We start from the raw sequence: 144,179 nt of genomic DNA on the forward strand, positions 1-144,179 counted from the left end.
ATTCAGTGGATTTTGGTGAAAGAAAGATGATGATAGCCTTTTGTCGAAATCATTTTTTTATATTAAAAAAAGGGATCGACTTCGAAAATGAAAATAGGAGTCGCCACCGATCTTTTATGGTGGTGTGATCGGATCACCTTGAAAATAATTTTAGGTCTGCAAATTTTGAGAAAATAGGTTCGGGAGTCAGTTACGCACGAGGAAGGGTTAGCACCCTCGTAACGCCCAAAATTGGTACCGAATCGATTGTTTAATGTCTTAATATCGAAATTTTGAAAAGATTTTAAAATACGATCCTTTGAAATGAAAATTTGAGTGAAATGAATTGAACGATGAGGCTCACTTATTTCAAAGAAATAAATTGTCACACTCAGTAAGTTAGAGTGCGGCATTTTAAATCCTCAAAATTAAGTTTATCTCTTGACTCTTAAAACTTATGCATTTTGAGAAGGATATTTGATTATTTGGGTCAAATGAGAAAATCAAAACCCAATAAGTTAGGGCTCGATTTCACAAAACTCCTAAATATCAAATATTGCCTTTATTTTCATTTATTAGAAAAATCTTCGTCTCAAGAAAACAATACGACATATCCAATACGTTAGGACACAACGCGTCAAATTCCCGAGAATGAAATTTTTTATTTATGTCCTCATTAAAAGGGGTATTCTCGATTATTTAGATTCAACGAGGAGAATTGAAACCCAATACGTTAGGGCTCCATTCTTTCGAAGATTCCAAATACCGAACATTTGCTTTATCTTGAAAACTTTTGAATGAAATAATTTTGATATTTAAATGATATGAAACATAACATTTTAAGTGAATAAAGCGCGATGGAATAACAATGCACGACGCGAGGTGATAATTCATAAACCACAATATAAATTAATAAACACTAATAATAAATGAATACCAATAAACAAATACCACACGCATAAATACAATAATTTCACATCACATGTAAATATCAACATTAACATTCAAGAATTATTAATCTAAAAGGAAATAAAATGTATTCACAAAATAAAAATGAATTCAGGATTCAAAGAATATATATATAAACAAAATTTTAAAAATAATTAATATAAAAATTTCAAACAATTTAATAGTGGAGCTAAGAATAAAATGTTTAAGTAAATTCTAAAGAAAAAATTTGTAAGAAAATAAAGGTGAATAAATTTTAAAATTGATATATGTTTTGATTTATAAGTAAAAATCTTAATGTAAATAATAATATATATAGTCATAATATATATAAGTTAAAATAAGTAAGATAGAATAGCAAATTTAAAAGGAATAAAATATTTGTGCATAAAATTTATGATTTGAAATTAATAACATTATATTATATACATATGTACAATAAAATAATTTTAATATAAATTATATATATACATATATGAAAGGATCATGAAATGCTATTGTGTGATTTTTTTAAATTCAAATGAATATATATATGTATATATATATATATATATATATATATATATATATATATATATATATATATATATAAATGTCCAAAATAAAATATTTGTAGAAGTTAAATAATAATATACAAAAACTTAAGATAATAACATATAATAAAATAATAAAAATCATAACAAAATTAGGGTTATTATAAGAAAACTAAAGATAATAACAATTGATAATAAACTAGTTTATTTAATAATAAAAAGACAAAACAATGGACAAATTTTGAATTAAAACAAAAATCTTAAGGTAAATTTGAAAATAATGCGCAAATGACCAAAATGAGAGCCAATTAATATCAAAAGGACCAATACAACAATTTAACCAACAAATCTTCTTTGGCATATGGAGTAGAATCTTCAAAATGGTGCCGTTTCCACACAGACTAAATTGAAACCGAAATCAAATATAGCGTATAAATCAAAATAATAATAAAAGTTAAATTAAAACAAATCAAAATACAAAAGGATCTATGGTGCAAATAAACCATTGAAATAAAATGCGCGGATCCTCCCATCGGGTCGGGTCACCGCGCGGGTCTAGCCTCCAAACGACACCGTTTTGAAACCATTAAATCGGTACCAAACGGTGACGTTTATTGTTCTGTTTATAGGCTAAGAGTAATCCCTAAACAGTAACAATTTTATTCTAGAAACCCTAGCTAAAAAATACTCTCAACGTCGCTCTGCACTACGGTCGATTTTCAGCCTTGAAATCCCTTGCCAAACTCCGATCGCAGCGAGGTAGACAAGGATTTCGCGGCAGTTCTAGTCAGGTAACTTGCTCCTTTGCTTAATCGTTTCTTTATGTCTAATAAGGAGCAACAGAAAGATTCAAGAACAGGAAAAAAGAAAATAACGATAGAAAAAGAAAAAATCACCAATATAAACTCAAATCACCTTTAAAAGAGAAAACTTTCTTTTTTCTTTTTTTGTATTGATCGTGAGTGTGCGTAACCTTACAAGAATGAATCAATCGGCCTTTTATATTGCCGAATATTACAAAAATGGTGTTTTCCTTTTTTTTCTATTATTTCTTCCGTTTTTTATATCTGCTGGCCTATTGTTGTCGTTGTTTTGCTGTGTTGTTTTCGTCTTCTTTGCTGGTACGGAGGCCAACTGGTGTACGAAGCTGTACAGTGACGTGGCGCGGAGCCTCGATGCGTGCTGAAGGCAGGAGCGGCGACTGAGGCGTGTGAAGGCATCGTGCGTGTGCGAAGGAGAGCAGAGAGGCGCTACTACTGCGGCGCTGGGAGCCATGCTGCTAGGGTTTCTGATTCATTTTTGTGTTGGGCTTGTAACACGATTGGGCTAGGGATTGTATTTGGGTTTAGGCTGATGGGTTAATTAGGCTTAGGTTAGGTTTGGGCCACTGTAATATGGACTATTTTTTGATTGTTATTTTATTTGGTTTATTTTACGGGCCCGGGCAAAAATGGGCTATTACACCTTTTTCTTCTGTTTTTATTATCATTTTAACATTTAATATTATATTTAGTTAAAATTTCAACAAGTAAATCACCCAAATTTAAGCACCAACTGTCCACTATTAGTAAAAACGACCTCATTGCCACTTTTACCCTTATTATAATTCTATTTAGCTCTTTTATCAATTAAAAAATTGTAACAATTAATTTTTACAATTTTACGATTTAGTCCTTGTACCACAAGTAGTCATTAATTCGACAAAATTACCTATCTAGAATTCAATTCACCTATATAACAATTCTGTAAACATTTAATAAAAATATTTATGGACTCAGTACAGAAACGAGGTCCCGATACCTCACTTTTCGACACCACTGACTTTAGGGTCTTTACATTTGTACCTTAATTAACTATCAAATTAACAAAATTAAAGGACCACACTCTAATTAAACTTCATACTAACCTTATAAATATTAAATAAAAATATTTACAGAGTCGATTATAAAAAAAATAAGGTTTCAAAACCACCATTTTCGACACCACTGAAAAATAAACTATTATAGTCATGACGCCGAAGCTTGAGTGTCAGGAAACCGAAGCCTGAAGTCTAATGGGTGAAAAACTAGAAGGGCAATTTTGTGTCCAAAAAAGCTTAAGTCACTTTTCATTTAAAGGACATAATTGTCAATGTTAGGTTAAATGTTAGTAGACTATAAATACTACTTTATAAGCTTTTGAGAGTAAATATTTGTGGCTAAACATTTTTCTTTACTTTCCATATTTTTAGATTAGGTTTATTTTCTTCTTATTTTTAGGTTAGGTTTTCCCTTTCTTTTTAGAATAATTTTTTTTGTTGTTTTATTTCTTCTTTATTGTTAAAGACTTTTGTAAATGGAGATGGATCAAACTTTTGGATGTTATTGATTCTACATCTAAATGAGCAATTCTTACCCTTACCTTTAAATTTTGCATATAAATTATTTGATGAAATGTCTATTTGGGTTTTAAGTTTTCTTATGTGTTGATTGTAACAGCCCAATTTTCAGTGGTGTCAGAAACAGTGGTTCGAAACCACTAAATCCGATGAGTGAGTTCGTAAATTTTATTATTTAGTATTTACGAGTCAAATGTTATTTTAAATTTTTTTTTGAATTAGTCATTTGTGTTTTAAAAGGATTTATTAGGTTAATTGGTTTTGAAAATGAGGTATCGAGACCTCGATTCTATAAATCGAGCTGTAAATATTTTTATAAATATTTACAGAGTTTCATTAAGTTAGTATTAAAGTTTCGTTAGAAAATTTTAACGTTTTAATAGTTAATTAATTAAAAAGGACTAAATTGAAAAATGTGCAAAACTTGCTAATTAAAGAAATAGTGATTAAATAGCTTAAGTGGTAAATAAGGGAGGACCAAAAAGGCAATTAGACACTCATTAGAAGGCTAAGGCAGCATAAGCAGAGAAAAATCTTGAAATTAGGTGATTTAGGGGTAAAATGGTCATTTGGGAAATTAAATTAAAAATAAAACAATTGACTAAATTGAATTGTAGACATTTCTTCATCAGTCATAAGCCAAAAACAACCATAAGAGAGCTCCTAAAGCTGGTTTTTCATATTTTTACATCATGTGAGTTCAATTCTTGCTCTTTTCTTGAAATTTTTGTATTTTTAAGACTTTTACAATTAGATTCAACTATCTATTTTATTAGTTTTTATTTTATGGGTAATTTTGAAAGTTACCATTGATGAGTGTTGGATGTTTGTGATGAATTAACATGGATTTAGAGCTTTAATTTTCTTATATGATGATTTTATCAAGTGATTTTGATAGATATTGATTTTAGGACCAAATTGTGAAAAAGATCAAATATTAGGGTTTGGTATTAAATTCTATTTATCAAAGGCTGTATGATAGCCTAGAATATTTAGATAAATTGTTAATTGAGGAAAATTAGCTCATTTGATGGACTAATTGGGGAAGGATTAAATTGCATAAACTATAAAAGTTGGGGTAATTGTGTAATTTTAAAATTGAGGAGTATTAATTGTGAGAAATGAAACTGAAATATATGCTAATTAATGAATAATTTTATATTTTAGATCAAGAGCACAGAGACAAATGTGAAAAGAGAAAATAGCATAAAATTATTGTTAATTTGGTTAAAATTTAACCCAGGTAAGTTTGTATGGTTAAAATTTAATGTTTATTTATTAACTTGATTAATGTTATTATGTATTTATTCATATTTATTGTTGAAAATAAAATTATTGTTAAATTATGAAATTGAACTAAATGTTCAAAACGAGTGGAACGCTGGATTGAGTACAATCGTTCTGTGGCAAAGGATCAATTGAAGGTAAATACAAAGGATGAATTAACGGTTAATTGCCCAAGTAAACCGAGGTTCAGCATTTGTTACGAAATTTCATGTTTTCTTTTCGTTTAGCTCTCACGAGTTTCTGTTAACTCATATGAGTTTCTATTTAACCCTTCTGGGTTTCTGTTTAGCACTTATGTGCTTCTGTGCAGCCTTCGAGCTTCTGAATACGATGTACTCATATCCATAAGTCATTTTCCAATTCGATAAGATTTGGTAAAAGACTTATGTGAATGAAATTGAAAGTTTTATTGATTATTATTGATATTGAATTGAAGGAAGTGGGTTCATCGATTTATGTTGTGTTTGATAGGGAGATTGAATAATTAGTTTACTATTTAAATTATTATAATAAGTTCGGTAAGATCTATGTTTAACCTATTGGACTTACTAAGCTTCATTAAGCTTACTTGTGTTGTTTAATGTTCTTGTAGATTAACGTGAGGTCGGGAGATCGGATCAACATATCAAGCCACACAATCCAACTCACTCTGGTAGCTTTTGCAACATGTACTTAGGTTTATATTGCATGTATAGGGCTATAATGGTTTAAGTAAAATTGGTTTGTGTAAATATTAAGAGTTATACTTTGATTATATTTCTAATCAACTTATATGAGTATGGATTGATCATGCATGAGGTATGTTTGGATTGGTTAGATGATGGTTACCTAATAGGCATATTGAAGCATGATTTGAACTATTAAATAAGTAAAATATGCTTGTAGATGTATGTGGTTAATTTGGTAAGTTAGGATATTTGAGTATATGTGATGATATAATAGGTATAAAAACTTGATTTTGGTTTGAATAGAAGGTTTTGTTGTGGTTGTGAATGTGCATATGGTTGTGTCTAGGTTGATACCAAGGTTGGGTGGGAAAAGTGGCCATAAAATGGCTTATTTTCGTCCACACGGGCAGAGATACGGGTGTGTGTCTCAATCGTATGTGACACAGAGCCTGACACATGGGTGTGTGGTCTGTCTGTGTATCCCCTGCGTCTTAAAAATTTGAAACAGAATGCCCAGGTTTTTGTATACGGCTTAGCACATTGGCGTGTGGCTTGGCCGTGTGACCCCTGCACCCTGCACACGGCCTAGCACACGAGCATGTGGTTAGCTGTGTGACCCAAGTCAGAGAGTTACACGGGTATGGACACGGGCTGGGACACGGCCGTGTACCTCACATCAAATGCCCACACAGCATACGACACGGACGTGTCTCCTGGCCGTGTGAGCCACACGACTGACCACACAGGCGTGTGTCCCCTTACTCTTAAGATTTTTTTTTAAATTTGGAAAAAAAGTTTCTGATTTTTCGGTTAAGTCTCGATTTATTTCAAATGCATATTTTGGGCCTTGAAGGCTCATAAAAGGGACAATATGAGTAATTTATGATTGGTTTCGAATATGTTTATTAAATGTTGTGAAATGTTCATATTTAATTCGTTAAGTTCGGTAATGCTCTGTAACCCTATTTTGACGACGGATAAGGGTTAGGAGTGTTACATTGATATTGCTTGTTGGTTAATTGATGAATTGATTGCTTGGTTGTTCTTTTATATCGAAATACTTCTTAAGCTAGGATTGACGCTTCTAGTGGAAAATCTAGATAAACGAGACCGAAAAAAGAGTTTATCATTAGATAGTTCGATATAATTGTGCCAAATAATGAGACAAAGAGGATATCTATATGCCTAGGTAAGACCGAAATGAGAGCTTAAATAGTATCTTTTTGTCTAGGATGAGACTGAGAGGAGATTCCTAGCTAAGAATGGCAAACAATATAATCGATATAAGTTTATTATCTTAGTTAGTGATTAACAAATCAATCTACCATCGTTTTAATAATTTATATTGTCTAAAATAATAGGAAATAAGTTTAGCTTAGTTTGTTTAATTGATAATTTAAATTTAGTTTATAAACAATTTATATTTGGATTTGCATTAATAATTTTTGACTCGATAGATTAATAATTGCTTAACTTGTATTAACTTGATAAACACATTTACCAATTTGACAATCCCTTGGGTTCTATCATTGGAATACTCAGAGTGTTCCATTGTAACATTTATAAACATTACAAGTAACCTATTACACTTGCAGTAAAAGCCGCTTTTAATGCCTTATATTTTGTGCTAATTCTCTGCTTGGCATTCGTACGCTGTGGTGCAGTCAAGTTGTTAGAGTTCTTATGTGAATTCAGGTACTAGCTTAATTCATGTACTAGCTTATTGAAGATGTATAATGCAACTAACACAATTCTTGAAAATTTAAAAAGACAAACTCTTAACTATTTTTAATGAGGTGATGCTTATAATACATATAATAGATTGAGATTTTTTTGAGTTTGTTTTTATTTTGCATATGATGAAAGAAGCTATGGGGATTATTGATAATATTTTTCAAGCTTTACAATGCCATTCTAAAGATATATTAAATATCATAAGTCTAGTCTCGACAACAAAAGATTTAGCTCAAAAGTTGAGAGACAATGGATGGAATGAATTGTTGAACAATGTAAGTTTCATCTATATATTTTTATTTGTCGGCTAAACTTTATGCTTTATTTTTGTTGATTAAATTAGAATGAGAATGACAAAATACTTGTGTTTAATGTGTCTAACTTAAGTGTGATTCAGATTATGTAAATAAATATATGAATATCTTATTAATATACGTAATGAAATTCAAAGGACTTATATTAAGGTCGTGCCATATTAATTTATTCTTTTAGGATATCTTGCTTCTAATTTAAAAAAAAAAATCTCATTATTTTCAACCATCACAGTTTGAACAATTTTCTTGGTTAGAATATTCGCCTTTTAAAGATGCAATATTTTCTTCCCTAGATTAACCTGGGTTCAAACCACAGTTATACAAAAAAAGATGCAATATTTTGTTTGCCATGTTTTCTTTTATAATAGCAATCCAAAGAGCCATTTCGGATTAATTATATTTACTTATAATGGCTTTAGTAATTGAAAAAGAAAAGGTATATAAAGGGGAGGAAATTGTGTTTCTTTGACACATATGGGTAAAGATCTGAATTTACCACATAACAATGCACAAAGAGCTTATGTTGATTTAATGAATCAAATCTAGAATATTGAGGCATCATGTCATAAGCAAACAGCACAACAAATTGTAACCAATCATTTACGTCTTAAAGCTAGTATTGACATTGTTCATTGGTTGATATTTCAAAGTTGTGCTTTTAGAGATTATGATGAAGTGTAGGATAAACTAATTGTGGAAACTTTCTTGAATTGTTAACCTTATTTGCATCTTTTGATAAAAAAAAGTTAAAGATGTTTTGAAAAGTTCTCCATTAAATGCTATTTATATTTCTTCAACAACACAAAAAGAGATATTGCAAATATATGCTAATAGAGTTTGTAATGCAATTTGTGAAGAAATTGATGATTTTTTTTTTGTATTATCGTGGATGAAGCAAAAGATGAGCCAAGAAAAGAGAAAATATCAATTTTTTTAAGATTTGTCAATAAGGAAAATTGGTAAACGAAATATTTTTATATAGTCCATGTTAAAGATACTGCAATATTGATTTTGAAGAATGAGATTTTTAATGTTCTCTTGCAACATAGTTTTGACATACAAACTCTTTGAGGTGAAGATTATGATGGAGAAAGTAATATGTGTGGGGAATTCAATGGTTTGCAAGCTTTAATTTTGAATGAGTGTAAATATGTTTCTCATGTTTATTGTTATTCTCATTATCTTCGGTTAGTATTGGTTGCAGTAGATAGAGAAGTATTTGAAGTGAATCAAAATTTCAAGGACTTGTATGATATTAATCATATGGCTTCTTCTTCTTCCAAACGTAATGATGAACTACAAAAAGCTCAAGCATATTCCATAAATTGTTAAGTTTCCATCAATGAGTTAGAAACTGCAACATGTATAAATCAAATTGGCATTTTACAACATCTTAGGGAGACTCGATAGAGTTCTTATTTGAATTCAATAATAGCTTATTGAAGATATATAATACAACTAACACAATTCTTGAAAATATAAAAATACAACTCCTAAATATTCTAAGCTAGGAGATGCTCATAATATGTATAATACTATCTATGGTGACTATTGATAATCTTTTTCAAGCTTTACGTCATTCTAAAGATATATCATAAGTCTAGTCTCAACAACAAAAGATTTAATTCAAAAGTTGAGAGACAATGAATGGGATGAATTGCTGAACAATGTGATATCTTTCTGTAACACTTGGGAGTTGGATGTTCTAGAAATGAATGCTCGATACATCGTAGGTTGAGGGCATAAAAAGAAAGAAGATGTTACAATAGAGAATCATTATCGAGTGGATATAGATTTTGCTACAATAGATAATCAATTGCAAGAATTGAACCATAGATTTACCGAACATATTGTTGAGCACCTCACTCTTACTATATCTGTAGATCCCAAAGAGTTCTTCAAGTTATTTGATATTGATAAAATAAACTGTACTCTTATAAACAAGTTCTATCTAGAAGAATTTTCTTAACAAGAGAAAGAATGACTTCCATATGAGTTGAGACATCATGAGCTTGATGTGTCTCACCATCCTCAATTAAGAAAAATATCAACACTTTTTGACTTTGTAGACACTTAGTTGAGAGTGGAGAGTTGTGTAGCATCTCGTTGATAGATTGACCTATCTTGTATTGACTCTTTTAGTTTCAATTGCATCTACATAACATGTTTTTTTTGTTATGAAGATTATGAAGACTTGACTTTGTAGAAAAGATGGAAGATGACTTTTTGAGAAATTCTTTAGTTGTTTATGTTGAAAAAGAAATTGTAAAAAAAAAAATTAATGTAAATGAAATAATTGATGAGTTTAATGTGAGGAAAGAACAAAGAGTACAATTCAAATAATTTATTTTAATTTAATAATATATTTCATTTAATTATTTTACTTAATTTTTTATTTCTAAAAAAATTACTATTTTTTAATATCTTAGCTCCTTTAATCAATTGTTAGGCTTTTCCTATACTAACAAATCTCACTGCCATAATTGTTTTTAATATCATCGTTCATCTAAATGCACATTTAATCTCACCACCTATTCACATATGTGTTTGGATTCAATCACAATTGTAATGGTGAGGTGCGATTAAAAATGACAATTAAGGATATTAAATTAAATTATATATGTAAAATAAATAATTGTAATTCATAATAAATAATATTAAATTTATTAAATTTATATTTATGTTAACTAATAATTTTATTAATAAATAGTTTAATTTATTAATTACATTTGTATTTTTTATTATGCATATATCTGCTTATTTATTATTAATCCGTATAATTTTATAATAATAAAATTTATATATATACTAAATTATTATAAAACTCAAAACTATATATTTTACATAATAAAAATATTGAATTATTATATAACTTTTGTTTATATATTTATTTTAAAATGTAATTTATATTAAATGATAATTAAAAATATATTTATTAGATCATTATATAAAATCATTAAATTATTATATAATAAAATATATAATATATTTAATTTTTAAATTTATTTTATCATATAATATAGGTTATTTTATTTTATTTTTAAATTAATACTTTATTATTAGAACAAGAAAAAACATAACAATCAAAAGTAGAGCTCCACCCACTATTAAGTTGAAAAAACCACCCAACAAAAATAAAATAACATTATTCTCCAAACCCTCATTTAAAAATCAAATCAAATCATATCATATCATACCAAATTATACCCGAGGCCGAGATAGCAAATTCCCCCAAAATGTCTTGAAACAGTCATCATCTCCTTTTGTGGATGGTGGCCGTGCGTTTTCTTCATAAACAGAGTTGTGCTTCGACTCGTATCTCTCCCCATCTCCCCACAATGCATATGCTTCCTCTCCATGGATTGCATCATCCCCAGTTTGCAACTCCTCCTCACTCAACCTCAGTGGAACCACCAAGCTTATCACCAAGCATATTATGCTCGTCATGGTTGCATGCACGAACACCACAAACAAGATCCCTACCAATTGAACACCCAATTGCCTGAACCCTGCTGTTGTACGACCGTCATGGAATCCGTAGAAAAGACCGATGTAGTGCTGCCAATCGGTCACCATGTAGAAAAGCCGGTTGAACTTAGGCACCGCAAACACGCCGGTCAGAATCCCTCCTAAGCTGCCTGCCACCGCGTGCGTGTGGAACACAGCCATCGTGTCATCCACTTGCTTCAGAAACCATACCTTCTTGTGTAGGACCATCATTGTGTACCATGGGATGCTACCAGACATCATTCCCATCAATATTGCTGCCCATCCTTGCACCACTCCTAAATTATAGAAATTGCACTTTGTTCAGTAGGCAAAAACAGATGTGACATATTATTGCTACTATATTTAATGGTTCATGGTTTTTATGTACCTGCTGCTGGGGTGATGCAAACTAGACCAGTGATCATGCCTTGAGTGGCTCCAACCACGGAGGATTTTCCAAAGAAAATATAGTCAAGTATGAGCCATGTCAATAAGCTTGTGGCAGTGCAAACGTGGGTGTTAAGGACGGCCAACGAAGCGTCCGTACTGACAGTATACGGATCGCCGCCATTGAAACCGGTCCATCCCATCCAAAGCAGTCCAGCCCCTGCAAGCATCAGCAGGATGTTGTTTGGTGGGAACCTCTCCCTGTCCCTTGTAGTCCTTGGTCCAACCTTCACCATTATTTACAACAGTCGAATCAAATCAACTTCAGCCCAATAGTAATCACTGAGTAATGTATTATAAAAACTTACCCAGTAAGCTGCAGTGAAACCAGCTACACCAGACGATAAATGAATAACATATCCTCCAGAATAATCAATAAGGCCACGCTTAGCCAGCCACCCTCCAGGGCACCAAATACTGTAGGCAGTGATTGTGTAGGAAAACGTCACCCAGAGTGGCACAAACAACATCCATGCAAGGAAATTCATCCTTCCAAGCAATGCCCCGGCTATGAGAATCAAAGTGATAGCTGCAAACACGAACTGGAAATATATCATGGTTGCATTTGGCAAATAGCCAAGAAAGGCCCTGTCAATGAGATACTGAGAGTCCAAGGACACGTTAGGCATCCCTAGGAAGGGAATGAACTTGTCCCCGAAAGACATACGGTACCCCCACCCGACCCAGCAAATAAGGACAGCAGCAAAGGCGTAAAGGGCCATGAAAGCCGAGTTGACAGCCCATTTCTTCTTCACAATGCTCCCGTATAGGATCACGAGTCCCGGAACACTTTGGAGCCCCACCAGGGTGGCTGCGGTGAGCTGCCAAGAATTGTCTCCTTTGTTCAACCAAGGTGGGCTAGCCTCATCGGGATGCAAGTTCGAGGGTAGAGACATCTGGTTCTGGTCGGAGTCCGGTAATATTTAGATGAACACAATCAGGATTGAAGGGAAGAGGAGCGTGGAGAGAGTGCTTATATAACCAAGTTTGGATGGATAAAATGTCTTTTTCGTTGTAAATTTCTTGTCTAAGCTGTTGGCAGTGGCACGGTAGCAAAAATACATTTGTGACCTTGGTTTATTGATGTGTTTGGGTAAGTGGACGGAGAATCCAACAGCAGCCAAGTGTGAACAATGGAATCTCCGACAAAATATTAGTCGGACCTTATTTGGGGTTTATATGATACTTCCTAAGGACAAATAATTCATTTGGCACTTGGCATTTTTATGTGTTTAAAATACTCTATTGGTTCGCAAACCTAAAATGTACGAAGTGTTGAAATATTGAAATGTTTGAAGAGATGAATGTCGTTCAACTGAATTTTAATATAAATTCATCAACGGGTTTAACCAAATATGTTATTCTGTTGCCTAATTTAAAAGTGAAAAAGATATATAATGGAAAGGAAATCTTATGTATTTTAGTAGATTTAAGGTATATTATTGTGTCGCTTAAATTTAAGATTTGCTTCTTTATTGCAATTTAAAATATTTGGTATTATATTATTACTAAATTAAAATTAACTTTTGGACTAACTAGTTGTTCTGAAAATTTAGTTAGCGACCTTTTAGATGGGCATTGCGTCCCAATGTAGTGCATTTAGCTCTTTTTTTTGTCTTACGTTATAGTATTTAATTTACTATTTTTACACTAACCGTAAGTAAGTACACCGTCCATTCAAAGAAGCCCTTAATCAATTGATTTTTTAAGTTCTCACTATTAGGGTTTTTTTTAATGAAGGAATTCATAATTTAATTGAATGGTAATAAAGAATAAAGGATTAGAAGCGATCCTTATGACAACTATAAAAATGAATTTACGAGAAATTAACGAAAATTTTAATGTCTATATTAATATTATTTTCTTTAAGATTTTATTTGCCCCCACCTATATTTTAGTGTGCAAAAGAGTTACTGGTAAATGAACCTCAAGGATCTAATGAAGCCCAATGGTTGTCTATGTTTTGCACTGACGGAAACAAACGAAGCATAGCAAGAATACCAATTCTATAAAGAACTTCTACGATAATTTTTTATAGAACAATCTAGGAATATTAGAAGATGGAGGAGAATAAAATGAAACTTGTATTTTTGTGTATCATACAAATGAAATTCTACTCCTATTTATAGGAGTTCTTATATCTCTTCATAGAAACACAATTATCCAAATGGATAGTCACATCTTTTAGCAATAAATATAATTATTCAATGTCGCCTATTTGAAAATTCACGACTCTTTGTTAATAATCACTACAAATAGTGATAACTCTTGGTTAATAACCGGTTACTTAACACTTTCCATTTGCAACTATTAAAATATTATATATATATTTTAAAAATTCTAAATCTCTCCCAATTTTCAAAATATTTTAGATTTTGATAATTTTAGAAAGCAATTACATAAATGAAGGTCTCTTATGATTGAACTTCCACTTAGTGAAAACATGTTAAAGTTAATTGAAATTGCATGGTAAATTAAGCTTTGAACCAACTATTCCATTTGATTAATCGAACATATCTCGCACAATGATTTCAACACCAGTCAATGCACAATATCCAAAGACACTATTATGATCATATGTCTATAACCTCTTTTCATAAGTGCTGTTAGAGCCAAACCATTGAGCTCTTAGAAACGACCACACTTCCACTCATATAGGTAGATCCTATCGAGAGTGTTCTCGTAATTATAACACTCTAACAAATTTATGTTATGGGTCTCTTAAGAGTATACACTAATCATTCCCTTTATCATTATGGGTACCTAGCACTTTTTATTCTAGGATGATATATTATATATTATTTTACCTTAAGGGTGTAAAAAGTTATCAAACTTAAAAAAAAAGCAATTAAGCCCCTACTTTTTTTACACTCAATTAAGTACTTGAACTTTCAAAATGCATAAAAAGGCCCTCGAACTTTTTCAAATAAAAGCAACTAAGCCCCTTTTTTTTAAAACTCAATTGGGTACTTGAACTTTCAAAATGCATCAAAAAGGCTCTCAAACTTTTCCAAAAAAAAAAATTAAGCCCCTGCTTTTTTTTTTTACATCCAATTAGGTACTTGAACTGCCAAAATGTATCAAAAAGGTCCTTTGACCATTAACTTTAACAGTCAACTGTTAAAGTTAATTGCCCTAATTTTTTTCAGTTAAAGCCACCACGTGTCAAAACTACAGACATTTGACAAAAAAATGATAAAAAATAAAAATCAATAAAAGTTATAAAAATTATTAATTTTTAATAAAAAATTTAAATTTTATTAAAAATTAGAAAAAAATTAAAAAATTGTAAAATTTTATAAATATCGTAAAAAATTATAAAATGCATAAAAAATCCCTTTAACCATTAACTTTAACCGTTGACCATTAAATTTAATGACCCCCAATTTTTTTCAATTAAAGTCATTACATGGCGCAACACAACGTGGCATGAGGCGAAAAATGATAAAAAATAAAAATCAATAAAAACTATAGAAAAATTATAAAATGCTTCTATTGATACGATAATTTTTATAATTTTTTACTTAATTTTATATTTCTTTACATTTTTATAATTTTCTTACGACTTTATAAAATTTTATAATTTTTTTCAATATTTCTATATATTTTATAATTTTTTTACGATTTTTATAAAATTTTACAATTTTTTTATGATTTCTATAATTTTTCTATTTTAATATTTTTTTCTATTTTTATCAAAATTTAATAATTTTTATAACTTCTATTGATTTTTATTTTTTATCATTTTTCCCACATGTTACATCGTGGTTGTGGAATGTGGTTCTTTAATTGAAAAAATCAGGGCCAATTAACTTTAACAGTCAATTGTTAAATTTAACGGTCAAAGGGCCGTTTTGATGCATTTTGGCAGTTCAAGTACCCAATTGGGTGCAAAAAAAAAGGTGCTTAATTGCTTTTTTTTTTTTAAATTTTGAGGGCCTTTTTGATGCATTTTGAAAGTTTAAGTACCTAATTGAGTGCAAAAAAAGCAGGGGGCTTAGTTGTTTTTCTTGAAAAAGTTTGAGGGCCTTTTTGATGCATTTTGAAAGTTCAAGTACCCAATTGAGTGCAAAAAAAGGGGCCTAATTGCATTTTTTGAAAAATTTTGAGGGCTTTTTACACCATTAATCCTATTACTTTATAGTGCTAGCAGTCACATGTCGATGATGTACTTTGTTTCATTGAACTCAAGACTTGATGTTATACCAAGCATTGGGTCGAGTTTCCATCATGGGTGACTCCAATATTATGGGATTGTACCTCATCCCAAAATTTTCAACACAGTTATGTTAATTTTCTATACCATATGGTGAAACTTTATTTTTATTTGTATTGACCAACATCCTCAAATGTTTTTTAAACCGGACCGATGGTCAAACCGATTAGGTCACCAATTTTTCAATTCAACCAATTTGATTAAAAATAATTAAAAATTTAAAAATCTCGGTTCAACAGATTTTTAATTGGTTCAATTGCCAATTCAATTGATTTTTAGCCAATTCAATCAGTTCGTCTAGTTCTCGATCTAATCGACTCAAAAGCACATTTTGGATTGGTATCCCAATCAGTTCTTGATCCAATCGGTCCTACTGGTCGGTCCGATTCAAATAACATTGACATCCTCACCATGTTCAATTTTTCATTCTTTCACAAAAGAATGCTATCAAGAAAATTCTTTGTATGATTATCAATTAACAATGATCACTTTATTGTTATTATCATGTCTTTTTCACCAAGTGAGATGTTGTAAAGAGGCTTTAAATCCCATGATGAAACATGAATACATGTTTACTATTTTTATAGCTTCTTATCATAGTCAGTATAACATGACTTTAAAAAAAAACATATACATATAAGGGTGTTTCATATATTTTTAGAGCAAAATCATATTAGAGGACCACCAATTGTCCAATCTTTTGACTATAACTTCACGTTTATACACCCTTTATCATGAACTTTATCAGGCATTTTTTGACTATGATCAAAATCATATCCGTCACTTAAATGGGTCAAATAACATTCAGATTGTTATTTTCATACTCATGAGATCTTTTTATTCATGACTTCCAAAGTAAATTTCAAAATTTACTACATCTCAAAATTTTATAGAACCATGAGATTATAGATCATATCTAAGCTATATATAAAAATCATGTGCACCATCATAAATATACACAAGATGATCTAAATTTAAAATATACGACTATCACATTCATATTTTCACTAGAAGATTTCATATCGAATAGTGATCTTATTATATAAGTCAATGCTCTCTATTATTAGATTTTGACAAGAAAAATTAATTATGCAAATTGCATATGACTTATTTCATTTCTTGTCAAAACCACTTCTACTCCAAACTTTATAACATAGACTAAAAAATGTGTGATCATATATAAAACCATTTAGGTTATGGTTATTTTAAATCAACCAAGATAATTCACATTATATAATTATCTATATGACAAACTTTGATTCAATGTATCATTTATCGATTAATATACTTAAATAATGTCTCGTAAATAATATCCAAATCCTAGTTACTAATATCATGATTTAAATAAAATTAATTAAATATCTCAAGTTCATGAGAAATAAAGAAAACTTTTGTAGTGGAAAATTTTCACTCACAATTTGGATGAAATGAATTAATTATTTTAAATTCAACCATCTACATATAATGTACCAATAACTATATAAGTTCCTTTTTGAAAAGTCATAACTTTCCATATTTGAAAGTTTACCAAATAAACATGACTATTCGGATTTGAAAGCATCGGACAAGCATATGTTTTCGGCTTAATGCACTAACCGAAACATCATTTCCTTGCATTGCTTAAAAATTTCATTAACTTCCTTTATTTCTCCTTTCATGATTGTAAAAATATATGAATATCATATATATTATATAATTATGTATCAATCATAACTATGCATTTAAAATATCATGTATATAATAAACTAGTAGTTGGCGTTATAAAAATTAATCCACGATACACTTATACTTTTGTATAATATAATTAATCTCAATAAAAAATAACCATGAAATTCTATTCATGCAACAATAGTAAACCAAAATTTGACACACCTCTTATTATTATAAAGATTTCTTCTAAATTAATAATTAGATCACTACCTCAATGTTGTTGCATTACTGATAGCTATTATTGTAGTACCATGATTGTAATGACATGTGAATGCATAGTTAATAGACACACCTTCTTTAATTTATCATAAATTACGAAAATAGAACTTTCGAATTGTTGGTGTGTAGGGAAAAAAAGAACCTTTGAGAAATTAACCAATGCTTCAAAGTGTGTATCAATGTCACTTTTTGTAAGGTTCTATTTGCCCCCGCCTATGTTTTGGAGTGCAAAAGAGTTACTAGCAAACAAACCTCGAAAGTACAATAAAGCCCAATGTTTGTCTATGTTTTGCTCTGACAGAAATAGTTAACGGAGCATAGCAAGAATATCAATTTCTATAAAGAACTTTCGCAATAATTCTTTATTGAACAATCTAGGGATATTAGAAGATGGAGAAAAATAGAATGAAAACGTGTTTTTTGGGTGTACCATATAAATGAAATTCTACTCCTATTTATAGGAGTTATTATGTCTCTTCATAGATTCACAATTATCCAAATGAATAGTCACATATTTGAACAAATAAAGTGATATAGCTCTTGAATTTAAGAGACATAATTCATCACTATGAATAGTGATAACTCTTGGTTAATAACCAAGTGACATCCTATGAAACTATGATGCCTCAAGTTTATTCATGTTATTTACATGTATTTTTCTAGTATATATAAAATATAAAAAGGCAAAAACACCTTTAAAATAATATTTGTTACTTTTTAAAATTAAGAGATTTTTTATAATTTCACAACCGAGTTCCTCAAAAAATCCGATTCGTGTGGATTCTTCCCCCAACTAATGAAGAGATCTTGGCAGAATTGCTACATATGAAATTGAGCACAATTTTGCAAAGAAATAGCTCACTTGCCTCTCGAGAAGAGATGGAAAGCATGCTCAATATCATTTGATTGAGTAGTTGACCTAGCTCCTTCTTATTTGAAGAAACCCTCCACTTCAATTGGTATTTTTTCACAAAAAGCAAACATGAGATAACAAATCCAGTCTTTTACTAAGATTCTGAATAGCTGTCCCGAGTTCAAGTTGATTATGTTTCACCTCTTACTCGAAGAAAGACAATCAAACAATTCCCAATCATGGTCCTTGCGGATCGAATCATCCATATAATATGCAAAAAGAAACTCCATATATTTGATATCTTTCTCTTTGAATGAGATCTCAATTCCAGCGACGGTTTCGTTAGATTCAGGCATGATACACTTTTTAGTTATTGGGAATGTGACACTACGCAGACAAACACTTAATATTAGTATCTTTAATTTTTTTAGAATGTGTCTTAGAAATCTGTACTTACTTATATTTAAGCCCTTGATTGAGTTGGCGTCACGAGTCAATCGAACATTAATTCAGTTGAGAAATTAGTAAAATATCAAACTATATGCAAAATAAGTTATATTATTATGATGATATTCTTGTCTTTTTATATTTCTGTATAAAATCAATAAAAACTAAATGATGATGAAATTTAAATTTGTAACACAATAAATTTTAAATATTTAACTTTATCATTTCAACTAAAGTCTCATTTTAACACTAGATGCATAACTTGTAAAAGATATATACTAACAATATGAAAAGGAAACCAATTGTATTTTAGTAGATTTAAGGTATATTGATAGTGCAGATATTTAACATTAGGTTAAAATATGCCATCAATTTTGTATTCTTCTTAAACATGAAATTTAATATTTCTATTTTTATATTTTAAAATTTAAGTTTATTTGTTAACACTGTTAAATTTTTCTTTATATTTCTTGGTGTGACATTTTAAAATAAAAAACCCACTTAGTAGTTATGTAACTAAATATTAACAATTAGACTTGAATTTCGAATCTAAAAACAGAGGATTGTATTCCTATAAATAAAAGTATAGGAACTAAATTCAAATTTTGACATTATTTTGGTAATTAGCCTTAATATGTCATTTGGTACCGAGTTTGACACATTTTTCTAATGTGGTACCTGTATTATTTTTAGTTCAATATGGTACCTGATTTAACAAAAGTTATATATTTTGGTACCCAAAGGTGATGATGTTAACTTTTAGCGTTTAATTCAGGTTTTAGGATCAATTTGATGGAAGTTATTTGTTAATTTTATTACATTTGAAATTTTTTGATTATTTTGTTAATAGAAAAAATTATTATTAATTGTGAATTTGTTTAATTTTGTTCTTAATTTTTCAAATACAATCGATGGATGTGATTTAATTTGGGTTTTAGGGTTGATTTGATTAAACTTAATTGCTAATTTTATTAGCTAATTATGAATTTTAATCAAATCACTTTAAAAACTGAATTAAGCATTAAAAAGTTAACAATGTTACTTTCAATCAACAAAATGTATATCTTTTATCAAATACAAGTACTACATTGGACCAAAAATAACACAAATATCACATTAAAAATAGTATCAAACTCAAATATCAAATTATGCATTAAATCTATTGGTAATTAATTCTAATAGTTTTTGGGTAGATTTCATCTATGTTTAACATCTGCAAATTATGTCGAAGGTATTAGAATACAAGCTAAATTTGTGAAATTTGCATGGAAGAATTCTATTTGACGTGGAGTGCAAGTGATTGGTACAATTAAAAATAAATGGGCATAAAATGAAAGAAATAAATTAAGGATAATTATTCAAGATATTGGTGGTTGAATTTTTACTCTATAAGTGTAGTTGAGATTTTATCGCATGTCCTATTTATTTATTTTAATTTTTAAATATAATTTTAGAACACATGGCAAAGTCCCAACCTTACTTATGAAGTTAAAAGTTTCACCTACTATGTAAATTTTAGAGTTAATTTATACTAAGAGTTTTCGTTTTAAGGCTTTATCATCATCATGATTATTAGGTTATTTAGTTAATTTAGGATAAATGTTATTTTTTATTTTATTTTTAAGATTTTCATTTATGTTATTTATTTTATTTATATTATCTCTATAAAGTATCGATTAGAATACAATTCTTTCTCTATGATGGGTGTCAAATCCACCAAATTTTTTTTACGCCTAAACAGTAAATAAATAGCAGTATAAGGAGTAGGGTTGATCCCATAGAGAGTAAGATATCTAAAATTGATGTTTCGATTTAATTAGGTTGTGCGTTTAGACAGTTGTCGTGCCCATAACGTGTAATGGTCTATACAAAAATAAAAAGGGATTTAAATCTAATAAAAGTAAAAATAATAAAAGTAATTGAAATCGAAATAACAATGAAAATAGGCAGAAACAAAATTAAATTAAATAAATTGATATGACGAAATTTCAGCTTCAGGCTTGATTTTGTTCTGGTTTCGAACCAATCCTTGATAAAAAATATTCTCCTTCATTTGATAAGTTAGTTATAGTGATCGAAGATGCCTTAGACTGCTAACCCTTTCATGTGTAGATTAATTGCAGGAATGCCCAACAATTAACCCTTACCGAATGAACAACCGCGAAACATGCGTTAACCATTTAGCTTTTCGGTAGCCTTGTGAACTAGAAGGCCCCAAATTGAACCAAAGGCCTCAACCGCATGGGTCGTTTAGATCCAATTGCTTTCCCTTGATAGATCCAACTAACTATTTAATTGGATACACCAATGTGTTCTTCAATAGACCGAATATGACAAATGATCGATTTGGTACTTTCAACTATACGCCTATCAACACCGAATCAACGAGCTCTTTTTGACTTAGTGTCAATACAATTTTGTGAGACGACGATGTCTATCTCCTAAACTGAAGAAACAACAAATACCAAAATAAAAATTTTTAAGTACATGTTAGGATCTCACACATCTCTACCAAATTGTTTCTTATTAGCTACTAATGAAAATAAGCCTATTTAATGAAGATTTTAACAAAGTTTAATTAAAAATAAATAAAATAAAATTGAAAGAAAAATGTGCAATATTTCGCTGGCCAAAGACAAACAAAAATAAAAAAAATTGGAATTGAAATTCAATTCAAAGTACATGAGTTATCTAAAAATGAAATAAAACATAAAATATTAGAAATTAAAAAATATTATTCTAAAGATAAAATACTAAAAAATTAAAATATCATCCTAATAAAAATTAAAACAACAACCAAAACACACTTTCAACTTCGACTAGCAAACTTATCACCTTTAGAATGTTGATTATGATTAAAACACATGAAGATCATCAAACAAAGGAGGACTACCAAACAACATTTCATAGGGTGTTTTATTGTGAAGAAGGGGTGAATGAGTTCGATTAATGAGATGAAAAGCATGATAGAGTTTGTTGGTCAAAGTTTGTTCAATAAATCCTTGTTTTCATGAGATATTTTAGTTGTTTAAGTTTATTTGGTTGTTAGTAGTGGCTCATTTATTTTCTATTTTTTAGTTGCTATGTGAGGATATATAATAGTCCAGCATTTTCAGTTTTACTCAATGCAGAAAATCATTCTCCTCCATTTCTTTTGTTCTTTAATTATTCTTCCTTGTTCTTAACATTTGGTATCAAAGCCATTAAAGAGTTTAGAAACTCCAGTATTCTTAAACTATGAAAATAGAGGGATCATTTGTGCAACCAACAATTTGGAAGTTTGATAGGCATTATGATCATTGGGCGATTCTTATGGAGGATTTTTTACGTTCCAAGAAGTATTAGGGATTGGTGGAGAATGGCATTCCTGTTATAGCGGAAGATGCAACTAATGCATAGAAATGGAACATTGAAAATAAAAAAACAAAAAGATTTGAAAGCTAAAAACTATTTGTTTCAGGTTTTGGATCGTATAATTCTAGAGACCATTCTTAACAAGGATACAACAATAAGTATATGAGATTCCATGAAGTAAAAATATCAAGGTACAACACGAGTCAAACGTGCACACCTGCAAGATCTCGCATAGAATTAGAAACTCTTCGTATGTGAGTAGGGGAATTTGGTAATGATTTTTTTGCTTGAACTCTCATCATAGTCAATAAGATGAAGGCTAATGGTGAGGTTATGGAGGATGGTGGTTTGTTCAAAAGATTTTGAGATCCATGACTAGCAAGTGTAATTATATTGTTTGTAGTATTGAGGAGTCCCGGTATACAAGTATCCTAAACATTGATGAATTGCAAAGCAACTTGCTTGTGTATGAACAACGTATGGGATCTCATAATGAAGAAGAACATGCTTTGAAGATTACTCATAGAGGTCATTCTGGTGGTTGGACTAGAGGTCGTGGTGCTTCAGAGTAAAGGAAGAGGATGAGGCAAACAAAGTTTCGATAGAGCCACGATAGAATGTTACAGATGTCATAAGCTAGGACATTTTTAATAGGAATGTTCCAATAAAGAAGCGAATTATGCAGTACTTAAAAGAAGATGTTATTGATGACTTTTGTGAATATAGAAACTACTAACAGAGAAGATACTTGGTTCCTTGATTCAGGATGTAGCAATCATATATGTGGAAATAAAGAATACTTCTCAAATTTTGATGAAAATTTTAAAGATACGATAAAGCTTGGCAACAACACAAGTATGGTTGTAATTAGAAGGGGTAATGTAAGGCTGCAAGTGGATGGAATGGTGCAGGTAATTATAGGGGTGCTCTATGTGTCAGAACTAAAGAATAATTTATTAAGCATCGGACAGTTATAGGAAAAAGGGCTAGCCATTTTGTTTCAACATGACAGATGCAAAGTGTATCATTCAGAGAAAGGCTTGATCATGGATACGAAGATGTCTAGGAACCGATGTTCAGATTATATGCAGTTTCTCAGTCCACAATGTCCACCTGTTTTAGCACAACTACAAAAGAAAAGGTTCAACTCTAGCATCGTAGATATGGACATTTGAGCTACAAAGGACTAAAGACACTTCAAGAAAAGAAGATGGTGAGTGGGTTACTAGAATTGAAGTCTCCTTCAAAGTTGTGTAATGATTGTATAGTAGGAAAGTAAAAACGAGCCTCATTTCCGAAGATAAGGATTTGGAGAACAACACAAATCCTTCAGTTAATTAATGCTGACATTTGTGGACCAATCAAGCCCAATTCTAACAGTGGAAAGAGGTACCTAATCACTTTCATTGATGATTTTAGTAGAAAAATTTGGGTTTACTTTCTTATAGAAAAGGCAGAAGCTTTTGCTGTTTTTAAAAATTTTAAAATTCGTATTGAGAAATAAACAAATTCGACTATCAAATGTTTTATGCACTGATCGAGGTGGAGAGTTTACGTCACAAGAATTCAAAAATTTTTGTGATAATCATGGTATTCAGAGACAATTGACAGTTGAATATACACTGTAACAAAATAGAGTCGATGAGCGTAAAAATAGGACAATTATGAATATAGTTCGTAGCATGCTCTCAGGAAAGAAAGTTCCCAAAACCTTCTAGCCTGAAGCAGTAAATTGGACTGTCCATTTACTAAATAGAAGCCCAACTATTGCAGTTAAATATAGAACCCCAGGAGAAGCTTGAAGTGGAGTCAAACCTTCAGTTGAGTATTTTTGTGTTTTTGGTTGCATTTCTCATGCTCATATGTTTGATAAGAAGAGAACTAGGTTAGATGATAAGAGCTTACAATGTGTATTGTTTGTTGTAAGTGATGAGTCAAAGGCTTATAGGCTTTATGATCCAAATTCACAGAAAATTATAATAAGCAGAGATGTTGTAATTGAGTGTGAACTAGAATCCGATGAAGATGTAAGTAGAACGACTGAAACTAAGCCACAATAAGAGGGAAGTGGATCTTCTTCAGATTCTTTGATTGCGGATAGCAATTTAGATGGAGGACGAGATAAGCAACCATTAAGTTAGATGAGGGATTATGTGACTGGAGAAGGGCTCTCTGAAGAAAATAATAAAGCTTATTTGGTTATTTCTGCAACGAGTGAACTTATGCATTTTGAAGATACTATTAAAAGTGAGAAATGGATCTGGAAATAGAAGCAATAGAGAGGAATGACACCTATAAATTGACTGAATTTCCTCAAGGAGCAAAGTAGGTAAGGATAAAATGGGTTTACAAGACTAAATATGATTAGAATAGTGAGGTTGAAAAAAATAAGGCAAAGCTTGTCATAAAGGGGTATGTGCAACATGGAATAGATTACACTAAATTTTTTTCATCTATTGCACGTATGGAAACAGTTCGACTAGTTGTAGCATTTGCATCTCAAAGAGGGTGGACTATCCATCAGCTAAATGTGAAGTCTTGATTTTTACATGGCGAATTAAGTGAGATTGTCTTTGTGGAGCAGCCAAATGGTTACATCCAGAAGGGAAATGAGCAAAAGGCATATAAGCTAAAGAATGTGCTTTATAGGCTTAAGCAAGTATCACGTGCGTAGTATAGTCGAATGGAAGCTTACTTCATCAATGAGGGTTTCAAAAAAATGTACTTATGAGCATACTTTGTTCATTAAAATATGTGATGGTAAAGTCGCAATTGCTAGTGTATATGTGATGATTTTCTTGTTTCTGGTAATGATGGGTTCATGATTAATGAGTTCAAAGATTCAATGAAACATGAGTTTGGCATGATAGATCTTGGGAGGATGTGGTATTTCCTTGGTCTTGAAGTTCTTTAGTAAACTAATGGCATATTTATTAGTCAATTTAAGCATGCATGAGAGGTGATAAAGTAATTTGGAATGGATAAAAGTAACTCGGTTCAAAATCTAATTTTCATTGGGTTCAAGCTTGCAAAAGATGAGGAATATTTAAAGTGGATAAGACTTACTATAAGCAAGTCGTGGGTAGTCTTATGTATCTTACAGCAACATGACTGGCATTGTATTTGTTGTAAGTCTTTTAAGTAGATATATGGAAAATCCTACTAAGATGCATTTGTATGTGGCAAAACGAGTATTGGGATATTTGAAGGGTACAACTGAGTTTGGGATCTTTTATAAGAAGGGAGGAGATGAAAAACTTATTGCTTACACATATAGTGACTATGCTGGAGACGTAGAAGCTAGGAAGAGCATTTCATGATATGTATTTTTTCTACGTACAAGGGAAGTATCATGGGCTTCTAAGAAGCAACCAATTGTGAGTTTATCTTCTACAGAGGTTGAATTCATTGCTACTGCATCATGTGCATGTCAGATAGTATGGTTAAGAAGGGTATTAGAAATGTTGGGTCAAAATCAAGAAGAAGCAAGCACTATTTTCTATGACAGTAGCTCAGCAATTAAACTCTCAAAGAATCCAATAATGCATGGTCGTACTAAACATATAGATGTGCGTTTCCATTCTCTTTGAGAGTTGATAAAGGATAGAAGTGGAGCTGATTCATTGTGGTTCACAAGATCAATTGGCAGATGTGATAACTAAAGCTCTCAAGTTGGATCAGTTATTGAAGTCAATTGGCAGTTGTGATAACTAAAGCTCTCAAGTTGGATCAATTCTTAAAGTTACGATAGCTTTTGGGAGTTTGTGTTGTTACTGATATAAACTGAATGATTTAGACATTTCAGTTTAAGCGAGGAAATGATAGAGTTTGGTGGTCAAAGTTTGTTCAGTAAATCCCTATTTTCATAAGATATTTTAGCTGTTTAAATTTATTTGGTTGTTAGTAATGGCTCTTTTATTTTCTATTTTTTAGTTGCTATGTAAGTGTTGGATAAAAGTTAAACGAAAGGTCAAGAGTTATGTTTTTTAATGGGTTTAAATTAGCAATTTTTTTAGGAGAATGAAATGTCAAGAGTCATTGGTTTATTGCTATTATTAGATTTTAATATTTCCAGTTTTTTGTTTTAAAGGGCAGACTATAGTCTATAAATAGTTTGTAAGCATTTGATATATAATGAAAAAATTTTACAATTTGGTATCCGAGCTATAGAGAGTGTGACCAGAAATATGTCGCTGCCTCAACTAACAAATGTAAACTACAAGAATTGGAGCATCCAAATGAAAGCTCTTCTCGAGTCTCAAGATGGTTGGGAGGTGGTCCAAGAAGGTTTCGTAGAACCGAAAACTATTGCGGCATATACGGCGGCTCAAAACAAGGCGTTGAAATAAATGCAATCGAAAGATAAGACGGCACTGTACATGTTATTCTGAGCTGTTGACGAGTCGGGATTTGAGAAGATTGCAACTGCAACAACTTCAAAAGAAGCGTGGAACATTTTAGCGAATGTGTACAAATGAGCCGACCGAGTTAAACAAGTCCGCCTTCAGACTCTTCGTGGCGAGTTGAAAGGCATGAAGATGAAGGAATCGGAAGGTGTCTCCGACTACATTACGAGTGTTCAAACCGTGGTGAACCAACTCAACCGAAACGGAGAAGCATTAACCGATGCACGAGTTATGGAAAAGATTTTGAGGTCATTAACTGACAGTTTCGAAAATGTCATATGTGCCATAGAAGAGTCAAAGGATCTAGCAACGCTCACAGTCGATGGACTCGCCGGTTCTCTCGAGGCATATAAACAACGTAAGAAGAAGAAGAAGAAGAAAGAGGAGACACTCGAGTAAGCACTTCAAACCAATGCATCAATCAAAGACGAAAAGGTTCTCTATTCTCAAAGCTTTCGAGGTAGAGGCTGTGGTCGTGGAGATCGAGGAAATGGTTGTGGTGGAAAAGGCCGTGGTCAAGAAAGGCATTATGAGGAGAAGGAGCAATCAAACCAACAAAATTGGCGTAGAAGAAGACGTGGTCGTGGAAGAGGCGGATGGTCAAATTATTCCAACATCGAGTGCTACAAGTGTGGCAAATATGGTCACTATGCGAAGGATTATACCTTTGATAAGTGTTACAGTTGTGGTAAGGCGGGGCATTTCGCGAAAGAATGTCGCGTCTCGAAAAAGGTGGAAGAGACAACCAACCTAATCATGGAACATGAGGAGGCGAAAGAAGGTTTTCTCTTGATGACACACAATGAAGTCAACACCAACAACAACATGGTAAAGTACCTTGACACGGGTGCAAGCAACCATATGTGTGGGCACAAGCACCTATTCAAAGAGATGCGAAAGATTGAAACGGGACATGTGTCGTTTGGAGATGCGTCAAAGGTTGAGGTAAAAGGCCAAGGTACCATTTGTCATTTACAAAAAGATGGGTTAGTTGGGTCAGTCCAAGATGTGTATTACGTACCAGACCTCAAGAGCAATATTTTGAGTATGGGGTAACTCATGGAAAAAGCTTATTTGGTACTTATGAAAGACCACATGTTACACTTGAAAGATAAGCAAGGGTATTTGGTTGCTCGAGTTGAAATGGAGAGAAATCGCATGTACAAGTTAAATTTGAGAAGCGTTCGAGAAAAATGTTTACGAGTCGACATTGAAGACAAAGCGTCGCTGTGGCATCTCCATTTTGGCCACCTACATTATGGTGGTCTAAACGAGTTGGCGAAAAAGAACATGATGCACGGGCTACCAGACATGGATTACGAGGGAAAATTTTGTGAAGAATGTGTGCTTGGCAAGCATGCGAGAAATTCGTTTCAAAAGAAGGCAGAATATCGGGTTAAGCAACTTCTCGAATTAATTCATATCGATATATGTGGATCAACCACCCCCAATCTTTTAGCGGTAAAAGGTATTTCATTTCCTTTATCGATGATTTCTCACGAAAAACTTGGGTTTATTTTCTGAAAGAAAAATCCGAGGCGTTCGAGGTGTTCAAAAAATTTAAAATGATGGTGGAAAAAGTAACTGGTAGACACATCAAATCTGTGTGATCCGATAAAGGTGGCGAGTATACTTCGACGGCTTTCATGGAGTATTGTGAGGAGCAAGGCATAAGATGATTTCTAACCGCACCATAGTCTCCCCAACAAAACGGTGTGGCCGAGAGGAAGAACCGGATTGTTCTCGACATGGTTCGATCAAAGCTCAAGAGCAAGAAGATGTCGAAGGAATTTTGGGCGGAAGCCGTGCAATGTGCCATCTATGTGCAAAATCGATGTCCACATGCGAAGTTGGATGATCAAACACCACAAGAGGCATAAAGCGGACAAAAACCAACAGTTTCTCATTTCAAAGTATTCGATAGTGAGGCCTATGCACACATGCTGGATCAGCGAAGAACAAAGCTCGAAGACAAAAGCAAAAGGTTTATTTTTATTGGGTATGATGAGAAAACAAAAGGATATAAGCTACTCGACTCGATAAGCAAGAAGGTTGTGGTAAGTCGTGATGTACGATTCAATAAAGCAAGCGAGTGGGATTGGAATAACTCAATGGAGGTTATCATAAAAAATAGAGGTTCATCAACCGCTACACCAACAATTATGCCAACAAATCCTGAAACTACCGATGATGAAGATGAATCGCAACAACCCAAAATGCGAAGTTTGTAAGATTTGTATGATTCAACAAATGAGGTACATATTGTATGTCTTTTGGCAAATTCCGAGAATATAAGTTTTGAAGAGGCGGTGCGAGACAAGAAGTGGCAAACTGCCATGGATGAGGAGATTAAAGTAATTGACCGCAACAACACATGGGAGTTAACGGAATTGCCGAAAGGAAGTCAGCCCATTGGTGTGAAGTAGGTGTTCAAAAGAAAGATGAATGGTCAAGGTGAGTTAGAATAATACAAGGCGCGACTTGTTGCAAAGGGATACAAGCAAAAAGAGGGAATCGATTATGACGAGGTATGTGCTCCCGTTGCAAGAACGGAGACAATCCGATTGCTCTTTACACAAGTGGCTCAATTTAAATGGCTGATATTTTAAATAGATGTCAAGTCGATATTCTTGAATGGTGTGCTCGAAGAAGTCTACATCGAACAACCACCCGGGTACATGAAAAATGGAGAAGAAAAAAGGTGCTGAAATTGAAGAAGGCGCTTTACAGGTTGAAGTAAGCATCGCGGGCATGGAATACTCGTATCGATACATACTTCAAGGAGAACGGGTTCAAACAATGTCCCTATGAACATATCCTTTACGTGAAGAAGAATGGAGGTAATATGTTATTTGTTGCTCTTTATGTCGATGACCTCATTTTTATGGGGAACAATGGTGAGATGATACTAGATTTTAAGAGCACAATGACATAAGAATTCGAGATGACAGATTTGGGTTTAATGAAGTTTTTCTTTGGTTTGGAGGTAAGACAAGAAGAGACAGGGAGTTTTGTGTCACAGGAAACATATGCAAAGGAAATTTTGAAGAAGTACAAGATGACATATTGCAACCCCGTATCAACATCAATGGAACCAGGTGTAAAACTCTCGAAATTTGATGGAGAAGAACGAGTCGATGCGAGCAAATACCGGAGTTTGGTGGGAAGCCTTCACTATCTCACTTGCATAAGGCCTGGCATTGTAAGTCGGTTCATGGAGGAGTCGGTTTATTCACATTGGAAGGCGTTGAAGCGAATCCTACGGCACATCTAAGGAATGGTGTCACTCGGGTTATTCTATTCAAATATGGAAGATTACAAGTTGATTGGTTACTCCGACAGTGATTGGTGCGGAGACTTTGACGATCCAAAAACTACATCGAGATATGTGCTCTTTATGGGTAACAAGGCGTTTGCTTGGCTTTCAAAGAAGCAACTAATCGTGACACTCTCGACATGTGAAGCTGAATATGTGGCAGCATCTTGGTGTGTGTCTCATGCTATATGGCTCAGAAATTTGTTGGGCGAGTTGGAGCAACAAAAACTCGGTGCAACTGAGATACGAGTTGACAATAAATCAACGATTGAGTTGGCAAAGAACCCAGTGAATCATGAGAGAAGTAAACACATTGACATTCGCCTTCATTTCATCCGAGATAATGTAAAGGAAGGAAGTGTGAAATTAGTGCACGTGGCAAGTCGAGACCAATTCGCGGATATTTTTACGAAACCGCTACTGATGGTACTTTTCGACAACTACAAGAAAATAATAGGCATGAAGGATGGCAGAAGCATTTAAGTTTACGAGGGAGTTTTGTTGAATAAACGTTAAATGAAAGGTCAAGAGTTATGTTTTTTAATGGGTTTAAATTAACAGTTTTTTTAGGAGAATGAAAGGTTAAGAGTCATTGGTTTATGGCTATTATTAGATTTTAATATTTTCAGTTTTTTGTTTTAAAGGGCGAACTATAGTTTATAAATAGTTTGTAAGCATTTGATATATATAATGAACAAATTTTACAGTAAGGCTATATAATAGCCCAGTATTTTTAGTTTTACTAAATACAGAAGATCATTTTCCTCCATTTCTTTTGTTCTTTAATTATTCTTCCTTGTTCTTAACAAAGTAACCAACACACACTCCCCCAAAAAGATATAGGCAAATTTCCATGGAAACGCAAAGTACGAGCTACATTTAAAATATGCTGATGTTTCCTCTCCACTCTCTCATTTTTTTGAGGAGTACCAACACAAGATGTTTGAAAAATAATGTCATTTCCAAGAAAATAATACTAGAGACAATTAAATTTTTTCTTATTATCGCTTCTAACACATTTTATTTGTTGAGAAAATTGGTGATCAACCATAGCAATGAATGACATGAAAACTTTGAAAACCTCTTTTTCTTTTTTTCCAATAGATATACCCAAATAACACGAGAAAAATTATCAACCAATGTAAAAACATAATGAGATCCACAAGATGAAGGAATGTCATTAAACCCCCATAAATCACAATGAATTAACTCAAAAATATGAGTGACTTTCTGTTCACTAATTGTAAATCTATTTCTATTATGCTTAGCACGATGAAAATTTTCACATGATTTATTCAGATGATCTCTATAGTTACTACTTTCTCGGAAGGGCGACCCAATCTTCTATGCCAAAGTTTCAAATATGATGAAGCTTCAACTGAAATGCTTTAACCGTCGAAACCTGTCGGAAGTAGGTCCTGAATAGCACATATGTTAGTAGAAAATTGGACAAAACAATTCATATCATCATTCAACTACAAAATCGAAATTAAATTGCAGTTTAATTTAGGAACATAAAGAATATGTTTTAAGTGAATTTTGTCCATCAATTTAACCATTTCTTCTTGGGTAGCCACCACTATTTGGCCAACAGGGAGTCCTACAGAACATGCTACAACATCTCTTACATTCTTCAAACACATAAGATCACTCGTAACATGATTTGAATACCTCATATTCATAATCCAATTATTTCTAGACTTACCATTCAACTGAGTGAAAGTTGATTGTTTATTACTGACCATTGCCAAAAGAGACTGCCATTGCTCAACGGTGAAACTAGGAAGTGTCACCCCCTTGGTAGTGGTGGAAGAGAAGACTTGCCGCCAGCCATCTAGAATGATGAAAGAAAAAAAATTGTGTCAAAAACCTTACTCAAATGTCATGACAAGAATAGGGAATCGCTTGAATTTTATTGATAAACCTCAAGAGTATATATATATATATATCTATACAATAATAGTTACGTAGGAATCAAATTGCTAAAAGATAATATCTCATAATAATATCTTATAATATCTCATTAGGAATCAAATTGCGAAAAGATAATATCTCATAATAATACTCTAACAGTATCTTTTTTACAAATAAATCTCAGAATAAAAGTTTCCAAAATAGATTCTTTTCCACCAACTTTGTTTTTTAGCCTAAAATTTTTACGACAACGCACATCTTTGACTCTTTTTAACTTTTTGAGTTTTGCTTTTTCACGTAATCAAAATCAAATAATAAGCCCCAAATTAGTGACATCTCATTCAATAATTTATCAAAATTAAGCATAATATACATGTAAATTGGATGTATTATCACTCTATAAAAGATTTTTTTTTTTGTCAGCCAAAAGGAACTTGAATTTTCATTTTCCTATTAATTTTCAATATTATATTTTACTATGAACAGCTAATTTTAATTTTTTTAGCTAATGGTAAATGGAAATTCTCTCTTATTAGAATTGTGAGATTTGAAAGTGTTTTTTTGTTTTTTTCTTATTTGTTGATATTTGCTTCTTTATTTTATGAGATTGATTGGTATTTAAAATAATATATAGTTGCCAATAAGTGTTGGGTACGATGATAAGGCACATTGCTCTCCTAAAGAAAGAACTTCCAGCATGTTTGGTTGGGGGAAATAGGAATGCATTCCCCCCAATTCGGTGGGCCCACCATCAAACCAACGTTTGGTTGGTTGTAATACCATTACAGCCTGAATCCATTCAGGCCCTATTACATGAAAAGGCTGTAATAGCCATTCATTGCCTTCAGCTCTGATTAGCTATTCCGTCCGCGTGTTCCAATTTTCTTTTTCCTATTTTCCAATTTTTGCCCTCAGCTTCATCTTCTCCTTCTGGTAACTTTCTTTCCAAGCATCTCTACGTTTCCCTTTTTTTTTCCATTGATTGCAGAGGAGACCTAGATATTTCAGGTAATTTATTTTTTTCCTTCTTTATGATTTTTCCTTCTTTAACGTTTGGGTACTTAGAAGCTGAAGCAAAGGTGAAGAAAATGGAGAAAAAGATGACAAAAAAAGTTACTGGAAATGATAGACAGTGTTTCTTTTCTTCATTTTATCAGGAACGAAAAAAAGCGTGACAAAGTATTTCTATTCTTTTTTTTTCGTGTCTAAACACTCATCATCTTATCTGAGAATCGATTTCATTTGTTAGGTAAAGTCCCCATATTTTGCCTATTATTATTTCCCCTTTATTTGTATTATTGCCTGTTGATTGCTCTGTTCTTTTTTTCTTTCTTTATAATTTTTTTCTAATTCGAGTCTCTTTTTATGAGATCTATGTTTTTTCTGTTGTTATTTATAATCTCTTTGCATGCAATCTATTGTTTGGGGGGTGATTTTGGGTTCAAGATATTGGGTTTGAAAATGCTGTTGTTTTCTTTTTTCCTGGTCAATTTTAGAAGACCATTTATATTTATGCTGTTCAAATTTTTGGGTTTGATTTGATTTTTTTCCTGTGTTAGAATCTTTGAGATATTGTTTCCTTTTTCCTCATTATATGTTACATTAAGGATAGTTGATTAGAAGCGGGATTTTAGTTTGTTATAGAATATAAATTTGTAGGTCGAAGTTGTAATTAGTAGGTTTACATTGTGAATTTGTGTAGTTGAAATGCTAAGTTGTAGGAGGTGTTGAGTATTTATTTAATCGTATTGTTCAAAATAGTTTTACTATTTGCTTTCTTGAATTTTCTGAAAAATTAATGCCTTATGGTTGAATTATAGTATTTAAGTTAGCATTATATTCTGAATTTTGAAATAATTGGCAAAAACAAAGGGTGCAATTCATTTGTTTTATATTTATTGCTATTTAGAAAATAAAAAAGGGGTGGGGGTTAAACATATACTTAGTTAATAATTTATATGTATGCTGTTCAATTTTAGAAGACTATTCTTTTTCCTGGTCAATTTTAGAAGACCATTTATATGTATGTTGTTCAAATTTTGGGTTTGATTTGATTTTTTTTCTGTGTTAGAATCTTTGAGATATTGTTTCCTTTTCCTCATTATATGTTACATTAAGGATAGTTGATTAGAAGCAGGATTTTAGTTTGTTATAGAATATAAATTTGTAGGTCGAAGTTGTAATTAGTAGGTTTACATTGTGAATTTGTGTAGTTGAAATGCTAAGTTGTAGGAGGTGTTAAGTATTTATTTAATCGTATTGTTCAAAATAGTTTTACTATTTGCTTTCTTGAATTTTTGAAAAATTAATGTCTTATGGTTGAATTATAGTATTTAAGTTAGCATTATATTCTGAATTTTATGGAAATAATTGGCAAAAACAAAGGGTGCAATTCATTTGTTTTATATGTATTGCTATTTAGAAAATAAAAAGAGGGGGTGGGGGCTTAAACATATACTTAGTTAATAATTTTTTTGTGTTTTGAAAATGAAGATGGCATTGCGAGGAGTTTGGCAACTTAAAAAGCTGATTGTAAGCTATTGTGATTGGGGAGGTAGTAGTAGGGGCATCAGGTATGATTTTAATCATTCTTTTTTTTCCACTTGTTAACTTTTATATAAACCTCTTGAGTATTATCTTCTAAACTTTCTGGCTTATATTATTTTTGGTATATTTGCTTGACACCTTTGGAGTAAAGTAATTTTTCAAAATCTCAATGTTTGTTGCATTTCTCTTTTCAATTCCAACATTGCAATGTGTTTTTCTCGTCTTTGTTTGCCTAATAAAGCAGATACCTTTTTGTTAAATGTTTTCTTGATCTGTTGGCCAAGAGTTTGTGCTAAGATTTGCATTTCAACTTTAGGTATTATTCTTGTTTATGCTTGTGGAGACTCGTATCTATATATAAACTAAACTATTGAACCACTTCGAGTAATTTGCAAAGAATGAATGAATTAGCTTCTCAAGCTAGTATTAAGTTGTGTCACTTTCATCTGCGCATAATGTGATGGTTTGATAATTGAAATTATGGATGATCTGAATCTAGCTGTAGGAGATTAAATATATGATCACCAAAGTAGTGGGATATCATAGATTAAATATATGATTATCATGTCTCAAAACATGTATCTTGCCAATTTCTCAGAGAACAAAAACGAGCGGGTGGTATCCTTGAAGAATATGACTCCTGAAGATATCCTTCTTTATGCAACCAGGCTAAGAAACGCATTGGGAAGAAATGTGGTGAAATTGAAGACAATGCATGTAACTAAACACCTTAGTGTGCAAGGTACATGGACAACCGATGTGAAATTTTGAGACACGGTAGTACCAAGTTCTTCACAATTTTGTCTGTATGTTTCTTTATTGTTCTATGTAGTCATGATGGCAACTTTGCTGAAACATTCACTCTTTGGAGGTGCATGAAACTATTGTGTAATGAACAAAGACTAATGATGTCGTAATAGATGATTGGACCCAAATATTTAATAATTTTAGAGCATCTGTACCTCTTCCAAACATCATAGCATTCAAGTTTTGAACTTTTAATAATTTGTCTAATGAAACAATATATGAACAAGAGAGGAAACTCTAGGCAAGCTAAAAATTTCCTCTTCAACTAACTCTTTAAGACTATTATTACATCTATCACTAAATTTAGGATCAAATTCAAGCCTATGATAGGTTAAAGATAACGTCTCAAGAACAACTGCCTGTTGCAACAGATGCTTAATAAATTATGACATATAAACTAATGAAATCATGTAATTTTTTGTTAACATATGAATATTATGTTTGGATGTCAAATATAATTCTCCAGTTATTTATTACTTCTTATATTTTGTTTTTTATTGTAGAATAATTAAATTATTTGTTTCACTAATGATATTTTAGCACATTAAATATTTATTGCAGTTTAAAAAATAAAGTAGATTATATATTTTTATAGTATTATATATTATAATTTTAGTAAATTCATATAATAATAATTATATTAAGAATTTTATTAAATTATATTTAATAATAATTATGTTAAAATATGGTTAAATTATTTTTAATAATAATCTTATTAAAATTTAATAACAATAACAATAATCATCTACCTAAAAAAAATTCTGCTAAGGGTATTCTAGTCATTTTAGTTTTTTTCTTTATGCTATTACAACATCATTCCATTCAACCAAACAATTGAATTACTATTACAGTTCTATTCCATTACAGTTCTATTCAATTACAGCTCTATTCCATTACAACGAACCAAACGTGTCCTTAGGCTCAAACCCTGGAAATATCATTTTTGGAAGAGTAGCCACAAACTTCAAAAGGGTCTTCATGGCCGTAAAACAGGCATAGAGATACACTATCTATACAAAAATGAATAATACATAGTTAATTAGAGTAAATTGGTTAGTAATTGTCTCTTTATTCCAATAACTAAAACGTGTAGGTTGATTCAAAGAGCAATTGGATTATGCTATGAGAATATGTGATCTAATTTAAATGAATCATGTAGTTGAATTTGTTAATTATAGTTGGGTCTTTTCAATTTGGAAGGCTATTGAAAAATTAAATATTATAAGTGTTTGACTTGAAAGGGTTGATTGTAGAGTTATTCTCGCAATTAATTTATAAACTCAAGAAAGATTGATGGTTTAAATTGTTCTTTTGATCGTTATAATCAATTTATCATTAAATAAGAAAAGATCTAAAATTCGTGATTAATTTAACACCGAAATTGACATCGCACCTAAGACTAGAAATCTGGTCATATATGTTTACTCTTAAATTTTTCGAATTGTTGTTATTTACATTCCTGCTTTTCTTTATATTATTTTTGTAAGATTTAATTTCAGGATTGCAAAAGTCGTAAATAATTTTAATTGATCTAATCTCTTCCGGATTTGACTCTACTTTTCTATTTATAAAATTTATTATGTTTTTTAGGGTAGGAATTTAAAGCCGATGGATTTGGCACCATCATATATTAATTATGGTTTTAATCTCTTTATTGAAATATAAAATTTAATTTTTTACTTTTAATTTGATATTAATGTGAATTCTCTATTTTATAATATTATTAGTAAAAGTAACACCATTAAGTATTATTGTTAAAATGATGAAATGAATTTCTCTTACAATAATTAAGTTAATTAAAATATAAATTTATTATTAATTAAATATATCTCTTAAAATTAAAATACTAACTTCTTAAACTTTAATATTTTTGTTGATAAAAGAGTGTTCTGTCTTCTGGTTTAAGAGAAGAGAGGAAGAAGATCCTTTTTAGTACCATCTCCCCCATCAAATGGAGTGTTTGGGGTTATTTAAGCGATAGATATTTCGAGTTGAATTCCGAATCGGATTATTATATATTTTATTATAATTATATAACAACTTTATAAGTGGGTTTGAAAATTTATAATGTAATTACTCTCATTCTCATATGCCATTTATGAATTGAAAAGGGTAATTAAAATGTCAAATTACACTCAATTCAATCAAACTTAATAATTATAATAATTAGCAGATCAAGAATAAAATTCAAATCCAATTATTAATTTTTTTCAATTTTAATGTAGTAAAAAAATCCAAATCATAATTAAATCAAGATTGCTGCTGCGAAACAAAACTCGATGCTTGGTCGTGAGGGTAGGCAGAAATGAATGGGTATCACCTTGCAATTAAGAGAGGAGAGTAAGGGATCCACCATTCAGCAAAAAGAGCCCATTGTCTTTGTTGGCACCCTGCGATTTTCACTTCTCCTACTAAAACACAATCAAACTTCAAACCGTAAATCCTTTCTTAAATATAAAGCCAAAATCCAATCAAAATAATAAGCCAAAAAAGAATCCAATCCTGTGGTGCCCGTTAACTCGATTTCTCTGCTCTAGAGACTCTCTAGTCTCACCGAAGTTGCATAAAGAAAAGTAGCTAACTGCCTTGGCTTGTATCTGCGGTGCTGGACCAAGTACCATGTTTTGTGGGCTACTGGCTCTCTTCAGTGTTCACCTAGCCTAATCACCGCCCTGAACCCACCAAACCACCAGATTTGGGTGCTGGGTTTTTGTCTTTATATTTGTATTTTCTCATTTCTTTCAACTTTCAACTAAACATTGCAGCTTCTTAATTTGTGGGGTTTTTTTTTTTTTTTTTGGTTTCCTGCTTAATCCATGGCTTCTTCCATGCTGAATGGAGCTGAAACCTTCACTCTCATCCGAGGTGTAACCCCAAAAAGTATTGGTTTTTTGGGGTCAGGTTTACATGGGAAACAGTTTTCGAGTGCGGGTTTAATCTACAGTCCGAGGATGTCCAGGCTAGGAACGACGATAGCCCCGAGGTGCAGCTTATCAGCGTCAAGGCCAGCTTCACAACCAAGATTCATACAACACAAAAAGGAGGCCTTTTGGTTCTACAGGTTCCTCTCAATTGTCTATGACCATGTCATAAACCCAGGTCACTGGACTGAAGACATGAGGGATGATGCACTTGAGCCAGCTGATCTCAATGACAGGGACATGGTAGTTGTAGATGTTGGTGGTGGAACTGGTTTCACTACTTTGGGTATTGTTCAGCATGTGGATGCTAAGAATGTTACAATCCTTGACCAATCTCCTCACCAGCTTGCAAAGGCTAAACAGAAGGAGCCTCTCAAGGAATGCAACATAATTGAAGGTGATGCAGAAGATCTTCCTTTTCCTGCTGATTTTGCCGATAGATATGTGTCTGCTGGAAGGTATATTTTCAACCCCCTTTTAGGACTATCTACTATAAGATGTTAAATGCTGGTAGCTTTATGGTTTGCATGTATGATTTGTCTTGAAATTGAGAGAGGGGAGGAGATAGTGGCTTGATAATGCCTCTAACTGGGAAATGGGAATATGGTATTGTGTGTTTTTCAGCATAGAGTACTGGCCAGACCCACAACGGGGGATCAAGGAAGCATACAGGGTGTTGAAACAAGGAGGAAAAGCTTGCTTAATTGGTCCTGTGTACCCTACATTTTGGTTGTCTCGTTTCTTTGCAGACGTTTGGATGCTTTTCCCTAAGGAGGAAGAGTATATAGAGTGGTTTGAAAAGGCTGGATTTAAGGATGTCCAACTCAAAAGGATTGGCCCTAAATGGTATCGCGGAGTTCGCCGACATGGTTTGATCATGGGGTGCTCTGTAACCGGTGTTAAACCCACATCTGGGGACTCTCCTTTGCAGGTAAATCACTTTTTGAACACTGCTTCATTAAATAAATCTTTACCCTATTTGACTATTGAGTTGTCTAGTGATGTCTGCATGTATTTATCTCATACACTCTGTATTATGAGCCAAGGATTCAAAATCTGGTGAAAGGTTCTGTACATTGTTACAAATATACAAGTATTTTACCTTCAGTTTAAGGAGCCATAATCATAAGCCGCAATTAATCCTCAGAATAGCCTCGGTTCTTTTTATCCTGAATTTTTGAAATTCTGATTCTGCCTTTGTTGTTCCCTCAAAGAAGCTCTCAGTCAAAAATCAATAAATAAGTTAACTTTGGCACATAATGGATATGCGTTTTCTAATAGCCCCTTGTAATCATCTCTCATTCGTCTCCCACCTCGGTCTTTCGTGATATGAAGATGAAATTGATTTCTTTGGTCTATGAGATTATCTAGATCTCTTCTAGTCTTTTAGGTGCATAAATTTTCAGATGATGCTTGATTAATGGAACTGAAAGAAGAGCTATAAGATGTATGGAACTGATGTATTTGGTACAGCTCTACCTATTTGTGTTTACTGTATTAAACTCTTTACTTGGTTCAGCATCATGGACATTGGATTGTAGATAACTATCTTGGTTCATTCAACCCTAAGCCCCAATCCATTCTTACTGTGCTGTTAATATGACCTCGGCTATATTTTTATTATACTGTCAACATTGAGCTCATGGGATGTAATATCCTTTCTGCATCTGGCACTCACCGGTGAACATGTATTCATGGAACTGATGTGAAAGCAATCGTCATTTAATTTTTGATTTTATCATTCTTTATCTTATGCAGCTCGGACCTAAGGCAGAGGATGTATCAAAGCCGGTAAATCCGTTTGTATTTCTCTTGCGCTTCATGTTGGGTGCCACTGCAGCAGCATATTATGTACTGGTCCCTATCTACATGTGGCTCAAAGATCAATTTGTACCAGAGGGTCAACCAATCTAAAGAAAGAATTGAACTTTAGCTGTTCTGCCCTTCCAAGTTGCATACATCTCTTTAGTATATCTATATATATCCTATGCTAGACCATGAAGGGTGTTTTGCATTTCTGAAATAAAACCAACTTTTTTCAAGTAAATTCAACCTCTTCTTTTTTCTTTGGCTTTGGATATATTTTCGTCAATGTCCGTTTTATGGTTCATCAAAACTAGTCGTCCCTCCTAAGTTTTGGATACACTTTAAAGCTACATCTATAAATGAATAATAATATGAGATGTTTTATATTTGAGTTTGTGTGTCACTTAATTTCTTTCCGAAAACTTTATTTCTTGGATATTTTATCTGCCAAAACCATCTGAAATACTCAATTGATCTGAAATGGATATGTTTGCTCAACATTGACGGCCACTTTTTCATTTTTCTTTTCCAATTAGCCAGTATTTAAATCATCATTTGTAATCATGATTATTTTAAGCAATCGAATTTGCATCTATCCCTATCATGTGATGCCTAGAAAAACTAATTCTACTATAATACTTTTGACCACTGTGTGTTGAATAACCTTTTCTATAATCGAATTCCCACCTTTACAATCTTTTTGTTCGCACGATTGTGATGTCGATCAATTAAATAGCTATGCTAACTAAACTAAACTAAAGAAGAAAAAAAAGGGTAATCCTGTATCTTTATTCAAAAGGTTGCACTAATTTTCTAGAAAATTCGTTCTTTGAATACAACTTAGACTAATCCAAAAAGTTCTTGTCTCATTATTTTTCTTACCCACTCCCTTTTTTATATATAATCTTACATAGAAGGCCAGTATCACATTCCCTTTTCTTCATTCATCGACACAAGCATAGAGTTTTCATTAGTTCAGCATGGCACATACATTGACAGATGATCAAGTTGTTCGAGAAGTGTTTTGCTTGATCGATAAAGATTCAGATGGTATGCCATCATTCCTTTTTTGGGTATGAAACCCATCGATATCTAGTCACGTTGCAGTCGAACTAGGTCGACTGTTTTCACCTTCCGCAAAACTCGAATCCAAGATGTTGGGATACTTTTCCATTCTTGGAAACACATATTGATGTAAAATTATTGCAGGCTTCATTAGCATGGAAGAGCTGGCATCAGTGATCCAGACATTAGATGATGCAAACCCTATAAAAGAAGATCAAAACATGATGATGATGATGATGGTGATTAACGAGGCTGATGATATTGAAAGAAAAGGGAAGATTGACTTTGAAGATTTCGTGAATATTATGGCTAGAAAAATGCAGGTAAATAAAAATAAAACCAATAATGCTCATGTTTTGTTTTGTTTGACGAGGCAAATAATGAATTAAACTTGTAGGAAAATGTGGTGGATGAACTAAAAGAAGCTTTCAAAGTATTCGACCTGGATCAAGATGGATTTATATCAGCAAATGAGGTTTAAACACACACACACACTGTAATATATCTTTCTTTGCAACATTGAATCATTGGTACATGGAGTTGACCAAAAACCCATGTTTGAAATGCAGTTAAGACAAGTAATGATGAACATGGGAGAAAAGCTGACAATGGAAGAAGCAGAACAGATGATCAGAGAAGCCGACTTAGATGGTGATGGAGTTGTGAGCTTTGATGAGTTTGCAAGGATGATGATGGTGGCCTTATGAAACTCTTTCATGGATTTGCTTTCTTTGTCGGATATGTCCCCTTCATAGCCACCTATTATCAGACTGCAAATAACTGTAACCCTTAGATAGATGGTGATACATAATAAAAAGATGTTGTATATACTTCGTTTACCAAAAAAGAAAATAAAAATAAAACCGCGGCTCATCGCGCGAGTAGTACCATTTTCTTGTTTATACCTTGCGATAAATGTCTTTTGCGTTAAGTTACAGAAACTCAAACCTCACATGATACCTACCTATACACTATCCACACACATCTATAAATATATATAAATTATCTAGGTAAAAGTACATATCTTAGATTACATTTTAGTCTCGTTACTAAAAAATAGACAAATTAATCCATGTCCTGTGCTAAAATTGCGCCATTAAATACTTGTTTTAGTGTTTATATATAAAGGTTAAAAAGGCCTTACTAACCAATTAATAAGCCTTATGTAAATTAAAAATTCCAAAACTAATAACGCTAAGGGTCAAAAAAACTTTAGTAACAAATTTTTTTTTAAATCAATTAAGCCTTTTCAAAACAAAATTTTTTAAAAAATCATAAAATTATAAACAAGTTTTATAAGAAAAAGTTATAAAAGAGCTTAATTGGTTTTTAAAAGATTATAAAAGAGCTTAATTATAAACAAATTTTATAAAATCATAATAGCCCTTTTAAATAATTTTATAAAATTATAAACAAACTTTTAAAGGGCTAAGTTGGGTTTTAAATTTTTACTAAGGTATTTTTACTCTTTAGCTTTATTAGTTTCAAAATTTTCTAATTTACTTCCAATAAAAAAGTAAAGATCAAATTGAATAAATGTGTAAAGATTGAAAGCTATATTTATTATTATAAACACCAAAATAAACATTTAATTGTACAATTTTAATTAAAAAACTATTTTATTCACTCATATAATATAGAAAAAACTAAAATGGTAGATGGAGTTTTGTTGTACTTTTACTAGCATATCGAGTCTATCACTGATTCATTGTTTTTAGCGGCTGCCAACAAGAGGATGTTCTTGAAATGACATGTCACTTAATAAACATAAATAAATAAAAATATTTTTTTACATGTGACAACCTCTAGATATTGACCCTGCGGAAGCTTAAATTTAGTATTCTAAACCTGGAGCTAACTTAAACCGACTCAACTTCAAATGTATAATAATATTTTATATTAATATTAAAATAAAGTTTATTATTATTTTTTAAAACAGTAAAATAAACCTTTTGAGTAGCTTAAGTTAGAGTAAGCCGAAACCCAAAGTTGAAAATTTTTTAAAATGGGGAAAGGTGTAAATACTGGAGTTGGGGAGGTATTTGAGATCCATTTGCCAATTGGGCCTTGCTTTGAATACTAAGATCCGCTTCTTTTCTTTTATTGTTCCTTGTTTGAGATGGTTCAACTCATCCTCCTGTTGTTTGCTCAATTCTAAATTCTACCTACAATTTTTCTTTTAGGAGAATTAAAGTGCCCTTTTGGGAGGGGGGTTTGGTATTTTCGTTTCTATAGTTTTAATAAATATGAATGGTGTTTTATCAGCATTAACCTTCTGTCCTTAACATTCCTCATAATGTAAATAGACTGACTGTACTTCCTCAAAAATAAAAATTGAGAGACCTTCCGCACATGATAGAAAAAAGTACGATGAAATTGGATCCCTTGCCATAATCGTATCCATTTACCACTACCCTATAGATGACCGACTTCGAACAGGACATAATCCAATTAATTCAAACAATACACATCATAGCTTCCAGGAAGCATCGCTCAACTTTGTTGTATGCCTTAGACATGTCTAGTTTCACATCCATTTCAATCATTACAAATGTTTTCAAACTCAACGATTGATATTATCTGTAATAAGACATACTGCTATAAAAGTGTGTTGATTTTTTGAAAAATCGCTGTCGAGACATTTTTATAAGTTTAATTTTTTTTAGTTGATTCCTTCGAAATTAGATGTTCAAATCTGCCGAAAACTTTTCAATGTAAATAAACTTGAGTTGTTACGAAATAAACATAAGCATTAAGGGTATGGAAGTTTGTAGACTGAATCACACTTCCAGTCAACATAAGTGTAGAGAATAAGGAAGGAGGTCATATTTGAGTGTCTAGATTGATCGAAGACTGTTCATTGGTCACTTGTCTGGTCATTAATGACTATTTTGTTGGCTCTGCAATCTTAACTATGACAAAGCTGTTGATTGTTGTTAGACCGGCAGAGTGCTTAGGGCTTGTGGGCTTCAAACTTTCTTTGGGTAGGGAATATGGTGTAAGAAATCTGTGTTTTATAATAAGAGTTTGGAGGGCACGTAAGTTTGTTTTACAATTAATCCAAATGTGTTTAAGGTTTGGATATTGGCAACAAAATAGTTGATTGGAAGCATCAATGTTTTCACACACAAAACAGAATGTTTTGAAATTTAATACTATAATATTAATATTTTACACATATAATTTTCTTTCAAGTAATGTAGAACTCTTTCAGTTGGTACAAATGTCATGGTGGGTTTCATTCAAATTCACGTGCTTTCCTTTTTGAATTCGGGCTTTCTTAAAACCTAAAAAATGTTGGGCAGGAAAATTTCGACCAATAAAAAGATCGTTAGCTTTCACATGGAAAAGACAAATACATGTTGCAAGAAACTAGCATGAAAAAGAAATCGAATTTTATAAGTTCAGTCCTTGTAAACCTTCTATTTAACCGGATTAGTTGAACATTGTGGTTTTAGCCCCTCTATTGTGTTAAAATTTGAGGTTTAATTTCTTTATTTTACTTTGACATAATTTGATTTTCTATTTTCATGATGTTATTAGTGAGTCCAAATTGATTACATATTATAAAAAAGTTATTTAGGGACAAAACTATTTTTACTATAAGAAAGTTATCAATAAAAAAATTTCTTGTTTTTAATTTAATAGCAATAATTAGCAATGTTATTAATTTTGTTATAACACTAAAGTTATACAAGGTGTTTGATAGTACAACGAGGGTAGTTCACATTCTGAGACGTTAGAATGAGGGCAGTTCACATTGCAGTGGTGTGGAGAGCTATTAAGATGGTGGTTTAAGAATGTTGAGTTTTTAGCAAAATGAAAACTATATATCTTGTGATCTTTCTTGTCTTGGTGTTGAAGGGAGGTATTTATAGAGAGAGGGGTTGGCTAGGTACAAATCCCAGCTATTGAGTTCCCTATCTCATAGATGCAATGGTAGACCGGTGAATGTTAGCCAATGGTATTGTTGGAGTCGACTTGAAAGGGACTAGATGAGACATTCGTTAAGTTGGGATGTGATCGATTGATGGGAGCAATCAGGAACTCTTCCCTATATATCTCCTGAAGATCTTGTAGGCCTCCTTAGCTTGATCGGATGTTTATGTGAGGCATATTACTCTTGCTGAGGCAATAATAATGATATTTGCCATGTTCTTCTAATTGCTAAATGATCCCGCGAAGGGATCTTGAGAAATGGTATAACAATTGCTATAGATAAAAAGGCAAGTTATGAAGTAACCTAGTTTGAGTCAACTCTTTGTCGAAGCTCACTGGGGATTCTTGGCAAGGCTTGGGTAGAGTTTTAAAGTGTCATTATTATTTCCCCGATCATCGTGCCTTTGTATTGGTTGCTTTCAAATGTATGTTTGCCTTTGTTGGAGGTTTTCAAAATACATCATGTTTTCAGAAGAAAGTTCCCTTTTTCATTTCTTGGTTGTCGTCCAACAAATTAACTAAGGTATGAGATTATTTGATAATTTCTTATAGATTCAAGCTTTGATAAGTTGTATTTAACCAACCTAATGTTTAGATTAATAAATTATTGGTTTTTTGATTGAGTTCTCATGGTTGAAAAGCTTAAAAAATTAGTTGTTAAATGTTGAAGTTCATGCATGGTGTTGTTAGTTAATTAGTAGGAAGATTATGTTAGAAAATAGAAAAAAGATGGTGGATTTATTAGAAATTTAACTAAACTATTTAGTTAATTTTAACATTAGGAGTTAAATTGAATAAATTGAAAATTATTAAAATTTATGTGATAAATTGGAAGTAAGAGGTCTTTGTACTATATTTATTATCTAAATTTGATTGGATAGATTGTACAATATAGATGTTCCAAATATTAGGGTCGTAAAGGAATAAATTGAATTAAATGTATTCATTTTTTATTTCATTGAATTGTGTTGAATTATGTGATTAATGACGTTTCTATTATTGTATTACCAAACATAGCCAAAGAAAAGGTTGAAACGTCAAAGGCGAAAGGAAAAAAAAAGACAGACGTTGTATAACTTTTACGGTTTGCTCTTCTGTAATTTAATTTCAATTTGCTTTCGTAGATTAATTAGTCGTTATAATCAATATGACTATGCATCAAGGTAATGGTATCTTTACCCTATAAACTTTGAATAATGGATTCGATTAATGATAGTTGAATAATGTTATAAATGTTTGAAATTGTTTTGGATGTGATTATGAATATTTGAACATTGATATTATAATCATAGATGTTACAATGGTGAACGTGAGAGTTGAACGCCAATAATGACAATGAATCGCAAAGAAAGAGAGAAAAGAACACACAGAATTTTATATGGAAATCCTTTTGGGAAAAAAACCATGGGCAGAGGAGATGAAAATTTACTATGTCAAAATTGAATGATACAAGAGGAGAGACAATTATGTCTATTTATAAGTTTAAAAACATTATTCTAATCAAAGTCAAATAGAAGTAATGTAGTAAGATTAAAACACCTTATTATAATCAATATCAAATAGAGAAAGTAAACTTCTATACGGATTTTACTTGTGCAGCCTGTACCATACCTCGAGAGCCAAAGGCCACACCCCCAGTTACGACCCCAGTCCAGTATTTTGCTTATTGGGGATCTACAATGGGCTTTAGCCTTCGCCCTCATAGACCCCCTATCTTGCCACTTGTATTTTATTTTAACAGGAATTTGGGTCACACAACTTCTAATAGTAAATATGGTGTTAATGCCCCAGTAAACGATGTTAGACAATGCGGACAAATATTGAAAGTTATCATTGCTAGGCAACCCGGGATGATAGAATAAATAAATATTAAAAGACATCGTTGCTAGGCAACCTAGAATGACAAAATAAAGTATTCCTAGTTCCCAAAGGATTGTGGGCTTACTCGATATATAGATCTGAGTATCCATCCTAATGTCTATCGTCGAATAGTAGGGGTCAAAATGTATAAGCATTGAAATTAATATTGAAATGTGAAATGAAAAAAAAGTTGGAAATTAACATGATGAGTTAAAGTAGTATTTATTAAAGTATTGATACTTGATATTTATATATATATATATATATATATATATATACTCGCTTTAATTTATTCTTAATGCAATATATTTGAACTATATTAGCACTACTGAGTATACAATACTCAACATACGATTATATATATTTAACGTAAAAATTAGCTAATATTTGCTTATTCATTTTTCTTTTCATGTAAAAACCATTGAAGACAATCATAAAAAGATATAATAAATTAATTATAGAATTTTATTTATTCAATTAGTCCAAATATTACAAGTAGAATGATGAAATTATTACACTGAAGGCATAAATTCTTAACAACCAGGGGAAAGTTCTTGTTGAGGATGGAAAAACCAATAAGGCATTTTTTTTTTCTCTCAAGTGCTTTCTTTCTTCCACTCAAGTGGTTCTCTTCATGTTGTTCTAATCGGTGATAATGGGATGTAGCATCAACTACACCTTCATCCAATGAGGAGACTTAAGGAGGCACCTTTTTTCAAAGGAAAGGAATCATCATACGATTCTCATGTTGTTTCCTATTGAAAGAAGAACATCACCTTCACATACCTTGAAAGTTAGCTTTATCAATGATTGTCTTCTTCTCCCATCAAATCCCTTCTTGGGGCACTATTAGGTGTTATTGTTCCAATAAATAGATCTTAAGAGGTCATTGTATGTCTTTTTGTTTTTTTTTCTAGTGTTACGGCTTTTTTATATCATTGTTGCGCTTAACGAAACACTATATTTTCTTAAAATTCTTTGGAATAGGGTGCATTGATCTTTTTATTTTTTCAAAAATTCCGTGCATCCCCTTATTGTATTTTAAGATTACCCTTTCTTTTACACCAATTTCTTAGTACTTCTAGAACACTCTATCATAGCTTTCTTTTTGTTTCTTTCTCCAGGGAATGTGGTGTCATTTCTATATATCTTTCCAATTGCCCCTTCCTTATAGCTTCATCTATGGCATCCTTTAAATTGAGATAATCATTGGTAATGTGGCCAACATCGCTATGATATTGATATTCAACCATAGGCTCCCTCTTCTATGGGTCAGATAGCATAAGTGGTAGAGTCCCCAATATCCTTCTATTTTTATTGAGAATTTCTCCTTATGAAGCATTTAAAGAAGTGCAATGATGAAAGGAAGTAAACATCACCCCTTTCAGGTGGTTTGGGGGTCAGTAGTTACAACATACTACTGTGGCCTCATCTTTTGTCTACTAGGTGAAGTGGCAATTTGGTTGTCTCCTCATGTCATGTTTGTGTTGTCAATTATAAGGTTATCCATGATCTTAAGAGGATTCTCCTTCTTCTTCTCTTTCCCTTTGTTGCTTCCAGCTTCTTGGGGCTTTTTCTTAGGGATACTTCTAAAGTTAAGCCCAAAAAATTTTGTTTTGGGCTTACAGATCCCAATATTGTTGAATAGTAGGCCGAGAATCCTTCTCCTTTTTTTCACTAAGATAATATTCTTCCTCTTGATGGTTTGTTGGAGGTCGAAAGGAAACAGGTGAGCATGTTCACTACTTCATCATTGAGATTACGGATAAGAGGGATGATAAGACTCTATTTCATTGTTCTAATCCTAACCCTTAAATTCATTCCAATACTGGTCATAGAAGGGATTTTTGGTCTTTTTCTCGGTTACTATAACCTTCAAAGAGTAAAGATTAAATACATAGTTTTTTTGTTAGATTCTCACAAACGACGCCAATTTTTATACAATGTGTTGGATAGTACAATAGGGGTGGTTCATGTCGTGAAGGGTATGAAAAGCTGCTAGATTGAGGGTTGTTCACACTGTATGTTGTGTTGACAACTGATAGGATATTGATTTGAAAAGGCTCAGTTTTTAGCAGAGTGTGTGTAACATCCCGTTTTTAGTGAAATAGGAATAGTGGTTTCGGGTCCAAAAATCTGAGTCCGGAAGAAAATTTATTTTAATATTATTTCATGGTCTGCATTATGATAGAAATTTCGTATGAAAATTTCGTAAAGAAATTTTACTGATTTCATGCCTAATTTGATAAAAAGGACCAAATTGCATAAAATACAAAAGTTAAATTCTAGTAGCTAAAGGGATCAGATAGCTATGAAATTTAATATTTTATGTCCTTATATGCCAAATATACCAATTATTGGAGTTAGTAGATAAGTATGATTATTCGTCAATGAAAAATTCAATAAAGAAAAGGATGAAATTGGAAAGTAAAAGATAAAAAGATGATAAATAATAAAATAAAACAAAATATCATCATTTTATCATCTTTCCTAAAATTAAAGACATGGAAACCCTAATTATGAAGCTTGAAGATGAACCAGCTTATTTTGCTTAATTAGATATGTGTTCTTGTCCCGTTTTTAATAATTTTTATATTTTCGAGATCGTAATACCTTAATCTAGCTATCTTGGGGATTAAATTGCAAAGTTATGAAAGTACTAGGGTTTTTCCATGGATGAGTATGCATGAATTATGAAGTTTTATGGTAGAAAATGAAAGGTTGTTGATAGATAAATAACTTTTGTAAAGTGAATTTTGATGAAATTATGATTTAGGGACTAAATTTAAAAGATGGAAAATTTATGGAAAAATTATGAATTTTGTGAACTGCAAGGGATGCTAATATTATATGTAAAAATTTGCTAGGCTTGGAATAAGGATTAAATTGCATGAATTTCATTTTTCGAGCCTTGAGACGAAATTGTAATTAATTAAAAGTATAGGGGAAAAATGGTAATTTTTCCAAAATAAGAATTGAATTGAATTGAATGTAAATTGATGTTAAATTCATTTGTATAGATCTGGATAGATCAAATATGGAGTTAGATCGTGGAAAAGAGAAAGTAACAGATTAGTAGCTTTTGTACACACGAACATTGTCGAGGTAAGTTCATGTAACTAAATTGAGAATTCATATGTGTTAACTGAATTGTATGTATGTGATTTTATTGTTGCTATATATATGAAATTAATCATATATCCGAAGATAACCGACAAGTATTAAGTCCCGTTTGAATAAATAAAATTCGATGGATACAAGGTTCCCAATTGGTTGTGATCCTACATGTGTTGCGGACACACCACAGATCTTACGAGCATTTCGATATTTGGCTCTCATGAGCTTCCCGTTACATATGTTTCTTACGAGCTTCCCAATTATTGGCTCTCTTAAGCTTCCTATTTATGGCTCTTATGAGCTTCCCGTTATACTGCTCGGATAAGCTTCCCGATATTGGCTCACTTGAACTTCCTGATTACAGCTCTTATGAGCTTCCCGTTATATGGCTCACATGAGCTTTCCATTATATGGCTCGAAAGAGCTTCCTGTTTATTTTCTCGTATGAGTATTCCCGAATATGAATTGACGTATTACAATTTATACACTTTCTGTGTACTACCCATATATCCATTGATATTTTGAATGTTTCAACAGGGAAAGTTTTGATATGAGATAATATGAGTTCGAAACGAACTATTACCGATATATGCATGAAATACATGGAAATGATATACCTGAAGCACGATTTGGTTGTTACTTGAATGTGGAAATTACTTGATGACCTTGTTTATCCATGATCAATGATTATTACATGTGATTTACTTGGCTAATATGATATGAATATGTGTTTAGGCTATGGCCAAGTTAATTGGGTATTTCTTGTATACTTACCTTATGTATGAAATAATGGTAAGTTAATTTTCTGTTATACGAACTTACTAAGCTTTAAAGCTTACTCTGTTTTATTTTCCCTTATCTTATAGTACTCGAAAGCTCGTAAAGGTTGGAAGCTGGTCGGAGCTACATCACACTATCCATCGGCTCATTCAGTATATATAGAATTTCAATTTTGGTTATAATGGCATGTATAGGCTAATTAGCCAATGTTGGCATAAGAATGTTTTGGTTGTAATTAGCCATTGGAATGACTTGTGATGGACATGTTTTGATGTGTAAGTAAATGGTCGTATCATGTTTAATGTGTGTTTGAAATAGATGGATGATGGAAATCATATAGGCCTATTGATGAGTGGTTTGAGTTAGTATAATTGGTAAAATATGCATATATGTGTGTATGGTTATTTTGGTAAGTTGGATAATTGAACATATTTATTGATATGTCATGCATAAGACTTAGTTTTGGCTTGATTAGTATGTCTTGTATTGGATTGTAAATGTGTTAAAGTTTTAATATAGGTGGAAGGCAAATTGGGTGAGAAATGTAACTTGGAAAATAGTTTTTTTACGTCCACACAAGCAGAGACACGGGCGTGTGTCTCAGTCGTATGTGACACACGGCCTAGCACATGGGCGTGTGTTTCGGCTGTGTGTCCCCTGCATCTTTAAAATTGAAAAACAGAATGTTCAAATATTTTCACACGACCTAGCACATGGGCGTGTGGCTTGGCCGTGTGACCCAAGTTAGAGAGCACTCTAATTTGGACACAGGTTGGGACACAACCATGTGCCCTTATTTCGAATGTTCACATGGCCTAAGACATGGGCGTGTCTCTTGACCGTGTGAGACACACGGCCTGGCCACACGAGCATAGTGTAATAGTCATTTTTTAATGAAATTGAAACAGTGGTTTCGGAACCACAAATCTGAGTCTGTAAGAAAAAATATATTAAAATTAATTTATGGTTTACCGTATGATAGGAATATCATATAAAAATTTTGTTAAAAATTTTTACCGATTCATGTTTAATTAGATGGAAATGACCAAATTGCATAAAATGCAAATGTTGAGTTCTAGTAGCTATAAATATCAAATATCTATGGAATTCAAAATTGAAGGTCCTTATATGAAAAATATACCATTAAGAGGAGTTAGTAGATAAGTTTAACGATTCATCCATGGAAAATTAGAAAAATAAAAGACTAAATTGGAAATTGTAAATAATAAAAGATGATAAGTAATTAAATAATGAAAATATCATCTTTTTCATCATCTTTCCCAAATTATTTACATGGAAACCCTAGCTAAGAGAAAAGAATTCAAGCAAGCTTACTTGGCTTAATTGGGTAAGTAATCTTATCCCGTTTTTAGTAATTTTTATATTTTCGAGATCGTAATAGCTTAATTTTTATATGTTGCAGACACACCACAGCTCGACAGAGCATCCCGTTATTAGCCTTCTCGAGCTTCCTGTTATATGGTTCTTGCGAGCTTTTCGTTAATGGCTCTTCGGAGCATCTTGATCGATTGTGATCTTGCATGTGTTGTGGACACACCACAGCTCTTATGAGTGCCCCGTTATGTGGCTCTTCGTGAGCTTCTCGATTAAAGGCTCTTTGTAAGCTTCCTGATTAATGGCTCTCTAGAGCTTCCCGATATGGCTCGCTTAAACTTCCTGATATATTGCTATCTAGAGCTTCCCGTTAATGGTTTTTCGGAGCTACCCATTGTTGGCTCGCATGAGCTTCCCGATTATGTCTCTTATGAGCTTCCTGTTATACAGCTCGGATAAGCTTCCCGTCAAATGGCTCACATGAGCTTCCCATTATATGGCTCGAGAGAGTGCTTCCCGATTATATGCTCTAATGAGCATTCCCGAATATGAATTGACGGATTACAGTTGTGTACACTTGTGTGTACTATTTATGTATCCATCGATATTTAATGATTCAACAGGAAAAATCCTGACTTGAGAAAACATTAGTTTTAAATGAGTTGTTTTCCATATATCCCTAAAGTACATGAAATTGATATATGTGAATACAAGACATGGAAAGTTTATGAATATGGAAATTTGTTACATGATTAGCTCATTCTTGTTTCTTGGAATTCATGTAATTACATGATTAACAAGTTTGATAAGAACATGTGTTTAGACTATTGGCCAAATTACTATAGATGTATTTTATGAGCTTACCTTAAATTGAATTGAATGGTAAGTTAACTTCCTATTATACGAACTTACTAAGCATTAAATGCTTACTCTATTTATTTTCTCTATTTTATAGTATTCGGAGGCTCGTAAAGGTTGGAAGCTGGTCGAAGCTACATCACACTATCCCTTAGACTTTTTGGTATATATAGCAAAACAACTTTGATTATAATGGCATGTATAGGCTAAATTAGACTAAATTATGGCATGTATATGTTTGGTTGTGATTAGCCATTGGTATGGCTTATGTTGAACATATTATGATTTACATATGTCTTTGGTTTAATCATGCTTGATATATGTTTGGTGTGGTTGAATAATGGGAAGCTTATAAGCATATTGATGAAAAGATTGAGATGGTAAGTTTGGTATAAGTGAGCAAATATATGTGTCCTTATCATCAAGTTAATTGTGAATACTAAGATATATGTGATTAAATGACTTGTTTAAGACTTGGTTTTGGATTGATTGAATGATTTATATTGGCTTGCAAATGTGTTAAAGTGCGAATGTAGGTGGATAACAAATTGGGTGAGAAAAGTGGCCTTAAAAATGACCTATTTTCGTCCACAGGATAGAGACACGGGCGTGTTTCTTAACCGTGTATGGCACACGACCTAGCACATGGGCGTGTGATCTAGCCGTGTGTCCCCTGCATCTTTAAAATTTAAAACAAAATGCTTAGGTATTTTTATACGGCCTAGCACACGGGCGTGTGGCTTGGCCGTGTGACCTAAGTTAGTACCCACCCTAATCTTTACATAGGCTGGGACATGGTTGTGTGTCCTATTTCGAATGCCCACACAGGCTAACCACACGGGCGTGTGTCTCTTGCACCTTGGAAAATTTTTGAGATTTTGTGAAAAATTCTCTAAGTACTTGATTTAGTCCAGACTTATTTGTAATGCATATTTTGGGCTTTGAAGGCTTATATAAGAGACTTTATGATTTTTTCTAATATGAATACTGTATGATGTGAAATGTTTGATATCTGATCTGAAATCTCTGGTAATACTCCGTAACCCTGTTTCAACGATAGATTCTAGTTAGGGGTGTTACAGATGGCTTGAACTATTGAAGGATTATGAATTAGTTATTGATTATCACCCGGGAAAAGCAAATGTGGTTGCAGATGCTCTAAGTAGAAAGTCTCTGTTTGCTTTGTGAGCAATGAATACCTGGTTGTCATTGTTAGATGATGGCTCAATTTTAGCAAAGCTAAAGGCTAAACCGATGTTTCTGCGGCAGATTTACGAAGTTTAGAAAAGTGATAATGGGTTGCAAGCTAAACAGGTATAATATGAGTTGACTTCTAATTCTTAATTCCAAATAGGACCCGATAATTGTCTATTATTCAGAGGCAGAGTTTGTGTACCGAAAAATTCAAAGCTTGTACAGAAAATTTTGCACGAAGCTCATAATGGTACTATGTTTGTTCATCCGAAGAGTAATAAAAAGTACAATGATTTGAAAAAGATGTACTGGTGGCTGGGAATGAAACGTGATATTTCTGAATTTGCATCTAAATATTTGATATGTCAACAAGTTAAAGCTGAACATTAGGTACCTTCAGGATTATTACAGCCAGTAACGATACCGGAATGGAAGTGGGAAAGAGTTACTATGGACTTTGTATCGGGGTTACCCCTATCTCTAAAAAGAAAGATGTCATTTGGGTAATCGTTGATTGTTTGACAAAGTTTGCACATTTTATTCCGATACGTATGGATTTGTCACTTGACAAATTGGTTGAATTATATGTTTCTGAGATTGTCAGATTACATGGTCTACCAGTTTCTATTATTTCTGATAGAGATTCGCGGTTTACATCCCGATTCTGGAACAAGCTACAAGAAGCTCTAGGTGCGCAATTACATTTTAGTACTACATTTCACCCTCAAACTGATGGTTAGTCAGAGCGTGTGATTCAGATTCTCGAAGATATGCTTCGGTGTTGTGTTCTAGAATTCGAAGACAATTGGGACAAAATATCTATCTTTAGTTAAATTCGGATATAAGGATAGTTATCAGTCAAGCATAAAGATGACATTGTATGAGGCATTGTATGGTCGCAAATGTCAAACTCCATTGTATTGGACTGAGCTCAGTGAAACAGAAAGTTGATTTGATCCACGAAACAGAAGAAAAAGTGAAAGTAATCCGAGATAGCTTGAAAGCAGCTTCTAATCGTCAAAAATCTTATGCGGATCTTAAACGTAAAGAGATAAAATTTCAAGTTGGGGACAAGGCATTTTTGAAAGTTTCACCGTGGAAAAAAGTTCTTCAGTTTGGCCGTAAAGGAAAACTAAGTCCGCGATTTATCGAGCCATATGAGATTACTGAAAGAATTGGATCTGTTGCATACTGATTGGATTTACCACCAGAACTAGAAAAAATTCACAATGTCTTTCATATGTCTATGTTATGACGGCACCGGTCAGACCTTTCACAAGTTATTTCTCCGAAAGATGTTGAAATTCAGCTCGATATGACATATAGTGAAGAACCGATCAGAATACTGGCATGGGAAGTGAAAGAATTGAGAAATAAAAAGGTAGCTTTAGTAAAAGTTCTCTGGCAACGACATGGTATAAAAGAAGCTACTTGGGAACCTGAAGAAACTATGAGAAAGCAAATATTCAAACCTCTTTACTGGTAAGATTTTCGAGGATAAAAATTTCTTAAAGGGGGAAGTTGTAACAACCCGTTTTCAGTGAAATCAGAACAATGGATTCAGGACCACAAATCCGAGTTTGGAAGAAAAATTATTTTAATATTATTTCATGGTCTGTATTATGATAGAAATGTCGTATAAAAATTTCATGAAGAAATTTTACTGATTTCATGTCTAATATGATAAAAAGTACCAAATTGTATAAAATGCAAAAGCTAAATTCTAGTAGCTAAAGGGATCAAATAGCTATGGAATTCAAAATTTGATGTCCTTATATGCCAAATAGACCAATTAGTGGAGTTGGAAAATTCAATAAAGAAAAGGATGAAATCTAAAAGTAAAAGATAAAAGATGATAAATAATAAAATAAAACAAAATATCATCATTTTATAATCTTTCCTAAAGTTAAAGACATGGAAACCCTAGTTATGAAGCTTGAAGATGAACAAGCTTATTTTGCTTAATTAGGTATGTGTTCTTGTCACGTTTTTAATGATTTCTATATTTTCGAGATCTTAATAGCTTAATCTAGCTATCTCGGGGATTAAATTGTAAAGTTATGAAAGTACTAGGGTTTTTCAATGGATGAGTATGCATGAATTATGAAGTTTTATGGTAGAAAATGAAATGTTGTTGATACATAAACAACTTTTGTAAAGTGAATTTTGATGAAATTATGATTTAACGACTAAATTGAAAAGATGGAAAATTCATGGAAAAATTCTCGATTTTTTGAAATGCATGGGCTGTTAATGTTATATGTAAAAATTATCCAGGCTTGGAATAAGGATTAAATTGTATGAATTTCATTTTCTGAACCTAGGGATGAAATTTTAATTAATTAAAAGTATAGGGGTAAAATGGCAATTTTTCCAAAAATGGGAATTGAATTGAATTGAATGTAAATTGATGTTAAATTCATTCGTATAGATCCGAATAGATCAAATACGAAGTTAGATCGTGGAAAAGAGAAAGTAACGGATTATTAGCTTTTGTGCACACGAACATTGTCGAGGTAAGTTCATGTAACTAAATTGAGAATTCATATTTGTTAATTGAATTGTATGTATGTGATTGTATTATTTCTATGTATATGAAATTAATCACATATTTGACGATGACCGACAAGTATTAGGTCACGTTTGAATAAATGAAATTCGATGGATACAAGGTTCCCGATTGGTTGTGATCTTGCATGTGTTGCGGGCACACCACAGATCTTACGAGCGTCTCGATATTTGGCTCTCATGATCTTCCCGTTACATATGGCTCTTACAAGCTTCCCGATTATTGGCTCTCTTGAGCTTCCCGTTTATGGCTCTTATGAACTTCCTGATTTATGGCTCTCCGGAGCTTCCCGATATTAGCTCACTTGAACTTCTTGATTACAGCTCTTATGAGCTTCTCGTTACATGGCTCACATGAGCTTCCCGTTATATGGCTCGAAAGAGCTTCCCATTTATGTGCTCGTATGAGCATTTCCAAATATGAATTGATGGTTTACAGTTTGTACACTTTGTGTGTACTACCCGTATATGAGTTCGAAACGAACTATTACCTGTATATATATGAAATACATGGAAATGATATACCTAAAGCACGATTTGGTTATTACTTGAATGTGGAAATTACTTGATGACCTTATTTATCCATGATCAGTGATTATTACATATGATTTACTTGGCTAATGTGATATGGATATGTGTTTAGGCTATAGCCAAGTTGATTGGATATTTCTTGTATACTTACCTTATGTATGAAATAATGGTAAGTTAATTTTCTGTTATACGAACTACTAAGCTTTAAAGCTTACTCTGTTTTATTTTCCCTTGCCTTATAGTACTCGAAAGCTCGTAACGGTTGGAAGCTGGTCGGAGCTACATCACACTATCCATCGACTCATTCGGTATATATAGAATTTCAATTTTGGTTATAATGGCATGTATAAGCTACTTAGCCAATGTTGGCATAATAATGTTTTGGTTGTAATTAGCCATTGGAATGGCTTGTGATGGACATTTTTTGATGTGTAAGTAAATGGCCGTATCATGTTTAATGTGTGTTTGAAATAGATGGATGATGGAAATCATATAGGCCTATTGATGAGTGGTTTGAGTTAGTATATTTTCGTCCACACGGGCAGAGACACAAGTATGTGTCTCAGCCGTGTGTGACAACGGCCTAGTACATTGGCGTGTGGTTCAGCCATGTGTCCCCTGCATCTTTAAAATTGCAAAACTAAATGTTCAGATATTTTCACACGGCCTAGCACACGGGCGTGTGGCGTTGCCATGTGACCCCTGCACCTATTTATTGCAAGTTAGTATGCTCACACGGCCTAGCACACGGACGTGTGGCTTAGCCATGTGACCCAAGTCAGAGAGCACCCTAATCTGGACATGGGGTGAGACACGACCATGTGCCCCTTTTTCGAATGTCCACATGGCCTGAGACACTGGCGTGTCTCTTGACCGTGTGAGACACAAGGCCTGGCCACACGGGCGTGTTTAGTCCCGACTTGTTTCTAATGCATATTTTGGGCCTCGAGGGCTCATATAAGGGACAATATGATTGAATTTGATTGGTTTATTATATGAATGATTAGTGAAATGAATTGTCAGTATTTGATCTGTAAAGTTCGGTAGTGCTCTGTAACCCTGTTCCGGCGATGGATATGGATTAAGGGTGTTACACTGTGTACTTTATATCCTTTGATCTCTCCTACTCTAGTGTTAAGGGGAGGTATTTATAAAAAGGGGTTGGTTGGGCATGGGTCCTAGACATTAAGTTCCTTATCTTATAGGTGCAATGGTAAAACGGTTAGCCAATGGTACTATTAAAGTCGACATTAAGGGACTAGACAAAGCATTCATCAAGTTGAGATGTGATGGATAAATGGGTAACGTCAAGAACTCATTTTCATATATCTCTTCGAGATCGTCTAGGTCCATTTGGTGTGATGAGATGTTTAGGTAAGGCATACTGCTCTTGTGGCAAGGCTACAAGGCTGAGTTTTGTCATGTTCCTATAGTTGTGAAATGATCTTGTGAACGGGTCCAAGGTGAGGGTATAACATATTTGACTTTCTAATAACATTATAAAAGTTCAAAATCGATAAATTTATAAGTTGATAATTATAAAATTATATTTTGACCCTCAAAATGATAAAAATTATGACTTAATCTTTCTAAAATTGTAAACCTATAAACTAATACAATATTAAAATAACATTTTGGCTCTTATAAAATTCATAATTCAATTTTGTCTCTTCCAAAAGTTTTTTTAATTTCACCCTTCAGTACAAGGAAAAAATTATATAAACTTAAAGTTGAAAGATAAAATCATAAATATTGTCATAGTATAGGGACTAAAATCACAATTAAACCGTTTCAGACAAAAGAAAGCATGACTCATAGGAGTTGCCAGCCAACCTATCTAAAACAAGTCTATTTATAATAAGAAAATAAAACAAGTCCATCTATAATAAGAAAATGGAGGAAATATTTTGCAGCATTTACTGGCCCTATGGGATCACACAGTCAGCGCCATACCAATACGACAATCTATAGTCGGCATTGATGTTGACAGCACGCACTACAGAAAGTGGGAAAGTGCAAGGAAGTTGCCCTGGATGGCTTACATTAACATTTTTTATTTATCATTAAATGTCCTCATTCTTCACTCAAGAAATTACCACGAAACTTCCAATTGAGCTAAGTTTCAACTACTTGTGCATTAAACAAAGGGTGGTTGTGGTTCCTATGAGTCAAACTATCCTTATTTCCTTCCCATCACGTTAAAGGCAGTGCAATATTGTCGACGACAATGACCAACCTCTTTTTGGACGTGTAAGGCGCCTTGATTTCATCGTACAACTGTAGTGTTCGATTAAATTTTGGTTTAGTTCTATAAAATTTTATTCTTGTTCGGTTGATTTAGTAGCTATTTGATTTATTACTTATGATTTTTAACCCTAAAATTCTTTGTAGAAACAAGAATTTTTAGACTAATGGGACAAGAAATTTCTCCTGGTTAATTACTTGCTTAGTTGGAAAATAGGATTTGATTGAAGTCAAGCCAAAATTTAGGGGTTTTTCTTCGTTACATTAAAACATCTTTCTATACTTGAATCTTGTTAGACCTACAAAGTATTTCTAAGGAAATTTTTAAAAATATTAATTGCATCAAATGTGTTTAAATTATTATTTAAATTTTAAATTGGCTCATAAACTTCAAAATATTTTAATCGAATTTTAAATTATTAATACTACATTGATCGGGTTATTCCATCAATCTAGTCGTCAATATCATTGCTAAATGCTAGTTCGAATATGAGGTAAAACATACTTAGAACACATAAATCAAATTGTAAACATGTGTGCAGACTATACAAATAGCTTGGATATGATGTGTTAATAAAAATATATAGGGTCCACAAAATTTATAAGGCTATTTATTGTTGTTGTTTTTAAAAAATGAGATTCAACATATTCATGGAGTAGGTAAACAAGTGTTTGTAACTTATTCTACATATTTTAAATCTCATTTGTGTTGAGTGTTTCTGTGTATCCTTTAGGTGGGTGGAGTTTTGTATTTATATGATATGATTGCTGTTCATGGATGTCAACATTATCCTACTCTAGGTTTAACACATGAGATCTCGCATGAGGACGTAAGTGCCCCTTCTACGAGCACTTAATATTATGCGAGCTTAATATGTGAACTGTGTAGAATTTGACCGGTTACCATTCAGGTTGTGGATCGATAATAGTAAGTATTATAACAATTTGCATTAAATTTGAATTGACATTTAATGCCCGAGCTAATAGCTAGACTAACCTAAGTGCTTAATTGATACAATAATATTTCAATTATTCAATTAAAATATATTTTAATTCAAGGATTAATTTAAAATTTGTAACATGATCCAAAGATATGGGGTGGAGATTAACGAAGAAAAGCAATGAAACACAAAATGACTCAAGGGTTCTTCATTTCTGTTAAACACCAATCGTGGCATCATGATCGTGAAACTTGGTGGTGTGGTGGATCACATGTCTAAATAGTATAAACCATTGCAATTTAGATTTTTTTTTTTGAAAATTCCATTTAAGTGTCTCAAAAGTTTTAAAAATTGTTGATTAAATCCCTAAAATTTTTAAAATTTTAATTGAACTTTTTAAAACTTAATGTTAAAATTGATAATTGTTTTATTGGTGGTGAAGAAGAGATGGGCGGTAGGATATGGGCTAAAATAATTCTTCCTTATGACTCATCTATCAAAATATTTATAAAAGAAAATGAAATTGCTACTCGTGAGTTAAGGTGTCTTTGCATGATATAAATTGTGATTTTTTGCAGTCCAAGCCAATAGTTTTGAAATTGATTTTGTCTTGTATTATTAAAAAGAAAAAAAAAAGACCCAAGGGTAAAGCCAAACCGGCCATGTATCAGTTCTTTACTGGGTCCATGTTACTAAGATATATAAAGCATAAAATCAAGGCACTGATGATGATGATGATGATGATGATGATGATGATATGAAGCTTCATAGGTTTTCAATAATGGCGGCTCTAGAAAGTGACACAATCCATAAGATGATACACAAGTTAAAACTTAAAAAGCAACTTCAATTTTGCATTAAATCAATTATAAACCTACGACCTATCAAAATATCACATGTGTATATGTATATATGTATGGTGTTTAAAAGTTCTGAATAGGGCGTTAAACACAAATTTCTTTGTGAGTTCGATTTTAAAATCTTACTTAAAGAATATCCAGCTCCTTAATATTCAACTTAACAAGAGTTAATACATATGTACTATATCTAAGGCAAGAAATATGTTAAGGCGGTCAATTTGATTGTTTTTTTTATAATTAATCGAAAATCCTCTTATTATGTCCGAATTGATCGACCTTTATTATCTTAATTGACTTAATCGAATGAATTTATCATTAACCAATTCGACCGTCTTAATTAATAAACTCTATATATTTATTATATAGAATAAATATATTTGAATGGGTTAGTTTAATTATAAATTTTAATAATTGATAATCAAGGAATAAAACTATCCTAATCGAGACATTAATCAATTTAGATTAAGATTTGTTATTAGTCTTTGTATTTTGTGAAAGTTGTGGATTTAACCAATATACTTTAATTTGATAAATTTTAGTCTCGATACTTTTCGAATTGGTCAATTTTAGTTCATGTACTTTTTCAAATTTTAAAATTTTAGTCTTGGCATAAAAAGTAGTTGTTAAATTTAGCCCATATGCTCAAATTTAATCATTCTAAATCCTTATACTTTTCAAACTTAGAAATTTTAGTCTTGGCACAAAATTTAACCTAATGAATTTAACAATTATCATTTGGAGGGATTGAAATTTTAAAATTTGAAAAGTACAAGAGTAAAAATGATCAAATTAAAATACAAAGATTATATCCACATCTTTTATAAAATATAGGAACTAATAACAGAATTTAACCATCAATTTAACTAAAAAGTTAATCAGAATTGATTTAATAGACTTTTATCTTTTGGCTAAAGTATACAAATAACCACCCAATTATGCGTTTTAGTCACCAAACATTTGAAATCGTTCCTATTTTGGTCACCCGCCGTTAAATTGATAACAAAAATCCTTTTTCTAACTGATACAATAACACATTAAGTCCTCAATACTTACTCTATCAATGTGATCCTAATTCTAAATAATTAGAAAGTATGAGGATCAAATTGATAGAATTTGTAAATGTGAAGGGTTAAATTTATTGAATTATTAAGAACGAGGACCAAATTGATAGAATATGTTAGTATTGAGGATTAAATGTGATATTATACCAGTTAGAAAAAGACTTTCAGTTACCAACTTAACGGCGAGTGACCAAAACAGGAACAAATTCAAACATTAATACCTAAACCGAAAATTCATAAAGTTGAATGACCAAAACAAAAATAGGACCAAGTGAATATTTTATTTATTTTAAGAGGTAAAGAGAAAAATCCAAGAAATAGATATAAAAGTGGGAGAATGCCGCGTTTCCTATTAAGTGGGATCACCTTGTTTATTATATTTACATGACATATGAAAGTGGCAACCACTTTCTCTCTTTCTTTGGCTCATTAATTAAAGGGTTGGCCACATGATCATCCAACCAATTACAACTAGCAATCAGATCAATCATTTCCGCGTATTTTACCCTGCTTCACAAAACAAAGAAAGAAAGTACAAGTGGTACGGCAGATTTCACACAGATTATGTTGTCCCCTGTAATTTCCACACTTCTTTTTTATTCTTTGATACCCCAAAATGTGGGAAACCATTTTCTTCAATCTTGTTTGCTAAAACACAAAACAGTAGCAATTTCTTTAGGCTACCTTTTTACGCACAAAATCACTTCAACTAATGTTTATCTATTGTGAGATTGATGCAACGTTTTACTTATTTTTAATTGAAGCTAAATGGTGTAATTGGGTTAAAATTATCTCTGCCTTTTATAATGTTTTTCAATGTTCAAGGTTACTAGCTTCTTTTGTAATTTTGCTGTGTTTTTAATTTAAATTACAAAAAATAATAATAATTTATAGTATAAAATACATTAATTATTAAAATTTTCATGTTTTTTAAAGTAAAATTTATAGGTTAAATATCATTAAAAGTAATTATAAAATAATTAGCTAAATAAACAATAAATAATTACATCAATAAAAATATTTAAAATGTTTTGATACATATTATTTTATTAATAAAATATCTTAATAGGTTGTTAAAAATTCATCCAAGTACGGTATTATTATTTGTTAAAATAATACTTGGCATTTTTAAAGGAATGACTTAACTATAAAAATAAATAATATTTATCATTTTATATAATAAATCATTTAAAATGAATAAAAATTAATTAAAAATATTATGGTACACATTATTATTTTATTAAATAAAATTATAATTTTATATACTTTTAATAATTTCATAAAAATAAAATAATTTAATTTTTTATTATATTTGATTTTTAATCTAATATTTTTATTAGTCATTTTTTATTCTCATCTCATTGTTACAACTACGGTTGAATCCAAACACATTTAATCTCACCACTATACTAATGAAGTCTTAGTTGTCAAATAAATGGCATAGAAAATGACTAGGGCCGAACCTGGTCAGTAACATGCTGCAAGGTGCAAGGCGGTTTGTTGACCAAACCTTACAATGCCACTTTATAAATTAGGCATTGTCTGTCTGTAGTTGAAAGAAATTCATTCTCTTATCAAAGCACAAAACAGACTTCCAATTCAAGCACTTCTTCCAACTGGTTAAAGAAACCCAGCAACAACCATGTCTAGCAGTGACGGTAATCAAATGTACGATTGCGGTACATTACTTTTCAAAGTCACCACCTCTGGCTTCACCACCGCTCAAAAGCGTTGGAGGATTGCCTATGCATCGATATATTCTGTGCGGGTAATGCTTTCTCTTGCCAAGGAGATAATATCGAAGAGAGGTATTGAACAACCCTCGATCATCTCGGATTTGCATCCTTACGTTGCGCTAGATGTTGAACCCTCGAGCTCTCCGCAATGGGGTGAAAAATTTTCATCTTCCTCCTTGGCTCCGAAAATTGATCGGAAGAGACTTGTGGAGACCGTGAAAGAAAAGGACTTGGTTTCTCTTCACCAGCTTGGAGGAGTCGAAGGCATTGCCGCTGCTCTTGGAACAAATCCTGGAAAGGGAATCCGAGATGATGATCGAGAGGTTGTGAAAAGACAGGAGATGTTTGGTACCAATACTTACCATAAGCCACCTCCCAAAGGGTTACTGTATTTTGTCCTGGATGCTTTCAAGGACACCACAATTCTTATCCTCCTGGTATGTGCTGCTCTTTCTCTTGGTTTTGGTATCAAAGAGCATGGTGCAGCAGAGGGTTGGTATGAAGGCGGAAGTATTTTCGTTGCCGTCTTTCTTGTGATTGCTGTCTCTGCACTCAGTAACTTCAGACAGGAGACTCAATTTGACAAGCTATCAAAAATAAGTAACAATATCAAAGTCGAAGTTGTTAGAGGTGGCCGCCGTCGACAAGTATCTATTTTTGATCTTGTTGTTGGAGATGTTGTCTTCCTGAAGATTGGAGATCAAATTCCAGCAGATGGGCTGTTCTTGGACGGTTATTCATTGCAAGTGGATGAATCGAGCATGACAGGAGAAAGTGACCATATGGAAGTAGATGCCACCAGGAACCCGTTCCTTTTTTCTGGTTCGAAAGTGGCAGATGGTTATGGTCAAATGCTTGTAGCATCCGTGGGAATGGATACTACATGGGGAGAAATGATGAGCTCGATAACCAGCGATAAAAACGAAAGAACTCCACTACAAGAACGACTTGACAGACTTACCTCTTCTATCGGAAAGGTAGGTCTTGCGGTTGCCTTTCTAGTCCTTGTAGTCTTATTAATTCGTTATTTCACTGGGAATACAGAAGATGACAATGGGAACACGGAGTATATTGGTAGCAAGACCAGCGTAGATGATATCTTAAATGCTGTTGTTCGTATAGTTTCGGCTGCAGTGACTATTGTGGTAGTTGCAATTCCGGAAGGTCTACCATTGGCTGTCACTCTTACACTTGCTTACTCAATGAAAAGAATGATGGCTGATCAGGCAATGGTTAGAAAACTTTCAGCTTGTGAAACGATGGGCTCAGCTACCATTATTTGTACTGACAAAACTGGAACCTTGACAGTAAACCAGATGAAGGTAACCCAGTTTTGGCTCGGCCAAGAGTCCATCAAGGAAGATCATTCCAACATCATTGACCACACTGTTCTTGAATTATTCTACCAAGGTGTTGGTTTGAACACAACTGGTAGTGTTTGCAAACCCGTCTCCGGATCCCTACCTGAGTTTTCTGGCAGTCCAACAGAAAAGGCGATTCTTTCTTGGGCTGTCTTAGGTTTGGATCTGGATATGGAAAAATTGAAACAAAAATACAGCATTCTCCATGTTGAAACCTTCAACTCGGAGAAAAAGAGAAGTGGGGTTTCAGTAAGGAGAAAAACAGATGAAACTCTTCATGTACACTGGAAAGGAGCTGCAGAAATAATCGTAGCCATGTGCTCAGATTATTATGAGAGCAATGGGGGCATAAGGTCCATGGATGAAGACCAAAGGAGCAGAATTGAAACAATAATCCAAAGTATGGCCGCTAGTAGCTTACGATGCATTGCTTTTGCTCATAAGCAAGTCTCACAAAAAGAGATGGAATGTGTTGATGATAGCGAAAAGACACATCAAAGAATAAAAGAAGATGGTCTAACCTTGCTAGGGATAGTTGGTTTGAAGGATCCATGTCGCCCAGGTGTCAAAAAAGCTGTGGAAGCTTGTAAATCTGCAGGGGTGGGCATCAAAATGATTACTGGAGACAATATTTTCACAGCAAAAGCTATAGCTGCAGAATGTGGAATTCTAGGAGCAGATTACAATGAAGAAAGTGGACAAGCTATAGAAGGTATTGAATTTCGAAATTACACACCTGAAGAGAGAATGGAGAAGATCGGGAAGATCAAGGTGATGGCAAGGTCCTCTCCATTTGACAAGCTTCTGATGGTACAGTGCTTGAAACAGAAAGGTGATGTAGTTGCGGTCACAGGTGATGGCACTAATGATGCTCTTGCGCTAAAAGAAGCCGATATTGGACTTTCGATGGGCATTCAAGGCACTGAGGTGGCAAAGGAGAGCTCAGACATTGTCATATTGGATGATAATTTCAGCTCAGTTGCCACAGTTTTAAGATGGGGAAGATGTGTATATAACAACATACAGAAATTCATTCAATTTCAGCTTACCGTTAATGTTGCTGCTCTTGTAATTAACTTCATTGCAGCAGTTTCTGCTGGTGAGGTTCCCTTGACAGCCGTTCAATTGCTGTGGGTAAACCTCATCATGGACACCTTAGGTGCTCTAGCCCTTGCAACAGATAGGCCCACCAAGGAACTAATGAAGAAGCCGCCCGTCGGTCGAACTGAGCCCCTCATTACTAATGTCATGTGGAGGAATCTTTTAGCCCAAGCAGTATACCAGATAGCTATTCTCTTGATCTTGCAATTTAGAGGTGAATCTATGTTCAATGTGCCTAAGAGGGTAAAGGACACACTGATTTTCAATACTTTCGTTCTCTGCCAAGTTTTCAACGAATTCAACGCAAGGAAGTTGGAGAAGCAAAACGTCTTCCAAGGCATTCTTCAGAACAGATTGTTTCTGGGAATCGTGGGGATAACCATCATTCTTCAGGTGGTTATGGTGGAATTTCTAAAGAATTTTGCAGATACAGAGAGATTGAAACTATGGCAGTGGGGGCTTTGTATCTTATTCGCAGCTTTCTCATGGCCAATTGCATGGGTTGTGAAGCTCATACCTGTTTCAGACAAACCCTTCTTCAGTTATCTCAAGAGATCAAAACCATGTTCACAATTAAATAAGTCATCTACCACAAGAAACCTTCAATCTGCAGGCATGGAACTAGAAGTGCAATAAGATCATGTTCTGAAAGAACAAGGATGTAAGTTCAAAATCACTTCACTGACACAAAGGACAACATAAGGAGATCATGATTCTAGATTTCTTATACTTTAAGAGCTACTAACCTATATTTATGTATGTATATGTAATATGACTTTTCTGATAAAGGCCTTGGAACCATTAATGGTCCCAGATTCAATCTAACCTCATGGAGCTTTGCTCTTATCTTTACCTAGGATGTTTCTAGTTCCATGCCAATTGTTAGTTGACTCTTTAGTAATGGCTTATTCCTTTCTAAATCTGAAACAGGATCATATGTGCTACCTATTGTACTTATTCTCGTAAAGTCTCTTCCATTATTCTACCATCAAGCATTTGAAATCTGTAATGAAGTCGGCAGTTCTCTACAGACAAGCTACCTAAAATGATCCTCCGATCAAAATAGTTTTGCATTTGTTGCTTTAATAGACATAATCGAGCACTGTGTTTCAACAGATGCTTCTCTAACTGGAAGAAAATTTGTTGGGTTAAAAGCAGCAGAATGGTTTTTTATGGAGTGGAGGGCTTGGTCTGAAGAGAGACAGACAGAGAAAAAAAATGATTGATTTTGATTCTACAAATAGACATTCTAACAATGAAGCAAAGGAAATACAAATGAAAAAGAGAAATAAATAAAAAGAGAGAAATTATCATTCTGTGGAGGTAAATGAAGAGGTGGGTTGAGAGCTTTAAAATCTAAACAGTGACAAAACGGAAAGGAAAGCAATAATCGCCGAGACCCAAAGAGCGAGAGAGTATTTCAGTGGAGAAACTGATATACACATAATATATATATATATATATATATATATATTAAGTGGCAATTGGGGAAGCTTCCTCAGCTGGCACCCGCTTTTTTTAAGACATGAAACTGGAAACTTGTTATAAAAGGTTGCTCATTTCTCAAGTTCTTTTCAATTTTTTTTCATGTACCTATAACATCCACGTATAATTCTAACCTGCAATGAATTGTTCACTTTGATTCATTGGACTTTGCCATTTTGTTCATAAAAACGTTTTGAAAGTTAAAGTTGAAGAAGGCGAGATTCATATCTTCTCTTTAAGACCAAAACACAAGACATGTACTCCAACTTGTGCACGGTCATCCATTTCGAGTACAAGTTGTGGCATGGTGGAGACGATTTTCATCGCAAGGCATTTTTTTCCCGTTGGAGCCTTTTGGTCCATTCCTCCCTCTCCATTAACATGTTCACTTTCATAATCCATCATCACTTTCTATTTAGCACAAGCAGCCACTTGCGGCACGGCAGAGCGATGAAGATTGTGTTAAATGCTGACCAGAGATTATCATCAAGCAGATTCACTGCATTTTCATAGGGCAAATTATGTGAAGGTATTGATTTACTCTAGTGGAAACAAAACATTTAAAATATCTACATTCAATATGAATTCATTGTTTTCAGTCGTGTTAAAATCATAATGTACAACAATAATGAATCAGCCATGGCATGAGCGAAAACAGGAATCAATATGATTACATATTCATCCCCATTTTAGGCACTTCTTCTAGCATGGCAGATGCAGTTTCCATCCAAAACAGGGGTGTACAAACCTAAATTTTGCCCAGCCCATATACAAATAATAAAACCAAATTTAAACTAAAACCAAAATAAATGAAACTGGCCAAAATTACCAAACCCAAAAATAGGCCCCACAACGTAAAAGCTAACCCTAGCCCAAAACAAAAGAAAAATAAAACCCTAGGCAACAACCAAGCCTCAGCCGCCGCACCCCAACGGCAGCCCCCTGCGCGCGCCGCCTTTTCCGGGTATGCCGCCACGTTCGTACCTGTAAAAGGACTAAGAGAGTCCAATAGCAACACAAACAGTGTAAAACTAGGGAAAATAGGAAATTTCGGGCTATAAAAAGGACCCGAATTTATGTATTTTAACACTCACGGATGAATCAAAAGAAAATAAAGAAAAATCAATTTAAGTGCAGACCATTTTCAAAGCTAGTAGTCCTGTTTTTTTTTTATTTCTATTTATTCATTTACATTTTAAAAAAACCAAAAATAAAAAAAATAAAAATCGTACCTTTTTTGAGGAGGAGGTGCCGATTCCGATGAAAATCGGTGTTTTTGAGTCCGGGAGTCGAAAAAAATGGGTTTTTGATTTTTCGACCACCGTGGACGGTGGCGCCATGACCAGAATCACATGATGGTCGTGGCCGAGCCATGGCCGGATTATGGAAAAGTTCGAAAAGGTGAGAGAGAGTTTGAAAGAAAGTTGTTTTGTTTTGTTTTTTAAAATGAACGAATAGTGGGGATTTTAATTTTTTTTTTTGTATTTATAGCTTACCCAAAACGGCGCCGTTTTGGGCCGAAGGGTAAGCACAAAAACAGCGTCGTTTTATTAATGGCCTGTCCGACCTAACCTGATTTGTGGGAGATCCGCGTGTTTTTAAAGCCAAATGGCCTATTTGCGCGAATGGTCCTTCCGCTTTTGTGGCGCAATTCAATTAAACCCTATTTCACTATTATTTTATTTTAAATTTCACCCTATAATTTCTGTATCATTTTATTTTGGCCCTTTTTCTCAATGCTGCGTATAAAGGCCAGGGGTATTTCCTCAATCGGTCCTTGTTGTTTTATACGTGTTGCAATCAGGCCCTCGTCAGTTTTTTATATATGTTTTAAATCAATGCCTTTACATATCATTTAGTTTCAATTAAATCCTTCGTTCACTTAGCTTCACTATTTTAAAGTTTTTTTTTTATTTTCATCATTATCAGACCTTTTTTTATTATCATTGTATTTATTAATAATATTATTGTTATTATTACTTATTTTTTAATTTCATCTTTCAAATCCTAATTTATTTAACTTTAGCCTTTTAAAATTTAGATATTTTTTTGTTTTATTCTTGTTTTGAGTTTTATTATTATCCTTTTAACTATTTTATGTATTATTTTAAATTTCTTTTATTATTCCTTTATTTCAAAATTTTCATATGTTTTTAAAAAATTGCTATGAAAGTTATTCACTTTAAATGACCGTGTATATTATTCATTGTAATTTGTTTTGTATTTGATTTACTGAAATTGTTCCACTATTTACTTTAAAATTGTATTATATATTATTTCCATGCGTCTTCTTTGATTAATTGAGATAATATGTGCCATTATGAGTGTCAATTGCTCATTCGTATTTTAATTTGTTGTTATTCATCAATGTAACTATAGACTTATGATTTGTCTTCCATATTACCTAAATTTCTATTCCCAAGTCTGTAAAATTTTCTTTAAAAATGTTGTATGAAAAGATTTGCAATGCATGGTATTTGGGATGACGAGAAATCGTGCCTTAACTTACGGGGTTTTGGTTTTCTCGTCAAACCTCAATAATTAGACATTTTAAAATTTAAAAAACTTACGTTTTTTAAATAAAATTAAAAGCAAGTTTTATGTCATATTTGGAACTCCGAGAAGTCGTGCCTTAACTTACGAGGTCTCGATTTTCTCATTGAACTAAGATGACCAAACATTTTTAGATTTCAAAATACGAAATTTTGATAAAATTTTTTCAAGGGTTAGCTTATTCTCAAGGATTCAAATGTTGTATCCTAACTTACAGGATACGACACTTTGTCGCCCTGAGACGAGGAAACCTTTTCTACATTCATTCAAAAAAAAAATTTCAAGTATTATTTTTAAAATTGGCATCAATAAAAAGGGGATCGTTTTTAGTCTTTTCGAATTTTCGACATTTGACTTTAAGACATTAAATAATCAATTTGGTACCAATTTTGATCGTTACGAGGGTGTTAATCATTCCTCGTACATAACTGACTCTCGAACCCGTCTTTTTTTCTGAAACTCGTGGACCAAGGTCATTTTTAAGGTGATCTGATCACGCCTCAATAAAAGATCGGTGGCGACTCCAAATTTCATTTTTTTAAGTCGACATTATTTTTTTTTAAAAATGGTTTCGACAGCTTGGCGACTCCACTGAGGACTTGTTAGAGAGTCGAGCCATAAATTGATTTTTTTTGTCTTATGGTCGAAAAATTAAAATTTGTTTTGAAATTCATAATTTCTCATTTGCATTATAGTGTGCTTGCGTGGTTGGTTTAAGTCTGTTAGTGGATTTGCATTGCATTACATGATTTGGACAATTTTACCCTCTAAGTGAGAGCGAGAAACTAGTCCTTCGTGAGGTTTTCACCTCCGTGCAGGATAGTGGACCGCTTTCGGAATACATCCGTACCTATGTCTTCGTGAGATTTTAATCTCCGTGCAACCATAGGGAAATGTATTCCCCTGAACTGAACTTGGTCCATATGAGCCTATAATGGGTGAGGATCGAGGAATCTGATGGTTCGAGTACCTTTGCTCTAGAAATCAAACCTCATGTAGTAAGCTTTAGAAACTTGCCCTTGGTAGAACTACACCAAACCCTAGTAGATTCCCGAATTTGTGCTTTATTGTTCTCTGTTTGTGTTGAATTCTATTTTTTGTATATGGTACTAACTTTTGTGTGTTTTGCTTTGATTGCATGCCATTTTGACTGCATAGCATTTCATCCTAAAATGCGTTAGTTCATATTCGGTTACTAGATAGAGAGCTTATCATGGAAAATGGATTTCTTGATAAGGTGGAGGATAATGCTGCTGTCCAGGCCTGGTCTGAGACAACACAGCAAGGAAAAGGTGATAGTTTGGCCGAAGGATATGTATCGGAGTTGTAAGACTTCACTCGTATTAGTGTAACCCAGAATAGTCTACAAGAATTGAAGGAAATCTGGGATCAGTGGAATGATTAGGTCAAGCAGCTTTTTTACTCTAGCTATGGAGATCTGCCTTATCTGTTTAACATAAAGGTGGATAAACATTTGTTTCGTGCCCTCGCCCAGTTTTAGAATCCTACTTACAGTTGTTTCACTTTTGGGGGAGGTGATCTGGTACCTACAGTGGAGGAATACATGGCTTTACTTCGTTGCTCGAAGATTCAAGCAGATAGAGTTTACTCGAGATCTGTTAATGTCCCAACCTTTTTGAAAAAATTGATAAATATCACCGAGATGAGCGAGTAATGGGTTACAGTGCAGATCAAGCAGAAGGGGGATAACAAATGTATTCCTTGGAAGAATTTGAGAGATCTAATTCTAGCATACCCAGATACGGAGAAGAAAGTTAATGTCTTTGCCTTGAGTGTCTACGGCTTAGTTGTATTTCCCAAAGCCCTGGGACATGTTGATGAAGCGGTCACTGATCTCTTTGACCGACTTGATAAGAGGGTTACGCTAGTCCTGGCAATTTTAGTAGAAATCTTCAGATCACTTAATGAATGTCGGAGAGCGGGTGAGGGTAGATTCATTAGATATGCGCAGCTCCTTTTGGCATGGTTACACAGTCACTTTTGGAAAGTTGATAAGGTTTCTTATCGAGTCTTCTCCGAAAATTATTCACCTCTGAAGGAGGTAGTGGCTATACCGAGGCGGGATGATATCTCGGAGGAAAAATGGATGGAAATTCTTCAGGATCTTCAAGAAGAGGATATCGAATGGAGAGCTCCTTGGATACTTCCAGATGAGATCTTATATAGATGTGGTAATTTTGATTGGGTCTCCTTACTTGGGATTTGGGGAGCTATTGGCTATGCATCGTTGCTAGTGCTAAGACAGTATAGGTCAAGACAGTTCGTACCCGCAACTCAAGGGCTAGCTCAGTGTGAATTTTCATATAAAGGCGATGGTTACAAGAAGAAGATTCGAGAGATGTCTAATGCCTGGAATCAGACTCAAGGGATGAATAGATTGGCAGTAGGTCTGATAACGACCCCTGAATATATCAAATGGTAGGGTAGAAGGATTAATGATAACATCTCTAGGCCAAGTCAGGGAAACGGTCAGCCAACTCGAAAACATCCGCAAGTTGTCCCCTCCGAGTTAGAAATTATAAGACATAATTTTAAAAGAAAGAATGCAGAGTTAGAAAAGAAGATAGAACAAATGGAAGAAGAAAAGATGAATTTGAGACTAGACATGGATGTTCGGAAGCTAGAAACCGAAAAATTAAGAAAAGGGAGGAACAAAGCTGAAGGAGATTTGGATAGTTTGAAAATTGACTATAAGATGTTGCGTTGTTCGGTGAAAGCTGCCGGGTTGGGGAAAACTTCAGAGCAGTGGTGTCAGGAAATTCAAGAGGAAAAGATCAAGGCCGATAGATGGGAAAGGAAGTTCCAAGAGGCCCAGATACGAAATGAGACCCTAGAGAAGAGTTTGTTAAAAAGCCGAAATGAAAAGGATGAGCTAAAAGCTAGAGTGGTTGAACTTGAGAAAACTCTTTATCAGTATCGAAACCGTAATTCTACAATGGAGCTAAGAGCAAGCTTAGAAAAGATTGAGCAAATGAAAAGAAGAGTGGAAGAATTAGAAGTGGCATTACAAAGATGTGAAATGCGGATTGAATTCCTTGAAGCCAGTGAAGAGCGTTAAAAAGAGTAGCTCCTTTGTTGTCAGAACCTAGTCAGAAACAGAGATCACATTATGGGTGAGGCTGTGACTCAGATTCGAGAGGTAGCAGATTACTTATAGACTTTGGTAGTACAATCTGATATACTGAGTGTAAAGTACGAGATAGAATCAGACCGGGGGCAGGAGTTAGCTTCGCTGCTTAGGAAAATTAAAGCCTTAAGTGTTAGGGCTAAGCCATATATGTAATTTGTTTTATGTAAAGAATTTTTCTTTTCTGGTAAAGTTTTCTAAATGGAATTGAATTTAAATTGACGCCTTTTTGCATTCACTTCACGCATTTACATTACATTACATCATATGCATTAAAGTCTACCGAAAGGTCCTAATTAGTTAAAATCATTTCAGTTTATCTGGCAACCGGCAAAAAACCTACCAACCAAACATCGTTACCATACCCGAGCTAAGACAAAAGACATGGACCAAAAATTAAAAAAACTCGAACAACTGCAAAGGGAGATGCAAGACTAGATACAAGCGCAAATGCAAGAGCAGCTAGCTAAGATCCAACAAGAAATGACGGACAAAATGCTAGAATCCCAAAAAAGTATGATGACCCAGTTGACCCAATTATTGACTGGGGGAATAGATAAAGGGAAAGGCCCCATGACCAACCCCAGTGAGGATAATGATAAGCCACTATATCCTCCAGGTTTTACTCCACCTAAGGTACAGGTCTAAGCTGAGATGTACCCGTAGAGACTATCCGTCACAATTAGGCCTCAGGCCGGTACTTCGATGCCAGTGAACTTTCAAACTGAATTAGATTCAAATCCAGGAGATAACCCAGCCAATCCAGTGATCCTCGATTTTGATGAAGTGGCAGAAAAGGAAAAAGCTAAGGCGGAATTGCCAAAACAGCTAGAGGACGGGTGTAGATGGCTGGAGGAAAACTTTAAAGTGATGGAAAGTGTTGATAATCATCAGGGAATCGACGCTAAAGATCTAAGCTTGGTTCCAGATTTAGTTCTTCCGTACAAGTTCAAAATTCTAGAATTTAAAAAGTACAACGGGACTAGTTGCCCTGAAGCTCACATCACCATGTTTTGCAGACGAATGGCTGGATACGTTAACAATGACCAACTACTAATACACTGCTTCCAGGACAGCCTGGTGGGGGCAACATCCAAGTGGTACAATCAATTGAGCTGTACCAAGATTAGTTTGTGGAAGGACCTAGCACAAGCATTCATGAAGCAGTATAGTCATGTCACTGATATGACTCCTGATAGAATTAATTTACAAAACATAGAAAAGAAGCCTAGTGAGAGTTTTAGGTAATATGCACAAATATGGAGGGAGGTTGCCATCCAAGTTCAGCCACCGCTCCTAGAAAAAGAAACCATGATGCTCTTTATTAACACGTTAAAAGCCCCATTCCTCAAACACATGCTAGGGAGTGCCACAAAGAGTTTTTCAGATAGTCATGAATGGCGAGATGATTGAGAATGCCATAAGATGTGGAAAGATAGATGCCGGAGAAAGTAACAAAAGGTTAGCCTCAAGGAAAAAGAAAACAAGGTGAGCAACACGAATACATACAACAAAGGTTACTCGAAGTTGATCACGGTAAATCAACTAGGAAAAGGGGTTGCCAATCAGCAAGGCTCATCAAAGCAAGAATTGGGTACAAGACAAAACAATGAGAGGCTCCAGTTCACGCCAATTCCAATGTCGTATAAGGAGCTATATCAAAGTTTGTTTGATGCACACGTCGTTTTCCATTTCTATTTAAAGCTCTTGCAGCCTCCGTACCCTAAATGGTATGATGCAAATGCACAGTGCGATTATCATGTGGGAATTACGGGGCATTCTATAGAAAATTGTACTACTTTTAAGAAACTGGTTGAAAGGTTTATCAATATGGGTATTGTCAAATTTGACGATTCATCCAGTACAGAGAATTCACTACCCAATCATGCTGTTAATGGAATAAACATGATGAGTGAGGATATGGAGAGAAGAATAAAGGTAGACGTCGCAAAAATAAAAACTCCCCTGAGAAGGGTCTGGAAGGAGATGATCAAAAGGGGGTTAATTGTTTTAGATTTAGCGGAAAGATGTGAAAAGACGAGGAATTACTGTGAGTTTCTTCAAGGCATGATAGATGACAAGGAAGTGGAACTCTATGAAGAAATCAAGGAGGAAGAAAGTATATGTGCATCCGAGTCTACAATCAAGGTTTCGAAGGTGAATCATCCTGCGGTTATCATTTCAAGACCAAAAAATAATGACGCTGAGGTACTAGTAGCACCAAAAATTACAATTCTGAAACCCGCAACCTTTTCTTACAAGGACAACAAGAAGGTCTCGTGGAACTATGAGTGTAATGTAACCATCCCGGGAAGAGAGACTTCAGTTAGTGCTTCAAAAAAAATCAGGGTATAGGTTCTCGTACACGTAGTGAGAGATGTTACGACGTAATAAGTCATCAAGTAGAACCTATAAAAGGACAGGAAATGACAGAACAAAGGAAATAGGAGACAATCGAGCCCATCAATAAGCTAGTAGGGGAGGAAGAAGCCAAAAAATTCCTTAAATTATTAAAGCACAGTGAGTACAATGTGGTAGAACAGTTGCATAAACAACCAGTTCGTATATCTATACTAGCTTTGCTCTTAAGTTCAGAAGTACATCGAAGCGCGTTAATGAAAGTGTTGAATGAAACATATATGGTCAATGATATCTCTGTCAACAAATTAGATCGGTTGGTTAGCAATATAAGTGCCGATAACTTCGTCTTCTTCAATGACGATGAAATACCATCTAAAAGTATGCGGTCTACTAAAGCGTTGCACATTACTACCCGATGCAAAAGGTACACCTTACTTGGGAATCTGATTGATAATGGATTAGCATTAAATGTACTACCATTGTCCACACTTAACAAGTTACCAGTAGATAGCTTGCATATGAAGTCGTGTCAGAATATAGTGAGAGCATTTGATGGCACTAAGAGAAAGGTTATGGGGAGAATTGAAATACCCTTATTAATTGGTCCAACTGTCTATGAGGTAGACTTCCTTCTGATGGACATCAAGCCTTCCTACAATTGTTTGTTAGGAAGGCCATGGATACATTCGGCAAGGGCTGTACCTTCATCATTACATCAAAAGTTGAAGTTGATATCATAGGGTAGATTGGTGACGATAAATACCGAAGAGGATATTATTACTGCTGTAACCAGTGATACGTCGTACTTGGAGACGAATGATGAAAGAGACGAATGTTCTTTTCAGTCTTTGGAGTTTGTGAATGCCACATTTATTACCAATGGGAGCAGGATGTCGATGCCAAAAATGTCCAAGGCTACAAGAATGAGTCTACAGTTGATGGTAGGAAGAGGAGCCCTGCCAGGAAAATGACTGGGGAGACATCTTTAGGGAAGAGTTGAGGTTTCAATGTTGAAGGACAAGTATGATCGTTTTGGCTTAGGGTACAAGCCAAATACAAGACAAAGAAGGAAAGAGATAGAGAGGAGGAAATCAAGTAGGAACCAATGATATTCCCTCACATATTCGAAATTTTTGTGTCAGGTGGGATTATTCATCCCGAGTGAAAAACACCAATGAGAGAAAGTATTGAAGAAATGTTGGAAGGCTTTCATATCAATGCCATCGATAAAGTTGAAAGAAGGACCTTGTTAGAAATCTGTCCTTACGAACTTGGGAGCGAGCTAAATAATTGGACTGCGGAAGAAATCCCTATAGTCTTTAGAGCTTATTCAGAGTAATGTTCATAACATTCTTGTTGTTTTTAGCCTAAAAATGATAGGAATTCCTTTGTGAAATAGGCTCATGTCTGAACGTTATTATTCTAATAAAATACATCTTTGCATTCATTTTAAGCAAGTATTCTTTTATTCTTTCATTTGTTTGAGATTGTCTTTCAAATCATTCTTTCATTACATTTATAATCATATTGTACAAATGATTATTCATAAATTTATATATTCTTGGTATATTCTTTGGTACCCACCGTAGGTCCCCGGATATCAATGACATGAGTGACGCTGCTACTCAAAATTTTCCTTTTGAGCGAGACATGTGTTTAGAAGGATCGTATGACTTTGAAGATGACGTAGACTGTAGTTTATCTCCGGACTTGTTGAGGATGATAGAATAGGAAGATAAACAAATCCTACCTCATAAGGAGTCAATAGAAATTGTGAGCTTGGAAGAGGGAAAAGAGGTGAATATTGGAACTGACATTACCACAGAGACGAGGCGAGACCTCATTGAGTTACTCCAAGAATTCAAAAATGTCTTCGCATGGTCATACTGGGATATGTCAGGATTAAGCACCGACATCGTAGTGCATCGCCTTCCTATAAGAGAAGATTACAAGCCAATTCGGCAGAGAGTCCGAAGGATGAGGCCTGATATTGTGCTAAAAATAAAGGAGAAAGTCAAAAAGCAGTGTGATGCCGAGTTCTTATAGGCGGTCAAGTACTCCAAATGGGTAGCTAATATCGTTCCAGTCCCTAAAAAGGATGGGAAGATACGAATGTGTGTGGATTACAGAGACCTGAACAAGGCTAGCCCGAAGGATAATTTCCCATTGCCTCATATTGATACTTTAGTGGATAACACAGCAGGCTACTCTCTGTTTTCCTTTATGGACGGCTTCTCTGGATACAATCAAATAAAGCTGCATCCCGAAGATATGGGAAAGACCACATTTATCACTTTGTGGGGAACGTTTTGCTATAAAGTGATGCCATTTGGTTTAAATGATGCAGGAGTATCATATCAAAGAGCCATGGTAGCCTTGTTCCATAACATGATGCACAGGAAAATCGAGGTTTACGTTGACGATATGATTGCAAAATCCAGAACTGAAGAGGAACATGTACAGGTCCTGAGAAAGTTGTTCTTAAGATTGAGGAAATTCCAGCTCAAGCTTAACCCAATGAAATGTACTTTCAGAGCTAGGTCAGGAAAGCTGTTAGGTTTTATAGTCAGTGAAAAAGGAATCGAGATCGGCCAAGACAAGGTCAAGGCAATTCGAGATCTACTTCTACCACGTACTCAGAAGGAAGTTCGAGGTTTCTTAGGAAGATTAAATTACATTTCCCGGTTCATCACAACTAACTGAGAAATGTGACCCCATATTCCGTCTCTTGAAGAAACATAATCTAGGTGAGTGGGACGAGGAATGCCAAGAAGCTTTTGACAGGGTAAAACAGTACTTGTCCAATACTCCAGTACTATCACCACCTAGTCCAGATAGGCCACTGATACTGTATTTAATGGTGTTTGACAATTCCATGGGATGTGTGCTAGGCCAACATGATGAGACAGGAAAGAAAGAAAGGGAGATATACTATCTCAGTAAGAAATTCACTGATTGTGAAATAAGATACTCGTCTGTTGAGAAATTGTGTTGTGCCTTGATCTGGACGACTCGGAAATTGAGGCAGTACATGTTGTACCATACGAATTGGCTAATTTCAAAATTAGATCCTTTAAAGTATATGATGGAGGTAACTACTTTGAATAGGAGGATGGCCAGATGGCAGGTTTTGTTTTCCGAATTTGACATGGTCTATGTGAGCCAGAAGGCCGTGAAAGGGAGTGAAATAGCTAACTTTCTAGCTAGTAGAGCCTTGGAGGATTACGAGCCCTTGAATTTTGATTTCCCAAATGAGGACTTGATGTATGCGACAACTACTGAAGAAGATTTCCAAGTGGGTCACATTTGGAAGCTAAACTTTGATGGAGCCTCAAACGCTGTGGGCAATGGAATTGGGGCAATCTTAGTATTCACAAAATGATATCATTATCCTTTTACTTGCAAATTGGATTTTGATTGCACAAACAACATGGCAGAATATGAAGCGTGCATCATGGGTATTCGTGTAACTATAGAGCGTGAAATAAAAGTATTAGAGGTATATAGGGATTCAACATTGGTGATATAATAATTCAAAGGTGAATGGGAAACGAGAGATCCTAAATTAATCAGTTATTGAAAACTGGTCCTCAAATTGATTGAAGAGTTTGATGACATTACTTTCTACTATCTCCCACGAGATGAAAACCAGATGGCTGACGCGTTGGCTACTCTAGCCTCCATGATTAAAGTGAACAGCCAAGAGGACATGAAGCCTATCCAAATGAGCATCTATGAAACCCCAGCTCATTGTTACAATACCGAAGAAGGAGAAAAGGAGATAGCCCTTGGTATCAAGATATATTGTGATATATGAATAATTGTGAGTATCCTAACCAGGCAGCTGAGAATAATAAGAGGGCTCTGAGAAGACTAGCCATTGATTTTGTCTTAGATGGGGAGATCTTATATAAAAAGGGAAATGATCAGGTACTATTAAGATGTGTGGACATTGTGGAGGCTAGAAAAATCTTGGAGGAGGTCTATGAGGGTATTTGTGGAACGCATGTCAGTGGGTTCACAATAGCTAGGCAGATTATGAGGTTCGGGTACTACTGGTCCACCATAGAAGAAGATTGCATTAATTATGCCAAGAAGTGTCATAAATGCCAAATTTATGGTGATAAAGTGCATGCACCTCCTTCGCCTCTTCATGTTATGACTTCTCCATGGCCTTTCTCTATGTGGGGTATGGATGCCATCTAGCCAATATCGCCGAAGGCTTCTAATGGGCATCGTTTCATCTTTGTGGTTATTGATTACTTCACTAAATGGGTAGAAGCTGCTTCGTATGCTAATGTCACAAAGTCAGCAGTCAGCAAGTTCTTGAAAAAAGAGATCATACGTCGATATGGAATGCCCGAAAGAATTATATCTGACAATTCGTTGAATTTGAACAACAACTCAATAGCGGAGGTCTGCAGTCAATTTAAAATCAGACACCATAATTCGTCACCGTATCGCCCAAAAATGAATGGTGTAGTGGAAGCGGCCAATAAGAATATCAAGAAAATTGTGGGGAAAATGACTGAGACTTACAATGATTGGCATGATAAATTACCATTTGCCCTCCTTGCTTATCGAACATCAATCAGGACTTCTACCGGGGCAACGCCTTTCTCCTTGGTTTACGGTATGAAGGCAGTATTACCCATCGAAGTTGAAATCCCTTCTCCTTGGGTATTGGCTGAGATAAATTTGGATGAAGCAGAATGGATCCAGTTTCGATACGATCAGTTGAACCTAAAATAGGGAAAAAGTCTAAAAGTTATCCAACACGGTCAGATGTATCAAAAGCGAATGATGCGGGGTTACAATAAAAAGGTTTGTCCAAGAGAATTCCATGAGAGGGAACTAGTATTGAAAAAGATCCTTCCTATACAAAAATATTTTAGAGAAAAATGGATGCCAAATTGGAAAGGTACATATGTTGTAAAGAATGCCTTTTCCGGAGGAGTTTTAATTTTGAGTGAGATGGATGGTAAAAACTTGTCAAACCCTGTAAACTCAGATGCAGTCAAGAGGTACTTTACCTAAAAGGAGAAGGGATCAATGTGAAAACTCGCAAAGGGCGCTTTGAGTCCTTAAAAAAAGAAAAGAGAGGCCAAGGTGAAAACCCGCAAAGGGTGTCTTGAGACCAAAGGGGATTTGGGTTGAAAACCCGAAAAGGACGGCTTAAATTTTGATCGGAATAAGACATAAGGTGATCAGAGCAACTCAAAATTTTGATTGGGGCATGCGGTGATCTTGCTATACCTGAATTAACAGGAAAAGGGTATGTGACGTCTGGGGCATCGACAGACTAGTGTAGATCTACTAAACACATGTCAAACCCAGCATGGTCTTCAGAAAGTTTCTACATAGAAGTTTAAGCTGCGATATCTGAGATACCTAGTCTTCATACTACTTATATTGAATTTGTTGTTCTTGGAATACTTTATTCTTTCCAAGATACTTGTTCTCAATCTATTACTTTTCTATTTTTTATCATCTTTTTTTTAAAAAATTTATTCATTTCGAGCTACGCCCCAAATCAATTCATTTCTTATTCAGGATTATGATCTTTTTGCAAGCATGTTGCATTAGAATAATGATTAATGGGCTAATAAAACTTTCACAAGGGAAGTTTTGCATATTACTCTAAAAGTTTCTAAATAATACAGTAATCTGAAACAAGACTATTGTTTAGAACGCACCGAGTTCAAAGGTTGGAAATCTAAGAAAGAAAAATCTAAGTTAAGACTATCCCTTCTAATTTTGTTGTCAAAACATTGATTAAACAAAATGACAAGACGCCGTGTTGGTGAAAATGCTTAAACGAACAAGCAAGCAATGATCACCGAATAATAATAAGAAGTCATTCTTGGAGAAGAGAATTCTTTATTTGTGCATGGGCATTTGAATGGTGTAAAGGACCAAAGAGCTTCACATTTTGTATCCTTGAGTTGCGATAGGAGAGGATTGAGAAAAAACTAGATTTTTCTACCCTTGGGTTACAGCGGGAGAAAGATGATACAAATTTTGCGTCCCAATGGATTGAACTTTAAAGTTCACAGTGGGGGCAGTCTGATTAAGTGTTTTTTTGGAAATGCCAGCTGAGCAAGAGGGCGTTGTAACACGTTAGTGATAAAACCTTAATAAACTTTGAGTAACGACAACCTAAGTGATAAAGAAGGATTATTCTCGAAAAAATGACATTCTGCATTCATTCAAATGTCATTCATACACGTCTAGTTAGGAGCATTTGATTCATTCTGATCATGTCATTCTAATCACTAAGCATAATTAAGTTCATAAAATGGATTATACAGGTCATGTTCCCCAGAGAATAGATCAGTGAAGATAGTAGATCTTGCCTTCCTATACTGACAGAGAAGCAGATCGAAGACATCAGCCTTGCCTCCCTGGGTTTACAGCGGAGTAGACTGAAAATAGCAGATCTTGCCTTCCTGTACTGACAGCGAAGCAGATCGAAGACACCAGCCTTGCCTCCTTGGGTTTGCAACAGAGCAGACTGAAGATAGCAGATCTTGCTTTCCTTACTGACAGCGAAGGAGATCGAAGGCACCAGCCTTGTCTCCCTGGGTTCGCAGTGGAGTAGGCAGATCTTTCCTTCCAGTACTGGTAGCGAAGTAGATCGAGGACACCAGTCTTGTCGCCTTGACGTCGCAGTGGAACAGGTTAAAGCTCAAGATAGCGAATCTTGTGTCCCTGGCGTTACAGCGGAGCAGATAAAAATTGAGGGCAACGAATCTTATCTCCCTGGTGTTAAGACTTGGAATAGCTAAAGTGGAGCAGATTAAAGTTGTGGGCAACGAATCCTATCTCTTTGGCATTATAGTGGAACAGATTGAAGCTACAATAACAAATCTTACTTCCCGGGTAGTGTAGTGGAACAGATTGAAGCTACAACAGCGAATCTTGTTTCCCAGACATTACAGTTAAATAGATTGAAGTTACAACAACGGATATTACTTTCTTAGCGTTGCAGTGGAACAAGTTGAAGCTGCAAGTCTCATCTCCCTAAAGTTGCAGTGGAGCAAACTGAAGATAGCAAATGTTTCTTTTGAAAAGCTACAAGTTACAAATCCTATCTCCCTAACGTTGCAGTGGAGTGGATTGAAGTGGCAACTCTTATACCCTTGAAGACATAGTGGGTCGAAGTGAAGCTACTCACCAAAAGAAGTCAAGACTCGACAAGACTAGGCAAATTTGGCTTTGTTAAAGTCTTTACTTCATTCCCGTTACACGACAACGAGCAAAGAGGGGCAGCTGTACAAACCCAAAATTTTCCCAGCCCATATACAAATAATAAAACCAAATTTAAACTAAAACCAAAATAAATGAAACAGGCCCAAATTACCAAACCCAAAAACAGGCCCAACAACCTAAAAGCTAATCCTAGCCCAAAACAAAAAGAAACAAAACCCTAGGCAGCAACCAAGCCTCACTAGCAGCACCCTAACGGCGACTGCAAATGCGCGCCTTCTCACAAGCATGTCGCCATGCGTTCAGTACTGTAAAAGGACTAGGAGAGTCCAATAACAACACAAACAGTGTAAAAGTAGGGAAAATAGGAAATTTCGGGATATAAAAAGGCTCCAAATTTATGTATTTTAACACTCAAGGATAAATCAAAAGAAAATAGAGAAAAATCAATTTAAGTGCAGACCATTTTCAAAGCTAGTAGTCCCATTTTTTATTTTTTTTATTTTATTTCTATTTATTCATTTACATTTTTAAAAAAATCGAAAATAAAAAAAATAAAAAACGTGCCTTTTTTTAGGATGAGGTGCCGCTTTCGATGAAAATCGATATTTTTGGGTCCGAGAGTCGGAAAAACAAAAAAAATAAGTTTTTAATTTTTCTGCCACCGTGGACAGTGTCGCCATCGTCGGCGATCGGCAACCGCCACGGTGGTCCAGCGTCGGAGCTGTGGCTGGATTCTGGAAAAGTTTGAAAGGGTGAGAGAGAGTTTGAAAGAAAATTATTTTGTTTTGTTTTTTAAAATGAAGGAATAGTAGGGATTTAAATTTTTTTTTTTTGGTATTTATAGCTTACCCAAAACGGCGCCGTTTTGGGCTAAAGGGTAAGCACAAAAACGGCGTCGTTTTATTAATGGCCCGTCCGACCCGACCTGATTTGTGGAATATCCGCGCGTTTTTAAAGCCAAATGACCTATTTGTGCGAATGGTCCTTTTTCTTTTGTGGCGCAATTCAATTAAACCCTATTATTTTATTTTAAATTTCACCCTATAATTTCTGTATCATTTTATTTTGGCCCTTTTCTCAACGCTGCGTATAAAGGCCAGGGGTATTTCCTCAATCGGTCCTTGTTGTTTTACACGTGTTGCAATCAGGCCCTCGTCAGTTTTTTATATATGTTTTAAATCAATGCCTTTAAATATCATTTAGTTTTTTATATATGTTTTAATCCTTCGTTCACTTAGCTTCAATATTTTAAAGTTTTTTATTATTTTCATCATTATCAGAACTTTTTTTATTATCATTGTAATTATTAATATTATTATTGTAATTATTACTTATTTTTTTAATTTCATCTTTTAAATCCCTAATTTATTTAACTTTAGCCTTTTAAAATTTAGATCTTTTATTTTTTTTGTTTTATTCTTGTTTTGAGTTTTATTATCCTTTTAACTATTTTATGTATTATTTTAAATTTCTTTTATTATTCCTTTATTTCAAAATTTTCATATGTTTTAAAAATTTTGCTATGAAAGTTATTCACTTTTAAATGACCGTGTATATTATTCATTGTAATTTGTTTTGTATGTTATTTACCTTAAATTGTTGCACTATTTACTTTAAAATTGTATTATATATTTTTCCTTATGTTCTCTTTGATTAATTGAGATAATATGTGCCGTTATGAGTGTCAATTGCTCATTCGTATTTTAATTTGTTGTTATTCATCAATGTAACTATAGACTTATGATTTGTCTTCCATATTACCTAAATTTCTAACTTACGGGGTTTTGGTTTTCTCGTCAAACCTCAATAATTAGACATTTTAAAAATTTCAAAACTTACGTTTTTTTAATAAAATTAAAAGCAAGTTTTATTTCATATTTAGAACTCTGAGAAGTCATGCCTTAACTTACGAGGTCTTGATTTTCTCATTGAACTAAGATGACCAAATATTTTCAGATTTCAAAATACGAAATTTTGATAAAATTTTTTCAAGGGTTAGCTTATTCTCAAGGATTCAAATGCCATATCCTAACTTATGGGATACAACACTTTGTCGCCTTGAGACGAGGAAACCTTTTCTACATTCGTTCAAATATTTTTTTCAAGTATTATTTTTAAAATTGGCATCAATAAAAAGGGGATCATTTTTAATTTTTTCAAATTTTTGACATTTGACTTTAAGACATTAACTAATCAATTCAGTACCAATTTTGAGCGTTATAAGGATGCTAATCCTTCCTCGTACGTAATTGACTCCCGAACCCTTCTTTTTTTCTGAAACTCATGGACCAATGTCATTTTTAAGGTGATCCGATCACACCTCAATAAAAGATCAATGGCGACTCCAATTTTCATTTTTTTAAGTCGACATTATTTTTTTTTAAAAATGGTTTCGACAAAGGGTATATTAGTAATTTCTTGCAATTGAATCATTATTGGCAATCTTGATAGCAGCTTTGGCATATCAACCTTCGAACTGGGGCGCTGCCACCAGGGTAATGATCATAATTCTATTCGATCTTAGCAGATTTGAACCAGAACGAATGACATAAGGAAAAATGGCTTGATCAACTCAGAGTGATTCCAATACGTTCAGCAAGAAGAATGTCGAATAGTCCAATTCAAAAAATTGGATGTAACATTCACCAGAAATCCCCACAAGAACAAACCCCATCCTCAAAATGGTGAAATCTATTGGCATCCCTCACGACAAGTTCCCGTCCAAGGAGTTTAGAGACTAACTTACAGAAAGTATGGCAATCACCACAGACACGTAGATTTTTTGTAACCCGAATGGGGGTTTGCTCAGCAGTCTTGAGCAGACCATATGCAATGGCTAATCTTTCACTGTGCCCATATAGCATCTTAACTTTCTCATTTTCCTCCACATTGTGCAAAACAAACTTTGTTTGAGCTATATAACCTCCTTCCTTCTCCACTTTTTCTGTGATTTGATCCAATTTCTTGGTTATATGATGACACTCTGGATGAGACTTGTCTCTTGCGATGAAAGTATGAATCCTGTTCCCCACCTCAATCCAACTACATCCAGGACTTTTCTTCAGGCCTCGCTCCTTCATTCTACTTCTAATTTTTTCAGCATCTTTACATCTTCCTTTAGCTGCAAAGACATTAGAAACAAGCACATAATGACCGGGATTTGTGGACCCTAACTCCAAAAGTTTCTGCACTGCAATTTCTCCTAGTTCTTGATTTGAGTGTACTTGGCAAGCCCGTAGGAGTGCACACCAAATTTCAGCAGTAGGTACCATCTGCATGCTTTTCACAAATTCATATGCCTCTTCTAAGCAATTTGCCCGACCAAGGAGATCAACCAGACAAGCATAGTGCTCTGGCCATGGTTCCAATTGATATTCATATTTCATGATCTCAAAAAATTGTCTACCTTCAGCAGTCAGTCCTGAATGGCTGCAAGCATATAGAACTGACAAAAACGCTACATGATCTGGAGTGAGATTTTCCTTCATCTTATTGAATAAATCAATGGCAACTTTTCCATGGCCATGCATTCCATATGCATTTATCATACTTGTCCATAGGACTAAATCTTTACTTTGAATAGACTTAAATATCGTGTGTGCATTCTCAACCATTCCACATCGAGAATACATATCCACAAGAGAGCTGGCAATTGATCCTTCAGAGAAGTTTTGCCTAATAACAAAGCCATGGATTTCTTTCCCATACTTCAAGGCAGACAAACTGGAAGCAGCAGAGAGTGCACTTTTTAATGCAATAGAATCAGGGTGAATATTAGTTTTGTTTAGGATATGGAACAGTTCAAGAGCTTCATTAGCAAGCCCATTGTGGACATATGCAGAAATCATGCTTGTCCAAGACACAACATCTTTAAACTGGATTGACTCAAATGTTTGCACAGCATAATCTATGTGTCCACATTCTCCATATACATCAACAATCATGTTTCGCAGCACAACATCAGACAGGCCTCTTCTCATAATATAACCATGAATTTCTTTCACTTGGGGCACACACGCCAGTTCACTACAAGCCAGCAGTATACTACCTATCATCATGGGATCAACATCAATATCTATTAATTGCAGTTCTCGGAACAATTCAAAAGCCTTTAAAGCATAACTGTTTTGTGCATAGCCAGCAATGACAGTAGTCCAAGAAATTAAATCTTTGTCAGGCATCCTATTAAAAGCATAGCCCATGTAGTTCACACAAGAACACTTTGCATACATATCTATAAGAGTATTTCCAACCTGCAAATCTAAATCAAATCCATTTTTTATTGCATAAGCATGCAATTCCATACCATTCAATAGGTAACCCAATCGCCCACAAGCTACCAGGATGCTTATTACTGTAACCTGGTCAGGTTTTTCACCAGCATTCTGAAAATCATGGAAGAAATGCAAAGCTTCACTGCACATACCATTTTGGATAAACCCAGTAAGCACAGAATTCCAGGCTACTTTATCCTTTTCTTCCAATTTGTTAAAAGTTCTTACAGCCTCACTCATCTTACAACACCTGACATACATAGCAACCAAAGCACCAGCAACATAAGCATCAAGAAGCTGAGCTGATTTCAACACAGCAGCATGTATCTCCTTACCTAATTTCCTAAAGGAATAATCTTCACAAGCCTGAAGACAAGCAACAACAGTGTAAGTATTAGAGTCAAGACCAGCCTTTTGCATTTCCCTGAAAAGTTCCAATGCTTCCATAGATCTTCCATTTGAAGAATATGCTGAAATTATAGAATTCCATGAAACTACATCGTCTTTTTGGTCTATTCTCCCGAATAATCTCCTTGCTCCAAAAAGATCATCACATTTGGCATACATAGCAACTAAAGAATTGACAACACAAACAGTAGAATCATACCCAAACTTGACAGCCAGACCATGAATTTCAGACCCTAAATAGAGATTTTTTAGCAAACCACTAGCTTTAAGCAGAGAAGGAAAACTATAAGCATCAAGAGAAACTCCCAAAACCCGCATTTCTTTATAGGTTTGAAGAACTTCAAAAGGTTTCCCATTTGAAACATAAGCTCCAATCATAGCATTCCAAGTAAAAATACTTCGTTGACCCATTTGATCAAACACTTTCTCGGCATTCCGAACTGACCCGCATTTCCCATACATAAACACAAGCTTAGTAGCTAAAAACACGGATTCAGAGACGGAACAAGACTTTATCATGAGGGCGTGAATTTGTAGCCCTTGAGAAAGAGCTTTCTTTTGAGCACAAAGTTCAAGAACCGGGGCATAAGTCTCGTCCGGGTGATCATTGGATGAAACTGGGAGCGATTGAAATGCTTCCTTGAGGTTTCCTCGAAGGCAAATATCCTTTAAAGTATGGGTTTGGATGGGTTTACGAGAAAAAGATGGGATTTTGAGAGTAGGGTTTATTTGTGTTTGGATTAACATAGGGGGGTGAGCGAAAATTGAAGAGCAATTATTAGTGTGCAGATGAGCCAAAGAAGCGGGCATTAGAGGGAAAGTGCAGGAGAGGACGACGCTCAGTGTAGGATAAGACTGCAGTCGCATGATCAATGGTACTGTTATGGAAAAACATTTTCAATTGATTAATATAATAAATAATAATTGTCAAAATCACAAGCCGTCTTAGCTCAGCCGGTAGAGCGCGTGGCTTTTAACCACGTGGTCGTGGGTTCGATTCCCACAGACGGCGTTTTGTTGATAATTTCATCAGCTCAATTTTAAATTTTCTTGTTGTCTTTTAAGATATGGTCACGTGGAGAAGAGAGAGAAGAGAAAAAGGAAAAATAGAACATTCTTTTGACGGTTTTTTTTTTCTTTTATGTTTAAAGTTAAGGTTAATATTTGATATATTGGTAGTGTATTTTTTTTATTTTATAAATAGTTTTAAAAAGTTATTACGTGTTTCTTTTTAAATATATATTTTTAATATTTCACTATAGTTTATAGGACACATCTCAACTCTTTAATCCTACTTGTGGAGTCTAAAAACTCCACTACTAGTGTATTAAATATTTTCTTTTAAAGTATTAGGGTAAACTACAAGAATAGCCATCCAACTATATCTTTAGTTCTATTTTAGCCACTCTACTATTATTATTTTTATTTAATCATTCAACTTTTCGAAATTAAATATTTTAATCACTCTCCAATTAGATGTCGTTATTAAACGAGTGATGAAGAACTGATGTGGGCCATTTTTATTGGCCTAATAACAAATTTAGCCTTACAATGTTTACACATTCTATCAACTTGATCATGAATCTAAAAAGGTCAACAAATAGTCTTCAATGTTTACAAAAATTTGTCATTTTAGTTCAAAGTCTAAAAATTCAATAAATTTAGTCTCAAATTTACAAAACTTGTCAATTTAGTTTGTAACACCCCTCACCCAATCCAAGTAAAAGATGTTACATTTAAACATTAAACTCGTCACTTAAACATATTCTTGTTTCATTATAATCAAGGTAACTTATAGAACAAAACATTATTATTCATACATAATTCACTTTTTTTTTACTTATAAACCTTAGTACATGCTAAACTAAAACCCAAAATATATATACCAAATGGCTTGAGCTTGAAGCCTGAGGAGTGATGTGATCCGAACTGAAGTTGCAATCCTCAACTCTTTTCAAAACTTATCAATTACCTATGCATTTAAAACAAATGCGTTAAGCTACATGAATAGCTAGTAAGTACTTAACTAGATTCAATCTTACCATTTTGATATATATACAATTCAAATAATATTTTAATAATATTTATTCACATAGTTTCTTTCACTAATATACTTAAACTTTCAATTCATTTTCCAAAACATAAAATCATTTAAATTAATTTTGTAACTTATAGTTTTTACTTTAACACATATAGCCACTAATCAACTTTCACATTCACATAAATCTTTTTCTCATGTCACAAACATAGCATAAACTCTTAAGTCACATGTTTCACTTAATACTTAATTCACATGTATTACTAAAACACATATATTATTATAACACTTCTACTTTCACCTAACACTTTGCAGTCCTTAGTGAGTCTTAAGGAATTTCAATAATTCCGATACATTACAGAGCTTTAGGTGAAAGCAAAACTCCTGACCTTTAATGGAACTCTAATAACAAAACTTCATTAAACACATCACAAAACCCACTTATCTTCTCCTAATCCCCTTCGTTCAACCCTAAAATCATTTCATTATCGTGTATCATATTTCCTCTAAGTTCACTAACGCATTTATTCACATATCGCTTTCATATAACATACTTGATATATCACAAATATATCACTTTGTATCATATGACTTATTTACTTTGAATCACATAAACACATTTACTACATTTTTATTTCACATATTCACTTTATTCATAATTCATAAAAATACAAACATATCATATATTCACAACACTTCACACTTTAGATTTCAATTCACTATCATTAATCACTTTACTTTCTTATAACACTTTACTTAAATATTTTGTTTCATTATTTTAGCAAACGTAGTAATTTTTGAGCCTTTTACATTTTAGTCCTTAAATTCATGAAAATTCAATAATTATTATGTAACAACCCGTTTTCAGTGAAATCGAAACAGTGGTTTCGGGACCACAAATCCGACATCAAAAAATTTATTTTATTATCATTTTAATGTCTACAACATGTTAGTGGTGTCGTATAAAATTTTCGTGAAGAAATTTTATCGTTTGCATTTTTAATTTGATAAAAAGGATTAAATTTGCATAAAGTGCAAAACTTGTGTTCTATTGGAGAAGGTGTCAATTTAATATGAAGTTAGAATATAAGTGGCCTTAAATGGTAATTAGGCCATTAAGATAAATAGTGGACAAAAATGAACATTTTTTTATGGTTTTAAAGGTTATTACTTAAGGTTAATTTAGTAAATATATAAAGCAACTTAAAATAAAAATGAATAAAAGAAAGAATTTCTTCTTCTCCAATAAAAATAAAAAATAAAAACTAGGGCAAGACACCATTTTTGAGCATTCAACATTTGGCCAACACCTAGTGCATGTAAGTAAATTTTTGCTTGGTTTTTAATGATTGCTATGTTTTTGGAGTCGTTATAGCTTAATCTAGCTAGCCCAAGGACTAATTAGCAAAACTGTTAAAAGTCTAGGATTTTACCATGAATGTATGTTGGTTGTTTTTTATGTTTGAGGGATGAAAATGAATATTTGATGATATTTGAGCAACTTTTGTAAACGAATTTTTGATGAAATTATCAATTAAGGATTTTATTGAAAAATAGAAAAATGTTCATGGTGAAAATGTGGAATAAATGAAATAGAGGGATTGATATGGACTAAGTTAATATTCGACTAGCATGGGTGTGGATTAAATTGCATGAATTTGCATTTTCATGAGATGGGAACTAAATTGTATTGACTTCAAAATTATAGGGACAAAAGTATAAATTTTCCAAAATATGATTTTTGGATTTAATTGTTTAGAATGAATTTTGAATGAATGAATTTCGATTATATAGATCAAGAAAAGCAACGTACGGATTTAGATTGGGAAAAAGAAAAAAGTATTGGATTAATCGATCGTTTTTCTCCGTACATGTTTGAGGTAAGTTCGTATATTTAATTAGCATTAAATTATGTTCGATTTAAATACTTTTATGTTATATTCTTGGCATTATGACTCTACGGAAATATCTAACAAAGTTTCGGTGATTTTCGGACCCATTTGAGCCTTAGGAATATATAGGATACAAATGACATGTCATTAGGGGTTACCATATTTTAGGTGTTGGTCTCGTACGTCCTACCGGTGGCTGAGTTTCTGGCATATGTTGCGGTTACTTGATAGCTTGTGTGAGCAGCACCGTGTTGCTACTTCTTGACTGACTGCTTGTGTGAGCAGACCCATTTATGGCTTGAGAGAGAACATTGATATGAGATTGAGTTAGTAGTGGTTTGATCACATGTGGGCACTTAGTGTGCGAGATTCCCACGTATCCGATATTATTCTAGTGGTTCAACGAGTATACAAAAAGTAAAGCATCGGCATAAGCATCGACTTATAATATCACAAAAGCATGGGAAAGTTATGATAAGATATTGATTAAAAATCTTTAGTACGTTCATAATAAAAAGAATGTTTTCATGGAAAGCTTAATAAAGTTTTTTGTCGTATAATGAGTTTGGTTAATTTATATGCTAATTATACTTGTAAATTGTTGTTGGTGCTTAGGCTTGTGCCAAGTAATGTTGGATATGTTCACTGTTTGCTTTTATGCTTTTATAATGAAATGGTAAGTAATGTTAATAATTTACAAACTTACTAAGCATTTTATGCTTACTTGTGTGATTTTTCTCTTATAATTCTAGTTAATCAAAGGTTCGTGCAGTTTGGAAGCTTGTCAGAGATCCATCACACTATCCATTGGTTATATCGGTATATTTTGAAGATTTTGAATCATGGTTATAATGCATGTATAGGTGTTTTGTTCAATGAATTTAGCCATTATGTGTGGCTTGTATATCTGTTATTTTGGTTGATAAATTAGTTGGTAAGTTATTAAGATTATATGGTATATTGTGTGGTTGTTAAATTGATGCGAATGCTTTAATATACATATGTAAGTGAGTTTTGAATGTTTGTTTTTAGGTGCAAATGGCTTGAGCATGAATTGTGAGTTTGGGTGAGAAAAATGGCTTCGAAATGACCTACTTTTCATCTACACAGGCAGAGACACGGGCGTGTGTCTCAGCCGTGTGTGACACAGGGCCAGGAGACACGATCGTGTGTCCCCTGTAGCTTTAAAAGGTTGCAAGTCAGACTATTACACAGCCTAGCATGCGACCTGGCACATGGGCGTGTGAGGTTATTTCAAAGGGTACATGGCCTAGCACACAGGCATGTGGCTTGGCCGTGTGACTCAAGTCAGTGAGTTACACAGGTGCAGACACAGGCTGAGACACGGTCGTATGTCCCTATTTCAAATATCCATACGGCCTAACACATGGGAGTGTCTCTTGACACGGCCTGGCCACACGAGCGTGTGACCCCTACAGTTGGAAAATTTTCATATGTTTTCAATTTAATCCTGAATCATTTCCAATATCTGTTTTCGACCTCAAGGGCTCATATAAGGGAATGTATGTATGTTTTTGGATTGATATTGTTATGTTTACTTTGTGATATTATTTATGAATTAAATTGTTCATTGTATGATGTTATGTTTTGGTAATGCGCTGTAGCCCTAATCTGGTAACAGATACGGGCTAGGGGTGTTACATATTATATCACTTTACACTTTATTTCTATCACATAATACTTCATTTAAGTCTTTAATCACAATATTGGTTTCACATAATATCTTTTATACACTTTACAATTTAGTCCTCTCTATAATAATTTCACTATACTACATCTATTCACTTATCAATTTATGACAAATAAATAACTTTTCACTCTTTATAATTTAATCCTTAGTTTCATGAAATTAACTAATCACTAAATGATCACTTTGTCATTTCTTACATAACTAATGTACCTTTATTTGCATATTCACTACTAAATTTAATATCCATAGTCATATTTTTTTTTCATATTAAAATTTAAATACCAAAATATTCAAATTAAAATAAACTAACTTCAATTCAATTAAATGCTTACCTCTCTTTTAACCAAAACCTCAATTTCTTTGCTTCTTTTCTTTTTCATCACAATCTTTCAAATTCCTTTCTACTTTCTTTACTTCTAGTTTCGTATCTCTTACCTCTAAGATGTTATACAAGCTCTTCTAAACCTATACTTCATCTTTCCTCTTTGGCTTGCTTTGGAAACTTTCAAGGTTATGGGGTGAAATGGTGAAATTTTATGACAAAAGACTTAATTGTGTAAAAATTAAAGTTTCTCTCCCTTTTTTTTTTTTGAAAGTGTCATGAGCCACTTATATAAAGCGTGAAGAAGTTTCTTCATTTTTCCATCAAAATATCTCAACTAGTTTAACAATAAAATATTATTTAATATATAAAATTTAACTTTAATCATTTTAATCAAATGGCTAAGATTTCATCTTATTTTTCAATCTCATCCAATAGCCCATATTTTGCCAAAAACCACGATATTTTCTCATAATTATCTTATTTAAAAAATCACTATTTTTCCCTAGATTTTCTCTACAATTCCATTTTTGATTCATGACATATTCTTGATATAATTACACTTCTAGTCCCTTTTTTTCCTTTTTAATTTAGCTGCCCCAAGCTGTTGCCTCTCAACCATCAAATTGTGTAGAAAATTCTACACTTTTTCTTCTTCTTTTTTTCATTTTAGTCCATTTATTGTATCATCCAATCAAATTTCAACACTTTTCAACCTTAATTTCTATAATCTCCAAAAGCTTTCCACCTCATCAGCTATAAGATTTTAATCCCATCATTTTGTCTATAAAAATCAATTAAAGATGAAAAAATTGCATTTAGGTCTTTCCTCCATAAAAATGAGAAAATTGCACTTTAGTCACTATACTTTTTCACTTTATTTAATTTTGTCTCTATCTCAATTTTCAATTTCCCACATATCAATATGTCTCCATGTCATATTCATAAAAAAATATTTCTTGTTATGAATGTCATTTAATGGATGTTCAACCTTTCATCTTTCATCTCCCTTGACCTTCCACCTTTCATCTTTTTTAACCTTTAGCCTTCTATCTTTCTTAAACCTTTATCTCCTTGTAACCCCTTTTTCTTATTTATGTATTAGAATATGAAAAGTCTAATCTCCCTATATACATAGTGGAGTATACTACTTGTAAGTATGATGAAAAAGTATACAATGCAATAGAAATTATCATATTCTCATAACCATCTTTTATCTATTATTTTTGTTAATAATACGTTATCAGCACAAGCGCTTACATCAATCCAAGAGTCTTGCGTTTTTTTGTTAGTTTGGATCAAGCGATATCATGAATGTTGAACCTTGCAAAACTTGAATTTGTGGCTTTTGATATCACTAGAAAGAACTATTTATCCTAGATGTTAGATGCTGAATACATTTAGATGCAAAAGGCCTTGATGAACCTATTAATGAAGGAAATAAAACATCTAGTCAAGATAAGGCCAAAGTTATGATATTTCTTCACCATTACCTCCATGAGGGGCTAAAGACTAAATATTTGACTATTAAAGATCCACTTGTCCTTTGAAATAGTCTAAAAGAAAGATATGATCATTAGAAAACCATAATACTTCCTAAAGCTCGCTATGATTGGCTGTATTTGATATTACAAGATTTTAAATCTGTGAGTGAATATAACTCGGCTATGTTTAGAATCACTTTCCAATTGAAATTATGTGGACAGAACATAACTTATAAGGATATATTAAAAAAATAATTCACATTTCACGCAAATAATGTTGTCTTGTAGACACAATATCGTGAAAAATGTTTTAAGAAATATTTTGAATTAATATCTTGTCTTCTTGTAGCTGAGCAAAATAATGAACTGTTAATGAAAAATCATGAGTTACGTCCAATTGGTTCTACTTCATTCCTTAAAGCGAGTGTGACATCAAATAACGGAAAGGATAAAGGTCACACTAGCAGTCGTGGTTGAAGACATGATTGTGGCCGTGGTAGTGGTTGCGGTCGAGGACGTGGACGTGGACGTGGACGTGGACGTGACGAGGTGGTCACTTCAGGAATACTCACCAGAAATGGGATTGTAAAGATGGAAAGAATAATAAAAATATAACTAGGAAAATGGAAAGTTTGTGCTATCATTGTGGAGGTAAAAATCATTGGTCCTGTACCTATCGTACACCAAAGCATCTTGTAGAACTATATCAACAATCATTGAAGGATAAATGGAAGAAAATAGAGACAATTTTGTTTGTGAGAATGACAAAGATGATTATGGCATCGTTGGTACAACCCATTTAGAAGTTGTTGATTTCTTCACCATCCGTGAAGGGAATAATTGATCTTTTAATATTATTATTATAGTCTTAAAGAGTAAATTTTATGCAAGTTTGTTATGTTTTTAACAACATGATTATTATATTATGTTTAAACTATTGATGAAAATTTTATATATTTTGAAAATTTATGTGACATTTATTTATTTTCTTTGAAGAATATAAATACCTCTGAAATTCAATTAGCGAAAAATTGTGAAGACTTATGCTTAGCAGACAGGGCAACTACTCATACTGTGCTTAAGAATATTCTCATTTAACAATGCAAAAAGCTAGTATGAGTACTATATCTGGTAGTACCAAAGTCATAGAAGGCTTCAGAAGGGCAAATATGTTGTTGCCTAAAGGAACTAAGTTTCAAATTAATGATGCGTTATACTCTCCTAAGTCTCAAAGAAATTTGTTGAGTTTTAAAGATATTCGCCATAATGGATATTATATTGAGACAATAATTGAAGGGAACGATGAATATATTCAAATTACAAGTATAATTCAAGGAAATAAAATTATTTTGGAGAAATTGTTCGCACTCTCTTCTAGTTTGTACTACACGAGAATTAGTGCAATTGAAGCATATGCTATAATAAATCAGAATTTTACTGATGACTTTATTATTTGGCATGACCGGTTAGGCCATCCTAGTTCAATTATGACACGAAAAATTATTGACAATTCATGTGGACATTCATTGAAGAGCCAACAAAGTCTTAAAACTAATAATTTTTCATGTGATGCTTGCTCTCAAGGCAAATTAATCATTCAACCATCACCAGCCAAGATAAATTATGAATCTATCACTTTTCTAGAATAGATACAAGGAGATATATGTGGACCAATACACCCTCTGTTTGGACCATATAGATATTTTATGGTTTTACTCGATGCTTCGACTAGATGATCGCATGTATCCTTGTTATCAACTCGAAACATGGCATTTGCAAGGTTACTTGCTCAGTTGATCAAATTACGAGCATATTTTCTAGATTTCCCTATCAAGACAATTCGTCTTGACAATGCTGGTGAATTTAATTCCTAAGCTTTCAATGATTTTTGTATGTCTGTTGGAATAAGTGTTGAACATCTTGTAGCACAAATTCATACACAAAACAATCTTGCTAAATCATTAATCAAACATCTTCAATTGATTGCAAGACCATTACTTATGAAGTCAAAACTTCTAATTTCTGCTTGAGGGCATGCCATACGACATGCAACATCAATAATTCGAGTCAGACCAACAAGTTATCATAAGTTCTCCCCGTTTCAAATGGTTTTTGTTCAAGAACCAAATATTTCCCATCTGAGAACTTTTGGATGTGCTATATATGTTCCGATTGCTCCACTAAACATTCTAAAATAGGTCCTCAAAGGAGGTTAGGAATATATGTTGGATATGAATCTCCATCAATAATTAAATATCTCGAGCCATTAATGGGGAATTTATTTACGACTCGATTCGCTGACTGTCATTTTAATGAGTTAGTTTTCCTAAAGTTAGAGGGAAGAAAATAAACAGCTGGAAAAAAAATAGATTGGAATGAATTATCATTATCACATATTGATCATCATACGCAACAATGTGAGTTGGAGGTTCAGAGGATAATTCATTTACAAATTTTAGCAAATCAATTGCCAGACGCATTTATTGATCCAAAAAGAGTGATAGAATCACATATACCAACTGTAAATGCTCTAATTAAAATTGATGTCCCTGAAGGACAAAATCTAGTTGCTAGTAAGTCTAAAGCATGCTTGAAGCGTGTTAGACCAGTCAGTTCCAGATAATAATCCTCAAAAAAAGGAGAAAAAATAGATGATGGTCAGATCGAGGAAGCAATGGCTTTAAAAGGATCTCCTAAAGAGATTTTAGACATGATTGAAGTTCAAGAAAAATCTCAAGTACACAATAATGAAGAGATTTCAACAAATTATGTCATCTCAAGAATTAATTGGAACCGAAATCAAATCAATGTTGATGACATATTTGCATGCAATGTAGCACTAGATATTTTGAATGACAATGTAGATCATGAACCAATGTTAATTGAAGAATATAGACAAAAAGATGATTGGCCAAAATGGAAAAAAACAATTCAGGCGGAGTTAAAATATCTTACGAAGAGAGATGTATTTGGACATGTAGTTCATACATCTAAATGTGTAAAACCTGTTAGATATAAATGGGTTTTTGTGAGAAAGGGAAATGAAAAGGAGAAATTGTGAGATATAAAGCGTGTTTGGTTGCACAAGGATTTTCACAAAGACTTGGTATTGATTATGAAGAGACATTCTCTCTTGTGGTGGATGCAACTACTTTTAGATTCTTGATTAGTCTGGCAATAAGAAAAGGGCTTGATTTACGCCTAATGGATGTAGTTATAGCCTATTTATATGACTCACTTGATAATAACATTTACATGAAACTCCTAGAAGGTTTTAAACTACCAGAAACAACTAATTTATGTTTTCAAGAACATTACTCAATCAAATTAAATAGATCCCTTTATGGATTGACACAATCTAGGCGCATGTGGTATAATCGCCTTAGTGAATACTTATTGAGGGAAGGCTATAAGAATGATCCCATTTCCCCATGCATTTTTATAAAGAAGTTTGGATCAGGATTTGTTATAATTGTTGTGTATGTTGATGATTTAAATATCAATGGGACTCTTGAAGAGATTTTAGTAACAATTGAGTGCTCAAAAAAATAATTTAAAATGAAAGACCTTGGAAAGACAAGATTTTGTCTAGGGTTACAAATTGAGCACCTAAATAATGGAATAATTGTGCATCAAACAACATATATAGAAAAAGTGCTAAGAAGATTTTACATGCATAATGCACATCCATTGAACACCTCAATGGTTGTTAGGCCATTTGATGTAAAAAAAGTCCATTTCCATCATCGGGAAAATGATGAAGATATTTTTTGGTCCTAAAGTACCATATTTAAGTGCTATTAGTGCATTGATGTATCTTTCTAGTAATACACGACCTAATATATCATTTGCTATCAACTTATTAGCAAGATTTAACTCTTGTCCAACCCGAAGACATTGAAATGGGGTTAAGCATGTTTTTCGTTATCTTAAAGGTACAAGAGATATGAGTTTGCTTTTCCCTCACCTACCCAAAATAGAATTGGTTGGTTTTGCAGATGCATGGTACTTATCTGATCCTCACAATGCTCGATCACAAATTGTTTATATTTTCACATATGGTGGTATTGCAATGTCTTGGAGTTCTATGAAACAAACAATTGCTGCTACTTCTTCAAATCATGCTGAGATTTTGGCAATCCATGAGGCTAGTTGTGAATGTGTGTAGCTAAGGTCTGTAATTCATCACATACAAAAAAATTTGTGGTTTATGCTCTTAAAAAAAATCTCCAATAGTTTTATATAAAGATTATATAGTTTGAATTACACAACTTAAGGAATGATATATTAAGGGTGATAGAAAAAAAAACATATATCACCAAAATTTTTCTTCACTCATGATCTACAAAAGAATGGAGATATAAATGTTCAACAGATTCGTTTAAGTGAGAATTTGACATATCTTTTTACTAAGGCGCTCCCTATTGCTACATTTGAAAAGTTAATTTTCAACATTGAATTGCGTCGTTTTAAAGATCTTAAGTGATGCTTACATGAAGGGCAGTAAATTCACACTACATTTTCTTTTAAGGTTGTGACATACTATGTATCAAAAGATTATGTATTTTTTTCCCTTCACTAGGTTTTTGTCCCACAGGTTTTTCCTAGTAAGGTTTTTAATAAAGCTTATCCTTTATACAATGAACATCCAAGGTTGAGTGTTATGAATGTTATTTAATGGATGTTCAACCTTTCATCTTTCATCTCTCTTGACTTTCCACCTTTCAACTTTAACCTTAAACCTTTCATCTTCTTTAAACCTTTCATCTCCTTATAACCCCTTTTTCTTATTTATGTGTTAGAATATGAAAAGTCTAATCTCCTTAGATATATATAGTGGAGTATACTACTTGTAAGTATGATGAAAAAGTATAGAATGTAATAGAAATACTCATATTCTCATATCCATCTTTTATCTATTTTTTGTTTATAATATTTCTTAAATTTTCTCTCCTTTTACTCAAAATGGTAAACTTACACTTTTAATCCTTCAACTTTTAAAATTTGCAATTTAATCCTTACTAAATTTCATTATTCATAATTTTTTTCCAAATACTTAATTCACCTTTAAAATACTTTTCATTTCCTAGAAAACAAAATTTTGGGGTATTACATAATTCTAATTCTAAAACTTTCTAAAAACAAGGAAAATATTTTAAAAATTTATTTTTAATATTACTTAACGTATTTCTAGAACCCATTGAACAAGAAGAGTATTTAACATTATTGATATTGTGCTCATTTTAAACTAATGTCACCTTCGTGGATGTGGTAAAAATTAAGTTGGTTTAAACCCAACTATCTAAGTGTCATATTTAAGATAAATATATTATTTATTTAATTAACTTCCTCTAAAAAATCAACAATTTTTAAACTATCACAAAAAATTATTATGAATCTTTTCTTATTTTTAAAAATATATAGATCTAATATTCGAGTAGAGAAAACAATGCAATATGAAATCTCTCGTGAAATGAAAAACCTAGAAAAGTTTTTTTCTCGCCTTATATTTGTCAACTTTGAGATGTCATTAATAACTTCCAAACTTGAGTAGTCAAAGTGCGTTGGTCAAACGAATAAAGCCTCAAAAAATCTAGTCCACTAATTGAAAATACGAGCTGAACTAAACCAAATGAGATAACTTTGTCAATTCCATATCCTATGGGGATGTCCAAGTTCACCTCTCAAACTTTTTGAATCTTTGATATATTTTACCTTTTTTTTGATATTTTTTTAATAAATATGTTTTTCTTTTTTTATTTCTAATTTATTTATACTTTTTTGTAACAACCCATTCTTTAGTGGTGTTAAAATGCTGATTTTAAAATCTCATTTTCAATGATTAAGTCCGTAAATATTATTATTTTAATATTTACGATGTTAATATAATGGTAAATTAAAGTTTAGTCTAATAATTTTGATGAATTGACAATTAATTAATGTACAAGAATTAAATCGTAAAAGCGCTAAAAGTTTAATCGCCATAGATTTTAATTAGCTAAGAGACCAATTAAACAATTGAGCCAATTTCTATTAGTGAATAGTGGAAGATGATGTCATCTTCCACTTATATTTGCTTAATGATGCTTAATGTTTGATTAATTAAGGTTTAATTGGGTTAATTAATATTAATTAGCTATTAATCTAAGTATATAAGATAAAAATAAAAGAAAATTTTAGCATCTTCTTTATCTTTTCTGGTTGTTGAAGAAAGAATAGAGTTTCAAAGCCTTTCAATTTTAATCTCTCAATTGGTAAGTGATTTTAAATTCGTTTCTTGAAATTTTTATGTTTTTGAGATTTCGGAAGATTCTGTCCATTTGTATTGTTAAGTGGTAATTTCGATTTTTTAAAATTATTATATGCAACTGGTGTGAGATTAAATGATAAGTAGGATTAAGTGAAATTACCATTGAAGCCCTTGTACTAGGAGTTGAATTGCATTTTACCCCCTCTACTCAAAAAATGGGCAAATTAGCCCCTATATATAGATCAAAGAGCAAGTCAGTCCTTTTATTAAAAGTTTTATCCATTTCTATTATTAAGTTATGACATGGCTAATGGAACAACTAGACAACAACACATGGTGTGTCACGTGTATCTCCTGTTGAAATGTCATTTTACCACATCAGTAAATATTTAAAAGAATAAAAAATATTTAAAATAAACCACTTTTAAAAATATTTTAAAATATTTATATAAATTTATTTGAAAACTAAAGGAAATTATTAAAAATCTAATAATTTTATACATTTTTCAATAGTTTTTATAATTAGTTAATAACTTTGTTCTAACCTGGACAATCATTTGTCCAGATTCATTCTGAATGTTGCATTTAATAATTTTTATTAGTTTTAATAACTCTTATTTATTTTTTAAATAATGATAGATTTTTTATAATCATTTTCTATCATGGCTAATAGGGCAAAGGTTTCATCAAAATCCACACATTCCACCTAAGTGTAGCCTTGTGCTGCCAATCGAGCATTTTTTTTAGTTATATTTCCATGTTTATCATTCTTATTTTCAATATTCGATTGGTTCCTATCACATTGCATCCTCCAGGTCGAGGAACCAATGTCCAAACATCGTTTTGAACAAATTGTTGCAACTCATCTTGCATAGTATTCAACCAGTGTTCATCTTGCAATGCCTGCTCAACTATCTTAGGTTCACCAGTTGACACAGTAGCTTGTTTTGATCATGTATTGAAAGTTAATTTGCTTTCTCCTTATTCTTCTCCCTTCATTCATTCTTCTAATCAGATCCTTTGGTGGATGGTTTCTTATAATTCATGCTAAAAGGCATCAGTTCTGAATCATCACTAAACTATTCAAACTTTGTTTCATCATCTATCTAGTCTGTTGTATTGACACCTATCTAACCATTTATACGGACAATTTTCTGAATATCTATTTGGACAAGAAGTTCATCTGATGCTTCTTTTTCAATTTTTGTTATCACCTGGAAAGTCATCCATAATTACTTTAATAGATTTCATAATGGTTTAGGTTCTAATGTTGTATACCTTGTACACACAGTTTTTTTGTGGAGTAGCCAACAAGGATCCCATCATTACTTCTTGTATCGAACTTTCCTTTAGGATCACGATCCTTGAGTATATAGCATGGACTGCCAAAGGTTCGAAAGTAAGCCACCATAGGCTTTCTACCCCTCCAAATTTCATAAGGTTTCATCTTGGAGTGTGGCCTTAGGATTACTCGATTAGAGACAAAACAAGTTGTGTTAATATCTTCTGCCCATAGCTTGTGTGAAAGATATTTTGAATTTAACATAACTCGTGCCATTTCATTTAAAGTCTTGTTCTTCCGTTCCACAACCTTATTTTATTGAGGTGTTTTGGGGGTTAAGAATTCATGAACTATTCCTTCAAGATCACAAAAGTTAGAAAATTCATGGTTTTCAAACTCCTGACCATGAACACTTCTAATGTGAATAATCTTACCAAACTGTTTTTCTTTTTCATTAATGAGTTTGAGGCATAATCTCTTTAAGGTATCAAAGGTTTCATTCTTTTCTTTTAAAAAAATCAAGTGAAACGAGAAAAGTCATCAAAACAAATGAAAAAATGCCTCTTTTCACCAAGGCTTTCATTTTGCATAGGCCCTATCAAGTCCATGTGTAAAAGCGTTAAAGGCCTTGTTGTGACAACCTGCCTTAAAATGGGATAGGAAATTTGATGTTGTTTATTCTTAATACAACTCCTGTAAGGACTTGTGACAGATCCTATAAGCTTTGGGAGACCTCGATTTGCCCCATGTCTAACTAGTCTCTGTAGGCTTTTGTAATTGATGTGACCCAACCTTTGATTCCATAACTTTAAGTCTCCAACATATGCCTTCTTGAATGTTTCATTTCTTACCAGTCTGTAACAATTATCGAAAGATCTTGCACCCCTCTTGACACATTTTCCATTAGCATTGCTAACTTTGCAACCTCCTTTTGAGTAGTTTACCTTGTAGCCTTAATCATATAATTGACTAAAACTTATCAGATTTACTTTGAGCCCTTTAACTAAGAAAGCATTTTGGAGTTTAAGCAACCCATCAGATGCGATTTCCTGAGACTTGGAAAGTTCGAAAAATTGCTTAAAGGGAAGGATTGTCTTGAATGGTTTAAACAAGATCGAAACACTTGAATGCTTTAAGAAATTGAAGTTATGATAGAACTCGATCCACTTAAACTTGACAAATACTCGATATTTAAAATATTTATATTTACACTAATTGTATGTGGCCGCCTGTATCGAGCGCTCTGTTTAAGTTGTTATTTGATAGGTATTGCGTCACAAACTAAAAGGTCGACCGACGTCGACTCTATGCGACAATATGGATATTCGGGACAGGTCAAACCAACCGAGGAAGATGCAAACTAGAAAAAAATATCAATTCCATTGTAATATGTAAACGCGTGGTTCTGTGAAATGATAACAAATATCAGCTTTCATTTTGTGAAATGGTAACAAATTACAACTTCAATTTTGTGAAATAATAACAAATATCAACTTTAATTTTGTTAAATGATAACAATATTCCTCTAAAACTAATAATAAAAATTCATAAAAAAAATATAAAAATTTGATATAATGATAAAATTAATCAATCCAAATGTCGATCAGAATTTGTGCCACATCGAGGTGGTTGACGGTTGCGTGCTAGATTCCTTCTTGGTGCTTGACGGTTGCGCGCTAGATTCCTTCTTGGTTCAACCCTCGGGCGGGGTTGTGGTCTTAGTAGCTCCTCTTCTTCACCTTCATCAATTGCAATCCTTGCATTCTTAGTTGCCATCATGCATTATCCAGTCTAGAAATGGTGGTTGGAAAGATGACCCAGCTTGGTAAAACAAAGATCCCAGAGGTGTTTGCGCCACAAACAGCAAATAAGCATAACTATGTTAAGTCCCATACACTGATGGGATAACGAGTGTACTCTCCGTCGGTGCCTAAAACATAGACGACCTATACATTGTTGTCAGTGTTGTCATCATTGGAGGTGCCGATGGCATAGGTGTGTAATACATCAAGGACGGATGTATTACACTCCAATTTGACATAGGACTAGAAGCAGAAAAATGTGGTGCAATATATGGTACTTGTGTGGAGATTATAGGGTTAGAATACACAACAGAATAAGATGATACATACTAATTGGTGGGTGGTGTAGTCATCGATTCTGCGACCGTCAGTGCCGGTTCTTTCGTGGGCGTTGATAATGGACCTGCTTCACTAGCCATTGGATTCAAAGGGGGCCATCGTGGTCTACATGTATGGGGATACCAATGCCTTGCCTCTTCTTCGTACAAATATGGTTTGCCATGTATCCTAAACCATGACATGTACTTCGAATCACATGCTAACTTCAGAACGATAATAGATTCGCGAGTAGGTAAGAAATCATACCAATTATTCCACATGTTGATATGTCGGGAGTGGAATACCAACCAATTATCATATGGTCGCTGTAACACCCCTTACCCAATACCGTTGCTGGATTCGAGCACGAGGCGTTATCTGACTTAACTTACTAGTTCGGAGCATAAAAAACTTGCTTTTAGAATTAATTTCACTGTTCACAACAAAACTGTCCACCTGCGCGACTGCCACTAATTTAATTATAACTCGAGTTACGAAACTCAAAATTTAAATCTGTAAATTTTACCTAAAAATAGACTCATATACCTTATTTCCATAAAATTTTCAGAATTTTTGACTTAGCCAATTAGTACAGTTTATTCATTAAAATCTCCCCTGTTTCACAGCTCGACAGTTCTGCCCTCTTGGCGCTAAAAATCAATTATCTCATTGTACAGAATTCATATAATGTTATCATTTGTATCTTTTGAAAATAGACTCACTAAGAAATCTAGACATATAAATTATGACCCATAATTCTTTCTGTACAATTTATAATGATTTTCCAAAGTCAGAACAGGGGACTTTAAAAACCATTCTGACCCTGTCTCGCTAAAATTCAAATATCTCAAAATATAAAATTCCTTTGCCTACACCGTTTCATTTATGTAAAAATAGACTTGATAAGATTTAATTCTATATCTCATTCACTCTCTAATTCCATTTATACTATTTTGGTGATTTTTCAAATTCACGTCATTGCTGCTGTCTAAAAACTGCTTCTTTGTATTAGTTACCATTTAAACATACATAACACCAAAACATATTCTTTACTAACCATTTCAATAGCTAATCTTAGCCATATCATTTGAACATACTCAAAATGATTAAGACTCTATACATGCCATAAATTTAAACATTTTGAAAACACATAATACTGAGATGGCTGTGATAGTGTGATACGAGCTCCGACGATCCCCAATTCGAGCAAGCTCAAAACACTATAAAACAAAGGAAAGGAAGAAAGCTGTAAGCTACTAATAGCTTAGTAAGTTACATGTAAACTATAAATACTCATTTAACAATTAACATTTCTCTCATATAACTAATCAAACATTTCTTAGCAATTTCAATCACTTACACATACATAATCTTACCAATTCACTTGCACATGCATTTATACACTTAACTTTAATCACATATGCTCATTCTTTCAATTGTACCTACACATACACTTCATTTCATATTCACTTTAACTCATTATTAATCCCGTTGAACACTAGGAATATACATGGATACGTAGAGAATTAGCACATAAGTGCCACACTGATATGTAGCCGAAGCTACCACTGATATGTAGCCGTAGCTACCACTGAAATGTAGTTGAAGCTACCACTGACATGTAGCCGTAGCTACCACTGAATTGTAGCCGAAGTTACCTCTGATCAATAACCCTGGAAATGTCCACGGGCCTGCTCATACAAGCTGTCAGGTGTCTGCAACACATGCTAGATCACCCAGCACCCAGGACTCACTGTAACACTGTAACACCGGTCTAGTGACATGTCACTTGTATCCACTTCTATTCCTAAGTTCAACCGGGAATTTACACTTAACACTTTATTTTAAACACTTTATCACTTGAATAATTCATGAACAATTTTCCTTCCACATTCAATATTAATTCACATATCAAATATAATTCACAATTTATAAAAATATATTGCTATTATTTACACGTAACTTACCTCGGATGCAAAACGACTATTTTCGTAAATTAGTCGATAACCTTCTCTTTTCCCCGATCACTTCCACTATTTCTTCTTTCTTGATCTATATTAACACAATTTAATATATTTTATCAACATTCCATTCAAATACAATTCATACACAATATTTTGACAAATTTACATTTTTCCCATAACTTTTCAAAATTCCACTTTTGTCCCAAAGCTCGTAAAAATAAAATTCACTAAATTCTTAAATTTCAAACCTCACTAAATCATATTTCATGCTCATAACAGCCCTCAATTTCACAAAATCACAACTTTATGCATACTTTACTATCTTTCACAATTTAGTTTTTTTCAACATTTTTTATCGAAATTCATCTAGTAAAACTCGTAATTAGCACTTCAAACATTCATTATCTATCATCACTCATCAAATTACAACTATATCATGAATGGGTTAATTTTTAAACTTTAATTTCATTTAAAATAAATGGTAGAAACATGAAATTCAAGCTTCAATAAGCATAAAAATACGAAAATAATTAAAAACGGGGCAAGAAATCACTTACAATTGAGCTTAGAAAAATCAAGAACCCTAGCTTATGGTAACATGAAATTTTTGGCAGCAAGCATCTCCTTTGAAGAAGATGAACACTTATTTTCATCTTATTTTGTCTTTTTTTTTCAATTTTAACAAAAATGCCCTTGACCCATTTACTTAGATATTTTTCTAGAATTACCCTTATGTGTTCATAACACTAATTTATGGTCTATTTCCCACATAAACACTTCCAGTTTCATGCTTTGCATTTTTCTCAATTTTAGTCCTAAAAATTCAATTAGACACTAAATCATTAAAATTTCCTATCCATATTTTCACACAATATTTCAATCAATCAGTAATTAATAAAAATTTATAAAAATTAAACTATTTCACTTCGAATTTGTGGTTACGAAACCACTATTCTGATTAGGCCTTATTTCGGGCTATCACAGCCGCCGTAAGTTGATAGGATGCAGATCACCAAGGTCTTGAGGTGTCATAGGAATCAATTGTCAGAATCCAAACTGCCGCAACACTCTATCGATCTTGTGCATCTCAATGGTAGCGTACACTACCAATGGGACCTTCACGTGCTAGATGTTGGGATTCACAAAGAATTCCTCAAGGATGACTTCTCAAATTGTCGGATCCTCGTATGGTGTCCATTCAAACTATATTAATATGATAAAAATATTAGTTATATATATACTACTAAATACGAAATCGACTATGTTAATATTATATAGTTCAAATTTAAATAAATAGATATCTCCGCTTTTGATCGTTGGTTAGAAGCCGTATATCTTGAAGGTTAGTAGGTAATCCCACTTGACTCGGCCCATGGTTCCACCTATTTAAATAACTTGTTAGCATAATAATATTTATTTAAATTAATTTTATTATTAAAATATCTACTGAATTTTATCTTGTTACGAGTGAGAATGTATACAAGTATTGCGCTCGAGGACGTAAAAATGGAAATCAATACCGCGTCCATGATTGCAATAGTAGAATCCAACCACCAATTTTGATTTTTCCTAGTTGCATCTCCCGACATATTTCCCGATACAATATTGCCAACACGACAAACCCCCAACTGAGTTCGCCCGCTCTTCTAAAAATTAATAAGTTTCAATAGCCATCTTAGATGTACGAGTGTTCGTGACTTGTCTGGCATCAGGATACCCCTGATGATCTGAAGGATGTACGTCCAAGTGTGTCGTTCTCTTTCGATTTTAGTCGAATCCTCATCCAACGCCACCAAAGTTCTTCGTAACCAAGCTATTTTGATCCGACCTCCGTAAATCGTTTCCGAAATCGAACCTAAAACTTCACCACATACGCCTTGCCATTCACCAGACAGAACAGACCTGGTGACTACCGACCCATCCACGGGCAACCCCAACTGTAAATGCACGTCCTCTAGAGTGATAGTACACTTGTCGTATGGACGATGAAATGTGTGCGTCTGGGTCTCCACCTCTCCACCAATGCGCTTACAAGTTTCGAGTCCAACTTACACCCCCAGCCTACAAGGGCCATGGTGCCAAAAACTGGTTTCCCTTAAATATGGTTCAATCAACGATGATGGAGGATTGGGTAGATTACGAATATGGCATTGTAAAATTCGATCTTCCACCTATTTACGTAAAAAAAATACAAAATATTAAGTTAATATATAACAATGAAATACAAAATTAAACAAAATTGAAATTTATTAAAAATTATTCTTACCATTTGTAATTGAATGAAGAAAATGTGCTTGTCATCATGACGGATAAAAGAACCGACCATTGGTAAATTATATAGAACACAATTAATTTTAAAAATATTTTCAGAAAATATTAATAAAAAATTTAATAGAAAATATAATTTAGATTTTTGAAAAAAATTGAAAATTTGAGAGACTTTTGAGAGTGGTTTGAGAAATTGAGAGAATTTTATGAGAAATGAGTAAGGGTGGGGGGTTTTATAGTTTTTTTATCGTGGGGGGGCAACGACTATTTAAAATGGTCATTGGAAAAGTATCCGTTGAAGGGAAAATGGTTCCAAGTTGGAAGCATTTTGCTAATGACACGAAGTGCTGAAAATGTTTTTCTAGATTTCTCCTGAAATACTTCCAATCCTAAATCGGCCTGTACCCATAAATATTTCAAAAATCGGCTTATTCTAGTAATTTAAAAAAAAAATCAGCATTTTTTTAGTAATTTAATCAGAAGTCATGATTCGGCCCATTGATGTGTATTCTTTTGGGAAAGAAAGGGCCATCGAAAGTCTATGATAGACCTAGACCTGCTTTTTACAATCGAATGAAACTTAAGAAAGCCTTGTTGGGACTCTCTAGGCCTGAACGCTCCAATGGTTCACCTCTCACTCAAGTAAAATCCAAAGGCCGAACTACGAAATTCTTCAGGCTGAAAAGATTTTTTTTTTTTTTTTGAAATTACGTGAAAAGCTTGTTACAAGTTTTTTCTTAGCGAAGTTAGTTGAAAAAAAAAATGGAAGACTCTCTACGACTCCAGAGCTTCGATCGACTCCCATCAGCTGCACAGTTTGCCTCTCAGATTGAATCTCGAAATGTTCCCGCCGTAATTTTTCTGTTTTCTCAACTTTTTGTTTCTTTTTTCTCTTTCTCTGTTCGTTTTTCGAGAAAAATTGGTCCGAACTTTTTTTTTCCTTTTGCTAATTTAGATAAGCGGTAGTTGCTTCAATCTTAGTTCATTGATTTTTATTTCGTTTTGAAAGGTGTTCGTTGGATGCGTTAAGGACTGGAAAGCCGTTTCGAAGTGGAATCCTTCTAATGGAGGCCTCGGTTATTTGGAGGTTTGCTTATCCTTTTATAATTACTAGAATTTTTATGCTCGCTTTTTGAGTCAAAATATTTTAAGTTGCTAGATTTTTAGTAAAATGGATAATGTTTAAGAAGTAAATAATATTTTTGTATATAATGTTGAAAGACATAATTATGCATTGAGTTTCAAATCTAGAAAAGTAGCACTAGTTTTACATTTGTTTTATTTACATCTGTGATAGTCTATTCAACAAGTTAATTAATAGGCAAGAGCTTGAATTAGTACGTTATACATGTTGGATATGGTTTCTAGAGTTACATTTTTTTAGTGGAATTGTGCAATTTATATATTCAATTAAAGTATTTATTTTAGTATTTTTCTTGTTTGAGTATAACTTTAGGAACGGGTAGGATCATTCATGGTGGAGGCTATGTTATCTCAAACTGCACCGGTGTTTTACGGTGATCTTAGAAGCCATGAGAGGGTAATTCACTAATTCTCATATTCTTCATACACTGAGGCTTGTGATACATTTTCTCTCTTGCGTGGATGCGAGAATTATGATCAATTTGGTTTTGCATTTGTTTACAGGTTCCATTACCATTTTCCACTTTTATTGGCTTTTGTAAATGGCATAGGCAAAATGTTGGTAATTCTTGCAGTATTAATTCTAATTCACAAGGGCATCAACTTGGAGAATCTGACACAGAGCAAGGCTGTTCAACATTTGTAGATGCTGCTCCAAAACAAATCTACCTAGCACAGGTTGCTACTCAAAGTTCTGTGATCGCTGACATCTCTGTTAACATTTTTTTCTGCATTTGCTTTGTTTATTTAATATGTTGAGACCAGATGGATTTCACTTTTCCTGTGTGTCCTTCATTTCAATTTTCTTTTTAAGCATTAATGTAATTGTTGAATTTTGATACTTCCGATTCAGATTCCAATTATAAATGCTGAGAATGAAGCGAGAGTTCAATTGGAAACTCTACAGGAGGACATTCAGTTGGTCTGCATATTTCTTTCTCAACTGCTTGTTGTTACTAGTTAGTTCTCTAAAGAAGAACTAGTAATGCTAGGAAATTCTGATTGCAATTGCTTGATTTGTACAGCCTGCAATTTTGGAGGAAAAAAATCTTTCTTCAATTAATTTGTGGATGAACATTGCTCAAGCTAGATCAAGTGCTCACTATGACCCTCACCATAATCTTCTATGTATAGTCACTGGAAGAAAACAAGGTGAATCTTCTGTTTTTGCGAATTAAATATATAGATTTGTTAGTTATTTTGGTTCTCTAGGTCAGCTCTCTATAGATAGGTGTTCTCATTTGTAATCTGTAGAATCATAACTTTCATCAACATCCAGATTGGAGGATATGACATTCTAACTCATAAATTTGTATTGCCTAGCAACATATCAGCTCTGGATATAGGACTGCTGTAACTTTCTTCTTATGCCTAATCATGAAAGGACCTTGCAGACCACAGCATGAATAAGGGATATTGTCCACGTGCTGGTGTTTGAGAATGCTTGTGTACAAGGCATACAATGACATTACATTTTTACTTCCTTCTAAGTCATTCATATATGGGATGACTGAATAAGGAATATTGTCCACATGCTGGTGTTTGAGTTTCATTATCTTACTTACGGTTTCTAAATTGTTTGTAAATAAATACTGCAGACCCAAAAACCCTAGCTGAGGTAGTCCATTTTTCCTTTGCAAGCCATAATGGTCCTTTTCTATCTGCTTTACTTGTCATTGATTGTTAATAAGAATACACGTCTTTCACCTATCTTGTCTTCCTTTCTTGATCAATGCATTTATTATGTGAGTAATATTAGAACGAGTTTTTGTTTTCTTGATGAACTATATGGCCTTGCAGTTGTTTTATGGCCCCCTTCTGCAAGTCCTATGCTATATCCCATGCCTATATATGGGGAGGCCTCAAACCATAGGTATGCTACTTTGTCTATCTGCATCAAGAACCTAACTTTGCTTTTATTTTGCTTCATTTGAACTACTCTGATTATGAAAAAGGAATGTTTGGCTGGCAACATGGTTGACTTTCAAATTTACTTTCTTAGCATGTTAAAACGATTGATGTCTTTAACATTATCTATGCTCTTTGGTTGGTTCTTTTTTTTTTTTTTGGGGGGTTGGGGTGGACTCTCTTGGCAGTTCTGTTGCTTTGGAAAACCCTGATTTTTCAATTCATCCAAGAGCGCAATGTTCCATGGAATACTCTCAGAAGGTTACTCTTCAAGCGGGAGATGCACTTTTCATTCCCGAAGGCTGGTAAGATTAAGCTCTTATTTTTTATAAAAACATTATCTTTACAGGCTTCTCTTCCCTTCTCTTTTTGCTTGCCCGTTAAGTTCCAGCATAAGATTGATTCTTTTTTATTTATTAATTCTCTCTCTCTAGAAGTTCAGCAACATCTTAGTTATAAATTACTGAGAGCATCCACTCTCTTCGTTAATGATCTTAGATTTGATTGAGTGTAGTCAAGCTAGTGCTGTCAGACTAGCACTAATGGTTTGAAGTTAGATATTCCAGTAATGATTTTGATTTGGAATTCAAACTTTTCTTTATGAGAACGGAAAGCAAGAGTGATCTGTGCCTTTTTTTTTTTACTAGAATATTTGTGACCTTACATTCAACAATACTAGCTAAATGTGATCTGTGCTTTTACACATTTACTCGGGCTGGTGGATCGCTTAAAACATTATCTCCTCTTCCATTTTTCAAGTTTGAAAACTTCATTTCCTAAGATGTTTGCTTGTTATTCCTCATTTGCAAGTTTTATCTCCTTTTGACCTAGAGTTTCAAAGACATCTAATCCTACTTAGTTTGTTGTAAATGAAAAAACAAAATATGGAAAAATCTTCTTTTGATGCTACCAATACTTCAAACATATCCTCATTTCTCTCACTGGTTATATTCATGAGAGAAATGTTGAATTAGGAAGCAACCCCATTGCTTTGATGCCTAAGCACTTTGCTTTTAGATAATAGCTACTGTTTTGGATGGGAAAAACAAAATTCGAAGTAAAGTTGCTTTCTGGTGCAAGTCAATATAGTATCTTTCTGTTGATGCCTTGACGGCTGTGGTAGAGAATCATAAAAGCTGCAGTGAATGAACAAAGCATATACTGTGAGGTATCTCATAATAAGACAGTGTAAAAGTTGTTGAGTAAAATTAATTTGTGGAGTAGAATTAACAATGAACTAGAAGTGTTGTACTGGAGCTACACTTTCTTTTGTACTGCATTGAACTTGGTGATTTTTGTTTCCTATTGATACAGGTTCCACCAAGTAGATAGCGATGAGTTGACTATGGCTGTTAATTATTGGTGGCGCTCCAGCATAATGTCTAGCTTGGCAGACCACATGGATGCATATTATTTGCGCAGAATACTTAGAAGGTAGCAGTGGATCATCATCTTTTGAAATATTTTGGCTTCTTATAGTTTATCCTCCCCGCCCTTAGAAAACAAATCTGTTATTGCTATTGGTATTATTATCTGACTTGAGTTTATGTTGCTCATGGAATGAACCTGTTGTATGAAGATTGACAGACAGAGAAATGGTATGTACACTGCTATACTATTTGTTGCAGTTATATTTTTAAGTCTTGATCAGCACAACACTACGCTTGTCTGGTCAGTTTGACATTCTATGATACACCATATGCTTAACAGTGAATCTTTTTTTTCCTGGCTTGTTATTTCTATCCAAATTATAAGTTTGAGTTTGCACAACTTGCATCTCTCATCAGGATTGTCTTTTCAGATCCTTTTCTTTGGTTTAATGGTTCATTTGCAACAAAAGAACCTGTTTTCTTTGAATTTGTTAAAATCTTTATAGCTGTAGGGGAAGCTTGAATTTTTTGTTAGCAGATATGATTCTTCATCTGCTTTTTTGAACCTTTTTTTTTAAATATCATAAATTCTTAATGAGATAAATCAAATCATCTCATAAAGTTTATTAAGTTAGAGCTTCAGTGAATTTCAGATATCTTATTGTTAATTGATCCTTGACTAGTATGGACTGGACCATGATAAATGATGCATTAGGCAGCACTAGTTAATGCAATGGACAACATTGTATATTTTTTTACCAGTTATACTGTATTCCTGAGGATTTACATGTACTAAACTCTCTGCTTTTTCAGATGTTACTTTCCTTTTTGTTTCCCATGTCCATCAACTAATGTGTTGTGTATTTTATTTTGAAACTAGGACAGGATCAAGTGCTTCTGAAGGGTTCTACTCCTACGTGGAGACAGGAGAGTAAGCCACACCTTCTGTGTGATGAACGTTAGATTCTGATAAGCATGCAGACTTTTGCCAAAAACAAGAGAAGATAAACATGCTGAGGAACTGATTATTTTTTAGCCATGATTAAACTTGATAACTTTTTCCCCAGGTAATGTAGACCATAGCTTGGATCAGGCTGGGCAGAGCAAGGATTTGAAAAGGAAAGAACAAGAACAACATAGCCTTCTTTTGCATGAATTGAGACCCTGTGCTCTCCAGGCCCTTCATGAACTGGTTGCATTAGTTCATGACCGTGTTAATGCTTCTGATCAAAATCAACCAGTGTCGTCTGATTCAACAAATGGTTTGATGTGTTCTAAGACAAATGAGCAAGATAAAACTTTAACAACTGAAATATTTCATTTAGAAGAAGATCCTGTAGCTAAAATTCTTTGGATCCTTGAACCAGGCATCTTTAAGGATATTTTTCTTGCCATGGCGGTGAGTTTGCAATCTCCTATAAGCATTTTTACACTTTCACTATGCACCTAGAATTTTCATTAATTCTATTTTAAATTTTGATGAATTTGGAAGAAATATTATTATTTTTATTTTAAAATTGAAGGAGTTGTGTTGGGGATTTTTATGTCACATACTAGATTGGTGCTTGTCTAAGTGAGGCTTCTGTTCTAACATTTGTGGAAAACTAAATATGAGAAAGATAGATTCTACTTGAAGGAATTTAAGAAAACAATAGCATAATGAATGGGTTACGCATCTCAGTTTATTTTAAATTGCCTTGGTTTCTTTCAATATGCCTTGATGGTTTTCTTTGTTACTCTCACTTTTTATGAAGGAAGGCTTATCTGTTTGTTTGTTTGTATTGTTTTCCAGCATAACTTCCCCAGAACTTTGGAAGCTCTAGTACTGCACTTACTTTCACCAGTGGGGGCAGAAGTCCTTACACGGAAGTTTGATGAGATAGATCAGCAGCACACCGAAGAAAATCAGTACGTGTCAATTATTCTTGGAGTCAATCCTGATTTAGTTGTTCTTTGCTATGTAGTTGCTTTGGCATCAGTATTATTCTTTTTCATGGTTTCAGGAACAAATTCTACCAGATATTCTATGGGGTTTTTGATAACCAATTTGCAGCAATGGATGCTATTTTAAATGGGAAAGAATCATTTGCACGCCAGGTGATTGATTGACCCTTTTGAACTTTTTCTTCCAAAGAAATTAAGTATTTATCAGTTTATGATATAGATTTGAGACATCATCTGCTATGAGATATATCTATAAGACAAACCTTTCCGCCCAAATTCAAGTCCAACAAATGTTTTAAGTTCAGTTTTCTTCTGTGGGTGAGGAGGTAGAGGTGGGTGGCTTGAGTTTATTGGAGGAATAATTGCAATCTTCATCCTGAATAATCTAAATTTGTTTTTCTGAGGAAATTATATAGTCAGGCCAACATTGTTTTTTTAACATGATATGCCTTATTTGGAGCTGCATAAAGCATTAAAAAGAATATTTTCGTTACAGTTTTCTGATCCTCTTCATCATTGAAGACCTTCATTCATCCCCCCTAACTTTCCTCTTAGTGACACTTCTTTTCATTTGTTCTTTATTCTTTTCTTTCATTACTTCTTCAGCAGGTTGGTATGTTCTTTAGCTAGTTTTACAGTGTTTCTGTTCCCACAAGACAGATCCAATAGGAAGTTTTGCTGAACTATGATGCTTCATACTCTCAACACAGTCTAAATTCTGAACTTTGCATTCTTAGCATTATTATTTTCTAGCGCAGGCATTCAAAAATGTGTTGGATAAATACGTAGGAGGGAACTTTGATGTACCAAAACTGAGTGTTGGGCGAGACATCTCATGACTCAAGATTCTTCTTTAGGGAATTGGTCCCATGGAGATCTGAGGATAGAAATTGATGCATATTTCATCTCAGAAGCTTTCTATCGCAACCGGTACTTCTACATGTAAGTCATCAACAAATTTGTAGAATACAAATCATTTCAAAACTCTTACGATTTAAACTACAAAGCTCTTACTGTTGCATTAGATGATTTCTCCATTAAGACTGTATATATAGCTTCACATAAACAACAATTTTAGGTTAAGAATCCTCTTGTACGTAACCTAGATGAAAATGGTAACTATATTTTGCTAAATTCTAAGAGTTTTTTATTGATGAAAATAGCAAGTATTGATGAAAATGAGCTTTGACAGTTATTGCCTTAAGCAACACGGTAGAATGATGCTTTTTATATGCATTTCATGTTTTGTCCAAGTTAGGCTTTGAACTTGATAATTGTCCTCACATTGGGGTTTGAATTTTTTTTTTTAAATTAGTCCTTGAACTTGGCAATTATTCTCACATTGGAAAAGAGGGATTTGCAGCTGAAGGTAAAACAAAAGGAAAGCATAGAAAAGAAGGGTTTGGTAATTATTGGAAAAAGGGCAGAAGTAAGGTATGTTGAGATGAGATTCCCTGATGTAATATGACATATAGAATATAATATTCAAACTCCTATTGAGAGAGAAGAGAGGTGAATTATTGCATGTTTAGATAATACTCGTAAACAGTGAACTACTTTGAACTATTTTCATTAATCCAAATGCTGTCTCTGTTGGAATGTACTAGAATACTAGCAAGGATTTGTTTTACGTTTCCTCCTTTTGCTCTTTTGGTGGTTAAAGTTGTTAAAAGAGGTGATGGTAATGGTCTCCCATATGCTACTGTAAAGCAAAGTTGACCTACTGTTTGTCTCTCTCTGTTCTGAGGCTCAGTTTGGTACATTTGAACTATTCACAGTTCTTAATAAAATAAATAAATTTATATAGACTGACCAAGTAGCACATTAAGTGATATAGCTACAGTTTTATTCTGTTCTTGCAATGAAAGCAAGTAGATGTTGTGAACCAGAAGAGGCCCAATAAATTATATACATATTGTGAAATCACAATTACAATTATAAATAATTATAATTAGAATTGATTATTATAAAGTAATTATTTATGAATCTAGATCATAATAAATTTTAGATATACCTCACATGATTTTGTACCTACATAACTAAATTAAGCCTTCATTCCAATTTCAAAACTTCAACCTTATAGCGCTAAGAGTACAACATCGATAGAAAATTGATAGAGGAAGGGTCATCAAGGAATATACATATACATAAACTAAATTTGTTCATTCAAACTTTCAAAGTTGTATCTAAACCTCTTTTTTCATTTTTCTTTTGTAGCCTCTCCCTCTCCTATTTAGAAAAGGTTATAAGTTTTAAAAATTTTAATTTTATGTCTATCCACTTCCATCCCATCCTCAGATCTTTGGGAGTCGTTTGGTATTCGAGCCAAGAAAGAACATGTAATTCTATTTGTTTTAAATATTTTTGAGTTTTGATTTAACTGTTTTTATTAATGTATTATCATTTTTGTTGAATATTGATACATAAACCAATTAGTCATGGGTTAGACGTGTTAAGTACCAACTATCCCTATATATAGTTTTAGTTATTCAAAAATTGTGATAGTAGAATCCTTTGTTGGAAATTTGAAACAAAAAGATTTTTTCTTTGCTTAGGAGAACCAATTCTTCTACAAACTTTACCTCCAATCAATCACAGGGGTCTGACCAAACCTCCGATAACACTATCAATGAACAATAACATTATGAAAATGTTCCCCAAAGATGTGACAATTGAACTCTTTTTAGAGTTCCAAAAATCCAAATTAAAAAAATATATATATTTGAAACTTTAAATGCCTTTTGAAGTTATGTAATAAAAACAAAAGAAAAAAGTTTATTTATCCAAAAGGAATATGAAACTCTTATTAGATAGAGTCGTCGTCAATAAGCTTAAGGAACAAAATTATAAATGTATCCGTTTTGGATTAGTCCAAGTCGATGTCAAACCACTTAGTGTTGAAGGCACCAAAAATACCTCAATTTTAATTATCTTAAAGGACCAAAGACACATAATGTTTAATGATTTCTAACTAGCAATAGTTGAAACAAGCCTATGTACTGACTTTATACATTTTAATTGCTACCTAAATTTTATGGTTTCATTAACTAATAAAAATATTTTAAAATCATTAACCTTTCAGATTCACACTCATAATTACAAAATGCACCCTAGATCCGAAGTACTAACGTTAGTTTATCGGGTCCATTTCAAAGTCATGTATTTCGTTGTTAACACCAAGGCTTTACTCCAAAATCCAAAAGGAAAAACCCTTTTAATAGAACCAGGCACCTCAAGATCTCATGTCACAATTCCAAAAACAATACAATGGCATTAAATCAATCTCCATGCCAGATGGAAGTTAAAAGGTGTTATAGAACTTGCTGCACCAACCCCTATTAGAAACACTTCATATTTCTCAACACCAAGATGACACAGTTGAACTAATATTCAATAAGTCACCCATAATGCCCTCAAGACATTCCTTTGAAATAGGAAGTACCAGTACAACCTTTAGAAAGTTAAATATAGAATAAGAATCAAATCTTGAAACACAAAGAAAAGACTTTAGGACTGCTAGAGCCTCAGTTTCTTCTGTCCAACAACATTTAGAAGTAATTTACAATGAATAGATAAATCCTCAAATATAGCTCAAACTATCTATACCAGACAGAAAAAGAGGCCCAAAATTCACCTAATATGTCACCAATATACTCATCAATGACTAATAGTGCAAGTTAGAAGAAAATTTCAGAAATTTTTGTACTAGAAAAATCTTTTGAGATCAATAAGTAATAGTGTAGAAGACACTTCTATTCCAACAAGAATAAACAAACAAGAAAAGATTACTTTAAAATTATAATAATGAGAACGAGAACATTCTCCAAGAGTATTACAAATTTATAAACACTCATAAAATTTATATAAAATTTTTGAATGATTTGAAGAGAATTGTTTGGAATTTATCAAGACAATAAAAATTAATACTAGATGGAAAACAAATAGATGAGAAATTGAATCTCAACATTCCCCTTAATAGAGGTTCAATATCTTCATAGAAATCTTGGAATAAAAACAAGCTCTTTAAGAATAAGAGCTCCGATGCATAAGAACAAATTGCATCAAAAGACATTAAAATGATAGTAGAACAAAACAACTATACAAATCTCAACCTTCATACAATAAGAAAACAATTAGATTCTATTGAAAACCTGATAGAAAGCCAACCAATTAAGAAAGAATTAGTAAAAGAAATAACTTGAAAGAAGTTTTAAAGAACGAATATTTATACCATATGAAATACCAAAATGATTTCTTAACATAAATCCAAAATAGACTTAATGCTTTGGAAGGTTACAAGTCTGAATTAATAGCCTCGAATAACCCAATGCAAGCTGAACACTCAGTAAACATTTTACACCAATCTTCCTAATACAACTTTGACTAGTATGATGAATAATAAATTAACAAAATGGCTTGGAAATAACCAAAAAGATTATATTACCACGAATCACTGCACCTGACCTTAATATAGAGGAAAAACTTGTTTTTCCAAAATAAATACAATGCTACACTATTTATGAATGAAATATAGACGAAATGTCTAGATATAATATTCTCATTTATTACAATAAATAAAAATAGTTTCAAATGTTTATAAAACTCAAAACCAAAATGGGTTGATTAATGATCATACTATAGTCAATTTTTTAATTGCTGGATTTATTGGTTAGTTAAAGGGATGGTGGGACCATACATTCACTAAAACTCAACAAGAAGAAAATCTAAAAGCAATAAAATAGGACGATCAAGGAAAATTTATTTTAGATGAACAAAGAAAAAAAATTCAAGGTGCAGTTGTAACTTTGATTTTCTCAATCTTTAAACACTTTATAAGAGATCCTTCTCATTGTAAAGATAGTAATTCAAAATTATTATCAAATTTAAAATAAAAAATTAATGATTTTAAATTGTATAAAGATGTACTCATTACTGTGGTCATGCAAAGATCGATAATCAACAATTATTCTAGAAAGAAAATTTTCTAACAAGACTTCCCTTCTTTATTAGGAGAAAAGTTAGAAACCAAATTAGGAGAATTACAAAGATATTATTCCTATGAAAAACTTGCATAGGGTGAACTAATTAGTTTCACCCAAAAGAATGATTAAAAATTTGTCAAGATTTAAAATTACAAAAAAATAACTTAAAAAGAAATATATCAATGCAGAAAGGAATTGAGATCATTTTGCCATTAATTTGACATTAAAAGTAAACATTTTTCCTCAAAAACATGTTGTCCTATAAAACCAAATAATAGAAAAAATAATATCTCATAATATTATAAAAGTCAAAACATAGAAAATATAGAAAAGAAAAGAAACAAAAAAAATCTAAAAACAATAAAAGATAAAACAATAAAATGTTAAAGATGTGGAAAAGTAGGACACATTTCAAAATATTGTAAGATTAAGAGAAAGATTAATAACTTAAATCTAGATGAAGAAATAAAATAAAATATCAATAAAATTCTTCTAAAATCTACTACCTATGAATTACAAACAACATCCAAATCCGAATATATTTTAAAATTAAAATCCTCTTTGAAATACAAACCAAAAAAGAAAAAGAAATTAGTCCTAGCTAATCACAAATGTATAATATATAAGATATAATATTCAATAAAAAAATGAATAATAAGAAATGAAGAAACAAATGCAAACTTTAGAAATTAAGCTAATACACAATCGAAATAAAACAAATTAAGTTAGAACTTTCTCAACTTAAAAATAAACAATAAGAAATGAAGAAATAAATGTAAACTTTAGAACATGAAATCTTAAAAGATAGTTCTTCGAAACTAAATTCGAGCCGAAGATAATACACAATGGTTCTTTTCGAATTATCCATTCAAAGATATCCGACAAAAATAAATCTTATTATAAATAATGAATTTTAATTTGAAATAATAGCCCTTTTCGACACATGAGTAGGTTAAAATTGTATTAGAAAATGTATAATTCCAACAAAATACTATGACAAAACATTAGAATCATCATAATCTCTTAAAGTCGCAAATGGTAAAAACCTCAAAATAATACCTCTGAATTCCTAATGTTGAAATCTATAATAAAGATATCAAATATCAAATATATTTTTAATGGTAAAAGATATCACCCAATACGTCATATTAGAAACCTCATTCATATATTTACTCAAACCCTATAAGGTAACAAATCATTCAATCTCCACCAAAGTTTTGTGGAAAACCCAAAATAAGAAATATGAACTTGTTAAAATCTCTATCCATCTATAATTGGGAAAATCAACAATTTAATTAGAGCTAGTTTAGCATTACTTTTGAGAAGTACTTTTAAAAATTTGGTTTAAGATTTAAGTGTTTAATATTCTTTGTCAAAAAGTATTTTGAGATGTAAAATGTCCATTTTAGACATGGTGTTATAAAATAACAAATATGTATTTAAATAATGTTCAAATTAGTTAATATTATGAAATTTTAGTAAGAATATAAAAATAATTTATTATAATTTATTGTTAATATTTTAATATATGAAATATAAATTTTAAATATTTTTAAGCAATTAATATTAATTGTTTATAAAATTTAATTCAAATATATAAAATATATTTTAAATATTAAAATATAACCAATAAAATTTTAAATATAAAATATTATATATTTAAAATTAATTTCAATAGAAAAGTAATTACACACCCAATATAAATATTATATAAAATACTTTATAAGGGTTAAAATTGTCCTTTATTTCTAAAAACACTTTTGCCAAAAGCAAAAGTACTTTATAAGTGGTCGATGGTTCGAACCTCGCCCTGGGTATAGAGCAACTTTAAAACTCGTGGTCAACATCTACCCCTTAATGGGCCTTCATAATGCGAATGATTAGTTACTGGGCTCGCTCGGGTAGATACCTTGAGAAAAAAAAAGCAAAAGCTAGGAAAAACTATTTTTGCTTTTGGGTTTAAAAGTACATTTGACTCCAAAAGTTGTTTGTTTAGTATTGTTTATGACTCCAAAAGCACTTTTGAGAAGTAATGCTAAACTACAACTTAATCGTAAACAAAGACAAAGTCCTTTTCTAAAAGAAGAAATATGTTTTAAAAATTAATTGAATAATTAGCAAAAAAGATCTAAGAAAGAATAAACTAAATTAAAGAAGAAATAGAATCAACAGTATATTCGATATTTCTAATGCCTTTTGGAATAGAAAAAACATTAAGTAATTACCCTATGAAAATGACTTTGATGAAAGACAAATTCCAACAAAAGGTTGATACAGATGAATAAGAAATGGAAGAATTTTGTACAAAAAATACAAGGTTTCTCAATAAAAGTTAATCAGAAAAACAGACTTTTCTTGGAGTTGTTCAATATTTTATATGTTAAAAATTTAGAACTTGAAAGAACTACGCCAAGATTATTTATTGATTACAAACTTTTAAATCAAGCTTTAAAATGGATCAGATACCCAATTCTAAATAAAAAGATTTATTGTAAAAATTTTGCAATGTCAATATTTTTCTAAATTTGACATGAAATCATGATTTTGGTAAATCTAAATAAAAGAAGAAAGATACAAAATGACATTTATTGTATCATTTGGGCAATACAAATGGAATGTAATGTCTTTGGTTTAAAAAATTGCTCCATCTGAACTTCAAAGAATTATGAATGATTTTTTTATCTATATTCCCAATTTACAATAGTATACATTGATGATGAGCTAGTGCTTTCTAAAATCTAAAAAGCACTTAACCATTTTTATCAAAGTTATAAAAATAATAGTTTAGTAGTATCTAAATTCAAGATTAATTTGTTCCAAACCATAGTAAGGTTTCTAGGTCATTATGTTACCTAATGTACCATTACTCCAATAAAAAGATCTATAGAATTTGCCAACAATTTCCCAAATGAAATCCTTGATAAAGTTCAACTACAAAGATTCTTAAGTAGCCTAAACTATGTCATAGATATTTATCCTGGTTTTAGCAAATTATATAAGCCCTTGTATGAAAGGCTCAAGAAGAATCCACAGCCATGGACAAATGTTCACACCAATATAGTTACCTAAAAAAAATCATCAAACTTCCTTGTTTATATTTAACTAATCCAATCATCCCCAAAATAGTAGAAAAATATGCTTCTAATATAGGGTATGATAGGATTTTGAAACAAATCAATGGAGGAAAAGAACAAATAGTTCATTTTACATTTAAACATTGAAATCCAACTCCAAAATATTATAGTACAATCAAAAAGAAATTTTATCAATTGTTTTATGTATTACAAAATTTCAAAGTGATTTATTAAATCATTTTTTATGTATTGATTGCAAATCTACAAAACAAGTTTTACAAAAAGATGTTCAAAATATTGTCTCAAAATAAATTTTTCCTGGATGACAAGCAATTTTGAGTATATTTGATTTTGAAATTGAATATATCAAAAGAAAAATTAATTATTTGCCTGGTTTTTTCACCAGAGAATTCCTTCAAAAATGTCTCCAAAAATCAGAGATGGGAAAATGAAAAGTAGAAAATTTCTCCCCAAAAACAAAAATATCGTTAAAACCGATCAAATCATGATCATGAAATTTTTCTGCAAGAAGAAAATTAGGGATCATCATCCTCATAAAAACATCCAATAATGCATCTTGAAGACCCGAATGAATACAATTCACAAATAAAAAAAAATGGACATAGTCTCTCTCAATCCTCAAAAGTGGTATTAGTCATAGCCCAATCCAAAGAGGAAACTCCTCTCAAACAAATTATTGTTGAAGCAAACACAATTTTAAAAAATAGAGAGATCGTTTTACACAAATCAAAATCTCTCACAAATAATTGAAAAAAAAACCATATCTTCAAGGGTTTTTTCCAAAAGAAGTAGCATCTTTGCAGAATGTTACACCAAAATCCTGACAATATTTTACAAACAAATGTATTGAAAGAAATTTCATTATGAAGGAAGAATTTTCTGAAAAATTTCCACAGGGTTATCAAATAATTTTTCAAACGATGGCATTTGAAGCCATTAGATTCACAAAAAATCAGCAATATTATGAAAATATACTACTTTAAATTGGATCAGTATTTGTTCAAACATTACACCAATGCAAAAGACCCTAACTTCATTACCCATTCAGCAACCCAAATAATAAAATTCTTAGACCAAGAGATTGGGGTGAAAACCCAACCAAATTTACCACCAAAACAAACCACCACCCGTATTTTACATATTGGGACTATCAAATAGAACGCCTTCCTTATCAACAACTAACATATGAGACATTCTTAGTTCATATGTTTCAAGTATGACACCCAATTCAATTCCTAAATTGGTTTTAAGAATGGTAGAATTGGTATAAATAATCTTCTTTTGATATCCTACTAGCAAAAATCCAAATTTTATGGCCTTTGACAAATTTCAGCCAGAACTAGACCAAAAACACATATACAAAATAGTTCATTTCTTTTCAAAACTATATATTTCTTGGATTGTTTATTGCAATTATGCTTGTGAACAAGATCCATACATAGGAATCACATTGTTAATTCGAAATTTCAGAATGAAATAGTGGGACAAATTCAATGATGAAAAATATGATTCCAGGTATTTGGATGATTTTTTTTAACAAAACCTCGAGAGTATACAAATTCATTGCCCCGACCAAACTATTGCAAAGTTTCTTCAAGCAAAATCAACTTCCAACGCATTATTGGCTCTAGCCAAGACAAAAAAAAAAGAATACAAAAAATTTATGGCTGAGATACTCAACTCAATGGATTCCAACTCAGAAGATGAGAAATCCTCGACATCTTCAATAAAAATGGTGGATCTTGCAAATGACACCACAACAATATCAATCACCAAAATTAGAAAGAATTTTTTAAAAAAATAGAAAGATGAAGAAGAATTATTTTTGTAACCTTCAAAGATTCCTTGGAAGACAAAAGATAGAGATAAATAGAAGTAATTCTCTACAAAGAAAAGACGGAGATGAATAGTAAAGATCCTCTATGAAGAAAAATAGAGATGAACAGAAGTGATTCTCTACAAAGAAAAGAAAGAGATGAACAAGAACAATTCTCTACCCTCCAAAAAAAGAAAAAAGATGAATAGTAAAGATTCTTTGCAAAGAAAAAACAGAGATGGATAATAACATTTCTTTGTATACAATAGAGATTCCTTGCAAAAGTTTTGTACTTTAGAGGATTTATTATCTGCAATTGTAATAATAGTCTTGAAAATAGTAATTGTGTCATCTTTATAATAATGTAAGGGATCAGATTCCCCAAGAAAGACGTTGTAAAGAGGTAAGAAACCTCTATAAAAGGCTCTTAGTTTAGCATTGTAAGTCACAACTCAGAATCTGAATCAAAATAGAACTCAAGAGTTCTCTTGAGAAAAGTTTCTTTACTTTCAAAAATTTCTTGTTTCCAAATTTAAGTTTTCAAAATTTCAAAATTTTACTTCCATCCACTTCCATTCAATCCTTAGATCCTTAGGACTCGTTTGGTATCAAAGCCAAGAAGGAATAGGTAAATCTAAGTTTTGAAAATCTTCAAATTTGTTTTCAATATTTCTGAGTTTTGGTTTAACTATCTTTATTAATTTCCTATGATTTTTTTTAGTATTGATACACAGTTTTGTAATAGTCTGTTTTTCAGTAGTGTCGAAAATGGTGATTTTGGGACCACGAATTTGACAAGTGAGCTTGTAAATATTATTAATTTAATATTTATGAGTCAATTATAATATTATTGAAATTTTGATTTAATAAATTTCGTTAATTGATCGTGTAGTTAAGTGGTTCATTCCTTAATTCAAGTGGTTTTGGAAAATGAAGTATTGAGACCTCCTTTCTATAAACCGAACCCGTAAATATTTTTATTAAATATTTACAGAGTTATTATATAGGTATGTGAATATTCGGTTAGGAAATTTTTATTTTAATTAGTTAATTAATTAAAAAGGACTAAATCGTAAAAGTCAAAAAATCTAATCACTATTGAATTTTAATGGTTAAATAGCTTAACTAGTGGATGTGTGAGGACTTATGAAATAATTATACTATGTTTTCATATTAGTGGACGGTTAAGACATTTATTTATGGATTATATATGTTATATTATAAGTTAAATAATAATAAAGTAAATAAAATAAGTAAAGTTAAAAAAAGAAAAGAAAAAGAAAACATAAAGAATTAGTGTCATATTCTTCTTCTTTTAATTTGAACATCGAACCATCATGGGAGAACTTGGGAAGCTTCGGCTTTGATATTTCCATTGCATGTAAGTGAGTTTTTCACTCGTTTTTCGTAAATTTTATATTTTTGAGACCGTTGCAGCTAGGTACAGCTAACATGTATCTCTATTTTTAAAATTGTTAAAGATTTTGGATTTTACCAGTAATTAATTTTAGTTGTGTTGAGAATTTAATTGATGTATTCTTGAGTTTTACAGCTAGATATAAGTATTTTGTTAAGTGATTTTTAGTAATTTTAATGTTTAGGGATTAAATTTTTTAAATAGTAAAATTCAATGAAAATAGTGTGAAATGATAAGAAATATGGGCTGTAATGGACCCCTAGGAAAATTGGCTAGCATAGTTTTTCATTAAGTGTGGTTAATTTGTGTGTTTTGGGTTTAGGGACTAAATTGCATAAAAGGTAAAAATTTAGGGTAAAAGTGTGAAATGATGATTAAGGGTAAAATTTATGAATTTGAGTATTTTATGATATTTGAATTGGTTAATTGAATAAATTTATTATATTTAGATCAAGAAATGAGCTAACCTGGCATTAATTGTGGGAAAGGAAAGTTAAAGGAGAAATCGTCGGTGTTGTGTTTGTAACTATTTTCAATTAGGTAAGTTTGTAAATTGATTAAATTAATTATTTGTTATTTTTTTGACTTAATAAATATATTTATGTTGTTACTCAATTTAACTACTTGAGATTGATATGTGATGAGTTGGACTAAGTTATGATGATATTTAAGTTGAGTACTGTGTTTGGAAAATGTGAAATACACGGATGTGAGTTTGAAATGGTATAATGGAAACGAAGTTAAATGACTAGGATATAAAATGTGTCACATTTGAACCTTGTGAGTACTTAGGATACAAATGACATGTCATTAGGAGGTTATTTCCAGTTTCGGGTGCTGGTCTTGGATGTCCTACCGATGGCTGAGGTATTGTACTTGTTGTGGATTCTCCACAATTCGTGTGAGCAGCATCGTGTAGCTTAATATCATGACCCATAGCTTGTGTGAGCAGACCCATTTCACAGATCATATGAGCATACAGTATTACATGTTACAGTCACAGCTTGCGTGAGCATCCCGAGTATCCGATGTTATTTCATTTGGTTCAACAGGTAGTAAAATTTTAAATGAATATGTACATATATAAAATGTTATATGGTCAAGACATGTGAATTGGAAGATGCTGATATAAATACTTGGAATGGGAAGCTATGTTTATCGAACACATGATGGATGTAATATGTACTGGTTATGTTATTATTACATGTTCCATTATTGTTGGAATTATATGCTTCTTTGTGATACCTATTAACCTTGTAAGGTTGTGTTGTATAGAAAAGAAATGTAAGTATAAGATTTAATGAATGAATATGTGTTATATGCTAAATAAATATGTGATGGTTGGTTATGTACCAAATAAGTTTTTTGGTATATGTTTGATGGCATGATAAAGTTACATGTTTTATATATGAACTCACTAATCTTGTGAGACTTGTGATGTGTCTAGGAAATTAACAAACTCATGACCAGGACATAGAGTTATCTTGTAAAATGTTTTATTACATCGCTTTTGGTAAGTCAAAGTTTAAGTTTATTACGAACTTACAAAGCTTTACGCAAGCTTACCTCGTTTTGGTTTTTCTTCTTTGTAGATTGTTGGAGTTGAGCTATCAATTGGATTACTTTTGGAGATCATGCTATTTGTTCAATGATTCAGTATAAGATGTGATTATTTTTTATTTAGTTTATAAGTGGCATGTTCTAGGAGTATATAAGTTTTTTTGCTATAATGATGTAACCTTAGTTTAAGTATATATGTATATATATATTTGATTTAGCTTGTATATGTCCATATTTGTATATCTTTAGTTGTTGTGTATATGCTTCTTGGATGTGTTTGAAATATGGTAAGATTGAATATGAATGGAATGGTTGAATTGGTACAAATGTTTAGGTAACTTAATAAATCTTGGTTGATAATTTTGGTCATAATAAATGAGGCAAATTTGATAGTTGAAGAAGTATGAAATGCTAAGTAGTTGCACTTGAATGGATTATGTTTCAATGTTTGAATTGTGGTGCCAAGTGATGGCATATTGCTTAGGCATATAAGATGAATGATTTTGGCATGTTTTAGGTATGTTTGAATGTGTTTTAACCATGTGAAAGTGATTGAAAAGGGTTTGGTTTGGTGACCAAGAAATGGATATTGAATTGCTTATATTAGAGGTCATTTTGGGTGCACATGACCTTGGACACAGGCTGCCACACGGCTGTGTGCCACACATGACCACCTTATATGGCCATGTGTCTTATTAATTTTAGGTGCAGGATTTTTCACACGGTTACAGTCAATTACACGATCTGAGCACACGGGCGTGTGGAGTAGCCACACGGGTTGGCCTTTGTCACACAACCGTGTGACCCCTGTTTTTAGTTTTTTTCTATATTTTTCTATTTTGTTTAGATTAGTCCTTGTTTGTTTCCGAATGTTTCTAAAGTCCCATAAGCTCGATTAATGTTGGTTTTGTATGAATTCTATGATTATTGATTGGACATTGATTTATGATATTTAAATTGATTTTTTAATTATGTTTAAATATTATTGAATATGTTAATCATCGTAATATCATGTAACCCTATCCTGACGACAGAGACGAGTTAAGGGTGTTATAAGTTCGGTTTGGCATGGCTTTGGCATGTTAAGGATAAAGTATCCTTGTAGGGTTTAGGGTTAGGGTTCTTGTTTACATTTAGTTGATCCAGCCGTCTCCAAAATGGTAAAACCAGATACTTCTAAGATTAAGTATGTTGGGATTTTGAAACAGATCAAGGAAGAAAAAGAATAAATAGTCTAGTTTACATTTAGACACTGGAAATCTAACTCAACAAAATTATAGTACAATCGGAAAAGATATTTTATCAATTGTTTTATGTATTACAAAATTTCAAAGTGATTTATTAAATAAAAATTTATATTACGAATTGATTTCAAATTTACACAAGAAGTTTTACAAAAGATGTTCAAAATATTGTATCAAAATAGATTTTTGCAAGATAACAAACAATTTTAAGTATATTTGATTTTGAAGTTGAATATATCAAAGGAGAAACTATTTCTTTACTTGATTTTCTCACTAGCAAAATTCCTTAAAAAAATGCCCCAAAAATTCAAAGACAAAAGAAAATGAAAAGTAGAATAACCCTCCCAAAAACAAAAATATCCTCAAAACCCATCAAATCATGGTATGACATTTGCCTGCGAGAAGAAAATGAGTGATCATTATCCTCATCAAATACCTCCAATCATGCATCCTCGAATGAAATTAGTTCACAAATAAAAAAAAGTAAGTCTCTCTTTATCCCCAAAAATGGCATTAGCCATAACCCAATCCAAAGAGGAAACTCCTCTCAAACAAATTGTTGTTGAAGCAGTCAAGATTTTAAAAAATAAATAGGTTGTTTTACACAAACCAAAATCTCTTAAAAATATTACAAAATAAATATACCTTTAAAAGGTTTTTTTTCAAAAGAAGTAGCATCTTTGCAGTCTGCCACACCAAAATCCTCACAATATTTTATGAACAAATTTTTTGAAAAAAATTTCATCATGAGGGAAGAATTTTCTGAAAAACCTCTAAATATTGTTATCAAATAAATTTTCAAATGATGGCATTTTAAGCCATTAGATTAGTATTGTTTAAATATTACATAGATGCAGAAGACTCTAACTTCATTACCCGTTCAACAGCCCAAATAATTAAAATTCTTAGACCAAGTGATTGGGGAGAAAACCCAAACTCTCAAAAGAAATTTCCATCCAAATTTACCATCAAAACAGGCCACCACCTATATTTTACATATTGAGGCTATCAAATAGTCTGGTACAACACCTTCCTTATCAACACCCAACATATGAGAAATAATTAACTCATATATTTCAAGTATGACACCCAATTCAATTCCCAAATTGGTTTCAAGAATGGTGGATTGGTATAAACCATCTTCTTTTGATATCCTACCAGCAAAAATCCAATATTTGTAGCCCAAGTTCTTTAACAAATTCTAGCCAAAATTAGACCAAAAACACATATACAAAACAATCCATTTATTTTCAAATTTGTGTATTTCTTAGACTGTTTCCTAGAATTATGCTTATGAAAAAGATCCACACATAGGAATCCCATTGTTAATTCAAAATTTCATAACGAAATAGTGGGACAAATTCAATGATGAAAAATATGATTCTAAGTATTTAAATGAAATTTTCAACAAAAACCCAAGATTATGCAAGTTTGCTACCTCGAACCAAATTGCTGCAAAGTTTCTTTAAGCAAATCGACTGTCAACGCATTGTTGGCTTAGGCCAAGACAAAAAAGGAATACAAAAAAACTCATGGTTGAGATGCTCAGTTCAATAGATTCCAACTCAAAAGATGAGAAATCCTCGACATCTTCAATAAAAATGGTGGATCTTGCAGATGACCCTACAATAGTGACAATCACCAAAACCAGAAAAAAAAAAGATGAAGAAGAATTGTTTTGCAACCTTCAAAGATTCCCTAGAAGACAAAATACAGAGATGGATAGTAAAGATTCTCTATGAAGAAGAAATAGATATGAACAAGGGTGATTCTCTACAAAGAAAAGACAAAGATGGACATGAATTATTCTTTGCAAAGAAAATACAAAGATGAATAGTAAAGATCCTCTGCATAGAAAAAAAAGATGAACAGTAACGATTCTCTTCAAAAATTCTCTCAAAAGAAAAAAGAAAGATACTATAGAGATTCCCTACAAAATTTTTGTAAGACAAAGAATATATTGTCTGCAAGTTTAATAATAGTCATGAAAATAGCAATTACGTAATCTTTGTAATAATGTAAGGGATCATATTCCCCAAGAAAAACGTTGTAACGGGGCAAAAGCCATCTATAAAAGGTTCTCAATTTAGTAATGAAAGGCATGACTTGGAATACAAATCAAAATAGAGCTTAAGCATTCTCTTGAGCAAAGTTTCTCCAAAAAGTTTCTTTACTTTCGAAATTTTAAAATTTAAAATATTTACTTCCATCCACTTCCTTTCAACCTTTATATTCTTGGGACTCGTTTGGTATCAAAGCCAAGGAGGAATAGGCAAATTTAAGTTTTGGAAAACTTCAAATTTGTTTTCAATATTTTCAAGTTTTGGTTTAACTGTCTTTATTAATGTATTATGATTTTTTTAGTATTGATACACAATTCGGTTAGCCATGGGCTAAGCGTGTTAAGGACAAAGTATCCTGTAGGATTTAAGGTTAGAGTTATTATTTACATTTAACTAATCCATTTGCCCCCAAAATAGTAAAACCAGATGCTTCTGAGATTAGGTATGGTGGGATTTTGAAATAGATCAAGGAAGGAAAAGAATAAATAGTCTAGTTTACATCTGGACACTAGAATCCAACTCAGCAAAATTATAGTACAATAAAAAAAAGATATTTTATCAATTATTTATGTATTACAAAATTTCAAAGCGATTTATTAAATCAAAAATTTCTTTTACGAATTGGCTGCAAATTTACAAAATAAGTTTTACAAAAAAGATGTTCAAAATATTACTTTAATACAATTTTTTTATTTTTAAATTGAATATATCAAAGGAGAAACTTTTTTTTGCCTAATTTTCTCACCGGAAAATTCCTTTAAAAATACCCCCAAAACTTTGAGGCAAGGAAAAGGAAAAGTAGAAGAATCCTCCGTCAAAAATAAAAATATGCTCAAAACCCATCAAATGGTATGAACCTATAAGAAGAAAATGAAAGATGGTTATCCTCATAAAAAAAACCTCCAAGAATGCATCCTTCCAGAAAGCACAAGACTTAAATGAAATAAGTTCGCAAATCAAAAAAATGGATTTAGTCTCTCTCTCAGTCCCCTTGAAGTTGCATTAGTCATAACTCAGTCCAAAGAGAAAACTCCTCTCAAACAAATTGTTGCTGAAGCAATTAAGAATTGAAAAAAGAGAGAGATTGTTTGACACAAACCAAAACCTCTCAAAAATATTTCAAAAGAAATATCTTTTAAAGAAGTTTTTTCAAAAGAAGTGGCATATTTGTAGACTACTATAGACAAATCCTCACAATATTTTGTAAACAAAAGTTTTGTAAAAATTTTCATTATGGGAGGAATTTTCTAGAAAACCTCTACATATTGTTATCAAAGAACTTTTCAAAGTATGATTTTTTAAGTCATTAGACTCACAAAAAATCCAACAATATTATGAAAACATACTAGTTCAAATTGGACTAATATTGTATAAATATTACACAAATCCAAAAGACCCTAACTTCATTACCCATTCAACAACCCCAATAATTAAAATTCTTAAACTAAGATATTGGAGTGAAAACTCAAACTCTCCAAAGAAATTCCTGTAACAGTTCGATTTCGGCACTAATCGAAACAGTGCTTTTCAGACCACAAATCTGAGTCAGAAAAATAATTAAATATTATTATCTATGTTTATATTGTGTGAATTGATATATGCGAAATTTTCATGATTTAATTTTATCATTTGAATGTCCGATTTAATAAAAGGACTAAATCGCGTAAAAAGTAAAAGTTGTAAATTATTTGTTAAAGTGCTAAATCGATTTTTTTTCTTTTAATGAGAGGTATTTATGTTTCAATTATACCATGATAAATAGTGATGGCCGGTTTTGGACATGGAATTATATAGTTTACTAATTAAATTTACAAGGTTAAAATGGTAAATAATATATTATAATGTAATTAAAATAAAACACAAATTACAAAGCCATGCATTGTTCATCTTTTTGATCAAAAATGCAAAAGAAATAAAAGAAGAAAAGCTTTGAACATTCGGCCTTGGCTTTGCTTGATTGAGGTATGTAATTTGTTCGGTTTTTGATAATTTCTACGTTTTTGTTATCGTTGCTTCGAGTACTACAAAACTCATGTCCTAATTTTTGAATTTGATGATAATTTTGTGTTTTGTCATTGATGATAGCTTGTGATTTTTTTTTGTTTGATGATAAAATATTAAAGGTATGTGATAGATTAAAATGTTTTGTATTGGAAATTTTTGATGATTTTGAGTAATTAGGGCTAAATTGTAAAAATAATAAATTGAGGGACAAAAATGTGAAATAAATGAAATATATGGACTTTTCGGTCTATGCATGGGATTATGAAATTTTTCATATTTTATTTTTTATACAATAGGGACTAAATTGCAAAAAGGGCAAAATGGTAATTTGTCAATTTATGTGTTTTTAGACTAAATTGAATAAAATAGTGCTTAAATAAGTTTAATTTGAATATGTTTAGATCAAGAACCAAAGAAAACAGATTTGGATTGGGGGAAAACAAAAATAATCGAATACTCGTTTATTTTCGTCCGTTGATATCCGAGGTAAGTTTATAATCATTTAATGTTGTTAATTTTCAATATATGTAAATTTTATATGATGAATTGAATTCTTTATATATATGTGTGTGTGTGTGTGTGTGTGTGATGGTCGAATGTCTATAAGCTTGGGGGCTATGCTTACGAGTTTGATACGATCGAGCTAGGATACATATGACATAGGATTCCATTATGTGTTATCGTGTAAGACCACGTCTGGGACGTTGGCATCGACTTGTGACTTACATGTAAGACCCTGTCTGGGATAGTGGCATCGTTATGTGATTACATGTAAGACCACGTCTGGGATGTTGGCATTGTACGAAATGTTCGACTTTCCGAGTATCCTTTTTAATTCCAAATGGTTCAACGGGCAGTGATATGTTAAGATCGAGTGTAAAATCAAGTTAGAAATGCTCAGGTATGTACTCATACTAAGTTATGATATGTACTCATACTAAGTTATGAAATTAAGGTAAGTTGAATATTTGAATTAATGATATAAAATTTTACGTAATATGAATTATGTGATGGCATATTTGAACGTATATGTATTGACCTATTGATGTATATGTATTGTGGAAAGTAATGGTTAATTATACTAATGTTTAAATGGGTATTCGGCTAAAGTAGAATTTATGTAAAACTTATATGTTTTGATATATGAAATTAAATTGGAAATGTACATGAATTATTAATGGCTTATTTCTGTTTGAATAGATTTTTTTTTTGTATATGATTAAATGTTTTCATTGCTTATGACTTACTAAGCTGTGAAAGCTTACGTGTGTATGTTTGCTCTTTGTTTTATAGATTTTGAAAGTTGGTTACAAGCTCAGGGATCGTCAGAGAAGTTTATCACACTACCGACTATTTTTGATATTTTACTAAGTTTGAATTTGAACTTATGGCAAGTATAGTCTAGTTAAAATGTTTGATTTTGGGATATGTAATTATGAGCCATGCGAAAATGGCTTATTACTTTTGGTTAAGCATAGTTTCTATGCTTTTGATATAATGGATATATTTAATGCTTGAGTTATATAGTTTTGGTCATGGTATATATATGTTTTGGCATGAAGTAATTATATATAGCTTATGATTAGTTCATTTGGAAAGCTTGATACATGTGATTGTTGAATGTGTTTGGGTTATGGATTGTTAATGACTTATTATAGAGATGCATAATTTGAAACATGAATCAATTTGAATACTGTTTATAATGTAAATTATGTATTCGGCCATGTGATGAAATATAAGTGATGGTTATAAGTTATTTATGATTCGGCAATGGTGTTTAAATCATGTCATTAAGTCATTATTATATGATAATATTAATTGTGGTGTTGGACATGTGTGGACTAGGTTAAGCTATGAAAATCTGATTAAAGAATGTATTTTTTTTGTGTCGAATTGAAATGGCATACTTGCATGGGTAATTTGGTTTAGAAATGATAATTAATACGTATATGTATATTCGGCTAAGGCTTTGGATTCATAATGATAAGTATGTGATATGGTTTGTAGCATAATTACATAATCATATTATGTACTGAATGCTGTCATGATTGATCGAATATGTATTCAATTGATTGGGTTGTGGTTAACTAATTAGGTACGAAAGTATAAGTTGATGATATATTCGGCATATGCTAAGTAAAATATTTATATACATATCCATGATATGCTTTGCTGTGGTTAGGTATACAAATGTCATAATAATAGATTCATTAGCTAGCCGAATAAATATTATATGAAAGTTTTATTAAATGACCAAATATGAGATATGTTAGTTTAGTTGTGTGAATGAAATTGGGCATGGTTAAAAGCATATGGAAGTGGTATATTTTGATTCGGCTAAGTACATGGAAATTGGCTAATGAAAGTCAAGTGAACATTATAATGTCTTATAAATAAATTTTGTAGTATGCGCACTTGGTTTATAAAACGAAATATGTTTGATTATAAACTAGGTATTCGAATATCATGTAAAGTAGTTTAATTGTGAAGCATGAATAGTTTATGTATTAATGGTAACAAAGCATGGTTGGGTTTTAGTTGATTAAGTGATTTATATGTATAATGATTTATATGAATGTGCTTTGATTTATAAGCCGTGTGATATTGTTTATTAAATATAAAATCATGTGTATTGATGTGATTGTATTACGAAGCATGAAATGTAATGAATGCCTATTTTGAGCTATGTTCTGTTCGGCAATGGATACGGGAAAGGGGTGTTACAATTCCCAACCAAATTTACCACCAAAATAGACCACCACTCATACTTTACATATTGGGACTTATCAAACAACCTGATACAACGCCTTTCTAATCAACAACCAACATATGAGACATTTTTTGCTCATATATTTCAAGTATGAAACCCAATTTAAATTCCCAAATTGGTTTCAAGAATGGTGGAATTGGTATAAACCATCTTTTTTTTTTATATCCAACCAGCAAAAATCCAAATTCAAAACTTTATAATTATTAGATTGTTTCCTAAAATTATGCTTATGAACAAGATCCATACTTGTGAATCCCATTGTAAGAAATTTTAGAATGAAATGGTGGGACAAATTCAATGATGAAATATATGATTCCCATTATTTGGATGATTTTTTCAACAAAAACCTAAGATTATGCAAGTTTACTGCCCCAAACCAAACTACAACAGAGTTTCTTCAAGCCAAATCAACTCTCAGCGCATTGTTGGCTTAGGCCAAGACTAAAAAAGGAATACAAAAAGCTTATGGTTGAGATGTTCAACTCAATGGATTTCAAATCAAAAGATTAGAAATCTTCGACATCTTTAATAGAAATGATGGATCTTGCAAATGATACCACAAGAATGAAGATCACTAGAACTCGAAAGAAATTAGAAAAAAAGAAAGAAAGAAAGAAAAATAAGAATTGTTTTGCAACCTTCAAAGATTCCTTGAAAGACTAAAGACCAAGATGAACAAAAGTGATTCTCTGAAAAGAAAAGACAGAGATGAACATGAATGATTCTCTGTAAAGAAAAGACAAAGATGGATAGTAAAGATTATCTGCAAAGAAAAAACAAAGGTTAACAGTAACGACTCAAAATGAAACTCAAGAATTCTCTTGAACAAAGTTTCTTTACTTTCAAAAAATTTCTTGTTTTCAAATTTAAATTTTTAAAAATTTAAAATATCAAAATTTTTACTTCCATCCACTTTCATCTGATCCTCAAAACTCGTTTGAAATTTAATTAGTATTGCTAATAATGGGGGAAAAGGAATTTCTTTGGACTTGATTACACATCAATCTTTAAGTGGGAATTGAGGTATATTATATGAGGAGCTGCAAAAGAAAAAGAGTTGTGATTGAATTTGTAAAGCGAAGGAATAAATTTTATGAGTTCTTGACATGTTAGTTTGATGTATTTTCCCAAAGTTGTTTTTTTTTTTTTAGATTTCGTTTAAATTTTAAGTCCGATCATGTTAGATTTCTAAATAGAGTAAAGCTCTTTTAATGACTTTTTTCATCTACACAACTCAAATTCAACCATTCAACCCAATAAATATAGGTATATTGAATATGATTCTTATAAATCTAAAATTAAATAAAATTCTTGATTTAATTCGTGTAAAAAGTTTTATTAGACATCAATTGAGTAAAAAAAGTTTTTTAAAACTAACCAATATTGTTATAAAGGTGATGTTGTACATCATTTAAATTTTATATTTTTAAGGTGATTTAAATTAAAGCTAAAAGTAACAACATTGACTAAAAAACCAATTCACTCAAAAAGATTATTTTATATTTTCTCAAAACATAATTTTTGAATAATTTTATTATAAGTTTTGATCATATCTATTATTTTTAATACAATGATTAGAACTATTTGCAGCCCCTCCTCAAGCCACAAAATCCTCTTGCATTGACAACAATATCTATGCCAATGAAGTTAAGACTCAATCGATAAAATATAATAATATTAAATATTACTATTATTTTCATATGAAAAAGATGTCACTTTGCGAAAGGTAATTATTTAATATTAATTAAATAACTAGAGCATTTTGACCCCTATTCAAGTAATTTCTCATCGTTTAAAAACATGACTCTGTTTCGTATTAAAATATAAATTTTGTATAGTTTTTCACCATATATTTTGCTTGTATATGTGTGCACTAAAAAAAGAAAATACAGAAAATGTATATTCAAGTAACATAAATTGCACAAACAACTTTTCAGTTAGCATCCTACGAAAGAAAAGCTGCCTTCCTATACATTCATTAAAGTGATAATTAAACAAATTTTAACCAATATTTATTTGGGGTAATATTTCATGCACTAACTGTGCTATTAATCAATGATACCAGATATTATTATAAATGAAGTTAGGCTAATTTAGTTTTTTTTTGTTAACATTAATGGTATGTTAACGTATAATTCACTAATAGAAATATACATGAGTCGGATCGAAGTTCGATCTTAAAAAATTTCAAGTTGACGTTCAAGCTAACGTTTAAAATTTTTATAATAATTTATTTTTATTTAAATTTAATTATAAAAATATTAATATAAATAAACAATCATTTTAAATAGTAAAAATAATTAACTTCAAACCCCATCCAAGTCAAGACGGTCAAACCACTTAACCCATAAACATCACTAATAGTAGATAAAATTATATACTCGATCTATTAAATATAAAAGAATCTATTTAAGTGTAAAATTAAAGTAAATTTACACACTTTGTATCTTTTATATGATTAATATTTTAACAATCTAACATCATTCATATCAATCATGTTTGTCAAATTTAATGTAAATTAAAATTTTCTTACTATTTATTTTGTACAAAAATATTTTCAATTTTCAATAAATATTAATATATAGTATTTTAGATCTATATGATAGAAATATCGAATCGTTAGAAAATTTACATGCATGACAAATAAAATTATATCAATGAATTTAACGGTTGAATCGTTAAAATATTAATTATACAAATGCATGCGAAAAGATATAATAACTTTACATCGATATAAATAAATTCTTCCCATTAAATATAAGGTACACTATACCAAAGGTCACCCTAAAATAACATTATTCCTATTTTGATCATTCTATTTTTTTAGTTAATTTAGTCATTATCATAAAAAAAGTCTAAAATAATCACTCAATCGTTAAACCCTTCATAGATTGAGGATTGGACTTACAATAAAAAGGAAAAATTATTCTTTTAATCCCTTTAAAAATTAAAAAAAAGATCCCTTAAATCTCTATCAAAAACACATATTAAAACCTAATATTTACATCCAAGTCTCTTCTTGTTTGCCTTCCTTATCCTACTTCAAGTCCCGAAAAGAACTTCCTTAATCCCTTCTAAAATTCCACTAGAGTACAGCAAACACGGCAACGACGTCGTTCCAGTGTCCTTGGCGAAGCCTACTGCATTTTTTCCAGCCCCATCATCGTTTCTAACAACCTCGACTTTAAAGTCAAGTATTTCAGCGACAAAGACTCCATTTGCATTTTCCAACAAAACCTACATTTTCCCTTTATCCATACACTTAATTTGCTCAAAGAACATGAAACTAGGACCAAATTTAACATCTTTAGTACAAAAAAGACCTACAGGTAATTTTACTGATAAAATTGTTCTCAATGTAAAATTGTTCACATTCATATAAAATGCTTACAAACTATTTATAGATTATAGATAACCCTTTAAAACAAAAAAAACTGAAAATATTAAAATCTAATAATAACCAATGACTCTTGACCTTTCATTCTCCTAAACAAAAACTACAAATTTAAACCCATTAAAAAACAACATAACTCTTGACCTTTCACTTACATAACTCTTAACTTTTCATTTAAGTTTATTTAACAAAACTCCCCTGTAAACTTAAATGCTTCTGCCATCCTTCATGCCAATTAATTTCTTGTAGTTGTCGAAGAGTACCATCGGTAGCAGTTTTGTGAAGATATCCGCGACTTGGTCTCGACTTGCCACGTGCACTAATTTCACATTTCCTTCCTTTGCCAACTCAATTGCTGATTTATTGTCAACTCGTATCTCAGTTGCACCAAGTTGTTGTTGCTCCAACTTGCCCAACAAATTACTGAGCCATATAGCATGACACACACACCAAGATGCTACCACATATTCAGCTTCACATGTCGAGAGTGTCACGATTGGTTGCTTCTTTGAAAGCCAAGTAAACGTCGTGTTACCCAAAAAGAACACATATCCCGATGTACTTTTTCGATCATCTAAGTCTCCGCACCAATCACTGTCAAAATACTCAATCAACTTGTAATCTTTCATATTTGAATAGAATAACCCGAGTGACACCGTTCCTTGAATGTACCGTAGGATTCGCTTCAACACCTTCCAATGTGAATAAACCGGCTCCTCCATGAATTGACTTACAATGCCAACACTTAGCGAAATGTCATGCCTTGTGCAAGTGAGATAGCGAAGGCTTCCCACCAAACTTCGGTATTTGTTTGCGTCGACTCGTTCTCCTCCATTGAATTTCGAGAGTTTTACACCTGGTTCCATTGGTGTTGATACCGAGTTGCAATGTGTTATCTTGTATTTCTTCAAAATTTCCTTTGCATATGCCTTTTGTGACACAAAAATACCTGTCCTTTCTTGTCTAACCTCCAAACCAAGGAAAAATTTCATTAAACCCAAATCTGTCATCTAGAATTCTTGTGTCATTTTGTTCTTTAAATCTAGTATCATCTCACCATTGTTCCCCATAAAAATGAGGTCATCGACATAAAGAGCAACAAATAACATATTACCTCCATTCTTCTTCACGTAGAGGGCATGTTCATAAGGACATTGTTTGAACCCGTTCTCCTTGAAGTATGTATCGATACAAGTATTCCATGCCCACGGTGCTTGCGTCAACTCGTAAAGTGCCTTCTTCAATTTCAGCACATTCTTCTCTTCTTTATTTTTTATGTACCCGGGTGGTTGTTCGATGTAAACTTCTTCTTCGAGCACACCATTAAAGAATGCCGACTTGACATCCATTTGAAATATCGACCATTTAAATTGTGCCACTTGTGCAATGAGTAACCGGATTGTCTCCTTACAACAGGAGCAAATACCTCATCATAATCGATCCCCTCCTGTTGCTTATATCCCTTTGCAACAAGTCGCGCCTTGTACCGTTCTAACTCGCCTTGAGTATTCATCTTTCTTTTGAACACCTACTTCACACCAATGGGTTGACTTCCTTTCGGTAATTTCGTTAACTCCCATGTGTTATTGCTTTAATCTCCTCACCCATAGCAGTTTGCCACTTCTTGTCTCGCACCGCCTTTTCAAAACTTATATTCTCAGAATCTGCCAAAAGACATACAATATGTACCTCATTTGTTGAATCATACAAATCTTGCAAACTTCGCATTTTTGGTTCATCTTCATCATCGGTAATTTCAGGATTTGTCGATATGATTGTTGGTGTAGCAATTGATGATCCTCCATATTTGATGATAACCTCCGTTGAGTTATTCCAATCCCACTCGCTTGCTTCATTAAATCGTACATCACGACTTACCACAACCTTCTTACTTATCGGGTCGACTAGCTTGTATCCTTTTGTTTTCTCATCATACCCAATAAAAATAAACCTTTTACTTTTGTCTTCGAGCTTCGTTCTTCGTTGATCTGGTACATGTGCATAGGCCTCACTACCGAATACTTTGAGATGAGAAACTGATGGTTTTTGTCCGCTCCAAGCCTCTTGTGGTGTTTGATCATCCAACTTTGCATGTGGACATCAATTTTGCACATAGATGGCACACTGCACCGCTTCCGCCCAAAATTCTTTCGGGATCTTCTGGCTCTTGAGCATTGATCGAACCATGTCGAGAACAGTCCGGTTCTTCCTCTCGGCCACACCATTTTGTTGGGGAGAGTACGATGCGGTTAGGAATCGTCTTATGCCTTGCTCCTCACAATACTCCATGAAAGCCGTCGAAGTATACTCGCCACCTCTATCAGATCGTACAGATTTGATGTGTCTACCAGTTACTTTTTCCACCATCACTTTGAACTTCTTGAACACCTTGAATGCCTCAGATTTTTCTTTAAGAAAATAAACCCATGTTTTTCGTGAGAAATCATCGATAAAAGAAATGAAATACCTTTTACCGCTAAAAGATTCAGGGGTGATTAGTCCACATATGTCGGTATGAATCAATTCGAGAAGTTGCTTAGCCTGATATTCTGCTTTCTTTTGAAATGAAATTCTCACATGCTTTCCAAGCACACATTCTTCACAAAATTTTCCCTCATAGTCCATGTCTGGTAGCCCATGCACCATGTTCTTCTTCACCAACTTGTTTAGACCACCATAATGTAGGTGGCCAAAACGAAGATGCCACAACGATGCATTGTCTTCAACATCGACTCGCAAACATTTTCCTCGAACGCTTTTCAAATTCAACTTGTACATGCGATTTCTCTCTATTTCAACTAGAGCGACCAAACGCCCTTCCTTATCTTTCAAGTGTAACACCCGATCTTTCATAAATACCGAATAACCTTTTTTCATGAGTTGCCCCATACTCAAAATGTTGCTCTTGAGGTCTGGTACGTAATACACATCTTGGATTGACCCAACTAACCCATCCTATTGTAAATAACAAACGATACCTTGGCCTTTTACCTCAACCTTCAACGCATCTCCAAATGACACATGTTCCATTTCAACCTTTCGCATCTCTTTGAATAGGTGCTTGTGCTCGGACATATGGTTGCTTGCACTCGTGTCAAGGTACCACACCATGTTGTTGTTGGTGTTGACTTCGTTGTGTGCCATCAAGAGAAAACCTTCTTTTGCCTCATTATTTTCCGTGGTTAGGTTGGTTGTCTCTTCCACCTTTTTTGAGACGCAACATTCTTTCGCGAAATGTCCCATCTTACCACAATTGTAACACTTATCAGAGTTACAATCCTTCACATACTGACCATATTTGCCACACTTGTAGCACTCGACATTGGATTAATTCGACCATCCGCCTCTTCCACGACCACTTTTTCTTCCACGCCAATTTTGTTGGTTTGAATGCTCCTTCTCCTTATAATTCCCTTCTTGACCTCGGCCTCTTCCACCACGACCATTTCCTTGATCTTCACGACCACGACCTCTACCTCGAAAGCTCTGAGAATAGAGAATTTTTCGTCTTTGATTGATGCCTTGGTTTGAAGTGCTTGCTGGAGTGTCTCCTCTTTCTTCTTCTTACGTTGTTCATGTGCCTCGAGAGAACCGGTGAGTTCATCGACTGTGAGCGTTGCTAGATCCTTTGACTCTTCTATGGCACATACGACATTTTCGAAACTGTCAGTTAATGATCTCAAAATCTTCTCCACAACTCCTGCATCGGTTAACGTTTCTCTATTTCGATTGAGTTGGTTCACCACGGTTTGAACACGTGTGATGTAGTCGGAGATACCTTTCGATTCCTTCATCTTCATGCCTTCCAACTCACCACGAAGAGTTTGAAGGCGGACTTGTTTAACTCGGTCAGC

The 144,179-nt window shown here is 32.8% G+C and overlaps 7 protein-coding genes, 2 long non-coding RNA genes and 2 other non-coding genes across 14 annotated transcripts; 8 read left to right on the forward strand and 3 right to left on the reverse strand.

The window, feature by feature from the left end:
* Positions 1 to 10,947: 10,947 nt before the first annotated feature.
* Positions 10,948 to 12,697, reverse strand: LOC105790677 (ammonium transporter 2 member 5). Its single transcript, XM_012618398.2, has 3 exons — positions 12,085 to 12,697; positions 11,718 to 12,003; positions 10,948 to 11,625 (listed from the first exon to the last, which is right to left on the reverse strand). The coding sequence occupies exons 1-3, from the start codon at positions 12,670 to 12,672 to the stop codon at positions 11,042 to 11,044; spliced, it is 1,458 nt and encodes a 485-aa protein (XP_012473852.1). The 5' UTR covers positions 12,673 to 12,697; the 3' UTR covers positions 10,948 to 11,041.
* A 20,664-nt stretch (positions 12,698 to 33,361) lies between these two features.
* Positions 33,362 to 35,703, forward strand: LOC105793113 (uncharacterized). The gene is made up of 3 exons (XR_008198328.1): positions 33,362 to 33,460; positions 34,705 to 34,816; positions 35,267 to 35,703. It is a non-coding gene; the product is annotated as an uncharacterized LOC105793113 (transcript).
* A 2,336-nt stretch (positions 35,704 to 38,039) lies between these two features.
* LOC105790679 (2-methyl-6-phytyl-1,4-hydroquinone methyltransferase, chloroplastic) lies at positions 38,040 to 40,683 on the forward strand. Its single transcript, XM_012618401.2, has 3 exons — positions 38,040 to 38,944; positions 39,111 to 39,417; positions 40,245 to 40,683. Exons 1-3 carry the CDS (start codon positions 38,382 to 38,384, stop codon positions 40,398 to 40,400), a joined length of 1,026 nt encoding a protein of 341 aa, XP_012473855.1. The 5' UTR covers positions 38,040 to 38,381; the 3' UTR covers positions 40,401 to 40,683.
* A 514-nt stretch (positions 40,684 to 41,197) lies between these two features.
* On the forward strand, positions 41,198 to 42,259 carry LOC105790680 (calmodulin-like protein 8). The gene is made up of 4 exons (XM_012618402.2): positions 41,198 to 41,342; positions 41,502 to 41,680; positions 41,755 to 41,832; positions 41,927 to 42,259. The coding sequence occupies exons 1-4, from the start codon at positions 41,273 to 41,275 to the stop codon at positions 42,062 to 42,064; spliced, it is 465 nt and encodes a 154-aa protein (XP_012473856.1). The 5' UTR covers positions 41,198 to 41,272; the 3' UTR covers positions 42,065 to 42,259.
* Positions 41,199 to 42,104, reverse strand: LOC128043092 (uncharacterized). Its single transcript, XR_008198768.1, has 2 exons — positions 41,965 to 42,104; positions 41,199 to 41,558 (listed from the first exon to the last, which is right to left on the reverse strand). It is a non-coding gene; the product is annotated as an uncharacterized LOC128043092 (long non-coding RNA).
* A 21,926-nt stretch (positions 42,260 to 64,185) lies between the features above and the next one.
* Positions 64,186 to 67,810, forward strand: LOC105790681 (calcium-transporting ATPase 12, plasma membrane-type). The gene has a single exon (XM_012618405.2). The coding sequence runs from the start codon at positions 64,288 to 64,290 to the stop codon at positions 67,477 to 67,479; it is 3,192 nt and encodes a 1,063-aa protein (XP_012473859.2). The 5' UTR covers positions 64,186 to 64,287; the 3' UTR covers positions 67,480 to 67,810.
* Positions 67,811 to 73,474: 5,664 nt separating this feature from the next.
* LOC105793114 (uncharacterized) lies at positions 73,475 to 73,960 on the forward strand. The gene has a single exon (XM_012622043.1). The coding sequence runs from the start codon at positions 73,475 to 73,477 to the stop codon at positions 73,958 to 73,960; it is 486 nt and encodes a 161-aa protein (XP_012477497.1).
* An 11,967-nt stretch (positions 73,961 to 85,927) lies between these two features.
* On the reverse strand, positions 85,928 to 89,151 carry LOC105790683 (pentatricopeptide repeat-containing protein At3g63370, chloroplastic). The gene has a single exon (XM_012618406.2). It carries the CDS (start codon positions 89,149 to 89,151, stop codon positions 86,245 to 86,247), a length of 2,907 nt encoding a protein of 968 aa, XP_012473860.2. The 3' UTR covers positions 85,928 to 86,244.
* A 72-nt stretch (positions 89,152 to 89,223) lies between these two features.
* TRNAK-UUU (transfer RNA lysine (anticodon UUU)) lies at positions 89,224 to 89,296 on the forward strand. Its single transcript has one exon. It is a non-coding gene; the product is annotated as a tRNA-Lys (tRNA).
* A 20,941-nt stretch (positions 89,297 to 110,237) lies between these two features.
* Positions 110,238 to 117,589, forward strand: LOC105790684 (lysine-specific demethylase JMJ31). Of its 4 annotated transcripts, none has more exons than XR_001132564.2 (16): positions 110,241 to 110,467; positions 110,625 to 110,702; positions 111,072 to 111,155; positions 111,263 to 111,436; positions 111,612 to 111,680; positions 111,784 to 111,910; positions 112,559 to 112,631; positions 112,855 to 112,971; positions 113,981 to 114,100; positions 114,246 to 114,264; positions 114,922 to 114,967; positions 115,104 to 115,435; positions 115,829 to 115,944; positions 116,040 to 116,133; positions 116,739 to 116,922; positions 117,296 to 117,589. XR_001132564.2 is itself a non-coding variant. In XM_012618407.2 (15 exons), the coding sequence occupies exons 1-15, from the start codon at positions 110,378 to 110,380 to the stop codon at positions 116,817 to 116,819; spliced, it is 1,620 nt and encodes a 539-aa protein (XP_012473861.1). In that variant the 5' UTR covers positions 110,240 to 110,377; the 3' UTR covers positions 116,820 to 117,114. The 4 variants fall into 4 exon arrangements, 1 of the variants encoding a protein (XP_012473861.1); XR_001132565.2 differs by having other exon boundaries at positions 117,344 to 117,589; XR_008198847.1 differs by lacking the exon at positions 111,612 to 111,680 and having other exon boundaries at positions 110,238 to 110,467.
* Positions 117,590 to 126,326: 8,737 nt separating this feature from the next.
* LOC128042903 (uncharacterized) lies at positions 126,327 to 129,188 on the forward strand. The gene is made up of 2 exons (XR_008198437.1): positions 126,327 to 128,803; positions 128,883 to 129,188. It is a non-coding gene; the product is annotated as an uncharacterized LOC128042903 (long non-coding RNA).
* Positions 129,189 to 144,179: the final 14,991 nt, after the last annotated feature.

Source organism: Gossypium raimondii, chromosome 8 (assembly GCF_025698545.1).
Source record: "Gossypium raimondii isolate GPD5lz chromosome 8, ASM2569854v1, whole genome shotgun sequence".
NCBI classification, from domain to species: Eukaryota; Viridiplantae; Streptophyta; class Magnoliopsida; order Malvales; family Malvaceae; genus Gossypium; species Gossypium raimondii.

What these genes read in the sequence shown, in the direction of transcription:
- LOC105790679 (XM_012618401.2), top strand. Translation starts at nt 38,382, where the DNA reads ATGGCTTCTTCCATGCTGAATGGAGCTGAAACCTTCACTCTCATCCGA. An exon ending in AGATATGTGTCTGCTGGAAG is followed by an intron (nt 38,945 to 39,110) that starts GTATATTTTCAA and finishes TGTGTTTTTCAG; the next exon opens with CATAGAGTACTGGCCAGACC. An exon ending in CTGGGGACTCTCCTTTGCAG is followed by an intron (nt 39,418 to 40,244) that starts GTAAATCACTTT and finishes TATCTTATGCAG; the next exon opens with CTCGGACCTAAGGCAGAGGA.
- LOC105793114 (XM_012622043.1), top strand. Translation starts at nt 73,475, where the DNA reads ATGGAAGAAGAAAAGATGAATTTGAGACTAGACATGGATGTTCGGAAG.
- LOC105790681 (XM_012618405.2), top strand. Translation starts at nt 64,288, where the DNA reads ATGTCTAGCAGTGACGGTAATCAAATGTACGATTGCGGTACATTACTT.
- LOC105790680 (XM_012618402.2), top strand. Translation starts at nt 41,273, where the DNA reads ATGGCACATACATTGACAGATGATCAAGTTGTTCGAGAAGTGTTTTGC. An exon ending in GATCGATAAAGATTCAGATG is followed by an intron (nt 41,343 to 41,501) that starts GTATGCCATCAT and finishes AAATTATTGCAG; the next exon opens with GCTTCATTAGCATGGAAGAG. An exon ending in TTATGGCTAGAAAAATGCAG is followed by an intron (nt 41,681 to 41,754) that starts GTAAATAAAAAT and finishes TTAAACTTGTAG; the next exon opens with GAAAATGTGGTGGATGAACT.
- LOC105790683 (XM_012618406.2), bottom strand. Translation starts at nt 89,151, where the DNA reads ATGCGACTGCAGTCTTATCCTACACTGAGCGTCGTCCTCTCCTGCACT.
- LOC105790677 (XM_012618398.2), bottom strand. Translation starts at nt 12,672, where the DNA reads ATGTCTCTACCCTCGAACTTGCATCCCGATGAGGCTAGCCCACCTTGG. An exon ending in GTTTCACTGCAGCTTACTGG is followed by an intron (nt 12,004 to 12,084) that starts GTAAGTTTTTAT and finishes ATAATGGTGAAG; the next exon opens with GTTGGACCAAGGACTACAAG. An exon ending in TTGCATCACCCCAGCAGCAG is followed by an intron (nt 11,626 to 11,717) that starts GTACATAAAAAC and finishes TCTATAATTTAG; the next exon opens with GAGTGGTGCAAGGATGGGCA.
- LOC105790684 (XM_012618407.2), top strand. Translation starts at nt 110,378, where the DNA reads ATGGAAGACTCTCTACGACTCCAGAGCTTCGATCGACTCCCATCAGCT. An exon ending in GGGGAGGCCTCAAACCATAG is followed by an intron (nt 112,632 to 112,854) that starts GTATGCTACTTT and finishes CTCTCTTGGCAG; the next exon opens with TTCTGTTGCTTTGGAAAACC. An exon ending in CTTTTCATTCCCGAAGGCTG is followed by an intron (nt 112,972 to 113,980) that starts GTAAGATTAAGC and finishes CTATTGATACAG; the next exon opens with GTTCCACCAAGTAGATAGCG.